Here is a 144,179-nt window from a genome sequence, read left to right on the forward strand (position 1 = left end):
TGATAATTTACAGATTTAGTTAACCAACATTAATCATTAAAGAGAATCTTATTCCACTATCTACACTCCTTAATTCACGTGCATGATACCAAACGTAAAGAACTCAAGGGAACGGAGGGAGTACAAATTAATGCATAAGAACCTGATAGTTTTAGTATATAGATTGTCAACTTCCCATACCCAGTTCCTTGATGCGAAGGCCAAGAAAACAAGAGCTATATATGACCAATTGTCGATGGAGCCAGTGTTTTGAGCCACAACCACAAAAAACACCTGAAACACAAAGGAATCTAAGTTAGCAAAGGAGACAAGGAGTCTTGCCTGCGCTACAAAAGACAGGATTACCATAGGAAGAAGGATTCTACCCTCGTCTGGCATTAAATCCATAGAGAAATATCTTAGGACAACAACAAAGAACTTTAATTCCCAGCGATATTTTATTTTGACAAGTCTTAATATGCATGGAAAGCATAACTCTAACCACCACAGGGGGCAACAATTATATTTTTGGGCATCACATAAATATGCAAAAAAGCTCAAAGGTGTATGGAAGCACACCACATTGCAACTCAGGTTTCTGTAACTTAAAGTTTCAATATATTTATCAAGGGGGTAGGGAGGAAATGGAGCTAGTCAAACTAAACCATTTTCTTTAAAAGTTTAGCAAGAGTTATTTGGTGTTTGATGCATACTTTTCAAGGACATGTGCAACAGTTGCATGAATGCTTGATCAATAAGGAAATGTTTTGTTGTTTGTAAGTGTGTGACGGGATGTGAAAATCGCATTGGAAACATACATGAAAAGGGGATGCTTTGAAATTTAAGACATTTTTTAATTGGAATTTCTGGTGAAATGCAAATGTATAGCAGAAATATTTTAATTCAATAGATCTCGTTCCCTTTGAGTGCACAAGCAGTTAATTATAGTTACAACAACAATATATCTGAACCTCGATTAATGTGTTTAAAATGGATGGTGTGCACAGTCATGCCTGTTCACCAATGGGGTTTTAAAAAAAAGGGGATATAGAGATGCACGTTTGTTTGCTGGTCCTCTTTTGTTGTCGTGATGGGAAAGGCACATGTGTAGAATAATATAAGAAAAAATTGTTCATTTCACAGCTATTAAGAAGGAATACTATTACCTATCGAAAAGGCTGCACTTAAATAGAGGTTAGTTGCAATTCCAAAGCCTATTCTTAAATGTAGAGCCAGTTAAGAATCTTACCAAGGGATCCAAAAGGCGTTATGGTGAACCACAACAATCTCATGAAATTATCTGAAATGCTTGAGTAAGGACTATGCAAAACGGTGTTCAGTGTTAAGTAGACTTCAAAAAGCAGATAAGAGCTATAGAAGGCACCAGAACGCATGCCCTCTTTGTACGCATGATTAGTTTCCTTGATAAGCAGGATATCGAGTCAGAAGAAGCTATCAAAAGACCTGAAAATTTTAAAGACAATCCTGAGACTTGTCAGGCCTTATTCAAGTTTTTGTTCAAACTTATGGAAGTTCCAATTTGAGTTTGCCTTTAGATTAGTAAATGTACGTGGAGCGTGCAAACGTACCAGAGAAAGAAGAGACCTGTGGTATGCACACCAAAGCTATGCTATCATTGTGTACTTCTATTGTCTCTGGTAAAAAAAAGACATGTAAAACGAAGGGTTAGTTATTTCAAATGGCATTACAACACAATTAACACAGTGGTCGTCAAATAATATTATGCCTGATTGAAGCATAAGCATAAATAATTAGATACATAAAAATATTAACAACTATAATTTAACTAACTCTGCCAGTGGTGGATCCAAGAATTTCCAAATGGTGTTTCACCACCAATTACCGTTCACTAAACCAAAATATTTTTTAATAACAAAAACTCCAAACTAAATTTCAATCGAAAAGAAAATAAATATATAACCAATAATTATACAAAATACAACCAAATAGTACTAGAAAAACCAAATATATAAATAATACTACAAAATATAATCAAATACTAGTAAAAATGATTACAATTGTTTGCGACGAGTTTTCAATTTTTGATATTGATTTACAATATCATTCATGCTAACATTCAAAAACAAATCATTCTATAAATAAATAATCGAACAATCATTCAACATTTGATCTCCCATACTATTACGTAATTTGTCTTTCACTTACGTCATTCCATAAAATACCCTTTCCACACTTGCCATGAAGTGGCACCAATTTTAAAAGCAAGAAGACCCTATCGTGAGTTTCAAACAATCCCGATTCCACAAGTTTCATTGAAATCTCACTAAGAGTCTTCAAATTCCAAAACCTTTCATCTTATCTCATAGCAACAATAAAATTTCGAAGTGTATCGTCAAAGAATATCAATTTCGAACTTGACAATTCATTTAGATAGAATTTTGCAGGTTTAATCAATTTTGCTTAATCAAAAGAAGCAAACCGATTAGTTGGATTCAAACAAGACATACACACAAGTAAATCTTTACTTATCTCGAGGAATCGATTATCAAGTTCTTGCAATTGAAGATCAATGACACTCAAGAAAACTTCCACTCGAAAATGATGTAGATTTGACACTTGTGGGCTCTTACCTCTAAACAACCTTCTCTTCGGGACAACATATTTCCCCTCCATGCTAGGAACCTCAATGCCATACTTAGTCATAAAAGAAATCACCTTCTCCATATAAGAATCTTATCCTTCATCTCTCATCTCTTGCAAATTAATCTTGATTACATTAACCATTCTCATTGCATTTACAATGTCTTGGTCACATTTTTGTAATGCCACATTCAAGTTATATGTTATCCCAAAGATACCAACCATCAAATGCGCCCAAACACAAATCAAAAGACATCAAAAATTTGTAATAGTTTGTGCTTTGTTAGAATCAAGTGCATAGAGACTTCTGCAATGTCATCAAGCGACCCAAGAATTGAAGGATATAAATCAAGCACATTCAATATTATTTTGAAATGAGATCCCTAACGAGTGTCACAAGGTCTATCTAACCCACGTTCTTGATTCAAACCCGACCCTGTTTCAAGTTCACCTAAGGACAATGCTTCCACAATTCTTTGAGCTTGTTTTTCACGAAGAAATTCTTTCCTCTTCGGTGAACCTCCCACAAAGTTCAAGAGAGGTGCAAGTACATCAACAAATAACCAAGCACAACCACAATTTTTTTTAGCAAGTGCAACTTGAGTCAACTGAAGTTGGTGAGTAAACAGTGGACAAAGTATTCTTGTTTACATTCATTATGTATTAGAGTCTTAAGACCATTAATTAAACCTTGCATATTACTTACTCCATCATAACCCTGACCTCGTACTTGAGAGAATGACAAAGAATACTCCATCAACAATGACACTATAACAGTTTTAAGAGTAAAAGAAGTAGTATCGGAAACATGCACAATAGCAAGTAAACGCTCCCAAACTTCTCCCTTTTTGTTAACATACCTCAAAGAAAAAACCATTTGTTCTTTATCAGAAACATTAGCAGACTTATCGACCAGGATAGTAAAGAAACCACCATCAAGATCTTGTATTATTGCTTTAGTTGTCTCTTTTGCACATGCATTTATCTATCTTTTTGGACAATTGGAGAAGTAAGTTGACAATTAGCGGGAGCAATTTTAAAAAAAACTTTGGAAAAAGAGTCAACAATGAAATAAAGTTACCTCTTCTCAAGAAACTTTCTTTTTCATCGTCACCACGAAAAGACAATCCCTAGAGTAGAAGCCATTCTATAGTTTCAATCGAGGCTTCAAGTCACTTACTATAAGCACTCATAATTTCCTTTGTTTGTTTTGGCAAGGCAGAGGTTATACTTGACTTTTGTTTCTTGAATAAATTTATGGCTACCACTGCTTTATTGTGATCACTCGTGTATTTTGACATGATTTTTTATCGTTTCTAATCTATTCCAAGATTTGAAACCCCCACTAACAAAAGCATCACCTCCAATTGCAGTTTCATCCTTGAATAAATAGCAAATGAAACAATAGGCGGCATCCTTTTCCACACTATACTCAAGCCAACTCCATGTTTCAAATCACTTGGCAACAAATCGACGATTTTTGTGTAATAAGTGTTTGAGGAAATAAAAATTCTTTGGGTTGATAAGGTTTTCTCTCAATGTAAGTTCTCCTAACTAAATCTCTATCATTTTTATGGAAATCACTCATCTTTCTCCTCAATCCCGAGTCTTATGGAAGATTGGCGCAATCAATTCACTTAATCTTTGACCAAAGGCTGCAGCGCTAGGAGGATTATGAGGGAAATTTGAGGGGTATTATGAGGGGAATTGTAAGGAGAATTTTGAGGGGAATTTTGGTTTGAATTGTGTGATGGAGAGGAATGTTGTTCGCTTGCTAGTTGAGGAGACAAAATTTGTTCATTTTATGTTGAATGTGGAGGAGAATTTGGGGTTGGATTTTTCTTAATGAAGAAACTAGTAATATTTTGCATTTTGTTTGGAGTACGTTTTCTCTTCATTATCAAATCTAAAAATCAAGTAAAAATTGAACTAAATGAAGATGTATCTCACCAAATGTAACATGTGCCAATTTGCCATAGACCATAAAATATAATCAACAAAATCAGCATTCACAGTGATCAAACCCAATTCAAAGATTATGTCATTTCAATTTTCAAACACCAATAACACTCAAATCAGAGTACAACAACAAAATCAACATCCATAACAATTCTAAATTATATAATCTGATATATGAACACCCATAACAAGTGAAATTGCAATTTATTTTCCAATCCTCATGAAATTGATACACCTTAATCTATAAAATAAAACAAGAAATCAAGCAAATTGAGCAGATTAATATATACTTAGTCACGACTCTTGGAGGCTGTCCGTCCACCATCGTCCACCAATTTTCGACTGATTCTTCGGCTGCTGATCGACAAGTCACAACACGTCAACTGGCAACACCGATTACGCAATACAAAGTAACCATGCAATAGTAGGAGGTCCGAGACTCCAAGTCACGATTTTACGATCGTCTTTAGGTTCGCGCGCCGCCACCGGTGACGCCGTATGAGGGAGAACTGAAGGTCACTGCATCTGAGATTCTATGAGAGGGAAAGGGAGAACTGAGAAGAAGTGAGATGTGAGAAAAAAAAAAGAGTTGAGAAATGTGAAAACTGAAAATGGACCTGTGAAAAAACGTGTGTAAATTGGTTGAAATTTTTTTTTTCTTTTTTTTTATTGCTGGTGCACATGCACCATGGTGTTAAATACTAAATCCGTCACTGAACTATGCATATATTACATGGCTAAGTCTGCATAAAAAATAGTATACATCAGGGATTGCAGGGTTGTTTCTAGTTGAGTTTTTTTATAACGAAGCCATCGGCAACAGTGTATAGATCCGACTGTAATAAAGTAAAATCATTATTAGCATCTCATGTATTAAGATGGAAAAACTGGAAATGTGTAGTTGCACGTGAATAACCTAGACAAGAAGCAAATCTGAACTCTGAAGTTGCCTTCACTGGAAGAAATCGTGATCGTGGTACATTAATATAGAATTATCAAAGAATTGTCAAGGAAAACAAGCATGAACATTAAGATCACCCCCCTAATACTAATGCACAGAAAAAAAAAACTATTAATGCATGACAAATACCTTAATTGCAGCACCAACATCAATTTTCAGTTGAAAAACCTTAACTCCTTCGACAAACTGAAAGCAAGATCAACTTAGCAATAGATTACACAACAGAATTAACAATATATTACTAGCATCACCAAGAAGAGGTCAATACCTTGGGGTTTGGAATAATTTCCATCTTAAGTGCATCAGGTTCTACAAGCCATTTGATTGCATTCAAGTTCACCCACCTGAAAATCATATTACACATATGACGAATCTCTGCTATTCATAATGGTTTTAAAACTTTGCCAAAAGATATAACTCACAGGTTGTTGGTGTTGAAAATCTTGAACTTCTCAATGGACTTAAATTCATTGACTTGATACAATCAAGATAAATCTTATACAAGCAATCCTTTAGCGTACGATGAAGAGCTTCACAATAAGACTTCTGACATTAAAAAGGATAGATAATGAAGAACAGATGTAAACTGCTCTTTTGAGTGTTAACGCAAACAAACAAGGAATTCGAATGAACAGTAGTCACATTCTCATCTGCAACCGTTGCAATTTCTAGAAGCTGCATCACAAGAAAGACAAATTATCTTTCATCAGCACCAATTTAAATTACCCCATCACTACAGCAAAAAAGCAACAAATTTTACAGGCCTTAGACAAGTATACTGAACAAACCAACACTGGCTAAAAACATTTGCGTTCAGATAGACATTCAAAAGGTGTGCAAAGTGCAATCTAGGCGATCTAATCACAAACTAATGGAACTAATAGCCCTGACCCCTAAGCAGACTATGAGATATAATGGATGAAAAAATGAAAAGAGATTAATGGTGCATAAATAGGCCTGTACCACGTACCTTTCTCACGTTGACTCTAACCTAGTGTAAAGCCCAACCCTGCTAGAAACTCAAATGTAACACAGAGAAATAGGGTAAAACAGGGATATGGATGTATTAAAATGTGCAGTGGACCAATGGTTAATACAAACTAATCTCACATTCGAGAGGTGAGTCTCTCCTTAAGCAACTTTTCTTACAAATGATTACCTACCCTTTTCTTATTCTACTGCTCTATTTATACTACCATTCCTCTAATCATTTGCTGCCACCTGCTCTCTGTCCTTTTCTGCTAGCTGCCAGGAATAAGGAATATACCCTTCCCAATGATTGCCTCATCATCGGTGCTGACTATCATTCTTCTAGAAGGTGTGGTGAATACCCTCCTTTTTTGTCCCTTCTTGCATACGTAATTAATTTCTCACCAGGTACGTATCTAGCATTACTCCTCCCCAAGAGAGCCACCTTGTCCTCAAGGTGGAAAGCGGGAACCGGGAACCTGGCAGTTATGGCAGAGAAATCCTCCCAAGCTGCTTCATAAGCTAGTAGGTGCTTCCATTTAATAAGGACTTCTGTTGGGTGGCCTGTGTGCTGGAGAGGTGCTCTGGTGCTTAAGAGTTCTTCTGGTTCAATTTCCAGGATCAGCTCAGGAGAGATTTGGGGTGGTATGGTGGGGTTGGTTGGTTGGGGTCCCACTGAGTGCTTCAGTTGTGAGACGTGGAATACTGGGTGGATTCTTGCTTTTGCTGGGAGTTTTAACTTGTATGCTACTGGACCAATTTTCTCCAGAACTTCGAAAGTCCCATAATATCTTGCTGCCAACATTTCATTCCTCCTCTTGGCTAGAGATTTCTGCCTGTAGGGTTGCAGTTTGAGGTATGCAAGGTCACCCACTTCAAAACTTACCTCCCGCCTTTTACCATCCTCATAGCCCTTCATTAGTTGTTGTGCCCTGATTAAGTGTGCCTTCAGATCATCCACTACAGCATCTCGCTCCACTAACTGCTCCTCCAGTGTAGATATAGGAGTGCCCCCTCTTGTGTATGGGGTGAGGTGTGGAGGGTCCCTCCCATAGAGAGCTTTGAATGGTGTACACTTAGTGGATGAGTGTAGGCTTGTATTATTCCAATATTCTGCCCAGTGTAACCATCTGGCCCATGATTTAGGCTCCTTATTAATAAAGCATCGCAAATAGGATTCTAAGCTTTTGTTCACCACCTCAGTTTGGCCATCGGACTGAGGGTGGTAGTAGTACGCAGACCCCTGTAGCTTGAATATTTCCTTCCAAATATTGTTGAGGAAAATCTTGTCCCTGTCAGAGACAATGGTAGTGGGCGTACCATGTAGCCTTATGATTTCTCTTGCAAACAGGTATGCTATTATAGGGGCAGTGTAGGGATGCTTGATGCTCATAAAATGAGCATACTTTGTGAGTCTGTCAACTACAACCAGCACTACATTTTTACCTTGTGATGTCGGTAATCCCTCCATAAAATCTATGCTAATCTCTTCCCATACCTGGGTGGGTATAGGTAAGGGTTGGAGAAGACCCCATGGGCTCAATGTGGACTGTTTATTCTATTGGCAGATGTGGCATGCTTGAACATACAACTGAATTTCCTTCCTCATACCTGGCCAAAACCACTGGGCTGCGATTCTTTTATATGTTTTTAAATCACCTGAGTGACCCCCCAAAGGACTGTCATGGTATTCTTGTAATAAGAGGCGGACCAGTGGTGAGTGTTTTGGGATGACCAACCTTCCCTTGTACATGAGGTGACCTTACTTCAGGTAGTAGCCCTTAAGGTGGGGTTGTCCCTGGTTGATGCTTGCTGTGAGCTGCTGAATAGAAGGGTCCTGCCGAATTTTTGGTACCCATTCAGCCCACGAATCTAAGAATATGCCACTTGACTATGACTTTCTTTATCTAGTAGCGAGAAGATTGAGTCAAAGTTAGTTGATGAATAGTGTCAATTACTCAATCTGCTTATTTCGAACGGATGAAGTATTTTATAATATGATACATGTAAAATTTCTTAGTCGAAAATTTGGATTCATACCGATTTTTTCTCTTTCTCTTTCTCTTAAGAGTATACGATTGATCAAATCAATTTAGAAAAATTAAAACGACAATAGAAGAAAAGTAATATTTTTAATAAAATATGAGAATATCTTCAAAAATTCTATCGTATTGTAGAGTTGAGATTTTCAGCAAGATACAATTTTATCTTATTAGTTATTTCTTTCCATTTGAAGCACATCTTCGGTTCATATCTATCCATTTAATATATATAACAACATTTACTGTCTTAGAGGATCGATTAATGTATATAGGGTAATTTTATTGGCCTCGCTGTTTGGATTTATTTTAAAATGCCTAGCTAATTAGTCCGACGAACTTCTACGATGATCACAATTGGGAAAGGGTTAATTGGCGAGGACGAGAAAAAAAAGACCTGCATATTCCGTTGCATTGTCTAAGCAAAAACATATTATTATATTTAAATAGTACATGATCGCATAGGAAATGTGAAAACTAGTGCAGGGATTGAGAACCCATGTTTTATTTAGTTATACTAGCTAGCTAGTAACACTGCACCGAGATTAATTGGGAACCATCACAATTAGGTTCAACCCCAAACTACATTGACTTCAATAGAGCCATACTGTCCAGAATGGGTTTTTTATCGCTTTGGCCGGCAGATTTGACTAGAAACACAGCTTTACCGTTTGCAATTTCATCGTCAGGAGAAATAGTATCATAATCCATCAAGTGAGCTGTAATCTCGAGTTCGCTTTGATTTCTTCAAGTAAAGAATAAGTTTTCTTAATCTTTGTGTAGATCTTGGTGTTACAGTGTGCATAAAACCGCCTAGCCTATTTTCGGACATGATCCATGTTGATCACCTCTAATAAAAGGTCATAATGGGTCCGGTCAGTGCGGGTTGTGGGTCAGTAACTGGTCAGTAGTGGACGGTCAATAAACGGGCAAGAAAAATAGTGACGAAAAATGACAAAAGTGAGTATAATTGAATACGAATCCTTACATGTATTTTTTTTGTAATATATGTTTTCTTTAACAAATTTATTGGGTTATTTGGCCCTATAATAACTCTGTATTAAATCTCTATCAAATGAAAAGCCTATAAAACGATCCTAACCTTTTAGGATTTAGGGCCGGCAGATTTAGGTTCCACAATACTTGATATTAATTAAGATGAACAAGATGAGCTAATTATATAGGGAGAGTGATCAGAAATAGGCACTTACCTTGAGTTGATATCACGTTCTTCTGTGAACTCCAAACAACTAACTGTCTCACTTGCAAACAATAATGTCATGCTTGCCCACCTTTATATAGAGAAGAGACGCAATATTCTTTTTTATGTGGGCCGCAAGGAACAATTGTATTATTCGATGCTCTTTATAATGTATGGTAACTTCATATACGATCTTCTTGTTTTTCATCCAAATAATTACATGTGGTATATATATGTATAATTAACTGGGTGTGGGGAGCCACAAATCCTATTCTTTTAGGCCTATATATCATTGTTGATTCTATTGCATCCATCAACAAAGATTTTTACTCTATGTTCATTTGATTATGATTTATAGGATCATGTTAAAAATGTTTTATTGATCCTTTTTCGGGCTAATAATTTAAAATTTAAAAATTAAAAAACCTAGCATTATATGATTTATACAAATTTTCTTTGTCAATAGGTTTGATTTTCATACCAATTCTTTTTTTCAATAGGTTTAATTCCTCATATCTAATTTCTCAAATCTTGTGAAATGATAGAGAAAAATAAAAAAAATTTCTTATTCGTTTAAAGCATTTACAAAAAATTTTAAATTAAATGTCATCATATAATATTATCCATAATTGCTTTCTCTCTCAAAAGGTTTATTTATTTTTATTAACCTTTATCACATATTTGCGGTAAGCTGGTCCCAAAGTTGTTATGTGGGTTGAGGGCTTCTACCAATTCTATCAATGGGGCCAAAGTTATTCCTAAAGGTCTAAAAACTAATGTGATAGTTATTCTTTCAACCGAATGTGATTCCAGCTAGGGCCATGATTGTTTTTCAGTTCATCATGTTAAAGTTAAAAATTGGCAAGGCCCATACAAATAAGTGATGGACAAAATATACCCATAAAAAATAAAGAGTGGACGAATTATTCAAAAATGAAAAAAGAATCCTGTTAGAATACTAGTCAGATAAACCTTCTCGGTTTAAGAGTTTAGGAATTCATATCATTATTTTTATGATGGCCAACTGACCCCAAATCCTATTATTATTGGCTTGTGTTGGTGGAGGAGGGATACACATATTAATTTCCTTAGGTATCATCATGATCACAATATGTATATCAAAAAGTATTATAGCTATACATTCTACCAAATTTTATTACTTATGTTGTTTCAAAAGAATTTAGGGGTTATATGATATTGTTATATAATATAGTCATATATAATGTTAAGTGAGCAAATATTTTTCGAAAAAAAAAAATTGTTTTAGAATATCATTCATACAATTTTTCGCCTAAAAGGTTTAGTGATTCCGTCAATGTGTCACAATAAAAAGATGACCCGAAATTATTCTTGTTCTTATCTTATGTGTGGTGGGTTATAAGAATTCAATTCGATGGACCCCATCATGCATATTGTAGTCTATCAAGATTTGTTACTCTCTTTCATTCATTATAATATTATGCCTTGGGGAGTATGTAAACTTTTAATGGTTTTATGGTGATGGTAACAATGGAGACATATAAAATAAATGATGCCAGATTCTTTTTATAGAAATAAACTTTATCCATTTGTAAATAAGCGTTACATTCACTTTTTCACGTACGCATGCACTTACTTTTTTATCATTAATATCTTGATTGGTGCACAAGGTAGAATTTGAAATAGTTACTATTTTTAAATTATACATTAAAACGAATCTAAGAATATGCCACTTGACTATGACTTTCTTTATCTAGTAGCGAGAAGATTGAGTCAAAGTTAGTTGATGAATAGTGTCAATTACTCAATTCTCTTATTTCGAACGGATAAGTATATTAATATATGATACATGTAAAATTTCTTAGTCGAAAAGTTTGAGGATTCATACCGATTTTTTCTCTTTCTCTTTCTCTTAAGAGTATACGATTGATCAAATCAATTTAGAAAAATTAAAACGACAAATAGAAGAAAAGTAATATTTTTAATAAAATATGAGAATATCTTCAAAAATTCTATCGTATTGTAGAGTTGAATTTTCAGCAAGATACAATTTTATCTTATTAGTTATTCTTTCCATTTGAAGCACATATGTCGGTTCATATCTATCCACTTAATATATATAACAACATTTACTGTCTTAGAGGATCGATTAATGTAAATAGGGTAATTTTATTGGCCTCGTTGTTTGGTTTTTTTATAAAATGCCTAGCTAATTAGTCCGACGAACTTCTACGATGATCACAATTGGGAAAGGGTAGTTGTGAGGACGAGACAAAAAAAAGACCTGCATATTCCGTTGCATTGTCGAAGCAAAAACATATTATTATATTTAAATAGTACATAGATCGCATAGGAAATGTGAAAACTAGTGCAGAGATTGAGAACCCATGTTTTATTTAGTTATACTTGCTAGCTAGTAACACTGCACCGAGATTAATTGGGAACCATCACATATATGTTCAACCCCAAACTACATTGACTTCAATAACTCTGTATTAAATCTCTATCAAATGAAAAGCCTATAAAACGATCCTAACCTTTTAGGGTTTAGGGCCGGCAGATTTAGGTTCCACAATACTTGATATTAATTAAGATGAACAAGATGAGCTAATTATATAGGGAGAGTGATCAGAAATAGGCACTTACCTTGAGTTGATATCACGTTCTTCTGTGAACTCCAAGCAACTAACTGTCTCACTTGCAAACAATAATGTCATGCTTGCCCACCTTTATATAGAGAAGAGACGCAATATTCTTTTTTATGTGGGCCGCAAGGAACAATTGTATTATTCGATGCTCTTTATAATGTATGGTAACTTCATATACGATCTTCTTGTTTTCATCCAAATAATTACCATGTGGGTATATATATGTATAATTAACTGGGTGTGGGGAGCCACAAATCCTATTCTTTTAGGCCTATATATCATTGTTGATTCTATTGCATCCATCAACAAAGATTTTTACTCTATGTTCATTTGATTATGATTTATAGGATCATGTTAAAAATGTTCTATTGATCCTTTTTCGGGCTAATAATTTAAAATTTAAAAATTAAAAAACCTAGCATTATATGATTTATACAAATTTTCTTTGTCAATAGGTTTGATTTTTCATACCAATTCTTTTTTTCAATAGGTTTAATTCCTCATATCTAATTTCTCAAATCTTGTGAAATGATAGAGAAAAATAAAAAAAATTTCTTATTCGTTTAAAGCATTTACAAAATTTTTTAAATAAAATGTCATCATATAATATTATCCATAATTGCTTTCTCTCTCAAAAGGATTATTTATTTTTATTAACCTTTATCACATATTTGCGGTAAGCTGGTCCCAAAGTTGTTATGTGGGTTGAGGGCTTCTACCAATTCTATCAATGGGGCCAAAGTTATTCCTAAAGGTCTAAAAACTAATATGATAGTTATTCTTTCAACCGAATGTGATTCCCAGCTAGGGCCATGATTGTTTTTCAGTTCATCATGTTAAAGTTAAAAATTGGCAAGGCCCATACAAATAAGTGATGGACAAAATATACCCATAAAAAATAAAGAGTGGACGAATTATTCAAAAATGAAAAAAGAATCCTGTTAGAATACTAGTCAGATAAACCTTCTCGGTTTAAGAGTTTAGGAATTCATATCATTATTTTTATGATGGCCAACTGACCCCAAATCCTATTATTATTGGCTTGTGTTGGTGGAGAAGGGATACATATATTAATTTCCTTAGGTATCATCATGATCACAATATGTATATCAAAAAGTATTATAGCTATACATTCTACCAAATTTTATTACTTATGTTGTTTCAAAAGAATTTAGGGGTTATATGATATTGTTATATAATATAGTCATATATAATGTTAAGTGAGCAAATATTTTTCGAAAAAAAAAAATTGTTTTAGAATATCATTCATACAATTTTTCCGCCTAAAAGGTTTAGTGATTCACGTCAATGTGTCACAATAAAAAGATGACCCGAAATTATTCTTGTTCTTATCTTATGTGAGTGGTGGGTTATAAGAATTCAATTCGATGGACCCCATCATGCATATTGTAGGTCTATCAAGATTTGTTACTCTCTTTCATTCATTATAATATTATGCCTTGGGGAGTATGTAAACTTTTAATGGTTTTATGGTGATGGTAACAATGGGAGACATATAAAATAAATGATGCCAGATTCTTTTTATAGAAATAAACTTTATCCATTTGTAAATAAGCGTTACATTCACTTTTTCACATTACTTTATTTATCATTAATATCTTTGATTGGTGCACAAGGTAGAATTTGAAATAGTTACTATTTTTAAATTATACATTAAAACGAATCTAAGAATATGCCACTTGACTATGACTTTCTTTATCTAGTAGCGAGAAGATTGAGTCAAAGTTAGTTGATGAATAGTGTCAATTACTCAATCTGCTTATTTCGAAAGGATGAAGTATTTTATAATATGATACATGTAAAATTTCTTAGTCGAAAAGTTTGAAGATTCATACCGATTTTTTCTCTTTCTCTTTCTCTTAAGAGTATACGATTGATCAAATCAATTTAGAAAAATTAAAACGACAAATAGAAGAAAAGTAATATTTTTAATAAAATATGAGAATATCTTCAAAAATTCTATCGTATTGTAGAGTTGAGATTTTCAGCAAGATACAATTTTATCTTATTAGTTATTCTTTCCATTTGAAGCACATCTGTCGGTTCATATCTATCCACTTAATATATATAACAACATTTACTGTCTTAGAGGATCGATTAATGTAAATAGGGTAATTTTATTGGCCTCGTTGTTTGGATTTATTTTAAAATGCCTAGCTAATTAGTCCGACGAACTTCTACGATGATCACAATTGGGAAAGTGTTAGTTGGCGAGGACGAGACAAAAAAAGACCTGCATATTCCGTTGCATTGTCGAAGCAAAAACATATTATTATATTTAAATAGTACATGATCGCATAGGAAATGTGAAAACTAGTGCAGGGATTGAGAACCCATGTTTTATTTAGTTATACTAGCTAGCTAGTAACACTGCACCGAGATTAATTGGGAACCATCACAATTAGGTTCAACCCCAAACTACATTGACTTCAATAGAGCCATACTGTCCAGCAATGGGTTTTTTATCGCTTTGGCCGGTAGATTTGACTAGAAACACAGCTTTACCGTTTGCAATTTCATCGTCAGGAGAAATAGTATCATAATCCATCAAGTGAGCTGTAATCTCGAGTTCGCTTGCTTCTGCAGGCACAACCACCTCATCCCTTTCTAAGGGAATGAATTCCTCAGGCCTAACCTCAATACGTTGACTTTGGCTCTTATCGAATAATACAAACTCAGAACCGATGCCGAAGCGACCTGCTATTCTTCCATACACATCTGCTGGATCTTCTCCATCTCCGTTGATGAGCTTAACACTAATGGTAGCTTGAACATTGTTACTGAACTTCACTATCATCTCCTTACATTGTTTAATGCTGGCCATCTTTAATTATAGGGTATTATATTATATTCTCCTGTATACGGACCAAAGATAAGAAAGGAAAACATCAATTTTAGATATTAATTAAGATGAACAAGATGAGCTAATTATATAGGGAGAGTGATCAGAAATAGGCACTTACCTTGAGTTGATATCACGTTATTTTGTGAACTCCAAGCAACTAACTGTCTCACTTGCAAACAATAATGTCATGCTTGCCCACCTTTATATAGAGAAGAGACGCAATATTCTTTTTTATGTGGGCCGCAAGGAACAATTGTATTATTCGATGCTCTTTATAATGTATGGTAACTTCATATACGATCTTCCTGTTTTCATCCAAATAATTATCATGTGGGTATATATATGTATAATTAACTGGGTGTGGGGAGCCACAAATCCTATTCTTTTATGCCTATATATCATTGTTGATTCTATTGCATCCATCAACAAAGATTGTTACTCTATGTTCATTTGATTATGATTTATAGGATCATGTTAAAAATGTTCTAATGATCCTTTTTCGGGCTAATAATTTAAAATTTAAAAATTAAAAAACCTAGCATTATATGATTTATACAAATTTTCTTTGTCAATTGGTTTGATTTTTCATACCAATTCTTTTTTTCAATAGGTTTAATTCCTCATATCTAATTTCTCAAATCTTGTGAAATGATAGAGAAAAATACAAAAATTTTCTTATTCGTTTAAAGCATTTACCAAATTTTTTAAATGAAATGTCATCATATAATATTATCCATAATTGCCTTTTCTCTCAAAAGGTTTATTTATTTTTATTAACCTTTATCACATATTCGCGGTAAGCTGGTCCCAAAGTTGTTATGTGGGTTGAGGGCTTCTACAAATTCTATCAATGGGGCCAAAGTTATTCCTAAAGGTCTAAAAACTAATGTGATAGTTATTCTTTGAACCGAATGTGATTCCTAGCTAGGGCCATGTTTGTTTTTCCGTTCATCATGTTAAAGTTAAAAATTGGCAAGGCCCATACAAATAAGTGATGGACAAAATATACCCATAAAAAATAAAGAGTGGACGAATTATTCAAAAATGAAAAAAGAATCCTGTTAGAATACTAGTCAGATAAACCTTCTCGGTTTAAGAGTTTAGGAATTCATATCATTATTTTTATGATGGCCAACTGACCCCAAATCCTATTATTATTGGCTTGTGTTGGTGGAGGAGGGATACATATATTAATTTCCTTAGGTATCATCATGATCACAATATGTATATCAAAAAGTATTATAACTATACATTCTACAAAATTTGTTTACTTATGTTGTTTCAAAAGAATTTAGGGGTTAGATGATATTGTTATATAATATAGTCATATATAATGTTAAGTGAGCAAATATTTTCCCAAAAAAAAATTTGTTTTAGAATGTCATTCATACAATTTTTCCGCCTAAAAGGTTTAGTGATTCATGTCAATGTGTCACAATAAAAAGATGACCCGAAATTATTCTTGTTCTTATCTTATGTGAGTGGTGGGTTATAAGAATTCAATTCGATGGACCCATCATGCATATTGTAGGTCTATCAAGATTTGTTACTCTCTTTCATTCATTATAATATTATGCCTTGGGGAGTATGTAAACTTTTAATGGTTTTATGGTGATGGTAACAATGGGAGACATATAAAATAAATGATGCCAGATTCTTTTTATAGCTAACAATACTATACCGACAATATCTTCTAGCTTCCATGCCTTCCTATTTCAAAGTTATCAACTTTTGCAGGCTATTCACTGTAGTAGTGATATTTTTTCTTCAAATACATTGATCAATATTACAGTAACGGATTGATTTCTCATGGAGATGGAGCTACAATTTTGAAAGTATGTGTAAATTTCAATTATTTTCCCTCCCATTTTTTCCTATAAATAGCACCTTAATTCTAACCATTTCACCACACCATCTCTCATCTCCTATCTTCTAATACTTTCAATCCTCCTATTCTCAATTTTTCTTGCTCTCCCGTTTCTCTTGTCTCTTGCAATAGTGGAAGTTAATTTTTAATTTTTCTAGTTCTACAAATTAAAATTCCAAAAAAAGAGTACAAAAAATCCTACAAAAACCAAAAAAATGGACCAATTTGAGATTAACACCCAAAATGTTAATGAGTATGGACAACACTCGGATGAAGTTCAAGTTTCCCCACCGTTACGAACATCCCACCAATCATCTAGTTCCACCATGCCACCACCTCCACCACGCCGACCATCTCAAAACGAAGTTCGGCCGTCTAGCGGAGAAGGTACGTCATTAACATGTACTTAATTAGTATTAAGTTTATATCTATATACTTAATGAAAATGTATAATACATTAGTATTACTTTCGAAATATGGAATCCACACGTAATTTTGACATTTGCATAAATTAGCACACTTTGGACATTAGTAACTTTGATTCTAAATACAAAAGCCACATGTAGTTCATTTTCAATAGAATCAATGTCATTTTAGTTAGTATTACTTTCGACATTAATATCAATTAGCATACTTTAGAGTTTTCGACATTAGTAATGGAGTAATGCTTATCCATAAGAATTAATATTAATAGAATGAACATGAATAATAATCCTAACTTTGACAATTGACATTAGTATAACAATTAAGAAAGCATGAAAAAGAGCAAGGAAAAAATCAAATTCACAGATTAAGTATTACTTTTGATTCTATACTATTAACTTTTCTTTATTAGGATATTTATTAACTTTTTTTTATTAAGCATGACAAATAGCAAAAAAAGTTAGGATTTTTATTTTATTTAATAGTATACAGTGATATTTTTATTAAGCATGACAATTGCTGTTTTTTTTAAATATACTATTAACATACTATTTATACACTCTTAATTTCAGAAATTTAAGATTGACAACATGATAATCTAGAGGAACATCTATACTATTAACATAAATTTTTAGTTATTAATCCTAATTATAATCACAAATCCATAGTGTAAGATACTAAAATAGTTATACAAACAAAAAATACTAAGATAGTCAAAGAAGACAACCTGAGAGAGTTATTGATTATATTGCTGAAATAAAAAAGGAAGTGTATACCAGATAATTTCCAGTTTCATCTCTAATACCAGCTGCTCCATATGCAAAATTAACTCCCTTAGTAATATCATAATCACTTGCTCTTGAAAACGGTGGAATGTAATCTGGAAATCCTAGAAGTTCAGCTGTAATATTCCATAAAATTTCCACATCAGTTACCTTAATCTGTACCTCAATCAATTTAAGCTATATTTATAACATGGAACCCAAAACATGAACAAAAGTTCGACCATTATTTATAATGGCCTGTAGGCTGTAGGTCCTTGAGTTATGTATCGAACAGAATGTAACATAATCAGTTATTGCCTACTTATAGTCTGGTTTGCATCAAGCTATTATATAGCAATTTACAGTCTCGGATTGACTTAAATCAGAAGTGATTGTCAAAAAAGGACTCCAACTCCTATACTTGGGTTTCAATTCATAGATTACCTGAATTCAGATGTGAATTTTACATGTCAGAAAATGAACTATTATCAAATATCAATGTTCAATGTTTACTAAGAAGGAACTGAAAGTGGAAGATTAAGAACATAGGAGATAGTACAACTTCACAGAATTACAACTACGTTTTCACAAGCAGATTTCTGCATCTCATTTCGGTATAAATCAATACCATAAAAAAATGAAATTGGATTTAACAAAAGTGAGCATATATACTAGAGGAAGCAAATACTACTAACACAAGTATTAAGATGGAACTATATACTAGAGGAAGCAAATATATATTAACACAAATCTGATTACTTCACTAACTGTGATTAATTATAGGCATAATAACAAAATTCAGATTAATCACCATGATTAAGGCAAAAAAACGCAGATTTAGGGCCCCAACAACCAACTAATGACTTACATAGTCAAACCCATAGGAGAAACCGAGAAAGCATAACAAAGAACAAACCTCTAATTTTATCACCCAAAAATAAACACTACAAAATTTTGAAATCCAGCCTATTATGCATCAATTTGAGTCAAAAGTTCGAAACAGTTACCTTGATATATGTCAAATTGTTTTAAAATCTTCATATCCCAAGATGCAAAGCCTAAAATAAGATACAACAGAATGTATCATATATCAAAGAATCAAACTTCAAATAGCTTCTGAAATCTGGAAATTTTGGCTATTACTCACCATTTTCGAATTTGGCTATTACTCACCATTATCGAATTTGGCTATTAGATCTGAAAATTTTGGCGTTTCAACATTCGAATTTGTAGATTTGAAAATCAATTAAAAATCGACGAACGAAAATTAAGAGAATTTGAGAATAGAGAAAAAACAGAATAGAATTTGAGAATTTGTAGAGAATTTGAGAACAGGTAAGGTTTTTCTAGGGTGACGGCTGAATGAGAAACTGAAAATAGATTTTTAGGGTTTTAATTTGGTTTGTTTGGACTTTATGGGTTTTGAGGAGTTCATGACTTCATGTTGTGGCCCAATTTTTTGATATAATGTGATTAAGGAGTTTTAATATACCATAATTTTATCTTAATCTTTGTCCAACTTAGTCTATGTTTGGCATTTTCTTAATCTAATATAAGCTTCGACTAAGGATTAATAAAGGATTGTTACAATATATTTAAATATTTTACATACTACTATACTAGCAACTACATATTAAGGATTATTTCGATTATTGGGTTTTTATGTGCAATTATTATCCCCTAGGTGTTAGGGTTGTATAATTATTTGGGATATCTTCATATTATAGTTACTATTTATTAATTACCTCTTTAAATATACTATTATACATTTGTTTTGAATTGAAATATATAGTAGTAAAATTAATACTGCATTTTTATTTTTGAAATAGATGGAGAAGGAAGTCTACAAACTGAAACTAAAGGTAGAGGTGAAACTTCATGGGTATGGCCATATTATGAACGAATACTAGTTGCCGGGCAACCTGATGGGCAAAATTTAAACAAGTCATATCATGCTTGTTGCCTAGTGTGTAAGAATATGGGTAAACAACCAGTTCCTAAGTTCAAATGGAAACAAGGTGGTGGAACCGGTACTTTGGGACATCATTTGAAAGAAAAGCATGGTATGACAGCCGATAATGTTCATGTTGGTGGTGCAAGTGACAGTGTCCAAGGACAATTGCATGGGTATTTCGGTAAGGAACCCGGTGGAGGTAAGCCTTTCTTTTATAATAGAGATGCTATGATTGATGGTTTTAGCAAATATGTTATCCTTGATGAATTGCCTTTTAATCATGGTGAGTCGTCAAACTTTGAGGAGTGGAATAGAACATTTATGCAACCCCAGTATAGACATATTCCACGAAACACCCTTAAACGTCATACCCAACAACTTTACTATAAGTACAGAGGGCATTTGATTGAAATGTTTCGTACAATTGAGTGTCGGGTTAGCTTGACTTGTGATACGTGGACTTCTTTTGTCATGAGCCATTTATTTGTGTCACCGCTCATTGGGTTGATGATGATTGGTATTTGCAAAAACGGATAATTTGTTTTGAAGCTATGGATGAGTCCCATAGTGGTTTCAATTTGAAAACTCGTATTATGACTTCTTTGAAAACTTTTAATTTGAACCGCAAAGTTTTTTCTTTGTCTCTTGATAATGCTTGTAATAGCCCTGTTTTTAAGAACATTTATTTAATGCTAATCATATTCATTAAGTTAATTATAATTAGAAAATTCTTATTTTATTTGAGTTATGGAGTATGAATTTTATTTGTCGTTCTTGCAATATATTGTTATATTAATTTTATGAAGTTATTAGTAGTAGTAATTTATATATTGGATTTTATGTGCAATTAGTTGAGTTGTATTTTTCCCAAAATAAAAACCCAAAATATCACGCTTTCTTTTGGTCGGTCAAATTAGATCCTAAACCGTTTATTTTTTTTTCTCCTGTCGGTTAATGTGAACCCAAATGCAAAGAAACCCAAAACCCCCAAAACCTTTTCTTTCTCTCTCTTCCCGTGTGAAAACCCGAAACCCCAATTAAACCCAAACCCCTTTCTTCCTCTCGGTGCTTCGCTCTTCTCTCAAGCTCTCACTCCTCAATCCCCGTGAACTCCTTGGTGGTTCTGCATTCTCATCGGAGTCGAAGCTTGCCGGAGTTCCTTTTCTGTTCGCCGGAGTTGTTTTCATGTGCTCCATCTCTCGGCTATGTGTGGGGGTGCTCGTTTTCTCTCTCTCTCGTCGCTCTCTTGTGGTTCTCGGCCGATGTTGCCGCGGTCGCTGTTGTTGTTGTTTTTAGCGGTGCTGCCGCTCAGTCTTCAAGTCGATTCGTGGTGGTTGTGCCGCCGCTACTGGGTTGTTGCTGCTGTGCCATGTATTTTCTCTCTCCTTTCATTGTTGTTGCTACCGTCGGTGTGTTATCTCCCTCCCCTGTCAATTTGTTGGTGCTGCCACCTACAGTGGTGGCGGTGTGTCGGTGGTTGGCGAAGTACCAAAGGTACTGAACCTCTTGTATTTCTGTTTTTATTATTGTTGTAATTATTTTTGTAGTTTGGTTGATGTCGTTGCTTTACTTTTAGGTTGTTGTTGCTATTGTTTGTTCGTTCTTGATATTGTTGTTGTCGTCGATGCGTTGTTGTATTGTTGTTTTTCTGATCTTTCTCTTCTGGACTTCTGTTGGTGTCGCTGCTACTTTTTCTTTCCTTCGCACGATGATGTTGCTGCCACCTTTGGTGGTGGCCATATGTTGGTGACTCTGCCGCCATAGTGTTGCTGCTGCTGTTGTTATGGTCGTTGGTGTGAATGATGTGGTTGTAGGTGTGGTTGTGCTAGTTGTTGGTGTGCGTTGTTGGTTGTTGTATCGTGTGATGGTGGTTCATTGTTAATGGGTTATTGAAGTGTTGTATTTGTTATTCTCAAAAGGAGGGTTGTTAGTTTGCTGTTATTGTTGTAATTGGAGTTGTTATATTTGAAGATAAGTGTAGAGGCCATTAAATTAGTTAGTTTTTATTTGTGGGATTTATTAGTTTGATTAGCATAATGGTGGTATTAAGAGAAGTTAATTAGATTAGTTAAGATTGGTTATTGATTACTGTTATTGTTATGAGGTAAATTGTTGGAGAAGAATTATGGAATTGAATCTTATTTGGAGATGAAGATTAATAAAGGAGGTTATGTTGGTGGAATCTGAATCACAGTTCAGGTAACTTTTATGTTCAGTAAAATTATTTACTCATGCCCATGTGTGTGTGATCTCTGTGTTCTGTTTTCGTAAATAACTTCGTACTATGGCCATAGATATGAATGTGATTATGAAATGTCATTGATTGAATATGAATACGCAACTGTTTTGCTGGCTTAGTTTATGAACTGAAAATAGAAAGTGGGCAAGGTATGGGTGGAGGATGGTTACTTTCTGACCTGATACGGTCGGCTACGCTCCATAACGAACCTTGGGGGTAGTATTGCTGGGCTCCATAACGAACCTTGGAGGCAGCGTTTGTTCTTTGTCTAAAGCCCGTACCTGCTACTGATTGTTTATGAGAATGAGCTATGCCAGCGTTGTAATGAAAAGGAAATGATTTAAGAAATAAAATGTATTTAACGGGCTGAAGTAAAGGTTACGAGTTTTCCACTCATTTTGGAATTGTGTTTGTTTTGTATTTCTTCTCTGAATTTGCAGGTTTGATATTCAGAGCTCGGAATTCGAAGTGGAGCAAGATCAAGGTGTCATAGTGGCTTAAGGATTAAGCTTGTATTTTAGATAGTTGGTTTGAGAATAGTTATTGATATTTCGTTGTATAATATTTGGGAATTTTAGTTCAATTATTGGTGTATTTAAGGATATTTTTCCGCTGCGAAGTAATTTTATTTAAGAGTTAATTCTAGTTTATGAATGTTAAGTGTGTTTCGCTAGCAGCTCGGAAGAGCGGGCTGTTACAATGCTACTGCTAACACAAAGTGTATCGACTACTTGAAAGTTGATACTGAGCTTCCCTTGCTTATAGTCGGTGCACTATTACATGTTCGTTGTTGTGCTCATATTCTGAATTTGTCTGTCCAAGAAGGTATGACTCAACTAAAACCTTTGTTAACACCCATTAGAACTGTTACCAAGTGGATTAGAGTTGCACGACATGTTCAAAGACGTTATATGGCCTTATGTAAGGAAAGAGGCCTAAAGAAGAGACGATGGTGTATTGACACACCAACTCGTTGGAGTTCAACCTATAAGTTACTAAATCAAGCTATAGATTATCGTGACGTGTTGACCATTATTTATAATGAGTCACAACAGGATCCTGAAGCCTTAATTACTAGTGAACATTGGACCAATGCCATTCTGATCCGTGATGTGTTGAAAGCTTTTGCTGACGCTACAAATGTGTTTTCTTATGTTTACCAGCCTAACTTGCATCTTGTTATTTTGGAGTGCGTTAAGATTGTTAATGCAATCAATAGTAGCATAGATGTATTGTCAATTCGTAGTATTCTTGATTCCATGAAGGTGAAATGGTACAAGTATTTTAGTGAGTTCCCTATCATTTATGGTTTAGCTGCTATTCTTGACCCGGGAGTCAAAGTTGAAGGTTTGAAGGATGTGCTTGAGTTCTATTATGATTGCTTAGGTATTCATTATGATATTGAGTCATATATTATACGTTGTAAACATGCTTTAGAAGCTCTCTATGATAATTATGTGATGCTTTACAATCCCGAAGGAACATATGTTGCAGAACCAAACAAGGCCAAAGGTAGGTATGGAGCATTAATTTCAAAAATTCTTAAAAAGCCACGAATGGCTGGTTCGTCATCCTCGTTACCATCTACTTACAAAGAGTTTAATGAATATTATGCTTTACAATATGACATTGATAATGACTTTGATATTCTTAAGTGGTGGAAACAGCATTCTAGTCCCGGTGATTTTCCTATATTGGCAAGGATTGCAAGGGACATTCTTGCGGTCCCTGCTTCAACAATTGCTTCCGAATCAGCTTTTAGTGCAGGTAGACGAGTTCTCGATGAAAAAAGATCACGACTATCCCCGGAAAGCATTGAGATATGTGTGTGTAAAAAGGATTGGGATCAAGCGGAGAAGAGAACACAAGGTATGAAGATAGAGGACGATGATGAGGATGACCCTTGGATGCAAATGACATCGGAATCTGGATCAGATGGTGGAACAAGTACCTCTCAGCCCATTGATATTGACGGTGAAGGCGGCGACATTCCTTGATTTGTGAAACCAGGTGCGTATGAGAACTACGTGTGGCTTTGATTCCTTCGGGATACGTAGGCAGCTTATTTATCATCTCTTTAATTTAATTGTGAAATTAAGTTAAAGTTTTCGAAAGTAAGTTCAAGCCCACCCCCCCCCAAAACAAATCAACCATTCCGTGATCCGTGAAACCATGTACGCATGAGAACTACGTGTGGCTTTGATTCCTTCGGGATACGTAGGCGGCTTATTTTTAATCTCTTTAATTTAATTCTGATATTAAATTAAAGTTTTTAAAAGTAAGTTCAAGCCCCCCCCCCCCCCAAACAAACAAATCAATATACATTTAATAATAAGAACTACGTTGGCTTTGATTCCTTATCAATTTAAGGATACGTAGGCATCTTAGTTTTATATAAATTAAGAGCAAGCCATGAAATTTAAAATAAAAATCAATGTTATGACATATGAACTTTTTTATTTCTATTTAAATATTATGAAAGTGTAAATATATCGTCAATTATGAACTTTGAATATTTACAATTGTTTTTATTTTTTAATCTAATTTAGCATGAAAGTATACATTGTAAGAGTAAGATGTAATAATAAATAAATAAAACTAGTTATGATAAAATAAATGCTAACGATCATGAATATCATGTGCCGTTGTATATTTATATGACTTACCATGTATTAAATATTTAGTATTATGGTTCCCCTCAAAAAAAAAATATTTAGTATTATGGTTGTTTATTTATAGTTTTCGAATTTGAAATTGGTCCAATTCTAGGTATATAATAAAATTGGCCAAAATTAAAGTTTCCAATTTAGGAGTAAAAAGTTATCGTTCCAAATTTCACTTTATCTTCTATTTGAACAAGTCAACTCTCACTCCTCCTAGAATAAATAGAGATATATATAGAAATCCATTGTAACAAATATGATATCATTGATTCACTCAAATATTTATAATAGAGCAGCTAGATAGCAATCAAAAGCCTATACAAATCTAGAACAATTTGATGGGTTAATGTGTACTTGTGTAGATACATACTAATGTGTACTTGTGTAGATACATACTCATGTATACTTGTATAGTTGTATAGAGTTATATATTTCGTTTCATAGTTGAAGTCATATATAGCTGCATACATTATAGTGTTATACATATAGTGACTAGTGTGGTCCATGAAACATCATTACATCAATTAAACAAAATAACAAATCTTCTTCTTTTCTCTCTCTCTCTCCTCTGCAATAGTCTACAACTCTACATTAGCTTCACTGTATAGTAGTAGTAAGCTTGAAGAAGCTAAGAAAATGGCGCAAGGAAGTAAGCTTGAAGAAGCTAAAAAAATGGCGCAAGGACTCCAACAACATCAATCAACTTCACCATCTCAATTTTCATGGCTATATCTCCGACGCCTCGTCAATCAATCAACTTGAATTTTCATGGCTATACCAACACAGGTAATTCCATGGAAAATTATCAAAAATACATAAATTGTAGCTCATGATTCGTGATGGAGAATCATAGGCGATTCTTCATCTCTTTTTTTCTTTTTTTTCTTGTTAATTGAGAGAAATGTATGTTTAATTGTTTATATGTTGATTGATGGAGTTATACATGTCTAGATCTGAAATTGGGATTTCGAATTCTACAACTGTAATTTCATTATTTTCTTGAATTTCTTCTGTAAAAGTTATACCATTTCTCAATTCTTAGTTTCTCACTATGTTGATTTCCATTTTCTAGCACCATCAAGCACTGTAAAAGTTATTTTAATTTATTTATTTTGCTCTTACTCAATAGTCAATAGTCAATACTCACTGCAATTTCATTATTTTCTTCCTTGTTGGATCACTTGGATGGTGTGGGTGGTCGGTTACTCGATGTCGGTGGTGCTTGTGTGGGTTTCTCTCTCCTAACCCATTTTGCGATTTTGGCCCCCTGTTTCTCACTATGTTGATTTCCAGCACCATGAACAGAACCAGCCAACAAGCCCGGTCAACCCGTCCAGCCCACTTGAAACCGCTCCATCCCGTCATTAACCGTGAAACCCGTCAGCCCAGCCCAGACCGCCCCATTAACCGTCAAAAACCGGTCCAGACCGAGGTGGGCCGACCTTCTAGGACCACCAACACAGCCCGCCCAGCCCGTCTAATTCGCGGTCCGGTCATGGGCCCCGTTCCGTCAGCCCAGCCCACCTAAGCCCGCGGCCCAGCCCATCCAGACCGCACCACTCCCCACCTCTAGGTATCATCATGATCACAATATGTATATCAAAAAGTATTATAACTATACATTCTACCAAATTTGTTTAGTTATGTTGTTTCAAAAGAATTTAGGGGTTAGATGATATTGTTATATAATATAGTCATATATAATGTTAAGTGAGCAAATATTTTCCCAAAAAAAATTTGTTTTAGAATGTCATTCATACAATTTTTCCGCCTAAAAGGTTTAGTGATTCATGTCAATGTGTCACAATAAAAAGATGACCCGAAATTATTCTTGTTCTTATCTTATGTGAGTGGTGGGTTATAAGAATTCAATTCGATGGACCCCATCATGCATATTGTAGGTCTATCAAGATTTGTTACTCTCTTTCATTCATTATAATATTATGCCTTGGGAGTATGTAAACTTTTAATGGTTTTATGGTGATGGTAACAATGGGAGACATATAAAATAAATGATGCCAGATTCTTTTTATAGAAATAAACTTTATCCATTTGTAAATAAGCGTTACATTCACTTTTTCACGTAACGCAATGCACTTACTTTATTTATCATTAATATATTTGATTGATGCACAAGGTAGAATTTGAAATAGTTACTATTTTTAAATTATACATTAAAACGAATCTAAGAATATGCCACTTGACTATGACTTTCTTTATCTAGTAGCGAGAAGATTGAGTCAAAGTTAGTTGATGAATAGTGTCAATTACTTAATCTGCTTATTTCGAACGGATGAAGTATTTTATAATATAATACATGTAAAATTTCTTAGTCGAAAAGTTTGAAGATTCATACCGATTTTTTCTCTTTCTCTTTCTCTTAAGAGTATACGATTGATCAAATCAATTTAGAAAAATTAAAATGACAAATAGAAGAAAAGTAATATTTTTAATAAAATATGAGAATATCTTCACAAATTCTATCGTATTGTAGAGTTGAGATTTTCAGCAAGATACAATTTTATCTTATTAGTTATTCTTTCCATTTGAAGCACATCTGTCGGTTCATATCTATCCACTTAATATATATAACACATTTACTGTCTTAGAGGATCGATTAATGTATATAGGGTAATTTTATTGGCCTCGTTGTTTGGATTTATTTAAAATGCCTAGCTAATTAGTCCGACGAACTTCTACGATGATCACAATTGGGAAAGGGTTAGTTGGAGAGGACGAGACAAAAAAAGACCTGCATATTCCGTTGCATTGTCGAAGCAAAAACATATTATTATATTTAAATAGTACATGATCGCATAGGAAATGTGAAAACTAGTGCAGGGATTGAGAACCCATGTTTTATTTAGTTATACTAGCTAGCTAGTAACACTGCACCGAGATTAATTGGGAACCATCACAATTAGGTTCAACCCCAAACATATTGACTTCAATAGAGCCATACTGTCCAGCAATGGGTTTTTTATCGCTTTGGCCGGCAGATTTGACTAGAAACACAGCTTTACCGTTTGCAATTTCATCGTCAGGAGAAATAGTATCATAATCCATCAAGTGAGCTGTAATCTCGAGTTCGCTTGCTTCTGCAGGCACAACCACCTCATCCCTTTCTAAGGGAATGAATTCCTCAGGCCTAACCTCAATACGTTGACTTTGGCTCTTATCGAATAATACAAACTCAGAACCGATGCCGAAGCGACCTGCTATTCTTCCATACACATCTGCTGGATCTTCTCCATCTCCGTTGATGAGCTTAACACTAATGGTAGCTTGAACATTGTTACTGAACTTCACTATCATCTCTTTACATTGCTTAATGCTGGCCATCTTTAATTATAGGGTATTATATTATATTCTCCTGTATAAGGACCAAAGATAAGAAAGGAAAAACATCAATTTTAGATATTAATTAAGATGAACAAGATGAGCTAATTATATAGGGAGAGTGATCAGAAATAGGCACTTACCTTGAGCTGATATCACGTTCTTCTGTGAACTCCAAGCAACTAACTGTCTCACTTGAAAACAATAATGTCATGCTTGCCCACCTTTATATAGAGAAGAGACGCAATATTCTTTTTTATGTGGGCCGCAAGGAACAATTGTATTATTCGATGCTCTTTATAATGTATGGTAACTTCATATACGATCTTCTTATTTTCATCCAAATAATTATCATGTGGGTATATATATGTATAATTAACTGGGTGTGGGGAGCCACAAATCCTATTCTTTTAGGCCTATATATCATTGTTGATTCTATTGCATCCATCAACAAAGATTTTTACTCTATGTTCATTTGATTATGATTTATAGGATCATGTTAAAAATGTTCTATTGATCCTTTTTCGGGCTAATAATTTAAAATTTAAAAATTAAAAAACCTAGCATTATATGATTTATACAAATTTTCTTTGTCAATAGGTTTGATTTTTCATACCAATTCTTTTTTTCAATAGGTTTAATTCTTCATATCTAATTTCTCAAATCTTGTGAAATGATAGAGAAAAATACAAAAATTTTCTTATTCGTTTAAAGCATTTACCAAATTTTTTAAATGAAATGTCATCATATAATATTATCCATAATTGCTTTTCTCTCAAAAGGTTTTTTATTTTTATTAACCTTTATCACATATTCGCGGTAAGCTGGTCCCAAAGTTGTTATGTGGGTTGAGGGCTTCTACAAATTCTATCAATCGGGCCAAAGTTATTCCTAAAGGTCTAAAAACTAATGTGATAGTTATTCTTTCAACCGAATGTCATTCCTAGCTAGGGCCATGATTGTTTTTCAGTTCATCATGTTAAAGTTAAAAATTGGCAAGGCCCATACAAATAAGTGATGGACAAAATATACCCATAAAAAATAAAGAGTGGACGAATTATTCAAAAATGAAAAAAGAATCGTGTTAGAATACTAGTCAGATAAACCTTCTCGGTTTAAGAGTTTAGGAATTCATATCATTATTTTTATGATGGCCAACTGACCCCAAATCCTATTATTATTGGCTTGTGTTAGTGGAGGAGGGATACATATATTAATTTCCTTAGGTATCATCATGATCACAATATGTATATCAAAGTATTATAACTATACATTCTACCAAATCTTATTACTTATGTTGTTTCAAAAGAATTTAGGGGTTAGATGATATTGTTATATAATATAGTCATATATAATGTTAAGTGAGCAAATATTTTCCCAAAAAAAAATTTGTTTTAGAATGTCATTCATACAATTTTTCCGCCTAAAAGGTTTAGTGATTCATGTCAATGTGTCACAATAAAAAGATGACCCGAAATTATTTTTGTTCTTATCTTATGTGAGTGGTGGGTTATAAGAATTCAATTCGATGGACCCCATCATGCATATTGTAGGTCTATCAAGTTTTGTTACTCTCTTTCATTCATTATAATATTATGCCTTGGGGAGTATGTAAACTTTTAATGGTTTTATGGTGATGGTAACAATGGAAGACATATAAAATAAATGATGCCAGATTCTTTTTATAGAAATAAACTTTCTCCATTTGTAAATAAGCGTTACATTCACTTTTTCACGTAACGCAATGCACTTACTTTATTTATCATTAATATATTTGATTGGTGCACAAGGTAGAATTTGAAATAGTTACTATTTTTAAATTATACATTAAAACAATCTAAGAATATGCCACTTGACTATGACTTTCTTTATCTAGTAGCGAGAAGATTGAGTCAAAGTTAGTTGATGAATAGTGTCAATTACTCAATCTGCTTATTTCGAACGGATGAAGTATTTTATAATATGATACATGTAAAATTTCTTAGTCGAAAAGTTTGAAGATTCATACCGATTTTTTCTCTTTCTCTTTCTCTTTCTCTTAAGAGTATACGATTGATCAAATCAATTTAGAAAAATTAAAACGACAAATAGAAGAAAAGTAATATTTTTAATAAAATATGAGAATATCTTCAAAAATTCTATCGTATTGTAGAGTTGAGATTTTCAGCAAGATACAATTTTATCTTATTAGTTATTCTTTCCATTTGAAGCACATCTGTCGGTTCATATCTATCCACTTAATATATATAACAACATTTACTGTCTTAGAGGATCGATTAATGTATATAGGGTAATTTTATTGGCCTCGTTGTTTGGATTTATTTTTAAATGCCTAGCTAATTAGTCTGACGAACTTCTACGATGATCACAATTGGGAAAGGGTTAGTTGGCGAGGACGAGACAAAAAAAGACCTGCATATTCCGTTGCATTGTCGAAGCAAAAACATATTATTATATTTAAATAGTACATGATCGCATAGGAAATGTGAAAACTAGTGCAGGGATTGAGAACCCATGTTTTATTTAGTTATACTAGCTAGCTAGTAACACTGCACCGAGATTAATTGGGAACCATCACAATTAGGTTCAACCCCAAACTACATTGACTTCAATAGAGCCATACTGTCCAGCAATGGGTTTTTTATCGCTTTGGCCGGCAGATTTGACTAGAAACACAGCTTTACCGTTTGCAATTTCATCGTCAGGAGAAATAGTATCATAATCCATCAAGTGAGCTGTAATCTCGAGTTCGCTTGCTTCTGCAGGCACAACCACCTCATCCCTTTCTAAGGGAATGAATTCCTCAGGCCTAACCTCAATACGTTGACTTTGGCTCTTATCGAATAATACAAACTCAGAACCGATGCCGAAGCGACCTGCTATTCTTCCATACACATCTGCTGGATCTTCTCCATCTCCGTTGATGAGCTTAACACTAATGGTAGCTTGAACATTGTTACTGAACTTCACTATCATCTCCTTACATTGCTTAATGCTGGCCATCTTTAATTATAGGGTATTATATTATATTCTCCTGTATACGGACCAAAGATAAGAAAGGAAAAACATCAATTTTAGATATTAATTAAGATGAACAAGATGAGCTAATTATATAAGGAGAGTGATCAGAAATAGGCACTTACCTTGAGTTGATATCACGTTCTTCTGTGAACTCAAAGCAACTAACTGTCTCACTTGCAAACAATAATGTCATGCTTGCCCACCTTTATATAGAGAAGAGACGCAATATTCTTTTTTATGTGGGCCGCAAGGAACAATTGTATTATTCGATGCTCTTTATAATGTATGGTAACTTCATATACGATCTTCTTGTTTTCATCCAAATAATTATCATGTGGGTATATATATGTATAATTAACTGGGTGTGGGGACCCACAAATCCTATTATTTTAGGCCTATATATCATTGTTGATTCTATTGCATCCATCAACAAAGATTTTTACTCTATGTTCATTTGATTATGATTTATAGGATCATGTTAAAAATGTTCTATTGATCCTTTTTCGGGCTAATAATTTAAAATTTAAAAATTAAAAAACCTAGCATTATATGATTTATACAAATTTTCTTTGTCAATAGGTTTGATTTTTCATACCAATTCTTTTTTTCAATAGGTTTAATTCCTCATATCTAACATCATATAATATTTTCCATAATTGCTTTCTCTCTCAAAAGGTTTATTTATTTTTATTAACCTTTATCACATATTCGCGGTAAGCTAGTCCCAAAGTTGTTATGTGGGTTGAGAGCTTCTACAAATTCTATCAATGGGGCCAAAGTTAATCCTAAAGGTCTAAAAACAAATGTTATAGTTAGTCTTTCAACCGAATGTGATTCCTAGCTAGGGCCATGATTGTTTTTCAGTTCATCATGTTAAAGTTAACAATTCGCAAGGCCCATACAAATAAGTGATGGAAAAAATATACCCATATAAAATAAAGAGTGGACGAATTATTCAAAAATGAAAAAAGAATCGTGTTAGAATACTAGTCAGATAAACCTTCTCGGTTTAAGAGTTTAGGAATTCGTATTATTATTTTTATGATGGCCAACTGACCCCAAATCCTATTATTATTGGCTTGTGTTGGTGTAGGAGGGATACATATATTAATTTCCTTAGGTATCATCATGATCACAATATGTATATCAAAAAGTATTATAACTATACATTCTACCAAATTTGATTACGTATGTTGTTTCAAAAGAATTTAGGGGTTAGATGATATTGTTATATAATATAGTCATATATAATGTTAAGTGAGCAAATATTTTCCCAAAAAAAATTTGTTTTAGAATATCATTCATACAATTTTTCCACCTAAAAAGTTTAGTGATTCATGTCAATGTGTCACAATAAAAAGATGACCCGAAATTATTCTTGTTCTTATCTTATGTGAGTGGTGGGTTATAAGAATTTAATTCGATGGACCCCATCATGCATATAGTAGGTCTATCAAGATTTGTTACTCTCATTCATTCATTATAATATTATGCCTTGGGGAGTATGTAAACTTTTAATAGTTTTACGGTGATGGTAACAATGGGAGACATAAAAATAAATGATGCCAGATTCTTTTTATAGAAATAAACTTTCTCCATTTGTAAATAAGCGTTACATTCACTTTTTCACGTAACGCGATGCACATATTTTATTGATCATTAATATCTTTGATTGGTGCACAAGATAGAATTTGAAATAGTTACTATTTTTAAATTATACATTAAAACGAATCTAAGAATATGCCACTTGACTATGATTTTCTTTATCTATTAGCGAGAAGATTGAGTCAAAGTTAGTTGATGAATAGTGTCAATTACTCAATCTGCTTATTTCGAACAGATGAAGTATTTTATAATACGGTTTTTCACCATATACCTCCGACAAATTTTTTTTTGCACCGTATACCCTTTCAACTTTCCAAATTCACCATATACCTTCACTTTTCAAAAAATACATCAACTTACCATTTTGACTAACGGTGTTAGACTTCCGTTAGTCATTAGGCCCTAATCCCCTTTAATCCAAGTTAACTAACCTAAATCCTAACTCCCTAATTACCCTCTAACCCTAATTAACCCTAAACCTGCCCTAGCCACCCACCACCCACCCCCCACCCCCACCCCAGCCGCAATCCCCACCCCTTTCCCCGACAACCCCACCCGCTCCCCTTTCCTCTGTAAACCCACCCCCTCCCTTTTCCTAACAACCCCACCCCATCCCCTTTCCCCGATAACCCCAACAACGTAGTTGTCATGCATGGCGGAGGAGAGAGAGAAAAGGAAGGTGAGGAGAGGGGGTCACATGTTTGCGGTGGGGAGAGAGAGCGAAAATCCGATGGGGAGAGAAAGCGAGTATCCGGTGGGGGAGAGATAGCGAGAATCCGGTGAGGAGACAGCGCGAGAATCCGGTGGGGGATAGAGAGCGAAAATCCGGTGGGGGAGAGAGAGCGAAAATCCGGTGGGGGAGAGAGAGCGAAAATCTGGTGGGGGAGAGAGAGCGAGAATCCGGTGGGGGAGAGAGAGCGAAAATCCGGTGGGGATGGGGGTGGAGTGCAAAAATCTGGCTGGATGGGGATCGGGGTGGGGGAGGACGCTGGGCGTGGACTGGCGAGGTTGCAGCTGGGAGAGGGGTGGTGGGTGTGGGCTGGGGGTGGGCTTGGAGTGGGCTGTGGGCTGATGGGTTTTTAGGATTTTTATGGTTATTTAGGGTTTAGGGTTTATGGTAGTTAATTAGCTTTAGTAGAGATTAGGGCCTAATGGCTAATTGAAGTCTAACACCGTTAGTCAAAAGGGTAAGTTGACGTATTTTTTGAAAAGTGAAGGGTATATGGTGAATTTGGAAAGTTGAAAGGGTATACGGTGCAAAAAAAAATTTGTCAGGGGTATATGGTGAAAAACCGTTTATAATATGATACATATAAAATTTCTAAAAAGCTTGAGGATTCATACCGATTTTTTCTCTTTCTTTTTCTCTTATGAGTATACAATTGATCAAATCAATTTAGAAAAATTAAAACGACTAATAGAAGAACATTAATATTTTAAATAAATATGAGAATATCTTCAAAAATTCTATCGTATTGTAGAGTTGAGATTTTCAGCAAGATACAATTTTATCTTATTAGTTATTCTTTCCATTTGAAACACATCTGTCGGTTCATATCTATCCACTTAATATATATAACAACATTTACTATCTTAGATGATCGATTAATGTATATAGGGTAATTTTATTGGCCTCGTTGTATGGATTTATTTGAAAATGCCTAGCTAATGAGTCCGACGAACTTCTACGATGATCACAATTGGGAAAGGGTTAGTTGGCGAGGACGAGACAAAAAAAGACCCGCATATTCCGTTGCATTGTCTAAGCAAAAACATATTATTATATTTAAATAGTACATGATCGCATAGGAAATGTGAAAACTAGTGCAGGGATTGAGAACCCATGTTTTATTTAGTTATACTAGCTAGCTAGTAACACTGCACCAAGATTAATTGGGAACCATCAAAATTAGGTTCAACCCCAAACTACATTGACTTCAATAGAGCCATACTGTCCAGCAATGGGTTTTTTATCGCTTTCACCGGCAGATTTGCCTAGAAACACAACTTTACCATTTGCAATTTCATCGTCAAGAGAAATAGTATCATAATCCATCAAGTGAGCTGTAATCTCGAGTTCACTTGCTTCTGCAGGCACAACCACCTCATCACTTTCTAAGGGAATGAATTCCTCAGGCCTAACCTCAATACGTTGACTTTGGCTCTTATTGAATAATACAAACTCAAAACTAATGCCGAAGCGATCTGTTATTCTTCCATAGACATCTGCTGGATCTTCTCCATCTCCGCTGATGAGTTTAACACTAGTGGTAGCTTGAACATTGTTACTGAACTTCACTATCATCTTCTTACATTGCTTAATGCTGGCCATCTTTAATTATAGGGTATTATATTATATTCTCCTGTAGACGGACCAAAGATAAAAAAGAACATTAATTTTAGATATTAATTAAGATTTTTACTCTATGTTCATTTGATTATGATTTATAGGATCATGTTAAAATTGTTCTATTAATACTTTTTTCGGGCTACTAATTTAAAATTTAAAACCTAGCATTATATGATTTATACCAATTTTCTTTTGTCAATAGGTTTGATTTTTTATAACAAATCTCTTTTTCGATAGGTTTAATTCCTCATATCTAATTTCTCAAATCTTGTAAAATGATAGAGAAAAATACAAAAATTTTCTTATTTGTTTAAAGCATTTACCCAATTTTTCAAATAAAATGTTATCATATAATATCATCCATAATTTCTTTCTCTCTCAAAAGGTTTATTTATTTTTATTAACCTTTATCACATATTCGCGGTAAGCTGGTCCCAAAGTTGTTATGTTGGTTGAGCGCTTCTACAAATTCTATCAATGGGGCCAAAGTTATTCCTAAAGGTCTAAAAACTAATGTGATAGTCATTCTTTCAACCGAATGTGATTCCTAGCTAGGGCCATAATTGTTTTTTGGTTCATCATGCCAAGGCCCATACAAATAAGTGATGGACAAAATATACCCACAAAAAATAAAGAGTGCACGAATTATTTAAAAATGAAAAAAGAATCATGTTAGAATACTAGTCAGAAAAACCTTCTCGGTTTAAGAGTTCAGGAATTCATATCATTATTTTTATGATGGCCAACTAACCCCAAATCCTATTATAATTGGATATTGTTGGTGGAGGAGGGATAGATATATTAATTTCCTTAAGTACCATCATGATCTCAATAGGTATATCAAAAAGTATTATAACTATACATTCTACCAAATTTGATTACTTATGTTGTTTCAAAAGAATTTAGGGGTTAGATGATATTGTTTCAAAAAATATTTTCCCAAAAAACAATTCCTTTTAGAATATCATTCATATAATTTTTCCGCCTAAAAGGTTTAGTGATCCATGTCAATGTGTCACAATAAAAAGATGACCTGAAATTATTCTTGTTCTTATCTCATGTGAGTGGTGGGTTATAAGAATTCAATTCTATGGACCCCATCATGCTTATAGTAGGTATCAAGATTTGTTACTCTCATTCATTCATTATAATATTATGCCTTGGGGAGTCTGTAAACTTCTAATAGTTTTATGGTAATGGTAATAATGGGAGTCATAAAAAATAAATGATGCCAGATTCTTTTTATGGAAATAAACTTTCTCCATTTGTAAATAAGCGTTACATTCACTTTTTCACGTAACGCGATGCACTTATTTTATTTATCATTAATATCTTTGATTGGTGCGCAAGTTAGAATTTGAAATAGTTACTATTTTTAAATTATACATTAAAACGAATCTAAGAATATCCCACTTGACCATGACTTTCTTTATCTAGTAGCGAGAAGATTGAGTCAAAGTTAGTTGATGAATAGTGTCAATTACTCAATCTGCTTATTTCGAACAGATGAAGTATTTTATAATATGATACATGTAAAATTTCTTAGTCGAAAAGTTTGAGGATTCATACCGATTTTTTTTCTTTCTCTTTCTCTTAAGAGTATACGATTGATCAAATCAATTTAGAAAAATTAAAACGACTAATAGAAGAAAAGTAATATTTTTAATAAAATATGAGAATATCTTCAAAACTTCTATCCTATTTTAGAGTTGAGATTTTCAGCAAGATACAATTTTATCTTATTAGTTATTCTTTCCATTTGAAACACATATGTCGGTACATATCGATCCAGTTAATATATATCACGGCATGTACTGTCTTAGAGGATCGATTAATGTATATAGGGTATTTTTAATGGCCTCGTTGTATGGATTTATTTTAAAATGTCTAGCTAATTAGTCCGACGAACTTCTACGATGATCACAATTGGGAAAGGGTTAGTTGGCGAGGACGAGACAAAAAAAGACCTGCATATTTCGTGGTCTATTATTATATTTAAATAGTACATGATTGTATAGGAAATGTGAAAACTAATGCAGGGATTGAGAACCCATGTTTTATTTAGTTATACTAGCTAGCTAGTAACACTGCACCGAGATTAATTGAGAACCATCACAATTAGGTTCAACCCCAAACTAGATTGACTTCAATTGAGCCATACTTGCCAGCAATGGATTTTTGATCACTTTCACCGGCAGATTTGACTAGAAGCACCACTTTACCATTTGCAATTTCATCGTCAGGAGAAACAGTATCATAATCCATCAAGTACACTGTAATCTCGAGTTCAATTCGCTCGCTTCTGCAGGCACAACCACCTCATCCCTTTCTAAGGGAATGAATTCCCCAGACCTAACCTCAATACGTTAACTTTGGGTCTTATTGAATAATACAAACTCAGAACCGATGCCGAAGCGACCTGCTATTCTTCCATAGACATCTACTGGATCTTCTCCATCTTCTTTGATGAGCTTAACACTAATGGTATCTTGAACATTGTTACTAAACTTCACTATCATCTCCTTACATTGCTTAATGCTAGCCATCTTTAATTATAGGGTATTATATTATATTCTCCTGTATACGGACCAAAGATAAAAAAAGAAAAAAATTAATTTTAGATATTAATTAAGATGAACAAGATGAGCTAATTATATGGGGAGAATGATTAGAAATAGGCACTTACCTTGAGTTGATATCAAGTTCTTCTGTGAACTCCAAGCAACTAACTGTCTCACTTGCAAACAATAATGTCATGCTTGCTCACCTTTATATAGAGAAGAGACGCGATATTCTTTTTTATGTGGGCCGCAAGGAACAATTGTATTATTTGATGCTCTTTATAATGTATGGTAACTTCATATGCGATCATCTTGTTTTCATCCAAATAATTATCATGTGCGTATATGTATGTATAAATAAGTGGGTGTAGGGAGCCACAAATCCTATTCTTTTAGGCCTATATATCATTGTTGATTCTTTTGCATCCATCAACAAAGATTTTTACTCTATGTTCATTTGATTATGATTTATAGGATCATGTTAAAAATGTTACATTGATCCTTTTTTCAGGATAATAATTCAAAATTTAAAAATTTAAAAACCTAGCATTATATGATTTATACAAATTTTATTTGTCAATAGGTTTGATTTTTCACACCAATTCTCTTTTTCAATAGGTTTAATTCCTCATATCTATTTTCTCAAATCTTGTGAAATGATAGGGAAAAATACATAAAATTTCTTATTCGTTTCAAGCACTTACCCAATTTTTTAAATAAAATGTCATCATATAATATCATCCATAATTGCTTTCTCTCTCAAAAAGTTTATTTATTTTTATTAACCTTTATCACATATTTGCGGTAAGCTGATCCCAAAGTAGTTATGTTGGTTGATGGCTTCTACAAATTCTATCAATGGGGCCAAAGTTATTCCTAAAGGTCTAAAAACTAATTTGATAGTTATTCTTTAAAATATGTGATTCCTAGCTAGGGCCATGATTGTTTTTTGGATCATCATGTCAAAGCAAAAAATTGGCAAGACCCATATAAATAATTGATAGAAAAAATATTAAAATTATTTGCATTAAAGAATTACTTTTAAATATAAAGAAATTCGTTTAAACGGTTTAACAATTCATTTCAATTTTTTCATAACAGTAAGTACACCACAATTTATGCTTGTTATGTGTTCACATGAGTAAAGGGGATCTACGAATTATTTTATTCTCTAGGTCCTATTTTTATTGCTATAGGTCAATAAGCATTATTTTCCTAAAATTTATTACTTGAGCCGTCTCAAATAATCAAGGGATTCTATAGAATTACTAAAATATGACCCCATGAAAAATGAAGAGTGGTCGGATTGTTCAAAAATTAAAAATTCATGTTAGAATACTAGTCACACAACCTTCTCGATTTAACGATTTAGGAATTCATATCATTTTTTTATGATGGTCAACTAAGCCAAAATTATATTATTATTGGCTTATTTTGATGGAGAAAGGGATACATGTATTAATTTCTTTAGGCACCGTCATGATTATAGTAGGTATGTCAAAAGTATAATAACTATACATTCAACCAAACAATAATGACATGCTTGTCCACCTTTATATAGAAAAAAGACGCAATATTCTTTTTTATCTGGGCCACACAGAACCATTTTATTATTCACTACTCATTATATAATGCATGGTAAGCTCATATGATCTTCTTGTTAACACATGAATAATTATCACGTGGGTATGTATATGTATAAATATGTGGGTGTGGGTTGCCACAAATTCTCTTCTTCAAGGCCTATATGTCATCGTTGATTCATATGCATCCATCTAGAGACATTTTTACTCTATGTTCATTCAATTGTAATTTCTATGATCATCTTAAAAAGGTTCTATTGATTCATCCTTATTCAGTCTAATAATTTAAAATTTTAAAATTCAAACACCTACCATTATATGATTTATATCAATTTTATTTGTCAATTGGTTCCATTTTTCAGACCAAATCTGTTAGTCAATAGGTTTAATTCCTCATACCAATTTTCTCAAACCTTGTGAGATGACAGAGAAACGTCCATAATTTATCCTTTTTGTTTAAAGCATCAATCGAATTTTCGCAATAAAGATTTTGCCTAGACTATCGTCCATATATGTTTTCACTATCAAAAGGTTCAATTATTTTTATTAACTATTATCACATATTCACGGTAAGCTGACCCAAAAGTTAAATTCTAATTTGGGTTGAGGGACTCTACAAATTCTATCAATGGGGCCTACATTATTCCAAAAGGTCTATCAACTAATATGATAATTGTTCTTTCAACCGAATGTCATTCATAGCTATGGCCATGGTTTTTTTTTGGTTCATTATGTTAGCGCTAAAAATTGACAAGATTCATATAAATAAGTGATTACAAAAACAATAAAATAATATAACATTAAAGAATTACTTTATGATCAATTTTTTTCTTTTAAAAGTTTTAACCATTTGTTTCAATTTTTTCGTCATGGATAGTAGAATCCCATTTCTACTTGTTAATTGTTATGTGTTCATATGGGTAAAGGGGATCTACGAATTCTTTTATTTTGTGGGTCTCATCATTATTGCTATACGTAACTAGTTACTCAATTAGTTTAAGCGAAATAAAAGATGCAAGTGACTTCTAGTGAGAGAAAGAGAAAGAAAAAGAGAAAAAAGAAGAAAACTAAGAGCACCTATATTGGAGTTCCCCATCTGTGAAAAACTTAAAATAGGAATCTTCCCACCAATAGAAGTATGTTACTCATGATAAAAAAAAATGGGGAACACCAATAAATAGATAACCATCCAATAATGGTGGCCTATGGTGCATTGCCACGTGGAAGACAAATTATGGGTGGGGTATGAAAAGTAGGAGAGATAAAAGGATGTGGGGTATGGAAAAGTAGGAGAGAAAAGGTAAATGGGAAGGTTAATGAATGAAGGTGTGGAATTGTGAAATGGGAAAGGTATGTGATAAAGTTAGTGGAAAGTGATGTGGACGAATGAGATGAAGAGAGAAATTATGGGGATGTAATGAATGTTGATGCTCTAAAGCCCCCAAAATGAAAACCTACCCGAATCTCTAAAGCAAACTAAAAGATTTCCCCAAAAGCATCCTTATCTACCTTGCCCATTCATCTTCCACAACAATGGCGAACACAATTTACTCCACCGCGAGCCGCAACTGTCAAAGGACCAACTCAACCAAAAGCTTAAGCTGATAGTTGAGGCCCCAGGAATAGATTTATACTCTATCACGCCCCCTCACTCAAGAGCCCTTTAGGCTTGAAGTGTGGATGCAGCACAGGTCTCCCTCATACCTGGCGCTAAATATTCCACTTAGCAATGAGGGGGTGATGAGATTTGAACCCGTGACCTTTATGTCACACTGGCTCTTGATACCATGTCAAAGGACCAACTCAACCAAAAGCTTAAGCTGATGGTTGAGGCCCCAGGAATAGATTTATACTCTATCAACAACATTCTGTCCTGGACCACTGCGATTGCTGCCAGACCATGGCTCTCAAGATTCGATCCACTACTTCCACGCTTGTGCTCCCGCGCTTCCAGCCCATCGGAAGGACGACCCGTCCCGCCTGACCCGATCGACAGTTCGTCCCTGTCCACACTTCCACGCTTGCTTCCAGGTAAGCTTTCATCTCCTTCTTTTGATTTCTTGTTACTTATGGTTGGCTTTTAATACCATTTTACTGGTTCGTTTTAGATTAATTCCAAGTATTAATCTGCAGTTGGCTCTGAATTTGCTGTTTATTTGGTTTGAGATACCTTCAATTGTCTGCTTTTCATGGTTGATGGATATTATATGCTTAATTTTTGTTGGTACGGGATCCCGTCTTTGGAACTTGTCTAGTTGTTGTACTCAAATTGTGAATACTGGGTGCAATCTATTCCTAGCCAATTGCCTTTTCTCCAATTCTACGCTATGTTCTTCAAAGTCTAATAATGTCTTGATTCACACTCAGAACATCATTATTGTGCTGCGGATTTGTTTTCAACAAAGGGTCCCTTGCTATTTCAATTGCAACTTGGCCTTAGTTTTTCTTAACTCTTCTCATCAAAGTTCTAGTATGCTTTATAAGAGTATTTCAACAAGGCTTCTTTTGAATTCTTGCTCAGTTCACCTTTATCTTAGTTGGATTCATGTTAAGCTTTTCTATATGGTCTTGTTGGTTTATTTGCTTCCCTTGGATGTGCAATGGTTATGGTTTTGGAATGGTTCTTATTTCTTAATTAGTATTGCAATTACCTATGGGTCATGTCTTTTGCCTTTTTGGGTTTGGAATTACAATCATTTTTGGTACAATTGCTTTGGAGTGTGGTTCCTCCTTTGTACAGATTCAGCTGTTCAACCATTGTCATGGAGGGTTGTTTTGCTTCGTTTTCAACCCACTTTTGCTTGGTGTTCTATTAATCAATTTCATGTTTCAGCCCCAATAATTGCCCGCCACAGGACTGTGCATTTCTTCTCAATGTCCCCCACCGTAAACCTAAATTTTTAAAGTTCCTTACTTTACATCTAGAAATCAAGCTGCATTTACTTTACATTATGTATTTAAGTGTTTTGTATAAGTTTTCTTTCTCGCAACAATGTCGTAATTGTAAGCTAAAAAAAATCACGAAATGGATTGCTATAATCTACTGGAACCGAGTGCTAGCCACTCGCTACGGAATCAAGTGCTTGACACTTGCTATGACCACGTTTGTGGATGTGCCTCTCGATCCTCACTATATGAATTGTAACTTTGTTATTTTATTTATGATTGGGTTCTTTTCGACCCCTATGAACCGGATGTTAATCATCCGCTATGTTCCTTGGGTGCTTTTTGCATCAAACATGATAAAAAAAGTACCCATATGAGAATAATAAGTTGGTATTCACGGGGGCAAGAAACTGGAAGCTCTTGCCAAACTTGTTTACCTTCGCAATAAATATAAGCCTGACATTATGTTCATCCTTGAAACCATGACTTCGCACCAAAATAGTATCAACATTCTAAAAGCGCTTCATTTTGATAACAAATTAGTCATCGATCCCATTAATCATTGTGGGGGTCTTTGGATTGTTTGGAATAATAATTGTAATATTAATGTTTCAACCCACTCCACTACGGATAGATGTGCTCATATCAATATCAAATTCAAGCCAACTAATCAAGAATTCATAGTTACAAGCCTTTATGGCCCTGCAAAAGAACATGATAAGCCATTTTTTTGGAATTACTTAGATGAATTTATAGCCTCTTCTTCTCTACCTTGGATTGCCCTTGGTGATTTCAATGAAATGCTAAATCATGATGATAAAATTGGAGGTCGTTTTCTCTCCCGGCCCATCGCAATTAAAGCGCCTTCCAGAACTCCTCACTTCGACTAACAGTTTCGATGTGCCGTTAGCCCAACCCTCCTCATGGAAAAAGGTGACTCACAATCAACCCATCTATGAATGTTTGGATAGAGCAAGTGCAAGCGTTTCTTTCATGAATATCTTTCCTTAATGTCAATCCTTCGATGGGGCCTTTACAATATCCGATCATGCTGCACTCATTTTTTATTCTAGATATGATAATATCATGCCAGCTCTAGCTTTTCGCTTTCCACATGCTTGGGCCATTGGCCCAAAATCACATCAAATCGTAAGAAAAAATTGGCAGCTCTCCTTATGGGGTTCCCGATTTTTTAGAATTCAACAAAAATTATATCGAATTAAAACTCGTTTTAAGAACTGGGCTAAGATTAAATTTGGTCACACTCAAAATAAGTTAACAGAAAATTGTGAGAAATTAAAATTGTTGGAACAAAGGCTATGGGACCAACCTTTCAACCCATTTTTAGCTCACCATATTAACCGCGTTATCCTTCAAAGAGAGAAGTTACTTTTCTTTGGCCAAGCCAATTGGGGCAAGTTTAGCCGTAAATAGTGGTTGTCGCAAGGTGACAAAACTCTAGATACTTTCACAACAAGATAAAAAAACGTACGATCAATTCATCTATTTTCCGACTAAAAAATAATATGGATCAATGGGTGGATTCTCAGGAGGGGATTAGAGATCTCCTTTTGTCCTCCTTTGAAGACAGATTTTCTTCCGCTACTTCCGCCAATAGGCCAAGGGACCTTACTTTCATCACACCCATCATAACTGACTCTGATTCCTCTTCTCTATTGGCACCCTTTTCGAATGATGATTGTTGTATTCCATGTTTTGATGATGCCAAATACTTAGGTTAATTTTACTATATAGTATTTATTTATTTAAGCGAAAATTATAAAAACCAAAAATAATATAATGTCCTAATTTGAATCTATATCTTGTTGAGAAAGATTAATTATTTAATCTAAGTCAAGATATTTATCTTATAGTCTTTGAATATTTATCACATGGTATGTTTAATATTCTAGTAACTTAGAAATCTTTGGATAAAAGATTCTTTAAGTTATTAGATGTTTTATGGTTGTTATTATGCAAGAAATCTGATGGAGAATAGCGTGGAGGAGATCGTGGGGGAGATCCCTTGAATATCTCCAACAACCTCCCATGACGTGGCAAAGATTGTGGAGCTGATTCCTTGAAGCTCTCCAACCAATTCGCCACTAACGACGAGTGCACTAGGAGGTTATTTCCGTTGCAAAAGACATGGAGGAAGTGCAGCGAAAATTGGCCCATGATCCCCATCATTCCACTTGGAGGAGAATGTGGAGCACAACATGTCCAGATGAAAGAAGATGAAGGAAGGATTGCAGCAACTATTTAAGGAAGAAAATTGTTCAGAGAAAAACTTAAGAACTTTCATGCAAGATCAAGTTAATTATTACTTCGAAAGTTTTTCTTGCTTCTTCATTTAAAGGTACACATTCGTAATATTCATAGAGTGTGGGTTGAGAGAACTCAAATCTTGTATTCGAGAGTGAGAAAAGAGAAAGAGAAGACTCACTACTACAAAAGCCATACGTTCGAGACGCTTTGCCCTCGACGCGTGGATATAGGCGTTGGGGGGTTTGCAAATTCCCGCCTATCCTCGATGCTTAAAGGCGTCCTCAAGATGCTTCGTTGCTTTTAGGCGTCGTTCAGGACACGTGCAGTGCATGTGTTATGTTAAATAGCGCATCACCTTAGGAATGCTATACAAGAAGCAAAACCGCCTACTCTAACTTCCCACTTCAGTACTCCACGCACACACGAACCCTAATTCTTCACAATTCAATCTCAGTCTCAAATCTAGCATAATTCACTGTTCAGTTCGTGTGCCCAGCAGGTATGTCTCCGATTCTTACCGTATTTTTCTATTTTTTTGTTTTTCATTTCTTCGATTTCTTCATTAAATTGTTCATCTTCAACCTCCTATCAGTCTTAAAGCAATTGCGAAGATTTTCGCGAAATCGGAATATTTGACAACGAATTTTTAGAAATTTCAATACAAGTCGTCAGTAGATTTGTCTCGAATGATTGCCTTTTTCTGCAATTATGTAACATTCTCATCCGATTTTCTAATTTCCATAAAAATTCTGCAATTTCACATCGAATTTCTTGAAATTTCCATGGAAGCTGCACACGACAACGAAATTCTTTTGCTAGATCTTATTAAGTAGTTAGCGTTTTAAGGCTTCAATTGGTGCTAAGGTCTGTGAAATTCTTTATGGGTTCTCTTTGTTTCTATTATAACTTCTCTAGACCCGTGTTATAAATTTTGTTTGGAATATCCTAGTCTTATTTGGTCATTAATTGCTCAATTAAGCCTTCGATTATTATAAATTTGCATTATTAGTTTAAAGTTGCGTAATTAACCCTTCAATTAGTATGGCAAGAGGAGTTGATAAATATCAAATAATAGTATAACTTCAACTTATCATGAAAGATTGGTTATTACACTCCTGAGATGATTGAACCCCTCTCGCTGGAAGCTAACGAAGTGCCTAGTACAGGTGTTTGATGTTTTAATCTAAATGCATTACCAAGCTGAATTGCTCTTCACAAAGAGAAGAAAGCAGAAAGGCTATAAAGAGTTTGGCTGACATGTGTGAGGTCATGAGGACAATTAATTTTAGCTTTCAGATGTTTTGAATTAAAGGAGATGAGCTCAGCTATGAAGCATGGGTACGCGTCTTTGGACCGAATCCCGTACCGGGGACGGGGACAGGTCGGGGACGGGACGGGTACGCCCCAAAAACGTCCCCAAAACGAACCCGGGCTGGTGGGGACGGCGGGCTCATATGGGTATGCCTTGGGTGTAGAGTGAAGACGTCTTGGGGACGGGTTTAGAGGCTACGAGATGTCCCCAAGCATTTTCTCTTTCTTCATCTTCTTCACCTTCATTCTTCTCCCTTCATTTTTTTTCTTCTCTTTCTCTGCCATTAGAAACCTTCAGCTGTTGTACTTTTCCCCCTTCTTGACCTCTGTTTTCTCTATTCTGATTTCTAGTTTCCCTCTCTATTCTTTTGGTTTTAAATTTCTGTCATGACTCTCAATATGTCGACATATTTTACACCTTTTTCTTTCTTTTCTGATAGAGTTTTTTCAGAATGCATGTGATTGTTGTCCTTATATTATAAATATAATATTCAAATACTCTATGAGAGAGAATAGGAGAAGAGGAGAGACACCTCATTCACAGCTAAAGCTAATATACAACTGTCGTCAACCCATTAAATCTTCCTCCCTTCCTTTTAAAATTTTAATTATTACTCATAAAACATTTGAGCTCACCTCTAACTAAAGAAAAATCGTATAATATGTTTCTTATTTTCTGAATTTTGCTTCAACATTAATTAAATTGTTCATTCACCTAAAAGTTGTATTTAATTTATGGTAGTGACTTATATATGAATATTAATTTATAAATTTCATTTTTATTTGCCCTCAAAAAAAAATTATTTTTATTTTATTTTTTGCTGAATCCAAGCCGTACCCGTTTTCGAAAATTTTGATTTTGCCGTTTTCCGTCTCCGTACCCGCATTCGTCCCCGTATCCGTATCCGTGCTACTTATGAGCTGTAGTATAACTTGAAATAAGACTTATTAATCTAGTATTATAATGAAGGTATACTCATAAGAGCTACGAGTGCAAAAATGGTTGTCCCTCTTCTTAAATAAAGCAACTCACCAAGCTTGGAGAGTAGTTGGTATTTGGTACCAATGATTGTCGTTTTCGTTTGTGCTAATATAGAAACATATTTGATTTTAATTTAGACAACTTATTATGGGGAATAAAACCTGCATTTTGTAGCTGAAAGATATACTTTTTTTATTGTCATGCTTTTTTGATTATTTACTTGTAGATAGCATATATTGGCCAGTATTCGTTGTAGCAACTTTGGCCGCAATTGTTGCTAGTCAGGCAACCATATCTGCGACATTTTCAATTATAAAGCAGGCTCTTGCTTTAGGCTGCTTTCCAATAGTGAAGGTAGTACACACTTCAAAGAAATTTCTTGGGCAAGTATACATTCCAGATATCAACTGGATTCTTATGATCCTTTGCATAGTTGTAAATGCTGGATTTAGGAACCAAAATCAGATTGGAAATGCTTATGGTGAGTTTCATTCTTTTATTTATACAAAAGCCTTGTATCTGTTATGAAATAGTTACATGCTTGTGGCTTCTCGCTTGTATTATGCTATTTGCTTCCTTGTTCCTTTTTCCCCCTTTTGGTGTGGTATATTGTGTGTGCACAAATACTAAGAGGTGAAGCTCCACTGCCCCCCTCTATCAGGCACTTCTTTTGATCTATCTATCTGTAATGGTGGAAACATTGTGTTCGTTACCAGGTTAGCTCTTAGTCTTTAAAATAGATTTAGGCTCTCAGGTGCTTATGACCACAGGTCAGGACCAGCTAATTTTGATCCTGATATTGATAAGACAGTGTTTATTAGAACCATTGAGCACAGATGAAGAATATCACAGCATAATCTATTGTAGTAGTCTGAAGATTTTGATCGTTAGGGTCAGCCATTTACATCATTAGGGAGCTGTAATAGATTGATTATGGTCTTGGGAATAAATGTCAGCCCTCATTCTCTCTACTATATAGCTAGTATTTAATACTTTGCTACTCCAACAAGATAACCAGATCTTCCATGTCCGGAGCAGCTTCACTCCTGCTTGAAACTAGCTAACTAGATAGCCTCAAAATGCATATCATTCATTGCATTTCTCGCTGCATCAATGACTGTCTGGGTGCCTCTTTATCTGCTAGGAGGAATAAATCTTGATGGAAGGAACTCTCTGATGTATATATTCCATTAATTTACTGAACTTTCATGTGACTCTATTGCTATTATAATTTCAAACCTTAGGTTCTTAATTCATGGTTCTTCTTTTTGTTAAGGTTTTGATATTTTTCCTGGCTGGAGAAACCCAAAGTGGGAGAGGGAGGATCACATGCTTGTTGTATTTTTATTAAAAAATTAAAGAGATAAGCAGGCCGGAGTATGCATATCGAACTGCGGGTTCTCCCCCAGATATTCCTCCAGAGTATGTCAATACTCTTTTGAATTTTACTGTTTCCAATCAAATCTATATTGCTTTTGTTGTTGATTGACTTGTAATGATGATCCTTTTGTTATTGAAATTCAACCAGTGTTTTAACTCTAATCATCTTAATCCACCTCGTAATATTTGATAGAAGAAAATTGCCAAAAGGTTGTGCTAAAACCTCTACACCCTTTGACACAACATTGATAAGTTGCTTGAGTTTTACATGATCATTCTTCTGATCTGAACCTTTCGAGGCGGTTGAAGCATTTACATCTTCATCAACTGTTGTTAGATACAATGTTGTTCCTCTGGTTCGTTTTGACTTGCTGATAATATCATACATGTTTTTCTTGCAATTGTATTGAAAAGAACATATTAAGTTAATAAGAGAATAGAATGAGAGACAATTCAAATGGTTAGTTTAACGAGGTAATAAGCAAAACTTAGGTGTAGATATTGCTTAAACAAGAATTAAATTAAAGTATTTAAAGACTTTGTGCAAGGTAAACCATCAATTTGGAGACCATGCCCTTTACTGTGTTCTATAGTATCTCTTGTGTTTCTGATCCTCTTTTATCAGCTTCCTAACTTATATTCTCCAAGTGTGCCAAGTCTGTAATATGCAACACTTGGTCAGGCCATGCTGCTTTGTGCATACATATGGAGGTTGAACTTTGAAGTCTTCTTTGAACATTTTGTAAGCAGGTTCTATTCTTGTTATGAGCTCAAGCAGTAGGATTACATACTGATTATCATGAATAGGAGTAATTCTGATACATAGAATGTTGATTGCTATTTGTTGAATTACTACTATGATATCTTTCTTAACATAATGAAATTTCGTTCGTTTTAAAAAGTTTCATGCGTGCTGGTGCATAATTGTAGCCATTTTTCTTAGCTTGCTGATCTAAACTTTTATATATATTATCATTAATTACTGATTATTTTTTTGTCTTTTTTATCTCCTTTTGAAGGTACTCGAAAATAATGAAGGTGCAACATATCAAGGACGGATGGCTTCAAAGTAGCTACCATCGTATCGTCATCTATTTTGCTAGCGCGCTAGCTCTTATTAGTTAGCTTATTTTCGAGGTTACTTCACTTTGGATATTTTTATTAATTAGACTTAACTACAACATACAATTTGCTATTATGTTTATAGAAAAATACATATATGGTTAGGATTTTGGTGAATATGCAATATTTGTAGGGATTTTAATTATCTTAGTATATATACATTTATAATATATTGATCAAAGTATTTTTTTTTTACCTTAATATATATATATATATATATATATATATATATATATATATATATATATATATATATATATATATATATATATATTAAATCGGAAAAATAGCAAAAGGGACTACAAAAACGAAAATACATTTTATAGTCATGAAATTTTGCCAAATAAATATTAAAATTTGAATCCAACTTCTCTTTTAATGACGCCAAAAAGCGTCTAGATTTAGAGGCAACAAGGTGCTGCAAGTCATCGCGAACGGAGACGCTTTTACGCGACGAGACAATTGGGGACTATGTTAGTCGTCGAGAATGGCGACGCTTTTACGTGTCGTGAATTACCTACTCAATTGACACGATGCTTTTAGACAGCGTCGCAAGCAAATTTAGCGACGCTTTTTGGTGTCGCCAAATGGTTTAAAAAGCGTCGCGATAACACTCCTTTTGTAGTAGTGACTTCCAGTGAAGTCAAGTGAGGAAGTCACGTGTTCAGGGGGAACAAGGTGACAGGGAACTGGTTCCTAGAGGAACTGAGTGAGGATTGATTTATAATAAGTTGTAATAACTTTTATTAAAAAAAAGAGCAAGGTTTCTTTCAAAAGAATTGAGGAAGAGAACCTTGTTAAAAGGATCTTCGAGTGTTCTTCCTATATTATTTCTCTTCTTTATCTTTCAAGTCTTATTATCCGCAAAAGGTTGAAAAAATCTCCCTAACTACAATTCACGCACCCCTCCCCCCTCTTGTAGTTGTTCTAGTGTTTATACTTGACTAACAATGATATTAAAGATGCTTTCTTTGACATGAACCCTCACAGAGCACCCGGGTCAGATATTTTTGGGGCTAAATTTTTTCCAGGCATATTGGCCAATTGTAGGCAAAGAGATTTGTATGGCTATTCAAGGGTTTTTCCATCATGGACAACTCCCTTCCTCTTTGAATCATACTTTAATTGCTCTTATTCCGAATCACTCTTCTCCGGAAACGCCTAATCATCATTTCAGACCCATTAGTTTGATTAATTATGTCTAGAAAGGAATCTCCGAATTACTTGTTCAAAGACTATGCCCAATTCTTAAATCCCATATTAGTCCCTTACAAAATACTTTCACTCCAGAAAGATCCATTCACGATAATATACTTATCGTTCAAGAAATTATGAACACATTCCAGAAATCTACGAGTAAAGTCGGTTGGAGTGACCTTAAACTGGATATGGAAAAAGCGTATAATCGCATTGAGTGGGCTTTTTTATGGCAAATACTCAATAAATTCGGCTTTCCACCTAAATGGATTGAATGGATTAAACAATGTGTCACCATAGTTTTTTACTCCATAAAAATAAATGGTTCGTTTACTGACTAGTTCAAGCCTTCACGAGGGCTAGACAGGGAGACCCTCTCTCTCCTTATCTCTTTATTCTCTGTATGGATGTTTTGATCCGACAACTCGCTAATGTAAGCAGGCTCCCGAAGTCCTGCCTAAGGTTCAAAATAAGCCCAAGAGGCTCTTCTATTCCTTGCCTCATGTTTGCAGATGACATTCTTGTTTTCTGTAAAGCCACAACGACGGCTTGTACAAAACTCAAAAGTATCCTAGATGAGTTTTGTGCTATGTCAGGACAAATGATCAATTTCCATAAATCAGCTTTACTCAAGAATACCGAATGCTAGAAAAGCATCGCATACTGGATTTTTCAATATGCCACCAAAAGCTTGTCTTGGCCGCTACTTCGGCATTTTCTTCAGCTCCTATTACCAAAAATAGGACCATAGTCATCTTTTAGCTAAAACTTTGCAAAGAATTCAATTTTGGGAGTCAGGGTTCCTTTCTAAAGCAGGCCGTCACACTCTGATTCAGACTAATCTCTCCTAGCCTACTCGTGTTCTTCATCGCTTATTCCATCGGATATTTGTAAATCCATTGACACACTGCACCGTCAATTCTTCTGGCGCCAAAATAAAGATAAGAATAGTACCCCTCTTATCGCATGGAAGACTATCTGCTCTCTGAAATCTCAAGGGGGTCTTAGCCTCCGACGATCCCTCCCTTTGAATAAAGCTTTTTTAGCTAAAATTAGTTGGAATCTCATTACCCAACGCAACAGCTTCTGGGTCACACTTATTAAAGAAAAGTACCTACATTCAAAAACTTTCTTTGAATACACTCCTAAACCTCAAGACTTAGTTATTTGGAGAAAGATCTTGGCACAAAGAGCCTTTTTGTGCAAAGGGCTTAGATGGAAAATTTGTAATAGGAAACACATTCTTTTCTGGCAAGATAATTGGCTAGGTCGAGACAGTCTATCCTTTATGCTCAATCAAAATCAGACTAACATTGATGTGGGTCTCAAATTAGAGCGCTTCATCACTCCTAATCATACTTGGGACTTAGCAAAGCTGAATGCAGTTTTGACAAGGCATTTAACTCTGAAAATTCAAGGCATTCCTCTCCCCATACATGATTTGCCCGACACTCCCATTTGTGGACCTACCTCTAGTGGGGTGTTCTATGTTAAATCAGCCACTTGGCTTGCTCATGAACTCCCTCTAAAACCACCTTCGCCTTTTCGATGGATCTGGAAGCTGGATATCCCTCCAAAGCTCCAGGTTTTTACCTGAAAAATTTGTCATAGTAGTTTACCTGTCAGAGACACAATGTTCTCTCGTCATATCATCCCCATTTCAAACTGCCTTCGTTGTGATATGGGGATTGAAAATATTGACCACTTATTTTTTCAGTACCAGCACTCAAAGGATCTATGGGGCCTACAACAAGTTACTAATTGGTGCACACCTATTCTTAGATTCACATCCACGCTCCGGTTTCTCCAAGACGAAAAAAACTCCCTACTTGCCCAAAATTATTTTCCTTTTTTAGAGTATTTGGAAGGAGAGAAATGCTATCATTTTTAATATCGATACATGGATTCCGTCCCTTGTAGTTCATAGAGCCCATTTTGCTTTTCATGAATGGCAGACTCGTACTCAAATAGATGTTTGTCACCTAACGGCTCTCCTTTTACAGGAGCACCACCCCTTCCTCTTTCCCCCCTCACCCAATTTATTGACGTAGCTTGGGTTCCTCCTCCCCTAGCTACGTTCAAACTTAACTTCGATGGCTCCGTCCGTAGGTCAGCTGCAGAAGCAGCCTTCATCATCCGCAATCATCAAGGTCATCTTATTCAAGCACAAACGTTCAATCTGGGTCATGCCTCAGTCACCATTGAGGCTTCGACTCTTCACTATGGCCTAAAGGCGGTTTTGCAAATCGTTATTCAAGACATCATTCTATAAATAATGTTTGGTCAAGTCCTTGGAAAATTGCTACCATCATTGAAGATTATAAGCTCTTGATCTTAAAGTTCCACTCTTATCATGTATGACATGTCTTCAGAGAAGCCAATAGAGCAACTGACTGGATTTCATCTTATGAGATTTCATATTGTAATCATTCTTCCCTTTCTCCTATTCTTATATCCGACACATTAGGTGTTACCCTCGAGAGGAGGGTAGCCTAATGTTTTTTATCTTACCTTTATATATATATATATATATATATATAATATATATATATATATATATATATATAAGCATTACTAACTCTTTGACAATTTACTATATGTTTATGGGAATCTGATGTAGAGGGACGTCTACAGAATGTTTGTGGTCCAATCACAGTTCTAAAGTTAGATAATTCATATATAAATTACGGTTTTTTCACCTGATAACCCCGAGTTTTCGAAAAATTCACCTGGTACCCTCCATGTTTTCAAAAGTCACGACGTACCCCTCAGTTTCGAGCTAATACACTCAGATACCCTTAATGACTAATGGCGTCAACCGCCATTAGTCATTAACCGTAATTTCCTGCTTTAAACCCTAATTAATCCCCTAATCTTAAGCCTCGTCCTAACCCCTACTCCTAACCCTAACCCCTACTCCTAAACCCTAACACTAACCCTAACCTTAACCCTAACCCTAACCCACCACCCCACCACCCACTCCCCTACCCTCCCACCACCCCTGGCCCACTCCCACCACCTCTGCCACATCCCCCACCCCCCACCCTCCGCAGCCCCTCCCCCACCTCGCGCCCCCTCCTCCCCCACTCAGTTAAGTTCAGCAGTCCCCCCACCCCTCCCTCCCCATCGCGCCCCCGACCTCCCCACCCTCGCGCCCCCACAGCACCACCCCCTTCCATTTCGCGCCCCACACCCGCCCCCGCGCGCCGCCCGCAACCCCTTCTTCTTCTCGCTGCTTTTTCGTTGTGGGGGTACTGTGTGTTTCGCAGAAATTGGAGGAGGGTGGTGCAACGGGGGTGGGGGAGGGGTGCGAAAATGGAAGCGAGGTGGTGTTGTGGTGGTGCGGGGGTGGGAGTGTGCTGTGCGGGTGCAGGGGTAGGGGTGAGATTTTGGGGGCTGCGGTGGTTGCGGGCCGGGAGTGGGGGAGGGAGGGTGGGGGTGGGGGTTGTGGTGGGGGTTGTTGCTGCATGGGGTGGGTGGGTGGAGGGGAGGGGTGGTGGTTGGGTGGTAGTGGGGTTAGGGTTAGGGTTTTAAATTAGGGGTTAGGATTAGGTTAATTAGCCTAATTAGGGGTTAGTTAGGTTAGTTTGGTTAATTAGGCCTAATTAGGATTTAATGAGGTTTGAGGCTAACGGTGTTAACCGTCGTTAGTCATTAAGGATATCTGAGTGTATTAGTTTGAAACTGAGGGGTACCTGGTGAATTTTGAAAACATGAAGGGTATCAGGTGAAATTTTTGAAAATTCAGGGGTATTAGGTGAAAAAACCGTATAAATTAATATCAATTTTTCACAATAATAAGCTAACCCCCAAAGTCTTCTTCTTATCCTATTATTCAAGTGAGGGGGATCAAGTTTATAATTTCCTTTTTCAAGGGTCATCATTGATACAATAGGTACAACCTATCAAAAATTGTTATGATTATTTATTAATCCGAATTTTATTAATACAACCGCCTCAAATAATTAAGGGATTTTATGGAATCGGTAAATTGTGAACCATAAGAAAAATGAAGAATAGTCGCATTATTCAAAAAAAAAAATTCCTATTAGAATACAAACCTTCTTGGTTTAATGGTTTAGGAATTCATATTATTTCTTAAGATGGCCAACTGACCCTCAATTTCATTATTATTGGCTTTTGTTGAAGGAGAAGGAACACACGAATTAGCTTCTTTACATCCCGTCATAATCACAATAGGTATATCAAAAAGTATTATAATAATGCATTCAACCAAATTTGTTTACTAATGTTGTTTAACAATAAATTAGTGAGCAAAGATTTTCAAAAAAAAACCAATTTAGAATATCATATCATTCATACAATTTTCACGGCTAAAAGGTTTAGTGATTCATGTCAATGTTTCACAATATATAATTGACCCGGAATTCTTCTTTTTATTATCTTATGTGAGTGGTGGGTTATAAGAATCCAATTATATGGGTCCCATCATGATATAGTAGGTGTATCAACATTTATTACTCTCATTCATTCATTATAATATTATTCCTTGTGGAGTATGAAAACTTCTAATAGTCTTATGATGATGGTAATGATGGGACTCATATAGAATAAATGATGCCACATTCTTTTTATAGAAATAAACTTTCTCCAATTATAAATAAGCGTTACATTTACTTTTTCACGTAACCCAATGCACTTATTTTATCATTAATATCATTGATTGTTACGCAAGTAACAATTTGAAATAGTTAATATTTTTAAATTATACATTAAGAAAAATCTAACAATATCCCACTTGCAATTTTTTAAATTATACATTAAGACTAGAAACATAGCTTTACCATTTATAATTTCATTGTTAGGAGAAACAATATCTAAAAGTACAAAAATTCAAAGGTGGGAACGCGATTTGAAAAGAAACGATATCTAGTCATGAAGAAACAAGTCATACCTTAACAAGGCTGCCTTTGTAGTTTCATCGCTTTCACCTAACCCAAATTACAAAACTGCCAAAAGACGCATTCAACATCCAACCAACAATTTGCATATTGCACTAACAAATCCGCTTCCTCTCTTCAGTGTTGGGCCCTAATTCAACCATTAGAAAAGGAAGATATAGAAACAGAAATAAAAAAAGATAAAAGGATACAATACATATGCCCCTAATATAAACTGTTATAGTTCTTTGAAGTTTGGCTTTCTTAATATATAAGTTTGGCCTTTCTAGTGCTGTGTCAAAGATTACAAATTGAATGTTGCTAAAATCAATTGAAATGAACTGAATTATGGAGTAAACTGAACTAAAATTTCTACTAAAGAACTAAAGTTGTTTATATTATATCATTGGTTGAGAAGAAAATTGTAATTAATGTCACTCATTGTAGGAGATTTGCTACCTTTGGTTTGCCTCAAATCTTAATGGTCTACTGTTATTTGTAATTGTAATCTATACATCACCATTTTCAACCACTTGATTCTCATTGTTACACAGGATTGTTTCCAAAAGCGAAAAAATCTAAAAAATTGCTTATAGCTTGGTTTACATTCTTAAATCTTTACAAGGTTTTAGTAACAAAAATCATTCTTACCTTGTGCCCTCAAGCCACACCAAGCACCTCTTTATTCCATCTTATCTCTAATATTTAACGGTTTAACAATAGAAAATGAAGAATAGTCGAATGGGTTTGTAAAAGAAACACTCAAATATTAGAGATAAGATGGAATAAAGAGGTGGAATAAAAAAACATATATATTATATAAAGAAAGTACGAGAAACAGATAATGAAAATAATCAAAAAACAATGTACCATAGCATGAGAGCGAGTAATTACAAAATTCCCGCGACCCAATACATTATGCTGCATTTGTGTCCATCGAATTTCATGGTCCGATCCAGATCTAGAAGGAATAATGACACAAAAAAGTCAAATTAATTAAGAACCATTAACGTACTATTTCCAATACGAAAACATCACATTAACCATATAATACAAAAAAAAAATCCCCAAGTAGAACACAGATATACATCACGAAATGAAAGAAGATAATTTCCTGAGAAATCATAAAAGGCGCGAGATAAGGAGAAAGAAAATATAAGAAGGCTAAAGAAAGAGGTGGGTTGAAGTCTAGGTCAGAGATGTGTATCTTACCATATAGTAAAGGAAGATGAATCTTTTCATATAGCAAAAGAAAGAAATAATTATACTTACCTTATAGTAAAGGAAGGGTGAGAGTGAGATGGATGATATCGGCAAAGCAAACATGACAACACAAGCATACGTTTTAGAATTACAATGTCAAAACTAAACAAATATGAACAAATGTTACAAATGGAACATAAGAGACATCACATTATCTATACAGGTAAATTATTGGAAAAGAACAAAATTTGGTCCATATTATCAACCACATTGCAAAACACAAATTTTACATTAATTGAGACCTATTATCACCTCAAAACAAGCAAGCCTCAATTAATTCCTCAAATCCAACCAAATTTCAATCTTATCTCGACAAGAGAAAACAACATGTGATGTACAAGTTGTCGGGAGTATGGCTATTAGACATTCTGAATCAAATATCAATATCTGCTAAATAAAAAGTATCCCACCATTTCACATACTGATATCACTCTAAAAAAAACTCAACAACAGCCATCAAAGCTTAGATCTTCATATATTTCTCTTGAAATCACAGGAGAAATGCCCAAATATTGCATATTTTTTCTTATTTTTCAAATATCTACTCTGTTTTTATCACATTTCCAATAACTAAGCAATAAGAAACATCTGAACATAGGCAAAAAGATTGTCGAAATGAAAATAGTGTGGAAAAATCACAAAATTAATCAGGAAACTAATCAACGATCATAAATTCTACATTTCAATTGAAATGTCAGAGTTTTCCAGATCTAGATTCAATTGAAACCCTAATGTTTATTTATTTATCATTTTTCATCAACAAAAAAGAAATTAAGAGTTCCTAATAGATAATTAAAATGAAGCTGAAAAACCTTTGTAGGTTTCCATTTTGTAGCAACCACATTAATTTTGAAGCTATTTCTTCTTAGACCTGAAAATAAACTAGAAATGGATATTAAAAAATTCAGCCTAATTTTGCAATCAAACATCAAAATTTTAGAGATTTACTAATTTTCAAATTGAAATCTTGATATTTAAAAAATACCCAATCATCTTTGGCTAAATAATTATTATTGGGTAAAGCAGAGAAGGGTTTTTCCAAAGTGATAAATGAATTTGTGGTAGCCATGGATAAGCTGAGAGAGAGAGAGGCTACAAAGGTAACTATATATGTGCTTGATAAGACAAACAATTTTGCCTTCTTTTATAAACAAATTCGTCTTCTTTTAAATAATTGTTACCCGCGTCGCCGTAGTCGTCATCTTCATCGTGGTCGTGGTGGTCGCACGTAGGGGATGCAGTAGGGTTTCTACAAACCAAAAAGAAGCGAGAGAAAAAATGGTGAGAAAGGAATGGAGGTGAGAGTAGGATAGCAGAAGACGATGGTCCACTGTTACTGAGGGATGAAGATGGAGAAAATGAAGGGGATCCAAAGCCACAAAACTTAACACGAGGCCTACGCATTAAACAGTAGTGGCAAAATACATAATTATACACGAGCATTGCGAAAAAGAAGCAACAACAACAAGAACAAATTAAAGATGAGCTGGTTCAGAAAATCACAGTGTAAAAAGAGCAAACCTGCCTGGGAGTTCATAAAACCCTAGCAACAATGAACAATCATACTAAAAACTCCGCTTCCTAACCTACATCAAATTTTTATAAATTTTCAGAGACATGGATGAATACATCTCATTGTGTTCATCTGCTTAAATCCGACCAAGGCATACACTCTTCAAAGTTATTAGCCATTCAAGATATGCTGCTGTCAAGTTTTTGTTTTTGGCTTTGAGTATGAAATTTTGCTTCAATTACTAAGAGCTCCACTGGATTCATCAGCCTCGCGACAAAGCTTTTCACTCGTGCTTGAGTTTTAGTATCTATGTTGGAGGTCCTCATATTTGTTTTACCTTTTCTGTTTCTAGTGTGTACGCGCCATAGCTTTTGCTGTAAGGTCATTGGGATATATTCATGCAAGAAGTTATCGGTGTTATTAGGGCCGTCTCATAAAATTAGGGGCCCTGTGCAATTGCTCACCCTGCATATGGCCTTAGCCGCCTATGTCGGTGTATATATTCTAGTCAGACACAGAAAAAAGCTCAAGAGGTCGAATTAGACCATCACCTTTTCTATTTCTAGTGTGTATAAATTAGGAGTATATTGGTGAATTTGTAGTCTTTTTTTATTTGGTGTGGTGAAAAGCAAACTTTAAATCAGCAAAACCAAATCGAGAAACAAAGGTGAAAATGAGGAACCGAGCCAATCTCAAATTCAACTTGCATTTCGGCTTCAAACTTGCTTAAATCAGCCAAAGCAGGGTCCCTAGTGGTAAAGGCCACAACTGCAACAGCTGCGTGGAAACCCATGCTCTTAACCTCTTTGAATCTACCTTATTATCACACAACTTAAATTAACTTTTCGATGAATTCTATTTGATAATAACTAATAAGCTGTGAAAGCAGAAAAAAGCATAAATTTCTAAATCCACCAAGTACATTCTTTGGGTTCCTCGGTTCCAAATTCCAATTGACAAATACAAATAGCTTTTATAAAAGATAAAGTTTGTTTTCAAAAAGGAAAAGTTTTATCCATTAATCTTAGGAATAAAAGATAATCATATCTTGGAGAAGGATTTTCGTTCATAAAATAGGTTATAAAAGGGATAGAAACTCAATTTTGTAACTTACGTAATCATATTCAATATCGGAGATTTTGAGAGCTGGAAACTGATTCCCAAAAGCACATAGTGTGGCACAGAGTTCCGGTCAGTCTAGGTTTCTAAACAACGATTGTAACGATCCTCTATTGGCTTGAATAAGAAGCACGCTTTTGATGATTCATTCTTTCTATAATTTCCATCATTAGAGAGAGTAGCAACACTTAGAGTTAAGTGTTGGGGAAGGTTAGTAGTGGGGAAATCATATTGTATCAAGAGTTTGAAATTTTAGGATTCAAATAATAAAAGAGTTTGTTTGTGTGGACGTAAATCTCAGAGATGAGATTAAACCACATTATTTCTGGTATTTGTCATTTGAATTCATTGATTTTCGCAAAAACACAAATCGAAGAATTTACAAGTCAGTACCATTGTGCCTATAGCAGAGTTTTTGCAAAAAGCAATTAGATTTCGTCACTCAATTCAATCCCCCTTCTTAAGTGTCACCTTATACTCCAACAAATGAGCTAAAAGATATTTGAGATTTGGGGTTCAAATCAGGTAATAATTCTTTTTTGTGAGAGTCACAGACTCACAGCTCACAAGTCCCACAACTTTTCAATACAGCCACGTGCCTCACCTTCATCTTCCTTCACAAGTTCCCACAATGCCATTAATACTCCACCATATATTTCCATACTCCATACAAGATTTCCAAAATCCATATCTTTATGTTGATATTCAATTTTCGATCAACTACACTCTTCCTTTTTCTTTTTTTTTTTTTTTTTTTGCAAAACATAAATTATTGCATTTCTCAATTTCATCAATATATTTAGTTTAGGAAAAATTCACAAGAGAGAGCTCAACTATTACCCATTTTCTTTTATACGTCCCAACTATGAATTATTGCCTACAGGTCCCAAATTTATTATCTTGTGGTTTTGATAGGTCCTGAGTTACTTATAACCGGTTTAGAAGGTAAGATTTTTAAATGTTTACCATCTCTTTCAACAAGTAACAAAGACCTATAAAATGGGGCCTACATTTAAAAATCTTACCTTTTAAACCATTTAAAGTAATTCAGGACTTATAAAAATGACAAGATGGTAAACTTGGGACCTGCGGGGAATAATTCATAGTTGGGACCTATAAAAGAAAATGAATAATAGTTGGGCCCCCTCTTGTGAATTTTTCCTTTAGTTTATGGGTTTGCTTTGTAGTTTGTACTGAATATGGTTCAAAAATACCGATCTAGATATAATGTAATTTTAGGTTCTCTTCATAAATTCAATGAAGTTATTTTTTAAAAAAATTGAGATTTAAGTGCTCCTTCTCAAAAATATGCATAGGGCCTCCAATATCATAACCCGTCCCTGACGACAAGGAACAAAAACCGGAAAAAAAAAATCGTCTATTAGGCGATGGCCCATGTATGTCTCGCTAATTTTGTCCCTCTGATTTAATTGAAGATTTATTCTAATCAACTTCATAATGAAACATACTTTCTAATTTACAAAACGTGATTAACAATATTACAATAACTACTCTTCGTGTCATCGAAATCACATTCGTATCTCTTTTTAGCGTACTATGCCAATTCAGATTCCACTATAAATTAAAGTTGCATGTTATATGCTCCCAAGAATCAAATTCCTGGTTTCACTAACTTTGATAAAAAAAAAGTAGATAGCCTTACCATTATCAACAGCGTCGAATAAGTTGGCTCTGGTCTATATAAAGGTGCATAAGCATGCCATTATTTGCATGTGAGACAATTGGAGTACATACAAGCTAAGTATGTCTTTGATATTTAGAGAGTGATTGATTACAATAAATTTCTTTTGTAGAATTAGTTTTCCCATGTTTTTGGTTTGAATTACATAAGGTTGGAATACATTTTTACTAATAATGGAAGATAGTTTCTTTAAGAATGGAAATATTTTCATTCTTAAATTAAGAAATGCCACATTTTTCTTTCTTACATCTTTGTTTTTAATCTCCTATCGTCCGCTCTACCCACTTTCATTTTCCATTTTCTCTCTAACTTTTCTTATAAGGAATCAAACAAAGAAAAATTTACATACAATTGTATTGTTCATTAAAAAATATTTTCCGCTCAACCAAACACTAGAATCCAAAAGTAAGTTTCCTCTCCTTGTTCATTTGAACTGTTATTAATGCAATTCCATTTTCATTAATGTTCTTCTCACTTCTATGACAATGAAAATCTATTTATTTATTTATTTTTATGAATGGTAGATAATGTGTAAGTTAGTAATACATTTTCCTATGGAACATGAGAATTTTTTATCCTCAAATACTCATGAGTTCATGACCAGTTTGTATTTAATCTGTGATAGGAGAAATGATATGGCCTACATCGGCTACATGCAAGAATGTGCAGTGATCAAGGTGAAATTTCGTGACAATGTTCAAGCTAAACTGAATGTTGAGGTGATGCAGACGGACAAGATCCTGCTGAGAATTATGGAAACAGTTATAGGCCAGGCAAAAACGTGACAAATTTTATATGCTCTATATTATCTATGGGTCAAAAAAACTTGTTACAAAAGTATTCGTCGTTAAAACACATGTGAAAGATAGACAATACTTCTTTCATACTTCCTTCGTTTTATGTGAGTTCGAACTTTTTGATTTTTCAAAATTACTAATTCACATATTGAACATTAATTTCTTAATTATATTAGTAAAAATAAAGTTTTAACAAACAATGTTTTCAAATTATATATTGAGATAAATCTATTAATATCTAACATGATAATATATAGTAGTATTTATATGATATGAGTAAATATAGTTCTCAACAAAGGTTGGAAAGATTGATTTCAAATGACGAATAATCGAATATTGCAACCGATAAAAAATAAAATTATAAAGACATGTTTTGATCTAAATCCTAAAGCGGAAATTTATTAAATTTTTAAAAACGTAAGTTTAAAATAACATTGAATGAAAATGGAGGAGTTGATGAATTGATTTAGAATAATTGTCATGAATGTGAAGGATTTAGCTAACCGGGTGTACATTCTATGTAAAAGTAGACAATTTTTGGATTAATTGTTTGTCTAACTTCTTTTTTTTCTCTCTTCTCTCTTCTCTCTTCTCTCTTCTCTTCTCTGCCTTAATACCCTAATTTTCAACCTAAAGGCTACCACTTTCTTTTGAACGGTAGTATGCCCCTTGTTCACTTTTTGTTACAAATTTTTTATGTTTATGTTTCTAATAAACTTCAGTTTCTTTCTAACGGAGAGTTACTGAGTTATATCTATCCATATATTGGGTTTTATCTCTCTCCATGTGAAAGTTTGAAAACTTTATTTTTGGATTTTTGTATAATTCAAGAGGTTGATTTGTTGAATGAAATTTGTGCGGAGTTGCAACATATATCAAAACTTCATTTACAATCACTTGAATTGAATCAATTTCTACTTCAAAACTACAAAAGATAGATAGATAGACCCCCATGCAGAAGGTTGCATTATACATTGATGTGAAATACGAGGATTTTCAGAAGTGTTAGGTCTACTCAACGATCGTGGTTTGGTCATATTAGAATTGTGTTTATTTTATTTTGATATGTATTTGTTTAGTTTTGAGTTCTATTGTAGATATCGTATGACTTTGAATCAATGAATTAATGTTAATTCTAAAAATAAAATAAAATGTAAAAGCATACAAGGGGAATGAGAATTTATGTATCTTTGTACAACCCAATGAAGACATTACTCTATTATTAGTAACATTAAGATTTATGCGCAATATCTAACAATATGCTACTTCAGGAAGAATTAATGTTGGCTTAGTTAGAAGTTTTCATTCGACCCTTTTGATAAGGGTTCAATTCTCACAACTTACAAAACGAGGTTCCCAAATTTTCCCCAACCACTTGCAAAGAATTCTCATCTCACTTAGGGTTAGGGCTATGTATGTAAATCCGGAAACAGCTTTATGAATATTTTACCTTGTAATTTTTCTATTCCTATTTATTGTGCCGTGTTACCACTAAATTGTTCTCCTTTTGTGGCTTCTTCTATTTTTATAGTTATTTAATACTTCTAATACGTTAGAATCAAGGTGAGATGTTAAAGTATGCTTTATTTATTAGCACAAAACTTTGACTAACTATGTTCAGTTCACCTTATTTTTGCTTATTTCAGATCTAATCAGATCAGAAAAAATAAGTTCAGATCAGAAAAAATAAGTTCAGATCAGATCAGATCAGACCAGATCAGATCAGATCAGATCAGTTCAGATCATATCATGCTTATATTTAAAAACTCATTATTATTAAATATCTTTCACTACATATTAATAAAAATTATAATAATTGAATATTAATAAAGTACTCATTGAGACGAATCAAACAAGACCCCACATGACTATATTTTTTTTATATATTGAGAAAAATCTAAAAGATTATCTCTAATTGTGAATAGTGTCAAGATTCTAAGTGAGAAAGATAAAAAAATACAAAGGGAGTATTATTATTTACTAGTACATTTGTTCAAAAGAATTATTATTGTTGTTGTTGTTGTACTTATTAATTATTAATATTGGTAATTATTATTAATCTTGTTGTTACCATTATAAATGTCATTGTTATTATTATATTAAGTTATTTTGTTGTTATTAAATAATAGAAAATTAAAAGCCACGTGTTAAGAACATAAGATTGATGCAAAAATAAGAAATATATAAAATATGATATCTCAAATTCATGACAACGAAACTACTAAGTTCGGATTACATTTCAAAATAAGCTAAGTGTGAGATACAAATTATAAATTTAGATTCGGTATACCTCTTCCTACCGAATTCCAAATCTCTCTAGCTATTTGAAGTTGCACGATATTTATTTATTTTTTGCTCAAGTCATAGTTGTTTGTATATCTTATTCTATTTTATATGGAAAAAAAAGAGTTGAGTTTGCCGACTTCTCAAGTGTGAAACTTTTTTTTAAGGGAAAGTGTGAAATAACATTGTATAAGTGATCTTATAAAATAATGACTTGAGTTATATAATTATTTTTAGTAATAATAAAATTATGATTATAATTATTATTGTTGTGCTTATAATAATGATAATAATAATAATTATTATTATTAATAAAAGTTGTGTAAAAGTTGTAATAGAAATAAAATGATAATAATAGTAATACTATAAAGAAGATCTTATAATGTATTGCATAATAATGATTTACAAAGTAATAATATAATAGTAATAATATATTTTATATAAGATAAGATCTTGTAAATCACATCAGTTCAGATCAGATCAGATCAGATCAGATCAGATCAGATCAGAAAAAATAAGTTCAGATCAGATCAGATCAGAAAAAATAAGTTCAGATCAGATCAGATAAGTTCAGATCAGAAAATTTCAGGTGAATCAAACATAGCCTAAGACTATGTTTAGTTCACATGAAATTTTCTGATCTGAACTTATTTGATCTGATCTAAATTTATTTTTTCTGATCTGATCTGGTCTGGTCTAATCTAATCTGATCTGATCTGATTTACAACATCTTATCTTTTATAAAATATATTATTAGTATTATATTATTACTTTGTAATTCATTATTATGCAATACATTATAAGATCTTATTTATAGTATTACTATTATTATCATTTTATTTCTATTACAACTTTTACACAACTTTTATTAATAATAATTATTATTATCATTATTATAAGACAACAACAATAATTATAATCATAATAATAATATTATTACTAAAAATAATATATAACCCAAGCCATTAGTTTATAAGAGCACTTATGTTTCACACTTTCCCTTAAAAAAATGTTTGACACTTGAGAAGTCGGCAGACTCAACTCTTTTTTTTCATATAAAATAAAATAAGATATACCAACAACTATGACTTTCGCAAGAAAGAAAAAAATAGCGTGCAACTTCAAATAGCTAGAGAGATTTGAAATTGGTAGGAAGAGGTATACCGAATCTAAATTTATAATTTGTATTCCACTTAGCTTATTTTGAAATGTAATCCGAACTTAAGTTTCGTTGTCATGAATTTGAGCTATCATATTTTATATATTTCTTATTTTTGCGTCAATCTTATGTTCTTAACACGTGGCTTTTAATTTTCTATTATTTAATAACAACAAAATAACTTAAATAATGATAACAATGACATTTATAATAATAACAACAAGATTAATAATAATTATCAATATTAATAATTAATAAGTACAACAACAACAATAATAATCCTTTTGAACAAAGTACTGGTAAATAATAATACTCCCGTTGTATTTTTTTTATCTTCTCACTTAGAATCTTGACACTTCACAATTAGAGAGAATCTTTTAGATTTTCTATAAGAAAAAATATAGTCATGTGGGGTCTTGTTTGATTCGTCTGAATGAGTACTTTATTAATATTCAATTATTATAATTTTTACTAATATGTAATGAAAGATATTTAATAGTAATAACGAGTTTTTAAATATAAGCATAATATGATCTGAACTTATTTTTTCTTTTTTTTGAGGGGAAAATATAGAAAAACATGAACTTATTTTTTCTGATTTGATCTGATTAGATCTGAAATAAGCAAAAATAAGGTTAACTGAACATAGCCTAAAAATATCTCTAAATACAAAACACTCACGATTTTTAAAATTTTATTTTGAACTATAAATTAGAATTTGGGCTTGGACATTACCCTAGGTGGCATTTTTTTCGAACACTGATATGTTTTTTTTTTTTCCATTCGCATTAGAATAAAATAAAGAAAACTCAACATTTAAAAGGTACAAAAATAATAATGTAGACATTTAAAGCATGGTTAAAAGTTGGTTGAGATGGTAACTATGCTCTATGTAATAGTAAGATGTCATGGGTTTAAATTTTGTTACAAGCCAACTTAATTTTGTTAGTTGACATGACATATGTACATAGGGGTACATGCTAAATACAGCATTAAAAAATGATATATACAACATCTAATATTTCATAGAATTTAACCAGGATTAATACTATAACTAGTATTTGGGCCCGAGTGTTGCTCCGGGTTAATACTGTTTTACAAATTTGATATGCATTTTTTTTCATTCCCATTAAAATATATTAAGGAAAACTCAACATTTAAAAGGTACAAATATAATAATGTGCAGACTTAAAACATGATTAAAAGTTGGTTGAGATGGTAATTGTATCATATATAATTGCAAGAGGTCATGGGTTCAAATCTTGCTGTAAGCTAATTTTACTTTTGTTATTGACATGATTTATCACTTGTGTACACATTGAACAATTCTACTGGAGCAACAGATGTGCCACGTAGCGTGTATACATTGCGTGGAGGTGCCATGTGGCATGTATACATTGTCACGCACGCCTTTTAATATATATCTATAGATGGGTAGTATATAAGATTACCAACAGATCATAGCATATTACAATGTTAGCCGATCATTTTTTTAACAAATTACAATAAAAATAATAACAGCAGTTCGATGAGTACTCGGTTGTGTAATTTCAAATTTATTGTCTATTCAAAGTATAGTAGGATATCTTTTTTTTTCTTTTTCGAATTAGGGGATCATTTATCACATATGACCGCTTATAGGGGGTGATTTCTCATATTTGTTGCAAGCTAATTTTACTTTTGTTATTGACATGATTTATCACTTGTGTACACATTGAACAATTCTAGTGGAGCAACAGATGTGCCATGTGGCGTGTATACATTGCGTGGAGGTGCTATGTGGCGTGTATACATTGTCACGCACGCCTTTTAGTATATATCTATAGATGGGTAGTATATAAGATTACCAACAGATCATAGCATATTACAATGTTAGCCGATCATTTTTTTAACGAATTATAATAAAAATAATAACAACAGTTCTATGAGTACTCGGTTGTGTAATTTCAAATTTATTGTCTATTCAAAGTATAGTAGGATATCTTTTTTTTTCTTTTTCGAATTAGGGGATCATTTATCACATATGACCCCCTATAGGGGGTGATTTGTCATATTTGACCCCCTGTAGGGGGGTCATTTATCATAGATGACCTTCCTATAGGGGGTCATTTGTCATGGATGACCCTCCTATCAAGTTTAGTATTACCATGGCCAGTCTATGAAGGATAAGTTAGTCTTTTATTCTTTTTTGCTATATTTAACTTTTTTTAAAAAAAGTATATAGCACTCATATGGTGCCACGTGACATACAAACGTGGTTGGACACACCTTTTAATATTGTTGTATAAATATCTTTTATAATCTGACAACTAATTATCAAAATATTGCCATGAAATTTATCTTTAAAAGTACATAGATTATAATATTTTATTATTTCAATATAAATTAATGAGAGTTATTGATGATCTATATTCACCCATAAATATCTTGTACACCTTAGAAAAAGAAATGGATAGTATTAGTTAAAACTTAAAAGCAAGTGATATCTTTAATATATAACTTGAGACTAATCACACAATATTTAGCATAATAAAATTTGTATTTTACATATTAGTAAAGAATATGGTCAAAATTAATATACAAATAGTACAAAGGTCAAAATACTACCACATAAAAAGAACATATGAAATTTATTTTAAAAAATACTTAGATTATATTATTTTATTATTTCAATATAAATTGATGAGAGTAATTCACGATTTAAGTTCACCCTTAAATATCTTGTACACCTTATAAAAAGAAATGGATAGTATTAGTTAAAAATTAAAAGCAAGTGATATCTTTAATATATATAAATTGAGACTAATCACACAATATTCAACATAATAAAATTTGTGTTTTACAATATTAGTAAAGAATATGGTGAAAATTAATATAAAAGTAGTACAAAGGTCAAAATATTGCATCATAAAAAGAACATATGAGGTATAGCTCTGGATTTTTTTGTTTAACCCCACTAGGGACTCCTTGGTAAGAAGGACGACCCTATTGGACCAGCACCTCGCTCAGGTCAATCAACCCAACTATACAGGTCAACACTTGGAAAGTAGGAGGAGATATAAGGAAATCCCTACTCTCTAGCACAAGTATGTAGTGAAGTTCGAACTTGTGACTTGTTCCCACCATCTCCACTAAGCTTTGGTAGGTATAGCTCTGATCATGACATGTCTTAGCTTCATTTTTTAGATATACGAACAAGTGAACAACACTTGAACAAAATTGTCCCTTATGAACTTCAAAGCCTTGAAGTATAGAGTGATTTGTAATTGCTAAAGCAGCATTAATAGCGGATCGTCATGCTCACACATACCAACAGGGACGTGAACACCTGAAGCTCATAAATTATCATAGCATAAAGCATAATCAATTGATATTATTTCTATAATTTTCATCATCTCATCTTTCATAATATGATCCCTGAGGATGCGTTTCCCCTCAAGACAAGATTATCCTTGACATGATATTTTGATACTAACTAAAACGAACTCCATTCTTAATTACATGCAATATTTGACTTTCACATATGTCAAGACAAACATTGACTCTTAAAATCTTTAATCAATGATTACGGTAATTATAAAATTGATATCATAAAAGTATACATTAAAACTCATCCGACAACATATTACATGGTACTTGTTATTGTGGTCAAAATGAGTAGGAGTATAAATAGTTAAATTTCTAATGTTGCATGTATTAAAGAGGAGGAGGTCGTACTAACCTACAAGAAGAATAAGAGAAGTAGGCATCACATTGCCCATATCAAAAACATAATTCTCATCTCTTTTCGCAACACGAAACAAGCGTCACCGTTTACAGCTTTTGAAGAGACTAATAAGGGTGAGGGGAAACATTAATCTACAAAAAAGCTTCTCCTGAGACTTGTAGATGAAAATCAGCTGTGACTACAAGAATAATAAATAAAACTAATTAATTGAGTACAGTTAACTCACCAATCCTCCAGAGGATAGAGTAAGTCTTTCATTCCTCACCAGCATTTGAATTGGAATGTCTTAAACTCTCACAGCCCGGGCAATTATGCAAACTTTCATGAATATAAATGTCACAATCTAGACAGAAGTACTTCTTGCATTTTGGGCAGGTTACACAGTAACAAGATCCAGTCCCTGCATGAACCAAAAAACATCCCACTTATGAAGACGCTTCAGACTGAGGAAGAGGGTAACATGCTGCAAAATGCAACTATATATATCATCATAGCATGCTAAAAGATTTTTGCATCATCACATTTATTTAATTTCACTTGCAATGCATACTGCAGGTGAAAAGGTAAACTTCATCGCTAACACCAAAGATCCATACTCATCAAGTTCTATTATGCTACAACACAGAGCAAAGTCCAGACTCCAGAGGCCCCAATGTTGGCAGACGTCTAATTGGAGATGGTGATTTGATGAAGTGAGTTATACCTAATTTCTCAAATATCAGTGCTTAGTTGGCAAGAGGTGATGGCAAATTTAACAAGCAGCTTTAATTTACATGCATCAGTGGATGGAAAAGGCTGACAGCCAGAACAGGATTTCAGCTGCTTAGAGCTCTTGCTATCAATGAGCTGAAGTTTCCAAATCAAAAGTATTATACTTGTCTTTTTAGAGTTCAGTGATAAGCATCCAGCCAAGATGAAGAACTGATATCCCGGAGAAAGAGATCAAACTATTAAGACGTTAACTCAATGATCTTCTACTACATGGAACTTTAAACTTAATAACAACCAAGAAATGCATCATCACAGAAGCAATTATTCCAAACATTGATTGAACTTAATGGCAGTGATGTTATGAAAAGCCCGACGAATTATCAGGAAAATAATACATATACGGCCACTGGCTAAACATTATATTGTCAGATTAAAAGGACACATTCTTCTCCCTTCCCAAGTAATTTCATAAGTCCCTGCCACCCAAACTCTGTTGATCACATGAGATTTTTATTTTCATTCCTTAGCCAAAGTCCGTGCCATATGTCTGGTAACCAAATCCAAAATGTTTTGAATTGGAAATCAGTCTCACCAAACACCACTCATCAAGGTGAAAAGAAAGAACGAGTTATGTGTGAGAGAAGGGAGGGGGGCAGCTTGCCAAAATATTCTCTACTTTGATATTGATTAGGATGAGCTGAGAGATTAGTAAATGGATGATTATCCAGAGTTGTATTGCATCCAGTATATGATAAGCTTTTTTTTATTGAAGGAGAGAGTATACAATAAGCTAAACATATACAATGAGCATGTTAGAACATAATATGTCTCAGTAAGAAACATATACAACGAGCTAGACAAATAGACAATGGTTATTAAAGAAAACGTGATGAAACCACAATTGCTACACTAGATACTTCACATCAGCAATAACAATTACTCTATACTAACCCATATTCTTCTGAACTTGCATGAATAAGCCTAGAAAATAAATTAGCCCACCAATCCAGTTTCAAAACTGAAATTGACTACAATGTTTTGTTATTCTATAATTAGCGTTACACTAAAAACACTTGATTAAAAGAATACCCAATACTACTCGATGCAACAAGCTCTCTGTGAGAAACTGTGCAAGAAATCATACAATAGAAAAAGGCCATTGTCTCATTGCAAGAACATATTTATTGTTGTCCAATGGCTCAGTTTAACTTAAGACCTGTATGGCAAAGGCTTTTGAAATACCTATTAGAAATTTGGGAATGTTAAAATTCTACTGGAGGTTATAGATAATGATCAAAAAAAGTTTTTGATAAAGTGGTGCTTAAGGTAGCCTTTAGAGATGGAGGTAATGATTTGAATAGAGAAAGGCTTTTAGAGGTAGAGCCGTAGAGGTAGCTTCTAGAGGTCAAAAGTAATCCAACAGCTAAATCTACCGCATACGTAGCACTCATTCTTCTTTTTTTCCTTTTCTGTGTTGTACATGAATACATGATACTAATTCTCTACAGAACTATTTTGAGAGCTAATGTCTAGCCACTAACAACTAGTACAACGGCTAATAGTTACTACAGAAACATAGCTCCTAGCCTACCAGGCTACCACAACAGCTACTTTTGTGAACAAGTACATAGCCAAGACCACCTTGGACATGTGATGGCTAGTCTATGTCACAAATCACAAGAACTTAGAAGCATCACCTTGTACACGTTCTTTTTTTTTGACAGAATATATATTCCAATTATTAGTAATTAATTCATTATGCTTTAAAGACCAAACTCAAAATTTCATCTATTTTGGCTATCAGTCGGATAATTGCTCATATTGACTCCCTAATATTCTGAAACAAAACTGCAATCAGACAGATTATATATTTGTATCACACTAAAAAATGGTCAGGATGTCAGGTTTGAGAAAATAGAAAAATATCTCAATTAGACAGTATGATGATTAAATGCAATAAACTCATTGAAATCTTAACTTCTTCAGTAAGATACTCACCAGAATTTGTCAGATTGTGCATGCATCCAAAACATGTTTCAAGTGATCTCTGTCCAATGATATTTCCATTTGAAGACGACACTTCATTGAATGGTGTTATTGGGAAGAGGTGATGATATGACCTTGCTAAATGGGGAGAGGAAACAAGTGTCAGCCCACATATGCGACATTCTGTGGGCAGCTCACAAACACGTGCTTTGCATCTCGGACAAGTGTATCCAGCACCAACCTTAGCCTCTTTATGACATACACAAATTGAGACCACACCTTCTGCTGCTCTTTGTGGAAAACCCATCTTGATCAGGTTAGCAACTGCATACTCAGCTATGGCAGGAGGAGGTGGCGCATGTTCCAGCAACAATTCTTTCAGATGAAACTGCAAGGGAAGACGTCTCACTGAGAGAATAGTTATATAATCGCATAATACACAGTCATTCTGTAATACACTTAGGTCAGCATTCAGCACTAAATGTCATCATAACTTCAGTTCACACAGCTACAAGTAATGCCATAGAATAGACTCTTGCAATATAACTCACCTCATCCAGAGCAATAGAATATGATCCACCTGTTTCCTGGCATATATGTTTGCAAATAAACATCTCTGCTGAAAGACCCACTATTGAACACCTAATCTTTGACTTCTTACATTTGTTGATGGTCTCCATTATGTCGCCTGGATCGCAAGTACTAAGAGCAGAATATAGTATCAACACTTCACGGTGACCATATGATGGAACTTGATTCAAGCATTCATGAACAAGTTCTAGGGCATTCTGCAAAGACGCATCTCCTGAACACTCCAGTTTATTCATCAAAGCCTTAATATGAGACTCGGGGCTTCCACCCATATCCGTTAAACAATGAGCAACGCCGTCTTTAATCGACACAAGACCAATTTGACTTAGTGGATTCTGATCAAAAAACTCCCTTACAAAAGCCTCTACATGTTTGGCAACAACAGCCATTCTGCTTGGCTTGAAATCCATCTCTCCTGCTGCCTAAGAAGAAAGAGTCAAAGTTTTAGGCATAGGATAAGGAAGCGCAAAGCTGCTACAAATATCAAAATGTAATATCAACATTGACTGAATGAGTAACTACTCAAAATGGGCATCCTCAAATTTCAAGCCTTCATGTCCCTCAACAGTGATCCAAGCATTATTAGTTTTCCCCAGTCATGTACTTAGCCAAATAAAGGCTGGTACAAATCCGGACCTTATATTTCTATCAGTGACTAAAAGCCTAAAGCACAATTGTCCTAAATGCTTCAAGATTTGAACCTACAGCTTCATACGAAGTCAGACAACAAATTTGTCCGAAAACATTACATGATCCACAAAAGATATCATCAGAGAACATCATAGGCGGCTAAGGCCATGTGCAGGGTGAGCAATTGCACAGGGCCCCCAAAATATAAGGGGCCCAATTCTATTAGTTGTCCTATTAAAGGGGAAAAAAAACCTAACTCTTATTACAAACTATTAATTTTCAATTTTATAGAGTGTAATGTTGGAGGCAAATTTTAAATTTTCTTTGTTTGGTGTTTCTTCTCTTAATAATCTCCAAAAAAGACCAATGACCCTCCCATCTCTTCCTATTCACCAAAAAAATTTAATTTTTATAATTTAATTTAGCACAGGGCCCCTAATTTTATGAGACGGCCCTGGAGAACATCATTATGCATAAACTGTGAGTTTAAATCCCTCCCTCTCCACCCTTATATATAGAAGATAAAAAATGTAGTACTTGAAACATTTAGCCTATTTAAAAACATATACTCCTATTCAACAGTGATGATTGAAAATAAAACACATTGTAAGATTTCATTACCCTTGAGAAATCCATGACGACATATATATAGCGAATAAGGCCTTTCTGAATTCGAGCAGTCGTTGAAGTTGATGAAATGGAACGAATGCGCCTACGATACTGAGCATGGTAAAGATTCTTATTGTCAATGGGGCGAAGAAGCCCGGACTCATCTTCTTGCAAAGATTCCCATGATCTCTCATCAGTATAAGCTCTCTCCCACGCAGACATATCATTATCCTCATCTTCATCATCCTCATCTTCGTCTCGTTCGAGCCGTCTTCCTCTCGAATTCCTAACCTCCCTATGTTCAATGCTGTTTATCATCTCTTAATCTAATCATGAAAAATACTCAAAAATCAGGTTTATTTTTTTACATATATCAATCACATTGGCCGATATTCGGCCTTGCAACAAATTTATCAATACTATCTCAATTCATCTTCCTACAATTCCAACTTTCTCCGTTACTTCAACAGCTTCGGTTCAACTGAACACCAAGTTCTGTTTTTTTTTTAACTTACAATAATTAAATATAAAAAAAAAAAGACAAACTAAAAGATTCTGAATGCTTAAATTTGTGGGAGATTGAAGCTTTTGATCTCAAAGATTACATTAAAATTACAGTAAACAAACCTTGAAAGTTATGGAAGATCCAAGCTTCTGATTTCGTCAAAAAAGTTCAATTTGCTCGAAGTGTTTTTGTCTAACTCTGGTAATTTGTTCCTTAAATTGGAAGGAAAAAATTAGGGATTTGATGGTGGAAATTCGAAAATTGAATGTGAAGTTTGATGAATTGAGAGAGAAGATGTTGTCTAAATCGTGATTTAGGGCTAGACACTGGGGCATAAACCCAGAGCCGAGGCTAATAATTAGGTTTGGGAGTATTAAACTCATACCCGGTGGAGGAAGTATTTTCCATACCTAGGGCCTGTTCTCTTCGGCAAAAAACAGCTGAACTGAACTGAACTGAATTGAACTGAACTGAACTGAATTGAACTGAACTGAATTGAATTGAACTGAACTGAACTGATCTGAACTGAACTGATCTGAACTGAACTGAACTGAACTGAATTGAACTGAACTGAACTGAAATGAATAGTGATATGTGAGAGTAAAAGTATTGTCAAAAACTGAACTGAACTGAACTGGTCTGAACTGAACTGAACTGAACTGATCTGAACTGAATTGAACTGAACTGAACTGAACTGAACTGAATTGAACTGAACTGAACTGAACTGAAAATAAGCTGGGGAGAACAGGCCCCTAGTGGAGTACAACTTGTCTAGTAATTTCATTAGCAACTTGATATAAAATGAAAAGTAAGAGCTTAACCATCAATATATTCTGACGATATTGTTTAAAATTTCAAATAAAATATGATAAAATCTTGTAATAATTATAGTTAACTAAAAAGACTCAACTCATATACTTTTCCTCCGTTTTTTTATTGCTACATTGTTGTATGCACACCAATTTATGCAATGTCACTTTCAAGCTTTTTGAAGTGTACTTTTTGATCCATTTAATGTAAAATAATAGAAAATATAAAAAAGTAATATCTATACTAATATATTAAAAGGCGTTCATAAGAATGTCTATGTGCCACGTGGCACTCTCCTCTAAGCCTCTAATGCAAATGCTCTATTTTCATGTCAACCCCTCAACTAAAAAAATTTATGTTGTGTGGTTAGAAGGTATCGAACACGTGACCTTTGAAAGGAAAAGTGAAAGCTTAACCATTGATCCAACACAACATCATTGTTTAATATTTCAAATAAAATATAATAAGATCTTGTAATTATACCTCATTAAAAGACTACACAAGTAGTTGTATACCTAACACATTAATAGAAATGATAGTAGACTATTGTAGATATAAACTCTTACTCCAATTTCTTGTATTCTTCAAATTATGACGTCAATTTTTTCCTCACAAGACAAAAATTTACGAAAAGAAACAATCCGGGGCATCGCCCGGGACACTCACTAGTTTTTGGGTGGAAAAGGAGAAAAACAAATATAAAAGTATTTCTTTATGGTGGACCAAGTACCTCCCAAATAAGGAAAATATAGCAATTAAAAAGAAACAACCATTTATGAAAAAATGTAGCAATTAAAAAAACGAAGGAAATACAACTGTAACATTCTTATTATGTAACATGCAAAAGAATATTGATGTCATATTCTCTTACCACAATTCTCTTAAGGTATTGGTTTCAAACTCAAATTTCAAATTTTTTTACTTATCACGTCGTTACGTGAATTTTTCAATTTCTTAATGGACAAAAAATACGAAAGTAGCAAAATAAATTATGAAATAAAAAATAATAACATATTTGTTTATGTTAAGTGACCCGAAGCATCACCCGGGGGAAAAAAAAAACTAGTTAATTAGGTAGAAAGTTGTCTTTACATTTTGTTTTCTCAAAAAAACTCATGTTCGGTTTAAATGTCCTACTTTCCCCCTTTTTTCATTCAAATGAAACAGTTAGTTATCCTTTTTTTTTCTTTTATTCCTTTTTCTATTTTTTGGTGTCCCCCATGTGTTGCCTTATATAATAGAGATTTACTCGATATGATTAGATGCATTCATGATATGATATAATAGCTAACTGATATGAAAAGATAGTGGATTGAAGGGATTTGAAATGAGGGATAAAACTTGTGTGCAAGCCCCTTAATTTGACTTTTTTTTTGCCTTGAGCTTTTTCTTTGTTGCTTTGCATTTGCTTTGTGCATTTTCTTTTGCTTTTGCCTTTTTTTTTTTTTGCTTTGTTTAGCATTTTGAATTTTTTACACTTTTCTTTTTCCTGGCTTGATTTTTTATGTAGTGAGCCTTGCAGACAAGTTTATATGTTTTAAGGTATTGGAAGGTTTGGAGGCTATTTGTGGATCATTGATTTTGAAAAGTTATTGGCTATGAGGATCATGGAGATGGTGGCTTAATGGATTTTTATTTTTCTTGGTTGTACGATGATGGTTTATGGATGATGGCTTTTGAATGATAGAGAGAAGATGGAAGAAACTCTTAATCCAAAGTATGTCTATTTTTTATTTTTTATTTTTGGTATTTTTTTTTATATTAGTAGGGTTATTTGAGACAATCTGATTCAAGTTTCATCATCGAACTTGAAGCATATATGATGGTGGAAGGACAATGAAAATAAAAAGGAAAATAAAATGAAATAAAATGAAAATGGAAAGGCTATAATAGATGAATTCCTATAGTGACATTGACTCGATGCAAAAGGACATAAATGGCTTAGAGTAAGGACTCTATGACTCATCCTAGGAAACCAGAAATAAAGACTAAGCCTTTGAATTGGGATACACTGCCCAAGGGGTTGTTGGTGATACATATTCTCATCGTAGGAAGTGTTAGTAGTCTATTGTCATCGACCATGTTTTGCAGTGTATTTGTAGGATCCAACACTAGATGCGATGTTAGATGTTCCTTATTCCATTGGAATTTGCAGTGGAAATATAGGTTGCACCTTTTGAATTTTCTTTAAGGTGTAGGATTTGGAGTAGACTCTATAGAAGTGATCGCGCCTATATTGTTAAGGATGTCACAAGTAATCTCATGACTCTAAATGAAGTTGGGGTGGCAATAGTGCGCTTGATAAGCCACAGAGTAGGCTCCCATTTGCTCCTCCATTCGGCATTCCTGAGTTGCAATATCTCGACCGATCCCGAACAGAATCGAGTGGACCACACGTGTAAGTTTTAAGAAATTATTTTCGAAATAGAAAATGGATCTGAGAAGTGAGAAATGAAAATGGAAATGGGGATGGAAATAATGGGAAATGATTATTGAAATGGAGGATTAGAAATGGATATGATTTTTGACTAGTATAGGCTTGAACATGATATTGACATGGGCTAACTATATGCATGCAGACATGGATGAGACTGAACTGGACTATGCAAGCAGCAGACTGGAATCAATGATAGGGATTAAGTGAATACTAGACTTTGACCTTACAGGTATAATAGGCAGATGAGACTCAAAGAAAATTGAATATGGGGACTTTAGGGAATACTAGACTTTGAACTTAGGGGAGACTAAGCAAGCAAGGCTCATAGAAGATTGCCTATGTGGACTTTATGGAATTCTAGACTTTGACCTTAGGGGAGAGTAAGCAGGATAGGTGATAAGGAAGGCTAGACTTTGAGCTTACATTTAGAGTTAGTAAGCTAAACCTTAAGGTAACTAGACTTTGGACTTATGGGTGAGTAAGTAGGCTAGGCAATTAGGAAGGCTAGATTTTAAAATTATATTTAGAATAAGCATGCTAGAGCTAAAAGTGACTAGACTATGAACTTACAGGAGAGTAAGTAGGCTAGACAATAAGAAACACCAGACTTTGAACTTACATAAGTAGGCTAGACCTGAGGGTGGCTACACTTTGAACTAACATTTAGAGCAAGAACGCTAGACCAAAAGATTAATAAAATCTCTTTAAAAACGCAAATATTCTTATTCTTTTTGGATTTTCTCATCAATGAGGCAAAATATCAAATTTTCAGAAAATATTCTCCTAAACTGCATCCTAATTCGTAGAAATGCATCGAAAAATGTGAAAAACAAAACTGATTGAATTTTTGCGCCAAACACAAGAACCTGCGCTAGGCATAGCTCCAAGCGCTTGGCGCCGAGAATTGTTGTGCGCTAGGCGCACAACTCGAATCCGCTGGAAAACATCCGGATTCTTGCCTCTTACACATGGGATTTGATTCTTATTCTCACTCCTTTTTCATGATTCTTATTCCTTAACTAATGGATTAGAGGGTAAAGAATACATTCTTATTATTTATTCAATGAACAATGACTTGACCATTAAGAAACGGATTCCCATCAGTTTGGAGAGACGATTAAAATACCGGCGACCAATCGCGACTCATTTTTTAGATTCTCGAAAAACTAACTTGAAATAATTAACGAACATTCGTCAGATTATTAAAGACGAACATAATTCATCAACAAATCATTTATTAAAATCAGTGGTGGTAGTCGTTGACTACGATTTTCAAAAGATTATATTTCTAAACCGTGGTTGTGTGACAAACACGTAAAAAATGGAAAATCACATGACATAATGAAACTCACGTTTCGAGACGTAACGTGCCTCTGGCGGGGGGGGGGGGTTCTTTACGACGGTTCTCATAATTTTATTTCTTTTTTTTTTAAAAAAACTTTATTGGGACATATTATATATAATAGGGGTTCAAAATTTGGTGTCTACACAAACACTATCGTCAGGAAGCTTTTGGAAGGATAAACCCCCTGCGGGTGGCCTCACGCATAGAATATGCGCTAATGAGGTAAGGATGATTGGCATTATAGTGGCTTAAACAATAGCCATACATATGCAAAATAGTATGTAATTCAAAACATAAAAAGAGAATAAATAATATTTTTCAAGTTTCATCCGCTCATTTAGTAAATTAATTTTTAAAAAACCCTCCACAGTAAATTCGCCAAATTGTAGGCGTAGGAGAGCATTATTCGAAGAAACGAGGTATCTATAGGCAAAGAAAATCGAAAACGAAAAGATAAAATAAAACTATGCGACTAGTGCACAGCTTCGCGCTTACGCATCACCTGTGTGCACCACATGCACAGTTGTGCACTAGACGTATAACTTTGCGTCACGCGCACTTGCTTTCAGGCCGGGTTTTTTTTATTGTTTTAAGAATTTTTTTTATCCTTTGAAATCCAAAATCAACTATCTTTAGGAAGAAAAAAAAATTTGATTTCGAAATATTAATTATTAAGAATAATTAATATTAAAAATACAATTAAAAATCATGAATAATATATTGGGCTTCAAAATTGGACTTGGATTGTTTTAATCAATAAATAGAATTTATATTTCGAAATATTTTTGGGCTTAGCTCGTTCGATTGCTCTTGCTTTGGATCGTACCAATTAGGAAGACAATATGTTTCATCATAGGGTACTCAATAGGGAGATACGATTTTATGTCTACAATCATATTTTTAATTTTTTTTCCATATAGGATGTATTTGGTTGGGAGGAAAGCGCTTTTCGATAAAACTATTTTCCTCACTTTCCTTTGTTTGGTTTGGAGGGATCAAGAAAGGAGGAATATGGGTTGAACTTTATTTTTCAAGGATGGAAAATTACTTTCCCTAGGAAGCAAAGGAAAACCATACTTTATCTCACTCTACTAAACAATAACAGAACACAAACAAGAAAAACCGATTTAAAGGAAAGTTACTTTATTTGCAACCAAACAAAGGAAAATCAATCTAGAATTGAGTTTTCATTTGAAAAATGAAAACCACTTCCGTTGAAAATGTTTTCCGTCCAACCAAACACACCCTTAGAAATAAGTTATGCCAACAATTATTTGATTTCTTGAAAATACAAATAAGTCATTTTACTATTTGTTGCTTAAATATTGAGTTGTTCGACTTTGACTAAAAGGACAGAAAGTATCACAAGAGTTAGTCTTACTGATAACTTCTTATGAACTTGTAAGTGAACCAAACTCTCAATGCCCTTAAATAAATCTGATAAAGAAAATAAAAAACGATACATTAGATCTTGAAACAGGAAACACAAATTACAAAAAATAAACCTTAGATCTTGAGAAATGAATGAAAATGAAACTCTAAAATTAAATAAGTGCACGACGACGGTGTTGTGATGCAAAATAAGCCACGCGACGAAGATGACGTTGGTGGAGCGATGGAAGTGCGGGATGGACTTGGTGCGTATCTATGAGACGATGACGAGGGATAGACGAGGATGGTGACGACGGACTTGGTGCGGACGACAACGACATACATGGTTTGATCTAATAAGCGATTCCCGGTGATCAATTGAGAGAGGATTAGAGGTGAATTAGCGATGTTCATTGATGAATTGAGAGATGAATTGGCAATGATGGGTTTAGGGTGAAAGAAGAGAGCCAGAGAGATGAGATGCGAAGAATTAAGAGATGAGGGATGGGATGCTAAGAATTAAAATTTGAAAGTGAGAGGAGAGAGAGGCGTTAATTAGAGGAGATAGAGAGGCGTCAGTGGCTTATAACCCTAATTCTAACAGTTCTAATACTAACTAAGGACATATTGCTGCGGTTTTTTTTTTTTTTATAGAAACCACAATAGGTTAAAATAAAAAATAATATTTTAATCTATTGTTGCTAAGTAATTATTCTACTACTGATCTAAAGCAATTAAAATGAGATCCATAATTCGATGTCGTTGTTAGGACTCGAGAGTTTTGACAACAAATGATATTTTGGTTGTTGGGCAAGACACCTAAATAAAAAAAAACGATCACTAAAATAACTAAAGTGATAAGTAAGGGCCGAAATCCACATAGACAAAAGTAACAATAATTGGATATAATCAAATGATAAGCTAGGTCGAAAGCGAGTTTTGATAGTAAAAAATACATAAAAACTAGCTAGCTACTAAGCAAAGCAAGGAAAAATAAAGACTAACAATTATACTAAAATACTAGAGAGAAGCATAATACAACTTTAAACAAACAAGCAAAGACCGGCTTGGAAATCAAAGACGGGATAAGGATCAAATTGAGGAGATAAGTGACTAATCACAAACAAGTAAACAATTTAGCTCCGGACTTCACATCCAATTAGAATCCATCATTCAATCGAAGGGGCCGGCACAAAGCAAGTAGTGGCTAGGATCCCTCACTCAACCATTAATAAACATTAGTACATTACAACAATCTAATTAATATCAATCCAAGCATTGTCCCTCAAACAACCCAAACAAGTGCAATCAACAACAAAGATGTACCAAGGATGTCTTGGCCTAGTGGTTAAGATTGAGATGATGTGAACGATAGATCATAGGTTCGAATCCCTCCTCCTCTTCTTTGTACTTTGTACTGCTTTCATGGCTCATATGGATCCAAAAAAAAAAACTAAGATGTCGATTCCTAACTTCACTGAGGGCATGAATGATAATGATGCATTAATGTCGCCAAAAGTAGCACCAACACTAATTAACGCACCTGAGATGATCACTAATTACCTTGAGCCCGTTTTTGGAGAGACGGTCTCACGTTAGTGTTAACGTGAGACTACTGATGTCATGCTGACATCATGCGTGTGCATCAAACCAACAGTAAAATTAGTTAAGCGCTTGCACCTATTAGTTATGCTGTTTATGGATGAATTAGTTAAGCGATGAAGTACATTAGTTAAGCGTTGAAGTACATTAGTTAAGCGCTAAAATATATTAGTTATATCATAAAAATTAGATTATAATGCATTTTATTGGCCATATTTCAGTATCATGCATAGATAATTATCTCTTTCGTGAAAAACTATCGCATTTTTGCATAATTATGCCAACCTCAAATAACAAATGTAAAAACAATGTTTACTAATGGATACAACAAATAAAACTAATGACCTTAAAATCATAACTATTGACCGCATACTATCAACCCTCAAAGTATAATTGTTAACCAAATATTAAAGCTATATATAATCATAAAACTATGCATCATTGTTACTCATGAAATTAGTAAATAATTATTGCTATGCTATAACTATAATCTTTCAGTTATTTTCTAGACTAAAACTATTAGCCATAAAACCGGAACTAAAAAGCAAAAAGTCATAACTAATGTAAAAAACAATAATAACTAAATACTCAAATATCATAACTACTTATCATAAAACAATAACTAATAGCCAGAATTACAACTATCAACCATAAAACCACAAGTAAAGGTCGAAGCTGAGAATTGGAGGAAAAACAGACTCGTCTTACGTTAGTGTTAACGTGAGACGGTCTTTTATAAGACTTTACGAATTACAATCCACCATTAAATTCCCTTAATAAGGCCTCAATATGATTATTTGGATTTTCGCCCAAACTCTAACTCACTAACTACTCCATAAGCATAAAATGGAAAACTTTTACTGAAATTAACAACTTTACTGCGAAATTAGCGTATATAGACTAACTGCCCTGATCATATTGAGACTAATTTTACTGCCCTGATCATATTGAGATTTGAGATCAATTTTCTTGAAATATTTAGAAAGTAGGATAAATTTCTATGATTATCGCCATTGGCAACTGTTGCAAAGACAAGAATAACAAAGGCATGCACATCCAATCAATTAAGTAGGCACAAACATGTAATTAGATTATTATATATACTCCATATCTAGTACATGAGCGCATACGGATTTAGGGAACATGAATAATAACTAGTCCAGCGATTGGAAATTAATGCTGAATGCATGTTTTATTTATTAGTTATAGTAACACAGTAACACCGTGACACACTAGGTTGTAGCCCAAAGTACGTTAACTTCAATAGAACCATACTTTCCGACAATGATTTTCGTATCAGTTTCACCCGCAGCTTTGACTAGAAAGATAACTTTGCCATTTGCAATTTCGTCATCGTAAGAAAAAAAATCATAATCCATCAAGTATGCTTTAATCTCGAGGGTAATGGTTTTTTCAGGCAGAAGCAACTCTGACATAGTTAAAGGAATGTTTGCTCCGGGCTTTATATCGATATAATGTCTAGCAGGCCTGTAAAATAATATGTATTCGGAATGGATGCCGTAGCGACCAGATATTAGTCCATAAACATCTGCAGGATTTTCATCATCTCCGTTAATGAGCTTAACACTTATCTTAGCTCGACCACTTTCAATGATAAACTGATACACAACAAGCATAAACACATAAATATGTCTTAACTAATAACCATGTATCTTAATAAAGTGGTAAGGTAAGTCCATAAACTGATGAAAATTCTCCAAAAAATCAGATAAAAAATATACAATTAACCAGAGATAAAAATGTTTATAAACTTATATAGGGAGTATGTCATAAAAATGAAATGGTGTGGGTATCAACTTAACTAATAATAAAAAATTTATGTTACAACGACATAAATAATAAAAAATTTGACACTAAAATCTTAGAAAATAAGTTGATTGTGCGCATCATTGTAAAATGGCACTCAATTTTTTAAAATGATCACATGCAACATGTTTGTGGAAAAATGAATGACAAGTAAAGTAATAATACTAACGACAAACAAGTTTTCATAATGATACTACTTGATAGTTGATAGAGAATATAGAGTTTGGATTGGCGTCTCATAAAGAGATGTTAAAATGGCGTCTCATAGTGAGATGTCAAAATGACGTTTCATAGTGAGATGTCAAAAATGACATCTAACAAATCAAATTGGTACCAAAATAGAGTCACTTGCCACCAAATAGAGCCATTTAAAAAAAGAAAGTATAAGAACCATTTATAGGAATATATAATATAATAGAAGTCTATGATACAAACTACAAAAAGTATTATAAAGAAGGATAGTGAATTAATAATACATAAAGAAGGATAGTGAATTAATAATACAAGGTGAGTTATAAGAAAGGAGGGTAATATGGTAGGAAGATTTGAATGTATGCTATCAGTATATGGCTTTCAAGACAAGCTCTTGTATTTTGTTGAAATCAAATGAATGCTCAAACACCTTATTTATAGGTATGCAATGGCGGTGCAATAAGTCGACAAAAATGTGCTCAATTAATTTAGATTATCTAGAATTCTCCATTACCAACATATTCATTTTTGCCGACATAATGTTTAGATATCCTCAAATTGTTTCTCTTGATTTCTAGAGAAATCATGATGAGCTAGTATTGCATGTAACATTTAGCACTTACATTGGTTATTGGAGATGTGTTATAAAAGTTGAGCCATAAACCCAACAAGTTACTTTTTGGATCAAATTTTATGCAATCGTCGTATGAACTCGAAAGGATATTATGCAGATATGTCACCCTAACCCAATTGTAATTCGAGTTTAGAAACATGTGACATACTGCAACCCGTTTATGACGTCGTTGATGTAGAATCGGGGTTGTGAAGGAAGAATCCATAATAGAAGGCCTTTCAAATACATAGAGATTTTTATGTCTGATGAGCTTCAAAAGTTCATGAGCATCATTGGAGACTTTAAGTACTCCACCTTGAGACGAAATTTTACGCTCTTACGAATCTAGAGTGCTCAATGAAATGATACTCTGCTTCAGATTAGATGAGGAACATGTTGAAAATTAGACAGAGTCCTCATCTTACCATTATTTGTCTTGATCCGAATTGAGCCAATACCATGAAAATTGTAACGAGAACTGTTGCCCGTAAAGACGGATATGTTTTTCACCGATTTGTAATCAATAAAGTGATCCTTTTGAGAACACACATGGTAGGTGCAATCGAAATCAATCACCTAATTATGAGTTCTACTTATTTCAGGAAAAATAGCCAAAAGAACATCATTAGATTCCATTTCACCGAAACCGCCTTGTGCAGTTTCCGTTGTTTTTTTCTCATTTTCTTCTATTGCGAGCTTTTTCTTTAATATTAAGCAATTAGAATCATCGTGCACATGCATTTTACAATATTTGCATAAATTTGTAGATTTATGCCCATTAGATATGGCCTGATTTTTGGTACTTATTATTTTTCTGTGTGATCTCCCTCCTACATTTAATCCTTCGGCTTTATCATTGGAATGGATTTCAAGGTCAATTTTTTCTTTTGAAAGTAAATGAGATTAACATTTTCAAAAGATAAAGTATCATTGTTACCATATAAGATGATTTTCTTGAAGTACTTGTACGAAGGAGGTAGGGAGATAATTAATAACACAACTTTATCTTCATCTTCAATCTTGACATCCAAATTTTCAAGTTCAATAATAATAGAATTAAGTTCACTAAGATGAGATTGAATAGAAATACCTTCGGCCATCTAAATAGTGTGAAGCCTTTCCTTGAGACGGAGTTTATTAGCGAGACTTTTAGTCATGCAGGGGGACTCGAGCTTCAACCATAGCCTGCAGCGGTCTCCTCGTGAATAACCTCGCGTAGTACCTCCTTAGTTAGACATAGTTGGATCGCAAATAATGCTTTTTCATCCAACTCTTGCCATTGCTCGTTGGTCATAGTAGATGGCTTATTCTACTTGCCATCAAGTGCACGTTTTAAACCGTTTTGAGTTAGAACGCCCTTCATCTGGACTTTAACTTCCAAATGCTCAAACTGATCTTACCATCGAATTTCTCAATCTCGAACTTCGTTACCGAAGGTATGTTTAATATAATAACTCTCTAACCAACCTTGGCTCGGAAACCACTTGTTAGGCTTGTGAGTTTGTAGCGGAAGCAAATCAAAGATGTAGAGATTGAGAAAGATAATCAAGTTGAAAATATGCGGCAAGAAAAGTAGAAAGAGATGGACAAATAATTTAACGTGGGAAAATCCTCAAATGGAGGCAAAAAAACTCACGAACAACGAGTATCCAAAATCCACTATATGAATATAGAAGAGAACAAAAACTATTTATAGAAATGTATAATATAATAGAACTCTCACTATGATACAAGCTCACAAAGTAGTATTACAAAGAGAGATAGTGGATTAATAATACAAGGTGGGTTATAAGAAAGGAAGGTTAGTATGATAGGAAAGCTTGAATATATAATAATGCTTAGATATTCTCAAATTGTTTCTCTTGATTTCTAGAGAAATCATGATGAGTGTTGCATGTAACATTTAGCACCGACATTGGCTATTGGAGATGGGTCATAAAAGTTGGGCCATAAACCCAACAAGTAGTAATTAAGAGCAAGGGTCTGATAGAAAACAGAACAAAAAGCGAAGAGCAGATGCAATTTAAGTCATGGAATGGTAAATGAATGTAGTCAAATAGAGGAGTGGGTCTGAGTGACAAGTTTGCAACGTTTGGTTCAAGCCTTAATTAATTGGAACAGAAAGGGAATAATAATCAATATCACCAAGAAATTGATCTTGTTACTTGAGGCCAGAAAAGGAAAGGAACTAAAGCATCCCATTACCACCTCCTACCAAGTCATAGTAACAGATTTTAGAATTGTTGAACAGAACAAAAAGAAAAGCAGTATATAGTTAATCGATTTTGTTTCTTAAAATCCAAAAATATTGCAACAAATATGTTTGAAGTTCAAAAAGAAAAAACAAATATGCAACAAATATATAGTGAATTGATAAATGAGTGTTGTTGCTATTATTTCATTTGGAGCTAATTTTGATATAGTATACTTTGCAACAATAAATCTTACATGAGTTCCAGGTTGTCGTTGAGTAGAGTTAGGCTTGAGTCTTGAAGAATTATCTTTTGTCAACTGCGTCATTTTGAGGAATTTATCTTTGGTCCATCTCCTAATGGGTACAGTTCCCACAGGGCAACCTCTCTCTTGTAATTTCATACTGTCTAAGAGTACCTCATCACCTTGGTGAATTGTTTTATCTTTCACCAATTCTGAAGAAAAAATAGGTCTCATCTAAACACATCACAAAAGATATTAGAACAAGGGAATTATATAAAAAGGCCATATGCTTCATTTGTTTGATAAATGGCCAGTTAGGTTGACCATATATACACAAATATGCAACTTTTATTTATGTGCATTTTTTAAACTGAGTATGCATCTTATTTATCAAGACCAACAAAGCATATACTTACAATTCAAAAAAACTTTAATATGTACATCCAATTCAAAAAATATGTTGATAAATCCTTCCTACTGCGTAGCCTTCTCACTATAACATCATTCTCATTGAACTTTTATTACTTTGCAAACTTTTTGTAATCAATGTGCATATTGAGTTTTTGAATAGTAAATATAATGATGGTTTGCCGCTAAGCTTAACGTCAGACTTGTTAACAATAATAACTAATTGAACAAAAATTTATAACTATTAATCCGAAAATCATAACTAATGACTACACAATCATAACTTAACCTTTATTGAAGTATCCACTGCTGAGTCATCAGCTTCTCCACCTCAGCATTAGTTTCTATTAGATACTTTAGCTTTGTAATAACAGCCTAACACAAGAATGAAATGAAAACACTCTTATTCTCTCTCATATCCTTGTTCTTCTAAGTTCTTTCATTGAATGATTCTGTAAATCATTTCATGGTATCAGAGCAGGAATCTTTCCTGCCAAAATTCTTGAAGTTTCCGCACAATTTTTTTCTAGATTTTCGTTTGATATCTCAAAATTTGTTGTTATCAGCTCAAATTCAAGAAGTTTGAGTAAGTGTTTCTTGTTGAAATTGTTGCTTAAAATTGAAAGATAGTTTGATATTTTGTTCAATTCAATTTTTTGATTTGATCTTGTTATAAAATCAAGAATCAAAATCTCATTGATTCATTTGGAGATCGTTGATTAATTTCTTGATATTCTTGTTGATCAAATTGATCAAATTCTGTTGAAACGTTCAGATTCAGTACAATTCAATCCTTTCCTTCAAATCAATTCTTCTTTCCTTCACTCAAAATGACAGAAAATTCACAAAACAATTATGTTCCTCGTTTGAATCCTCTTCAAGATCCTACCTCAGTTTACTATATAAATCCTGCTGAAAATCCTACAATTTCATTAATATCTGAAAAATTCAATGGTGACAATTATACTGACTGGAAAAGAGGGATGATTCTAGCCTTGTCTATGAAAAATAAGCTTGTATTTGTTGATGGAAGCTTAAAAAGGCCAGAATATTCTGATGATCTTTATAGTGCTTGGGAGAGATGCAATAACATATGATAATCTCTTACATTCCGAGGTCCCTAGAAAATACACTTGCCAAAAGTGTTCTATATTTCTCAACAGCAAGAGACATTTGGCAAGATCTTGAAGATAGGTATTCTGTGATTTCTGGACCACAATTGTACTCCGTACAACAACCACTCACTCAGATTGAGCAAGGTTCTAGTTCAATAGCTGAATTTTTCGCCAAAATCAAGGTGATCTGGGATCAAATAAGTACAACAAGTCCTACTCCATATTGTACTTGCACTAGCTGTACTTGACTGTCCAAGAAGTTCCAGAAAGCACAACAAGAAGAGAGGTTAATACAATTCTTGATGAAGTTGGATGTTAAATATGCAGCAGTAAGAACAAATACATTGATGATGACACCTTTGCGATCAATTTTCATTGCTTACAACCTTCTGGTACAAGATGAGAAGCAGAGGGAGATCACTAGTTCAACTAGTTACACTTCCACCATGGCCTTTATAGCTACTGATCCTTCTTCTTACAGAGGGAAATCACCCCCATATTATGCACCTAATAATAGAAGAGGTTTTACTTCTTCTTTTTATTGTGACAATTGCAAGATTCCAGGTCATACTAAGGATAGATGTTGGAAGCTCCATGGCTATCCATCAAAATTCACTAACAACAGATCCTTCAAAAGAAAAAAGGATAACATCAATTCTTTATGGTGATGATGATGATGAAATTGATGATGATGAAGATGCTGATACTTTACATCTTACAAAAGAACAATATCAACACTTCATGAACCTTGTCAAGCATAACAAGGAGGAGTATAAATCTGCAGACAGAACCATCCCAGTTCAGTCTAATCAGTCTTCTTCAATTGCAAATGTGGCAGGTACATGTCTCATAACTTGCTTGAATTCCAAGTGGATAATAGATAGCCGAACTATTAATCATATCTGCTCCAACCTTGAATTGTTTGCCACTTACCAGCCATTTGACAAAGAACCTAGTACTATCGCAGTTGCAAATGGAAAAAGAGTGGAGGTAAAGCATATAGGCACTGTGAAGTTGGAAAATGGTATCACATTAGATCAGATAAAGTGTTACATGTTCCTGACCTGCACTTTAATCTAATCTCCACACACAGATTATGTACTGACATGGATTGTGATGTTATCTTATCCCATGATAAATGCTTGCTACAAGCACATTCCCAGACAAGTTCATTGGTTCTTGGTAAATTGGATGTTGGTCTATACGCTGTTGATTCCAAGGACTCTACTGGTTCTTCTCATGATACTTCTGTCAACTTGGCTGCTCACGAGGAAGCCAAACTTTGGCACTTAAGACTTGGTCATCTTCCATTCAATAAACTCCACTATGCCAACTCTATGTTTTCTGTCAATAACTGTTGTCCTAACAACATTTGTTTAGTTTGTCCAAAGGCCAAACAAGCTAGAAAACCTTTTCCTATTAGCAATAGCATGAGCTCACATTGTTTTGACCTCTTACATGTGGATGTTTGGGGCCCTTACAGAGTCAAAACATATGATGAATGTACATATTTTTTGACTGTAGTGATGATTTGTCAAGGCATAGAAGGACTTTTCTCATGAAAAATAAAACTGATGCTATTGTTATCTTAGAGTATTTGATTACAATGATTCATACTCAATTTTCCTACCCTGTTAAGTGCATAAGAACTGATAATGCAAAAGAGTTATGTGAAGGCAGGATTTTGTCACTTTTTCACAAGCATGATATTTACACCAAAGGAGTTGCACAGATACTCCTCAACAAAATGGTGTAGTTGAAAGAAAACATAGGCACCTCCTTGAGACAGCAAAGGCCTTGTTCTTTCAATCTCAAGTTCCAGCTCAGTACAGGGGTGAGTGTTTACTCACTGCTACTCATTTGATAAACAGGATGCCTTTGAGTTGCCTCCACTACAGCACACCATATGAAAAGCTGTATAACAAACCTGCCAGTGTGGATCATTTGAAGGTGTTTGGGTGCCCTGCTTATGCTTCTACTATCAAGGCAAATAGAAGCAAGTTTGATGCAAGAGTTGTTCCCTGTGTTTTTCTAGGCTATCCTATTGGTCAAAAGGCCTACAAGTTGCTTAATCTTGAAACTCATAAGGTGTTTATCTCTAGGGATGTTACTTTTCATGAGAAACATCTTCCATATCATCTTTCAGCCTCTTCTCAACCACATTGCACACCCTTATTTCTCCCTGCTAGCACCATTCTAGATACATCTATCTCTATTGCTATCCCTGATGTATTTCATTCTTTCATTGATCCAGTTACACCAGCCTCCAGTCCTACTACATCCACATGTTCACCATCCATCTTTTCTTCTCACACCCATCCTCACCATCTCCCCTTTCTTCTTCTCCTCCTTCTGCCATCCACAATACTTCTTCTTCTCTTAATCTAGTTTATAACCTTCTTCCTACAAGACACTCATCTAGAGTAGCTGTCAAACCTGCTTGGCTACAAGATTTTATATGTACTGTCTAGAATTCTCCAGCTCATTGGTGTAATATAGTGAGATATGACTCTCTGCCCGGTAGCTCTAAAGTTTTTATTGCTGAGCTCTCTAAACTCACAGAACCTACTAGTTACCTTGCAGCTTCTTAACATCATGAATGGATAGATGCAATGCAAAAGGAGTTAGCAACATTGGCAGCTAATAACACCTGGGTAGTGACTGATCTTCCTAAAGGCAAAAAGGCTATAGGCTGTAAATGGGTTTTCAAGGTCAAACTGAAGAAAGATGGCACTCTAGAGAGGTATACAGCAAGGCTAGTAGCAAAGGGGTTCACTCAGAAATTTGGTCTTGACTATGAAGAGACCTTTTCACATGTGGTCAAAATGGCTACCATAAGGTGTTTGTTAGCACTTGCAGCTACTTTTCAATGGGCTCTTCACCAACTTGACATCAACAATGCTTTTTTTTTTTTTGCATGGGACTTTAGATGAAGAGGTATACATGGCCATGCCTGAGGGTGTTCCTAATCCAAATCACAAGGTTTGCAAGTTAGTTAAGTCCCTTTATGGCCTTAAACAGGCTAGCAAATAATGGTTTGCTAGACTAAATGCTGAACTTGAACATCAGGGTTTTGTTCAGAGTAAAAATGATTACTCCTTATTCATCAACAAATCTGGAGATGACATGTGTATTGCTGCTGTCTATGTTGACGACATTATACTCACATGCCCTAGCCTTCCTCTCATCCTTGCTCTTAAAGAACATCTGCATCAAGTTTTCAGCATCAAGGATCTAGGCCCTCTAAGTTACTTTCTTGGCTTAGAGGTCATCAGATTACCTACTGGCATCATTTTGAGTTAGAGAAAATTCACCAAGGAGTTGTTATCTGAGTGTGAACTTGATACCTCTAAACCTGCCAAAACACCTCTTCCCCTCGATCTAAAACTTTTAGCTAGATAAGGTGATTATCATGTAGATCCTAGCCATTTCAGATGCTTGGTTGGCAAATTAAACTTCTTGACACATACCAGACCATATATTTCATTTGCTGTCCAAACCCTTAGCCAATTTTTATAAGCCCCTAAATCACACCATTTACAAGCTCTGCATCATCTTTTGAGATACATAGTAAGCACAGTTGGTCAAGGGATCTTGCTCCAAGCTTCTACCCAGCTTACATTGCAAGGGAACTCTAATTCAGATTGGGCTGCACGTCCCAACTCTAAAAGGTCTGTTACAGGCTATATAATGTTGCTAAGCAAGAGTCATATATCCTGGAAATCCAAGAAGCGGTCTACAGTCTCCAAGTCCTCTTCAGAAGCTGAGTACAGAGCTTTAGCTGCTACTGCCTCAGAAATAACATGGCTAGTTAGGCTCCTTTATGAGCTTGGTGTGGATAATTTAACAGCTGTTAAATTATGTTGTGATAATCAATCAACCATACACTTGGGTAAAAACCCAGTTTAGCATGAAAGAACCAAGCATATTGAGCTTGATGTTCATTTTACTAGAGACAAAGTCTTGGAAGGCTTACTTGAGCTCAGCTACATTCCTACAGGTGACCAACTTGCTGATCTCTTCACTAAGACTCTTCCATCTCCCCAGCTGTCTAAGCTCATGTCCAATCTAGGTGTGTTTACTGCTGTACCTGCCCCTAGCTTGAGGGGGGTATTAAAGTATCTACTGCTGAGTCATCAGCTTCTCCAGCTCAGCATTAGTTTCTGTTAGATACTTTAGCTTTGTAATAACAGTCTAACTAACTTCCTAAATTTTAGGGGAATTAGTTACTGCTGTAATAGAGAGAGATATTGCTGTAATAAGAGTATAAATACCTCAGTAGATCAGGTTGTTATTCATTCAACAAATTACACAAGAATGAAATGAAAACACTCTTATTCTCTCTCATATCCTTGTTCTTCTAAGTTCTTTCATTGAATGATTTTGTAAATCATTTCAACCCTAAACATAATAACTAATTGTGCAACAAGTATAACTAATTGCCCAAAAATTATAACTAATGGTTGTCTGATGCTAAGACGGTCTTTTATAAGAATTTGTGTAAATACATACTCTTGAAAAATAAGATGCAACTTTAGTTCATAATAAATGCACATGAGAAAAAAGTCGCACATCTAGTTCATAGAACATGCAAAAATATATATCTGCTCATCCTTCTCGTTAAAAATGTTCCCATATCATATTTGTGGCTTTGTTTATAACATGTTACATGCTTATATATCTAACTAACTAAATCAAAAGTAGAAGGTAAAACCTGAGTATGGGAAGAATGATTCTTCAATAATGGATGATCAGATTCAGGTCGTTTATTAAAATCCACACAATCGTATAGATCTCCGTGTTTTGTCTGCAAATGATGCAACTATTAATTAATACTGTACAATGTATTTAGTATGAAAAAGTTAAAATAATGGTGTTTGCACCAAGAAGATGTTTATCAGGTATAGCTTGGTGTTGGTGGTATCTGATGACACAAAAGAAGTAGTTAACCTTGAATGTCTTCACACTTGGCTTATTCATGAGCTTAAATTGCTCGTCCCATTGAAGTTCTTGTTTGAAATATTCTCTGCCTCTTATTGTATAATGTACTCCTAGAGATGAGCACAAAACCATGATAAAAGCTAGTGTCTTCGTACCCATTGTTCTGCAGATAATAACCGTATTCATATAATTATATCCACAAATATATTGTACTATTGAAAATGAAATACACTAACTATGGTCTGCTAGTTTATATCAGTAATACAATTTAAGTATTTAGCTCTATTTGGTCAAAGGAAAATTTGAACATATTTTTCTCATCCCGTATTATAAAAAATTATTACATGAAAAAGTAAAAGATTTATCACATAGTATCAATTAGTGAAAAATGTGCATTGATTAATATACAAGTCAAACTAGGAACATAATAGGAAACAAAAAGCACATACAGGGAAAAATATAATTTTCAAGATTTGGTAACATAGGTATGTTAATTTTTTATTTATGTTAATAACTTTTCTTTTAATGTTCTTGACAAGAAACTAACCATTGAAATTGTGTTTCTCCAAATGCTAAAAGCTCCAAGGTTTCACACTGTTTCACAACAATCAATTTGCAAACTATTAAACCAAAAATTTGAAGTCAAATTAAAATGGTTTTCTTTCTCTGCAGAAGGTTTTCGTACTGGAATTTTCAAAGATCCAATTTTCGAAATATCAACCTAAAACAAGATTTCCATTTAACAGAGGCACTTTTAACTTGTATATTTTTTTGGTAGTGAATGAATTAAGTAACTGGACAAGAAGAAAAAAAAAAAAAAGTACGAGGGAGAATATATGCAACATAACATTTTGTAGCAAGGGTTGGACTCTCACTCACCTATGCAGACTGCGACTTTGCAAACAGTGCCTGACTGAGAAATGCAATAATGTTGATCCATTGATATAAGTATAGATAGCATTGATTTCTCCTCAAAAAAGAAAAAGAAAAAGAAAAAGAATAAGTATAGATATCACTGAAGCCAATCATATTAAATTTTTTCAATAATATTAAAGATCACATTAATGCATATGTATAACAGAATCAAGGACGGTTAATCGGTTACATCAGGAAAAAGTATAAACAATTGTAGTACTATGCATCTTGATCGCATTAAAAATAATATTCCATCCGTTCCAAAATATAGTTCACATTTTATTTCGCACAGTCTCCAAGACGAACCTTTGACCTACGATATCTTCTATTTCTTATTAGTAAAAAATATAAAAAGTTGATATTACGAATTTATACATTGAGACGAATCTAACAAGACCCCTCATGAATATGTTTTTTTGTATACATTAGTAAGAATATTTAATCAAAGTTTTTAAAATTTGACTTCCAAAATAGAAATGGGAATTATATTTTGGGACGGAGGGAGTAATGCTTTTTTTTACATGTTACATTTTCCTAAAATAAAATGATGCAAAATACATGTTACACTTTTTTTCTTTCCCAAATTGGTAAGTTTTTTGCCTTGTAGAATGACCAACTTACGCTTACTACAATTAATTAACAAAACAAAACCCACTAAATCTATCCTATTGAAATAAAACCTAATCTAATCAGATGTTAACTATTCCCACCAAATTATAAACCCCCCCCAACTACCTTTCATCTTCCACATCAGTAAATGAAACCCCCCAACTACATTTCACTCATTCAACCCCCGACCATTAATATTCTTCAATTCCCATAACCCTAAGACTACGAGATCATCTCCTTCCCTTGAAACGTTCATCTTCTCTCTCCTCACCTTCATTTTCTCTCTCTCACCTCCACTTTCTCTCTCATAATTTCATTTGTTCTCCTGAAATCGCCTCTACAAACTTCGATTTGTCCATTCATCACTTGAATTTGTCACTTTCTTCCTACGAAATCATCTTCAAGATCTCAAAAAACCTTAGATATGGTTTTATTTGTCCCTAAAAAACCCTTATTTTGCGAAGAAAATGTATGTCCCAAATGTTCAATCTCTTGTTGATGCGCTCTTTCAGACCAACGATGATGATGAGTCTGATAGCATTAGAGAGTTGATGCTTGCATTTGAAGCGAATTCCCCTTGGCCCATAAGGCTTTACGACAGCGGAGACGCAAAAAATTTTCTTCGCCCTTATGCCTTGAAGGCTTTGGGTGTTGTTGTTGATGAATTTTACAAAATTACTGGGTTTCGAAGGGAATTCCTTCCCTGCTCTTCCATTCCACAACCTAAGAGTCCCCCCAAACATAAGAACTTGGGGCACCAACCAATTGCAAAGAGGTTGAGGCCTGGATCCAGTAAGGTTGAGGTTGTAATTGATGTGGAGGAAGGTGGGGAAATAGGTGATGAAAAACAGTAACGGTTTTTTGAGGTCTACCCATGAGATAGTTTGCGCACTTAGGGCTCCTGATTTTTGTTGTTTCTCGAAGAAAGGTAAGGTTATTGAGGTGAAAGGGAATGAGATAGGAGTCAGGGGCCCTAAGAAAGAGGTGGAGGTGGCTGAGGATGAGTTCCAGGGGAAGGGGAAAGAGGTTAAGGGGAATTGTAGTTATTTGGGGATGCATTGCTACTGTCTTTAATATGTATGATGATGAGGGCAACACATATGCAATGTATGTTGAGAGTGATGGGGGTTTTAAAGTCTTCGATGTGGTTGAAGACATATTGAGTTCATCGGAGGCTGATAAGGATAAGCTTGATGTCCCTATGAGCCCCTATACTAGCTCAGAACTAGACCCAGATTCACATTTATTCCTAATAAGGCATAAAGGCAAAAACTTGAGTCTCTAAGGTTCTATTATCTTAACTTAGTTTAATTTCCTTTTACATTTAATGTGCATGTTTGTGCCTTTACAAATGGGTCCCCTTGAATGTTGTTGTTGCCTAATTGGTTTTTGTTGCCTCGTTGGTTTGGTTGCTTTATTGGTTTTGGTTGCCTATTATGTTTTATTTCCTGTGGTTGCCTTATTGGTTTTGGTTGCCTATTTCGGTTGTACTTGATGCGGGTTTTGGTTGGCTATTGGCTTTGGTTGCCTATTCTGATTTTATTTGGATTGGAGGTTGGATTCGGATTGAAGGTTGTATAAAATTGGTTTGATGTTGATTGAAGGTTGGATTTGGATTGGAGGTTGTATAGATGGCTAATGATGTCACTATGGCTTAATGTAACCAAAATGTATGCCTGGTTTGCTGAGTTATTTGAGCCTCTCTCTGCTTGGTTAATTCAGTCCTTTGTATGAGTAACTTGAGTCCCTTTTTTTTATGTTCACATATAATCCAGATGATGAAGGGACTTATGCTTTTGGCTTGAGGAGCAATAGATGATTTGCTCCTTATTGGTGTAAAACCAATAAGTTGAGGATTTAAATCATCCATTGCTTCCTCAATGAGCTATTCAATTATCCCTGATGGATTTGAATAAACATAACTCCCGTCAACTTGTTGACATGCAAAAATTGAACATAAAGATAAATTATATTCATCAATAATTGTTGCATTACTGCTTATACAAACAAGCACTTAACCATGTACATTACACATCAAAAACAAAACATAAAACCTACCCCTAAAAATTTCTGGTTTAATTAGAAGAGTTATTGTATCTTCTCCATAAGCTTATATAAATGTGTTGTAACTTCTATACTCTGTGTATATGTCTTCTTATATACTTCTTATATACCAAAAAGTTGCTCATGTTTCTTCTCCTTCATACACATCACAAATTTATGCAAAAAACTACCTTCATCTTCTCCCCATTCTAGGGTTGTGGTGCATCTAAGTAGTCAAAAGCTTCACATGGCCTACATTTATGAGCCTTTCAGTTAGATAAGTAACTGCCTCATCTATTACTGATTGCTCAACTTCCACATTGTCAGGAAGTAATCCTTGTCGTCTCTAGCTTCCGTGGTGTGGGTTCTTGTAATTGTTCTCCCCCCTTTGCATTTAAGTATCTCTATCATGGCATATTGTAATTGCAACCAAGTGTACTTTAATACTTACGTGTCAAAGAAATCATAACAGTCCTGCACTTTTAAAATCAATTTTCTAGATTCTTAGAAAAAGACTGATATTGTAATGCTTGAATTGCTCTAAAAAATCTAAAGTCTAGCACATTTAAGTTAGGAGACTGAGGTGGTTGATTGATTATTGAATATTGAAGCCATTCTGAGTTTCTCCTCCCTAAATGTTGGGTCATCTGCTTGATTGCGAGGTCTTGCATTGTCTTGTTGTATGTAAATATCCTTTGACACACCCTCTGGCCAATTTCTCGTGACGGCAGGGATGATAGTGTTGATTATCATGTTCCTCATAACTGCTAGGTTTACACTTTCAATTGCCTTTGTCAACCAAGTTCCTGCCCTTCTGTTCTTAGTTGAATATTTGGCTCTCACATACTACAAAAAATGGATATATACCAAATTTTCCATCATGTATCATTTTCCCTTCACTGTCCTTAATAGGTCTACATGTTGCACACATGAACATAGCTTTAATCTTATACCTCTTAGATTGACAACAATTATAAGGATCATCTTCAGCAGGGAGCAAGTACAATCTCCTCATGTTTGGACTTAAATAAAACCAATTTTCATCTATATGAACAACATAATGCATGTCAACAAATTTTGGTGGTTGAGTCCTTGTTGGTAATATGTGCTGCAACACCCACTTCATTCGTTGAAGCTTGTGATAATCTATCATTTTTGGGTGAGTCCTGCTTGTGTGACTTCTCAGCTTCTTTTGTTTTAGTAGTCTTACACAGTGGGTGAGGGGACTTTAAGATAACCAGCAAATGCCCTAATAATTGTCCCTAGATGAAGTGGGACTGATTGAAGTCATTTTTCATCATAAACTCTAAGTTTCCTATCAATATAGATTATAAGCTAATTCAAGATAATAATACACTATTTTAGCTAATAGTCTTCATGTGAAATCCATTTCGAAACTTAAAAGCATGTATTTGGATTGAAACAAGTTGTTATCGGACGAGATCAATGAATATATAATTGTAAGTCGATAATCTAGGTGAATGTAACACTAGATTTAAGTTCACTTAAACAAATATAATCATACTATTACTTAATTGAGTAACAGAGTGATAGTTGTATAAGTAACGATATAATGAGTCTAATTAAGATCTAGAAACTATTCATAACTCTAATTAAATAATAATAATTATTAATAATAATAATGGTTATATCATGCTAATTAATAAATGATAGTTATACTTAAATACTAATCATAATAATTTCTATAAATATAACCAAAATTTTAAATCGTAATAAAATAATTGACTAGTTATTAAAGTTAGTAAGTTACTAAACCAAAACCAGAATTAGTAATAAGATTATAAAAATATAAGATTACCAATTATGTTAGGTCATCAATCCAGGTGCTAGATCATTCTCTTTTCTATTGGCTAAAAAATAATTTCATGGATCATGAATTAGAACCCTTATTTTGAGAAGGATCAAAATCTAACCATCAATCTCTCAAACACATATCCCATTTCCATCGTCTCTCTTCCATTTCTCCTCTCTATAACCCTAATCCACATTCCTTCTCCTCAGCCTATCAATCTATCATCCCCTCAACAACCCACTCCTATCTCACCACACTCCCAACCACATCATCTTTTTATCATTAACTCCCGCATTCGGACCTCCCTCCGCCACACCAACTTTCGACGCTGCTACACCATCTTCGACGCCTGGTTTCGGAACTCCATTGTCGCTACTCATTCTCCTTTCGCTCAGAATACTCAACAGTAATAACAACATATTTCACCATTTCAACAGCAAAATGTCGGATTCGAATTCAATACGACGTTGTTTTCTACTCCTCTTCAATAACAACAACCACAACAAACGACATTGTTTTCTATTTCCGGTGTTTAACAACTCACTATGCAAATGGCTCCTGTCACTCCTTTACCTTTCTCCCTCGCTAACCGTGACATTCAAGTATAGTTTTATGTGAAATACCAAGGTGAACTTTGAAATCAAACTCAATTCCACCAATTTTTCGCTCGTTTTGGATCTAGGGTTTCAGGTTTTTCATTTTCTTGTTAATTTTTTGAGATTGTTCACTAATTTGTGGATCTAACTTGGGTTCGGTTTCGATATTATGAGTTAGATAGTTCCTTAAATTTCGCTTTAGGGTTTATTTCGAGATTATTATTTTTCATTAACTTCGAGATTGTAATTGTTTTCTAATTTTTCCTAATCTTTTGTTTCTTTTTCAGTTTAATGTGTGTAATTTGTTTTGGAATATTGGGTTTAATTTGTGTAATTGCTTTTATAATTATTGGTTATTAATCAGTGTTATGTTTAGTTTCATATTTATTTGGATTTAGATCATCGTATGTGAGTTGGAATTGAGTTGGAATGATTAAGTTGGAATGGCGTTGGCAATGTCAATCTATTTAGATGTCTTATTTTCCATATGATTGAAAGGATCCTAACTCCTTTTTTTTTTTTTTTTTCCTTCTCAAGGGGATTTCATTACATACTTACATATATGAAGGATCATTTATCATTTATGGCTACCTCTAAGTTCTAGATACAACGAAAAGTTTCACTTGCACATTACGAATTTATATATATATAAATTATTTTGTTCAGATAAAATAATAATTGAATTTTAATAATTTTGTGCGATTTAGTCGTCCAAATAGATCGGTTTGAAAAATTGGATCAAATAAGGCAGATCTTATTTTATCTAGTTCACTTAAAATATAGTTGAATTCGGGTCAATCATAGAAAAATTGGGTTAAACCGGGTATTTACTAGTTCTAGTCGAGTTTTGGGTTATTGTTTGATTAGGTTGCGCATGTCTGGGTTTGAATGCAGGTCTGTGTGGTCAGGTTATAATATAATCATACCGAGTGCCGGCCATTTTTGGGTAATCCCATGTCAGGTTTCGGTCAGGTATGAGGATTGATCTTCACAAGTCGAACCAGGTTCAAGTTAGATCAATATCAGGTTGACCCAGTGGTCAGATCTATTTCTGACACCACTAATTATGTGTAAAGGTAGAAGAAAGCAGTCATGCAAAAATAAGGTTAATCATAGTCAAATTCTCTTTCTAAAAAGAGACCATCTCTCTCTAGAACCCAAAAAACCTTTTAGGATAGTGCAAACCCCTTTCGAACCCCAGTCCAGTAACTAAACCATCATATCCATCTCTTTCTTCTACTATGGCTGACCCTTATCTCCCTTTCTACACGCACCCTCATCTTAATCCAAATGAAGCTCCAGAACACAATAATCTCAGAAGGGTAGGTATACAAATTGAGTCAGACGATCATGATATTACACAGGAGGATTATATCCTGTATAACTCAGTTCTAGGGAAAGTTAAGGATCTAAGAGAATTCACTGAGGATCAAATATCCAACTGGGTTGCAACAAGTTGGATCACTCACGATGAAATCCAAGTTAAAAAAGTTGGGAAGATTTTCTTCTTCCTGTGTTCTGATGCAAGGGATAGAGCAAGCCTTATAGACATGGGGACAACTAACTATCAAGGAGCTCTCTTCCTGTTTACTAAGTGTGTCCCCCATTCTTCATTTGACTCCCACTCCTTCCAAAGATCACCCATATGGATCAAGGTAGAAGGACTTCCACTCCTATATAACAAAGCAAGCATTGCAAAGAGAGCTCTAGAAAAACTGGGAAGAGTCTTATTCTTTGACAATGAGTCTACAAGAGCAGGTTTTAAGGATTACCTAAGAGCAAAGGTGGTTATTCCTATAAATAATCCGCTAGTTCCAGGTATGTTTTTTAACAAGCAAGAAGGACCTAGAGTTTGGATTGACTTCAGTTACGAAGGGGTCTTTGTATATTGTAGCAAATGTGGAAGAATTGGGCATAGGAGACCTAGATGTAGAATCCCTATGGCAATTGCTCAAAAAGACTTCGAAATGGTCTTGGAGGATATTGGTCAAGGAGTGTTCCCTACCATAGTCTCCCACAATGCTATTCCACTTTTCTCAAATAAGCTCATAGGATTAAAGAGAGTGGAAGAAACAGATCACCTCAAGTCAATCTCGTGGAATATTTGTCATCCAGAGATAAGGAAGGAGATAGTATGTCTGAGCATACTATCGACGAGGACGATCCCGAAAATGATAGTTCAGACTCGAGTGGATCATCAGGTACAAATGGACCTACAAACCCAGGAAATGGAAATGCAGAAGGGTCCAATCATGAAGAGGGGAACAACCATCATCAAAATCCTCCAGAAAACAACAATAATCAACGTCCGGAATCTTCTAAGAGGAAAAGGGATGGCGAGCATGATCAAGATCATCGACAGAAAAAGACGAGAACAAGCACCTCCAACATCCCTCAAAAAAACAGGAAAAGGAAAGTCAAAACTCATGATGACGTTGCCTCGTTCAACGCGCGATACACTATTCAAATTCAGACAAAGAAGACCAAAGACCAAGGGAAGAATTTGCTCCCATTTACTCCTCATCCACTGAAGAGAAAATATTACACAACTGGCAGTGTGATAAATGAGGACACTGGAGCTTTAAGGCGGGAGAAGAAAAGGCGACGGGAGTTTAATGCCCAAGAAAGCCCCAACTACCAGCATGGAGAGGAGAGCCAAAACCTCACAGGTAAGTTCTTCCTTCTAGCTGTATGCGTAATCATTACGGGAAATTACAACACTAACCCCTTCTCTCATGCAAAGGGTAGTAATGTAATTTACTATAGTAAACTTTCAAAAAAATGCCCAGATTTTTATTTTCAGACTGCTCTTAGAGTTTTTCTCCTGGCATGCTGGGCTAGATTGAGAAACTGGACTGCAAATTCTCTTACTCCAGTACACTTAAACTCCTCACTTCTTTCCTATTTATACCTCATCTACCTCAAATGCTTTGTACTTCAGAATCTTATCTCGAAAAATCCAAGTAAGCAACCAAAAATGGCAAACAAAACAAAAATCCACCCTGCTCCCTCCTCAGCCCCTTCAGCCAACAACACTCAGAATCTCCAGTTGGATTTCTTCCCTCCCTACGAGGAAGTTAACCTTGCTGATCTTTTCAATAATGTCTACATTTCGGAATCTGATCGCCTCATGGTTCCCAATGACCCTTTTAATGATTTCTTCATACCTTTTGGTTCGATACCCTACATCGAACCAAGTAACACCCCATTATCTCCTGCTTTCAAAGAAGAACCTCTGTTCGAGGAAGCTGTGCTCTACAAAAATCCCCCAAACTCTCCTTCTCTGGAATTTTCTCTACCAAGCTTCAACTCGTTTGATCCCCTGCTGTTAGAGTCTCGCCAGTTCTCTCCTCCCCAAAATACCATGCAAGATTCTCAAGGAAAATTAGAGGAGACGTGTGCTGTTGACAAACCCCAGGTTCTTTCCTCCTTTTCTCTCTCAGGCCCACCTTTTCACCCTCGTGTGGAAATGGGCCTCACAGGCTCAACCTCGTCACAAAAGAGAAAGAATAGGACCACATCCCTCTCTTTTTCAGAATGGGATGAGCTGGCCAAAATAGTCAAAATGGACCCTCTTGTCCCCTCTGACCAAAGTCTTTCAAACCAAAAACCGAGACAATCCAAGCCCATAAGATCAACTTTAAAAACCTTGATCACACTACTTTGTCCACAAACTCTTCCTCAGATTCTCACTCACTTATAGACACGCCTCCAAACACACCAACTTCACAAGGCTCCTTTAATTCAGCCATCTCAGATTTTCCTGTTGAAGACTGGATTTTGCTATAGAAACCATGGATCTTAATGTACTTCTGGAAGTAGAAGAAAAGAAAGAATCTCCTAAAGAAAAGCCCCCATCACCCACTCAGTTCATAAAAAGAAGGAAAAGAAGAGAATGGAAGCCTCAGGGTTTGCTAGCCCAATATATGATATCCTTCGAAGCTGAAGCCAAAAAATCAAGCGCGCAAAATATTTTTGACCTCAATTCCCTGCCAAGTGAAGACTCTGTTATAGCCGACTCCTCGAGAGCAAAGCGCCCCAAATTTCAGAAAAAAACGAAGGGGAAAAGCATCCTGAAATTCGGCCTTAGTGACGAGGATAACTCGGATGGGAAATCTCATGATGCTGAATGCTCTCACCTCTCCAAGATTAAGGATTCGAAGTCAAACAGGAAAACTATGCTGAAGAAGAAGACTCCGGGTGCGGCTGACCAACAACCTTTCTTCAAGATATGAGTCTTCTTAGTTGGAATTGCAGGGGGCTTAAAAACCTTAGTTCCCAGAATCTAGGTTTTATTTCCAGCATAGCTAGTACTAATAGTATTGACTGTATTTTCCTTTCTGAAACCAAGTGTCAAGTTTCTTGTTTAGAGCCTTTTTTCAGTAAGTTGGGTTTTCAAGGATGTAAGGGGTTTGATGCGGATGGCACTAAGGGGGGCCTGTTTCTTTGTTGGTCTAGGAGTATTGTTGTTTCTATGATTAGCACCTCAAAAAACCATGTATGCTGTAGTATTAAGGATGTAACTGGTTTTATCTATTATGTTGCTTTCGTTTACGGTTCGCCTGTCTTTGCTGATCGTTCTGAAATTTGGGATAATCTCACTATCATCATGGACAATAACAAAGGAAAATGGTTATTGATGGGAGATTTTAATCAAGTGGAAAATAATAATCAAAAACTAGGGGGCTCACTGGTTCTAAAAGGGGCGACTCAATTCCTAGATTGGAAGCTTACAAATCACCTGTTGGACATTCCCTACCATGGGGTTAATTATACATGGACTAATAATAGATCCAACTCTGCGGCAATTTATGAAAGATTAGATAAAGCCTTTTGCAATTCGGATTGGAAAGACAACTATCCGGATGCTGATGTTTGGAATCTGCCTATTCAGTTGTCGGATCATAGTCCCCTCGTTTTACATCTGCATAAGCAAAGTGAAGGGAAAAGAAAGAGACCGTATAGACTTGATGCTTGGAGTTTACACCACCCAGAGGTCTGTGAAATTATCAAAAGAGAATGGGAAGAGTCTCCTGAAGGTTCTCCTGCGCTCTCCAAAGAAAAATTCAGAATACGCTTAGAAACATTCGAGGTTGGTGCCTCAGGTTTAAGCAGGATCACAAAATAAATTGGGTAGGAATAAACAACAAACTAACAGAGCACCAAAAAGGTATTTTATCACAATCTCAAGCTGAGAAGGATCAGGAGAGTAAGAACATGGTTTTAGACTCAATTGAAGTAAAATATGATTACTGGAGGCAAAGGGCCAAGTCCATATGGGATGAATTTGGAGATAAAAATTCGGCTTTCTTCTATAAAAGCGTCAAGGGTAGAGCTGCGAGAAATGAGATTAAGGCTATTAAGGATGGGAAGGGGAATTGGATTTCAAACCAAACACAAATCAAAAGCTTGTTCTTGGAAAGCTTTAAAGAAACCTATCAATGTGGAAAGAGTGGTGGCGCGGAGCTACACCTTGATGATCCCTTCTTTTCACCAGTGGCTACTTTATCTCAACATCATATTGATATCCTTAGCAAGCCCTTCTCAAATGAGGAGATAAAAGTTGCGTGTTTCAGCCCAAAGCCTCTCAAATCCCCAGGTCCCAATGGTACCCCACCGATCTTTTTCCAGTAAAATTGGGCCATTGTGGGCTCGGATGTAATCAAAAGTGTTAATTCCTTCTTCTCCTCAGGTTTGTTGATCAAGGAACAAAACCAAACTTTCATCACGCTCATTCCAAAAAAGGACAAGCCCCAGGATACAAAATACTTTAGACCCATAAGTCTATGTAACTCGTCTTATAAAATTATTGCGAAAACTCTTACTAACAGACTCAAGTTAGTTATGGGAGACATTGTGGATGAGTTTCAAAACGCTTTTGTTCCTGGAAGGCAAATGGCGGATAACTGTTTCATCTCCCACGAAATTATCAGTTGGGTTAGGAAAAAAGAAGGGAAATAACTTTGCGGGAATTCTCAAAGTTGATCTGAGCAAGGCGTATGATAGAATCAAATGGGATTTTGTTGAAATAATGCTGCGAAGGATGAAATTCCCAGAGGTATGGGTGGTATGGATCATGCAATGCATTACTACAGTGTCATATTCAATTCTGGTAAATGGGGAACCCTCGAAAGTTTTCCATCCCTCCGTTAGCCTCAGACAAGGCGACCCACTCTCCTCTTATATTTTTATCCTTTGCATGGAGGTCCTCCCGAAAAACCTTTCAAAGATGCAAGTCTCAAAGGAACTTACTGGCCTCAAGATTGCTAGAACTGCGCCAAAGATATCGCACTTGTTCTTCGTGGATGATGCTTTGTTCTTCTTCAAAGCCAACCCCAAAAACTGCTGGGCAATAAAAAATATCCTTGCCACCTTTTGTGATAAATCTGGAGAAATGATAAATTTTGAGAAATCCCATGTTATCTTTAGCCCCAATACTCCTCCAAAATTTAGAAAGATCATGAGAAGGCCACTGGGAGTGAAGGATAAGGATAAGATAGGTTCCTACCTAGGTTGCCCGATGGAAGTGGATGGTAGAGCAACATCCACTTTAAATGATATTACCACAAAAACCGCCAACAAAATATTAACGTGGAAATTCAGTGCACTCTCTCAAGCTGGCAAGCTTATCCTCATCAATACCATCCTAACTGCTCTGGCTTCCAATATCATCTCCATTTATCTGCTTCCAAAAAAGACCACTAAGAACATTACCTCCTTGCTGCTAAGATTCTGGTGGTCTACTTCTATGGAGAAAAAACCAATATATTGGAGAAAGAGAGAGCTTCTTGAAAAGCATAAACTCCAAGGGGGTTTAAGTTTTAAGAATGTAGCACATGTGAATAAGTCCTTGCTGTTTAATCAAGCCTAGAGAATTCATAAAAACAAGAACTCACTCATTCACAAGCTATACGTTGCTAAGTATAAAAAGGATCCAATCCAGATGGCCATAGACAACGAAGCACCAAAAAATGGTTCTTATGCTTTTCACAGCCTCTTCGGAGCTTGTAAAGCTTTCAAGAAAGGTCTTTATAAGAAGCTAGGAAATGGAAGGTCAATCAGAATTGACAATGACAGATGGCACGCTAGCATGTCTCCTAAACCCAAGGTTCCAGAAAACTACGAGTCGAGAGAACAATGTATTTGGGTTGCTGATCTAATTGATCTGAAACAAAAGGTGGAAACCTTCTGTTATCTGGGATTTATATTCTAAAGAAGATGCTAGAGAAATCTTGGCTACTCATATCCCTCAGCAGGAGGTGGAGGATGAAATTGGTTGGACACAAACCAAAACAGCTAATTTCACGGCAAAATCTGGTTACTGGTTTCTGAATGAAGGTCCGAAGGAGAAAGTTCCAAGTCATACCTTATGGAACAGAATCTGGAAATCAGACATCTTCCCAAAATGGAAGCATTTCCTTTGGAAAATTTTCAACAAGGCTTTGCCAACTTCTGACAGTCTTGAGAGGAGAAAAATCAATGGCATTAATATGATTTGTAGGCTTTGCAACAAGCAGAACGAGTCGCTAGACCATTTGTTTAGATATTGCCAGATCTCTCAACGAATTTGGAGTTGCTCTTTAGGAATCGACGCAACAAACGGAAATCATCTGCCAATCTAAGAATGGATTAAAAACTTCCTGAATCTTTTCAGAAAGAAAAAATTGGAGGAGGGACAAGGAATGGAAATTGACTTCATATCAACTCTATGGGGCCTCTGGATCCATCGGAATGAAGTTATTTTCAAAGGAGAGTCTACTAACCCTACGAGAATAATGGCTATTATCAGAGACCATTCCACAAGACCTGGAAGGAAGAAAAAAAGAACAAAAAGCTCCACAATTTCGAGAGATTTGAATATCGTTGATGCGGGAGCAGGCAAGCTGGATTGGACAATAGGGGACGTAAGCACGAATAACATACAAACTATAGTTTTTGATGGTGCTTGGAAGAAGGATGTGGGGTCAAATGAATGGCAAGCAGCTATTGCGTGGAAGAATACCAACAACGACCCTAAGGAAGAATCAGTAGAAATTTTTTTTGCTAACTCACCAGAACAAGCGGAAGCTTATGCACTCCTGAAAGCGATTACAGATATGGCGTGGCGAACCGCAGGCATAATAATAAAATCAGACAGCAGAGAGGTTATCCTAGCATTGAGAAGCGAGCAGAGCACAAACAAAAACATAGATGGTATAGTAAGAGACATTAGGAGAATAGCTCATGGTTTCATGTTTGTCTCTTGTATTAAGGTTAGTAGGGAAGAGGTGAAATTAGCACATAATCTTGCTACTCAAGCAAGAAAAAGCTAATCCCAGTTTGCTTATTGTTTTACCTTTTGTCAAAAAAAAAAAAAAAAAATTTATTTTCTCTTAAAATATGCAAGCACGCCTTTATTTTATCCAGATGTGAAATGTCAGTTAAGTACTTTGAAAATTTTAAAGGGTAATACATGGCTTAAAGCCGTCAATTAGATGCCTGTAATGTTGCTATATCTCTGTTGGCAAAGCATGTAGCTGGGGGAGAAATAGTTGAATTGAATCTCATAATTTCATCTCCCTTGCTCTCTAGTTTATATTTTCTCATTTTTTAATACAACTAGTTTTTGGACCCGTGCAAAATGCACGGGAAGTTTTTATTAAGTAAATATACTTATATTTTAATGGTAATGATTGCCTATTTTTTAAAAGTAGTTGCATTCAAATGTGATATATTAATATGATGTACAAATTCACAAACAATTAATAAAATAGTAAATTGTAAACTAAACAATTAAACAATTAACTATATTAACTATGTTACATAATAAAATCATCACATTGGGTAAATAATTTAAAAATACGTGTTACCCATCTAAAGTTTGCAACGAATTACTCCTTACGATTACGAATGTTAGCTCAACTATATGTGCACGAATACCCAAATATTTACACTCCCATAAAACTTATCTGAGGATTAAAAGATATTTTTATAATTATGTATTAGAAATTTTTAAGAACTTCAGCCGTAATTTAATTAATAAATATATTTTTTCATTCTAAAATAACAAAACACTTGCTGTTTTAGGATGTTTCATAATAAATGACACGTTACTTTAATTGAAAATTACTCCCTCTGGTTTTATTAGTTTGCCCACTTTCCTTTTTGAGTTGTCCCTTATTCTTATACAGTTTTTTTTCTGTTTTTTGGAATGGTCTCACTACTTGTTTATTATTATCTTTACTTTCGCACTCAACTTTTGTTGGCCCACAACACAATACGATATGCCAATAAATTAATAATTTATCTTTCCTTCTATGACCCACATATCTATTTCTTTTAAAACTCTATGCCGAAATAGTGGGTAAACTAATAAAACCTGGAGGGAGCACTTCTCTCTATCTCAATCTTTATCTCTATCTTCATCACATGAGTTCCTCTTTTTATTTCTCTCATCTCTATCCTCTCCTATAATCCTCGCCCCCGGGCCCCATGTTTCATTTATTTTATAATAAATGACATATTCATTAATAATTTTAATCTCTATGGTGCAGTTAACTTAACAAATAATTTTGCTAATCTTTTTTAACTTTTAGTAAAGTTTTTTCTTATAGATAATTTGTCTTACTCCTAGACGTATTTTCTCGTTAAACTGGTCCCACTTGTTATTTCCTAAATCATATACCATATCCAAACACACAAATAGGTAATATTGACCATATTCTCTTCAAACGCTATGTTTACGGCTATCACCATCCTCATTCTACTGAATTTCCTTATCCATTAAAAAAAGCATCCAACAAAATTCTTGATCCCAATCCTTTTTCCTTAAATCTAAATAGGAAGACATCAATTTTGGACAGTTCAGGCAAAGCAAAACAACGTTCTCTATCTTTTATTAGATTTTGTTAAACTTTGAAGTGCAATCCCCCAACTTTGCATGTCGTTTTAATTTTCTTTAATTTATTTTGATATTCGAGCTGATGAATTCTATGGAACTGAAGGTGATTTTAGAGAAGAGGGACATAAAGAATTGAGTTCAAGTTGAGACGATTTCTTGCCGTTATCAATTATTAATTTATGTTTTCAAGGATTTACTTTTTATTCATGTTGCCCTATATTGTGTCGTCGCCCAAGTTATCACTTATCTCTTCAATCATAAATTTCATTATACTGTTTTACTATATTGTTTTAGAATTTGTTCATTGCTTCTTCTATATTGTTTAATCAAATATGCTAATACATATTCATAAATTGATTTACCTGTAATATTCAAATTTTAATTAGCTTTGTTATTTGAAATTATTTAGGATTTACGCATCCATAATTATACATCGTTTAGTTCTTAATTAGTTGTGTTCATTGCAACTTTGCAAACTTTTCCCTTTATCTGGAACTTATGCCTTTTTTTATGAAGAAAAAAAGCAATGAAAAAGGCAGTTATTTTTTCTTTTTGAAAAAAGTGAGGTTTTACGAAAATTTAACTTTTCAAGTTGATATTTTAATGGATAAAATAAAATATGTAAATTCGTGGCTATTCTCATTTTTTTCTTCCTGTAATGGGTGCAAATCATCTTTAAAATTATTAGAATGGGACTTTTGCATGTATTTGTATATATAGCTAACTGGTAAACTATCTGAATTGTAAGTTATATTATGAAAAATTTTTGTTTCATAAATTTAACATGTGATAATACAATCTTGAATATCATGTTGTAAATACTTATAAATATTAAATAAAATATTTAAGACATAAAAAAGAGCGACAAAATTGTTTATCCTATGTACTAATATAATTTAATATATAAAATTAAAGTGAAAATACATTTTCCACCTTAGTTATGGACCAACCATCATAATAATGTAGTTTTTGGACCCCGTGGATAATGCAAGAAATATTTTTTGTTTAATAAGACTGTTTATATTTCATCGTTACCTAATACATACATATATTTCATGATTGCATCAAAAATTGATTAAATATAAGATAATGAAATGTATATTTTATGATACTTTTCTTTAAATCATGTTATGTAGATTTATAAATGGTAAATAAAATATTAAAGACTTTAAAATATTGACATAAATCATTCGTATATTTTAAAATGTAATCTAGTAAAATGGAAAAGGAAATACGCTACTTACTTTCGATAAAAGATAAAAAAAAATGGCACTCATCTAATAAAATAAGCAATATATTTCTATATATATTTACTTTTAACTGCTCTTTTAATAATAGTATCACTTGAATTTTTCGCACGCGATGCTTGCTTGGTATTTTTTCGAGACAGAAAGTCGTTTTTTTTTTGTATAGGAATCAAAATTAGATTTGTTAGTATGAATGCATTAATACTTGTTGACAATTGTAATCATTTATGGTGGCTTAGTTGTTATATAATTGTTTTCAACATTTTTGTTAACTTTTTTAATGTTATATTTGAGTTTGATTTTTTTTTTCTTTTTTAGGCAAAGTAGTTAATTTATTCATGAGGGTAGTAAAATAATGTCCTTGGGGAACATCATAGCTCCCCCCTTCCTTTATATAATAGAGATATAATTGTGTTCAATATTTTTTTAACTTTTTTATGGTATATTTGAGTTTGATTTCTCTTTTTTGGCAAATTAGTTAATTTATTCATGAGGGCAGTAAAATAATTTCCTGGAGGGACACCATAGCTCCCCCCTTCCCTTATATAATAGAGATAGCTTATTTCGATACCAAACAAAAGCTTTCACATTGAATGTAATAATTTATTTTATAACGAATCAAAATACCTTCAAGATTTATATTTGAAAAGGTAAAATGCAAATATAGAGTAACATAAAATTCAATTAGATATTGTCATAAGTTGTAGTCATAAATCTAAAATATTTATCTAAGTAAATTTTTTTTTTATGTTTTACAAATATATTGCAATACTTTAAGAAAAAAAAAAATGAATTTTTCGCAAAGATGAAGATTTTGGCGGCTATTATACAAAATAAATGTTTTTGCTACTATATTATGATTGTGTTGAAGAATCAGACGTGTTGAAGAAGAACGCAAGATTTGGAAAGAATCACCAAACTATGTTGAAGAATCAATCATAATAATATGATTGTAGCAAATATGAGAATTTGAAAGGAATTGATTTGTTCCCATACACGCCTCATTGCCTCAATCAAAGAGGATTTGCAAAATATTACTTCAATAAATGACATGTGGCAAGTGAATGAGAGGGGTCGAAAAATCAAAGGAGCAATGAGAGGCGAGAAAGAATATGGGGCTGCCACGTAGGCTGAATTTTTCTTGCTTTAATATTATATATGATTGATAATCAGAGATATTATGATACTCAAATGTTCTATTCTGATTATAAAGGGTTGGATTCAGTGGCAACAAATATGTTCCGAAATCAATTTGACTAATTCCTACCTTTTTTGGATTAGAATTTATGTGTGCTTCATTTGCGTTTCTAATAAAAAAATTACTACTTTATGTACAAAGTTTGATGTTTTTCATTACATTGTTTTTTAACGTAATAAAGGTTTCCTTTTACAACATCTTTTTAGTTTGTTTTTTTTTTTTTTTTTTTTGACAATGGGAGAATAACAAGGAATTTAAAACTAGTAGTAGTGAATTGCGAACAAGTTCTAGCACATTGTTGAGCTATATCATGCGCTTCTTGAACTTGTTGGAGATCCACTTTTAAGAGAAAACACCATGAAAAAGATATTGTTTCTTGTTTGATCTTGTTGATAGTCCAGTAGAGCGATGTAGGAACCGCCAAAGAGGATTGTAACACAGTAATAAGATTTAAACAATCAGTGAGAAAGGTAATGTGTTGTAAATTTTGCCTATCAGCCCACTCTAGAGCTTGAAGGAAAGTATGTCTTTCTGCAAGGAGAGCTGAACTAGTTAAACCATAGATGCCACCTCTTTTTGCAATAAACTGCAAGGAAGAAGAGGGTAGATGAATGTTCCAAGCACCACCCATCACATTTGTTTCTTTCTTCCATGCTGCATCAAAAATGATTACGTATTGCGGGTTGCTAGACCGATCGAGTTGTCCCTAAATGTACCCCAAAAAAACCTGGCGGAGCGTGCAGATCTTGCTCCGGTGGATGAAAGAATCTGAAATTATTAAAGCACGGTAAGGTTGCAAGTTGAGAGTCTACTTGATTAATATCCTGAAGTTGTCTTAAAACGCGGGCCACATCAGGGGTATTCCGGAAGAGACGCTCATTTCGATGCAACCATAAGCTCCATAGGGTTCAAATAAATTAAACCTCTTTAGGTTTGAACCCTGGGTACCATCCTTGCTATTAAAAAGCAGGATATGTCTAGCAACATCTTTTTAGTTATTGCATACTTTAGAATTTTATAAAATCCATATTACTTATTGAATAAGGATCCTTTTTGTACTTCGTTCATGGACCACCAATAACTCAAAAACGATTCTAAATAACTCTAAATTTTCATTTATTTCCAAACTTAGTCCCCTTTCTCTCTGAACTTCTCACTCTCTCCTCAACCACAAACATGCAAAAATAAAATTCTCAAACTCTAACAAAGAAAGTCATATAATTAGGGATGACAATGGGGCGGGTCCACCTAAACCCAGACCCGTTTATTTTTCACAGACCCAGACCCGCCCCAGACCCGTTGGGTCTAGATTTTTCAGACCCAGACCCAGATCTGCTGGGTCTAGCGGGTCCATGGGTCCTTACTGGGTCCTAAATGGGTCCTTCTTAATTTTAAGTTTTCATCACATTTTTGAATATATGTAATTAAAAATTTTCGCCCTAATATATATATATATATATATATATGTTCTTGTATCCATGGTTAAAACATTACCTAAATAAAGTTTTAAGAATTAACTTTTATAAAATATTAAAATGTTACAACTTATAAAGTTACATGTCTTAGTAGAGTTACAACACTAACGAGTTCACAAAATCAAAACTCATAAAATATTAAAATGTACTAACTTATAAAGTTTCATGTCTTAGTAGAGTTACAATACTAACGAGTTGACAAAATAAAAACTCATAAAATTTTAGAATTTAGGTAAAAAAAAAAATTTCTAATATGTAAATGGATCCGCGGGGCGGGTCTGGGTCTAGCATATGTGGACCCAGACCCGACCCATGCTCTTTGGGACCCAGACCCGACCCGGTCCCATTGGGTCTAAAATTTCTGGACCCAGACCCTTATAAATGGTTCGGGTCCTAGCGGGTCTGGGTCGGGTCCAAGACCCATTGAAATCCCTACATATAATCTGATTTATAGTTAAATAAAATTCAATATGTATGGGTGGAAAAAATGTCAATTAGAGAGATGAAGAAGTTGGAGGATAGCTTGAACCCATATAAGGTTAACAGGGTCTCATCCTAAAACTAATCAGTGATAAGTGGAGTAGTCCACTTATATATTACGTTAGTCATTCCCTCCTCATTATTTCTATGATGTGGGACAACTAGGGGTGTTAACAAGTCGAACCAAGACCGAGCCTAGGGTTGCTCGGCTCAGCTCGTTACAAATTTACTCGAACTTGAGTTGAGTGTCAAGCTTTTTCGAGTTTAAATTTTCTAATTCAATTTACCTTAAAATTGAAATTGAGTTTAAAAAATATATTACGTATATTCTATAAATAAGTTTAATCTACATAATTTGAGTTTTTCACTAGTATTGTGCAAAATTTAAATACCTCATCCGTTTTTCTTTTACTTGCAACACTTTTTTTATCAACTCCAACGCAAAATTTGAGTAGGAGAGAGGCAGAGAGGAAAAAAGAGAAGGCCCCATGTGATTGGAGAGAGATATAGAGAAAGAAAAAGTAAAAGTAAAAAGTATTACAAGTAAGTAATTATTTCCTTTTAGAAAAGTGTTGTAAGTAAAAAAAATGGAAGAAGTATAAATTTTCATATAATTCCTATTTATATGAAAAATAATATAGCTATAATATATTTCAATCCTGCTCACAAACTTTTCGAATTGAACTTTTTTATACTCGGCTCTAGAAAAGTTCGAGTCTAGAAAATTTCGAGCGAAACTCGAATAGTTTGTGAGCTAGCTAGGTTGATTAAAGTGCCTAGGGACAACTAATCCTAGCTGACATGTGAATTATACATTCGTGTTGTCCCATACGAACTCCTGAACTCGTAATAAAAGAAAAAGGATCTATCATCATGGTGATTAGTGATAGGATGATATCATCTATAGAATTAAGGATTTTGGGAGAAAAAACGGAGAAAAAGGGTGAGAGGCGTTTTATTTCTTGGGTGGTAGGGCCTTAAGCCCTTAACTTTACATGGTATAATGATCTTGTAATTCATGAGCAATGCATCTAGAGTGCAACACAAGGTGTCATGCGTCAAGGCATTGAATCTTATTTATGGAGTATGGACTAGGGTTGATGGTACGGTGCAACCGTGCAAACAAGACCGTCTTAGAGTTTTCGATGGTATATGGGCGAACTACAAAATGAGGCCCTAATTAATAATTGATAAAAAAAATCTCAATTTCTAGAGTATGTAATGAGTAAATAATTTATTGTAAATGACACTTTTTATTACCTTAAAAGACAATATAATAATAAAAAAACCAAATTTCATACAAAATTTAGTGAAATTACCCAAACGTTCTTGTGTGACCGGTAGAATCTCCTTGAATAGTTGAGTTCTTGGAGTATCAAACCAGTGAAAAAGTAACTCAGGAACCAAATTTTCAAAGTAAAGGATGCATAACATAATAAATAGGAAAAATTAATGAGTATGAGATGTGAAAAACAATAGAAGGAGGAGTATGTATAGATAATATTTGAAACTTTTGATCTTGTTGGTCAAGAACTTTTGAGAAGATTGTTCATAAGACAAATCATCGTGAAGTTGTTTGTAGATTCTCGCCATAAAATTCAACTGGATTATAACTGGAAAATAAGTTTTTAAATTAAATTAGAAAAGAAGTGAGAGAATTGAATAAGCATGGAAACCGCCAAAAATTGGAAAAGAAGTGGATTGAAAAAGGTTGTAGATTAAACACTATTTTCGATCATCGGCAATGTAGTATTATTTTTTTTTATTAATTTTTCCTTTCTCTCTCTAACCTTTATTAACTTGGACTTTCTATTTTGGGATCCTGAGCACACGCCCCTCTCGCCTGTACCCAAATATGGCCCTAGGTGCAAATCATTCTTCCTTCTTTTGATTTGGATGGTCATGATCTTCTTCTTTTGATATGCATGGTGATGATCCATATGGTCAATGCATTTACGACATATTTTAGCGTAAATAACTAGTTATTAGGCCCGTATTCCCCGGGTAAGAAAAAATTTCATTCATTCATTAATAAAATACTTTATGATAATAACAATAAACACAACTTAGCCTAGTGGTTAAGACTTTAGTATATGTACTGGAGGTCTCGAGATCAAACTCTATACTACACAATTTCTAAATTTTTTTATTGTACATAGATTACATGAACTAAAACTCCCTAGGGGTAGTACTGTAGTGGTCAGCACTGCTCTTCAAATGGTATCATGCATACATAATTAATTTTAATGAACATGCAAATTTATTTATTTTTAAGGATGCAAGGGATATGTTTAAACATTAACTGTGAAACATGGATCATTAAGAGAAGTTAGATGAGATGGTGATTCTTTGAAAACCCTTACATAAGATCAGGGGTTCGAGTCCAAGCTTCAACATTTATTTTTAAAATAATGACCACTTGACTTTGTTGGTTAACAGACACGTGGCGAAATTCTGGTGGCAGGAGGAGGGTGCCACGTGGCACATCGACGTTGTTACGCACGCCTTTTATTATAATAGAGATAGATAATAATGCAACTGAAGCCTGAAGGAATGTTTTTGTCCATTGTATATAAAAGGAAAAATTTCATAAAACTACATTTTATAATCAAATTTTTTCAAAAAAAACTACCTTTTAATTTTTTTTTGAAAAACTGTTTTATATAATAAATTTCTTTCAATATACTACCACTAGCCTCATATACACGTAATGAGTCCGATGACATTAGTAACCATTAGAGACGATAATATTATTTTATTGTAGTTTAATTTGATCATTCACAACTTTTTTTCAATTTCATAAACGAACATATATCAAAATGTACGTATTATACGTTGATATTATTAGATAATATATAATAATATCTTTATATATGTGTAATTTATTGTGTAACATCACATTGAGAAATTGGATGGTATAAGCTTATGTCTTTAATAATATATTTAAATTACAAACATATTTTTAGATAATAATCATTCCATATTTCTACATAAAAATAAAATAATAAAATATATCATCAACTGACACAAACGACTAATACGAACCTTCAAATAAATAAAATGATAAAATTATCCTAATCAACACATACGACAATTATAAAAGCCGAAAAATAAAAAAGATGAGACTATCCTCTTATTTTTCTTGGTATGTTTATGGACGGTCAATGTATGCTCTTTGAAATTGTAATTGAAATTGGAAGTTAAGTATAAAGAAACTTTGTAAGTTCTTACTATATAAACATAATTGTAGATCAAGAAGGAATAGAATATTTTAAAATAAGCATTTTTGGATAAGTGAAGGTTAGAAAAGTAATTTTACAGGAGGACATCATAGCTCGGTAGCTCCCCCTTTGCTTATATAATAGAGGTATATACAATAATGATATAATTGTGTTCAGCATTTTTGTTAACTTTTTTATGCTATATTTGAGTTTTTTTTTTTTGGACAAAGTAGTTAATTTATTCATGAGGGTAGTAAAATAATTTCCTCGGAGGACACCATAACTCCCCCTTTCCCTCATATAATAGAGATTTTACCGTAAATGGGGCCTAATCACTAATAATTAATTCACTGTAAATTGTTTTTTCCCTCTTGTTTCTCTCTTCTTTTCTCGCTATCCCACCGGCAGCAACACCTACGACAGTTGTCATTTATTGATTAATTTTTAATATATACGTAAAGGGTAGTATAGAAGGAATTCGTTATATAAGGTAATTTTTTTTGAATAAATTTTTAAAAGGAGTAGTTTTTGAAAAAAGATGGTTATTAAAGGTAGTTTGTTGAAAAAAGGTTAGTTATAAAAGGTAGTTCATTGCAAATTTTCCTATATGCATGGAGTTTTTATTCGTGCATAATGCGGAATGTTTTTCTTGTTTTATATCTATATTTCCTCCGTTTCATGATACTCGTTGCACTTTCCATTGTGGGAAGTTTCACATTACTTGCTACATTTTCTTTTTGGGCAATACACTCTCTCTATCTCTCTCCTCTCACATGGGTCGCTTTTCTTTTTACTCTCTACCTCTTTCTTCTCTAAAAATTGCCTAAAAATCTGTGAATTGAAAAGTGTAGCGAGTAATATAAAATGGAGGAAGTATATATATTTTTCTGATCAGTTAAACAATATATTTTGGAATCATGACACTGGCCCCTCTTTTGTAATGTTCTCCTTTCTTGTATGTTGTTGCAACGGAAGCGATTAACAAAGCAATAAACTCAAGAAAACGAATAAAGAACACACAAGATTTAACGAGGTTCACTATCAACTTGATAGCTACGTCTCAAGGCAGGGGAAAAGATTGTTTCACTATGAACGAGATGATTACAAGTACAATAGGCAAGATTCAATGATATTGAATCTCAAAGACTCTCTCTAATCTCCTCTATTGTGTTTACTCTAATCTCTCTCTCTAATTTGTGGTGGTTTTCTAAGCGTACAATTAGGGCACTATTTATACCCTTCATTAAACGAGAAACAGAAAACCGGGAATAAGCCGAATTCCCGATAGGTGCGGGCGCACCACCTTTTGGTGCGGGCGCACCGGCTTCTGGTGCGGGCGCACCAGACAAATGTGCGGGCGCACCATTTGCTTCTGCCTAACAACTGAAAATCGCGTCGAGACGAGTGTGCGGGCGCACCCCTCCTTGGTGCGGGCGCACCTGACCTGGTGCGGGCGCACCTTTACTTGGTGCGGGCGCACCACTCGCGCTGATCGCAAGTCACTCGTTTCACAAATCTCCACCTTGACTTGCATCTGCCACACAACTCCACCTCAAAACAATCAACCAAAACATGTATCTTCAACAGTACTCGAGATACTCTTTCCCTCCTGCAATTGCATCTTTAACCCGATGCCGGGCTTGCCCACTTTATCCCGGGGTCGGGATTGCCTCCACCTTGAGGCACAACCTCTCACAAGATCAAATGGACTATCAACGTTCAACAAGTCCAAGAATGTTTGAACTTGCGAACTGGAACTGGTTGGTGAACATATCAGCTGGATTGTCTGCAGTCCCAACTTTCTTCACCACTATCCTCTTCTCACTCCTCAGAAAATGGTACCTTACATCAATGTGTTTAGTCCTATCATGGTGCACCTGATCCTTAGCAAGACAAATGCACTCAAGCTATCACAATACACGTAGCACGATCATGGTGAAGACCCAGATCACTAAACCACGTAACCAATATACCCTCCTTTGCTGCAGCAGTCAAAGCCATGTACTCAGCCTCGTAGTAGACAAAGTCACTGAAGACTGCAAAGTAGCCTTCCAACTAACCACAGAACCTCCTAGAGTGTATACATACCCAGTCATCGATCTTCTAGTGTCTATTCACCTGCATAGTCCGAATCAGAATATCCGGTCACCAAACACTCAGTATCATTCCCATAAATGAGACCCACATCTGCCGTTCCTCTCAAGTAGCGGAAAATCCGCTTCACTGCCTGCCAGTGTTCCTTCCCTGGTTGAGTCATAAACCTGCTCACAACACTAACAGCATGTGCTAAGTCTGGCCTAGTGCAAACCATAGCATACATCAGACTACCAACAGCACTAGCATACGGAACCTTAGACATATACTCTTTTTCCTCATCAGATTGAGGAGAAAGCACAACAGAAAGACGAGCATTTGCAGCAGCAGGAGTATCAATAGATTTCGCAGTACTCATACCAAACCTGTCAAGTACCTTCAAGATATAACTTTTCTGAGAAAGGAAAAGTTTCTTCCGTCCATGATCCCTATAGATCTCCATGCCAAGAATCTTCTTTGCTGCTCCCAAATCTTTCATGTCAAACTCGGAACTCAGAAGCTTCTTCAACTTCACACGTCTGACTTCTTCTTTGCTGCAATAAGCATGTCATACAACATTACAATAAGTAAATATATGAACCGTCCTCCACCTTGCTATGATAAACACAGCAATCATATGGACTCCTGTAAAACCATGCTCAACCATGAAGCTGTCAAACCTCTTGTACCACTGTCTAGGTGACTGCTTAAGTCCATACAAGGACTTCTTCAGACTGCAAGCAAACTTCTCTTTTCCTGGAACAACGAACCCCTCTGGTTGACTCATCAGAATATCCTCCTCCAACTCCCCATGTAGGAAAGCTGTTTTCACATCTAACTGCTCAAGTTCCAGATCAAAATGTGCTACCATTGCTAATAACACTCTAATAGAAGTATGACGAACCACTGGCGAGAAAATCTCATTGTAGTCGACCCCTTCCCTCTGACTGAACCCTTTTGCAACTAGCCTGGCTTTATATCTGACACTTTCACCCTCTGAAGTTCCCTCTTTCCTCTTGAAAACCCACTTGCAACCAACCACCTTACGACCCTGTGGTATCCTCACTAGTTCCCATGTCTGGTTCTTGTGAAGAGACTCCATCTCCTCACTCATAGCAACTAACCACTTAGCTGATTCGTTACTAGAAACTGCTTCCTTGTAGGACATTGGCTCAGGTGACTCAATATCTTCAGCTACATGTAATGCATAACCAATCATCTCCTCTACACAGCAGTTTCGGCCAGGAACATTCCTGCCCTCTATCTGTTCAATCAGTCTCTGCGCTTCTTCCTAGGTCGTTTCTGACCTTCAACAACAGTTTCCTCATGATCAGACTCAACATCAGCTGTTTCATCAACAACAGCTACATCCCTCTGACTAGTCTCCACAATGGGAGAACTCACTGGAGCCTCATTATCCTTCCCCTGAGTTCGAACCTGTGGAGTAGGATCTGGAGCAACTACTTGCTCAGATCCTTCATCTGTGCTCTCATCAGTATCACCTGCAGGTTTGTTAGCAGATACAAACATAGTGTTTTCATCAAAAGTAACATCTCTACTAAGTATAACACGCCCTTCTGATGGGGACCAAATCCTGTAACCCTTCACACCATCTCCATACCCAAAAAACAACCCTTCTTAGCCCTTGGTTCAAGTTTACCCTCATTCACATGATAATAGACCATACAACCAAAAACACGCAAACCAGAATACTCAGCACTTCTCCCAGACCATACCTCATAAGGTACCTTGCAGTCAATACCTGTATGAGGACCACGGTTTATCAGATAACATGCCGTTTTCACGGCTTCACTCCAGTACTTCCTAGTCAACCCTGCATTAGAAAGCATGCATCGAACTCTCTCTAGCAAAGTCTGGTTCATGCGCTCTGCAACACCATTCTGCTGTGGTGTTTTCCTGACAGTGCGATGTCTCACTATCCCTGCGTCCCTGCAAAGCTCATTGAACTCATCATTAACAAATTCTAAACCATTATCCGTACGTAGCCTCTTAACCTTCTTTCCTGTCTGATTTTCCACTAAGACTTTCCATTGCACAAAAGTCTTAAAAGCCTCTCCCTTATGCTTTAAACAATAAAGCCAACAGTACCTGGAGAAATCATCAATAAAAGTCACAAAATAACTGAATCCTCCTATACCTTCTACCCGAGCAGGCCCCCAGCAATCTGAGTGAATATAATCCAGCGTCGCCTTAGTTATGTGCAGCCCCTTCCCAAACTTAGTCCTGTGTTGCTTACCCAACACACAGTGCTCACAAAACTCAAGGTTCTTCACCTTGTGGCCACAAAGAAGGTTCATCTTGGATAATATCTGCATCCCTCGCTCACCCATATGCCCAAGTCGTCTATGCCACAACTTAGTCATCTCCTCAGAACTTGTAGATGCAACATTAGCAGAACCAGTCAGAGTAGTACCTTGTAACACATACAGAGTACCCAACTTAGTGCTCTTAAGCACCACTTCGAACCTTTCCACACACATAGTTCCCCATCCGAGCCAGAAAAAGTAAACCCTCCTTCATCTAAGACACCCAGAGAAATCAGATTTTTCTTTAACTGTGGAACATGTCTAACATTCATCAATGTACGAATCTCACCCCCCAAAGTCTTTATCTTGATGGAACCCCTTCCTACAACCTTACAAGCAGCATCATTACCCATAGTAACATTACCACCATCACAAGACTCATAAGAAGTAAACCAATCACGATTTGGACACATATGGTAAGAACACCCCGAATCTAAAATCCAACGATCAGACGGACTAGGCATATCAACAGCAGCTAATGCTAGGTCCTCTTCGGAGTCATATTTCGTATCCTGTTGTGCAATGTTAGCATTGGAAGCTTTAGGATTCTTGGGACATTTATTCTTCCAATGGCCAGGTTCTTTGCAATAGTGACAGACATTCCTAGGATTGGTCTCTTTACCCTTAGAATTTTTCTTCTTCTTAGGACCCTTCCCCTTAGCCGAGTTCACCACCAACCCAGCCCCTGAATCTCCACCACTCTCAGTCGTTGCCGCCTTCTGGCGCAACTCCCTAGTAAAAAGTGCTGACTTCACCTCCTCTAGGGTCACAGTCTCTCTCCCAACAACAAATGACTCAACAAAGTTCTCATATGAATGTGGAAGTGAAACAAGCAAAATCAAAGCAGCATCTTCATCCTCAATCTTAACATCTATATTACGCAAATCAAGTAAAATAGTATTAAGTTGATCTAAATGATCTCTTAGAGACGTACCTCCTTGCATACGCAAGGCAAACAGCCGTTGCTTCAAAAGCAACTTGTTGGTGAGTGACTTCGTCATGTAGAGACTCTCCAACTTCGCCCACAGACCTGCCGCAGTGATCTCATCTGCAACTCTGTGATCACATCGTCTGCCAAGCACAGCAAAATCGTGGAGTGAGCCTTCTCCTCCATCGCCTCCAATTCGGCCTCACTAGGGCCTCCAGCCGCTCCACTCTTGTCACTCTTGACAAGAGGTTTCCAGATGCCTTGTTGCTTCAACAAAGCCGCATCTTTATCTGCCATAGCCCAAAACTGTTCCTCCCCGTAAACTTATCAATCTTTGAGTTCATCGTATTCATCTTCCCAAAACCCTAACGCTGATTTTAATCTCAAGCTCTAGATACCAAGTTTGTTGCAACGGAAGCGATTAACAAAGCAATAAACTCAAGAAAGCGAATAAAGAACACACAAGATTTAACGAGGTTCACTATCAATTTGATAGCTACGTCCTCAAGGCAGGGGAAAAGATTGTTTCACTATGAACGAGATGATTACAAGTACAATAGGCAAGATTCAATTATTGAATCTCAAAGACTCTCTCTAATCTCCTCTATTGTGTTTCTCTCTAATCTCTCTCTCTAATTTGTGGGTAACAAGCGTACAATTAGGGCACTATTTATACCCTTCATTAAACGAGAAACAGAAAACCGGGAAAAAGCCGAATTCCCGATAGGTGCGGGCGCACCACTTTTGGTGCGGGCGCACCGCTCTGGTGCGGGCGCACCAGACAAATGTGCGGGCGCACCATTGCTTCTGCCTCCAACTGAAAATCCGTCGTGACGAGTGTGCGGGCGCACCCCTCCTTGGTGCGGGCGCACCTGACCTGGTGCGGGCGCACCTTTACTTGGTGCGGGCGCACCACTCGCGCTGATCGCAAGTCACTCGTTTCACATATGTGATATGTGTGATTGCTATAATAATAAAAAGAAAATCGTGGGTTTCATTTTTTCACTTGCTTAATAGAAGGGTGTTAAACCTCGTTGTTCGAGTAATTTTTGATTATACATGCAAGATGGTTGGGAAGGTATTGTGTAAGGAAACCTATATGGACTTTTATATTGTACTAGTATTTTTTGTACGCGATGCGTGCTTCGATTTTTTTCAAGACATAAATTTGGTTTTCTTCGATATAAGTAAGATTTAAAATTTGAACATTAGACATATGGAGTATAATTGTTTTTAGTTGCAAAATTTGATTGGTTTAATCTTTATCACTTAAGTCTCTCACCAGTCTTTTTTTCTTTTACTTTTCAAAGTTAAATTCTACGAACAAAATAGAAATTTTATTGAATTTATTTATGATTTCTAATATTATAATTTTTAGTTGATTTTTGAATTAAGTACGCTACTTTATAGATTGTGAAGAAAGTGGACACTTTGATTTTAAGTCAAATTTTTGTGAATATTTTTGTGATCATGTATTGACATTGTAGTGTACTGGTTGTAGTTTGTAAGTGAATTTTTAAATTTTTTAAAGTTTCCTCATTTACGTGATTTGTATAATGTAAATTATGCAATTATGTAATTTTAGTTGACTTGTGAATGATTGTTGTAACTTTATTTCCAGTATTTTTATTTGAAGCCATCTTTCGTCTGTAAGTGAATTTATAATTTAGAAAGGAAAGAGAGTAAAAAAGTCTCTTCATTCGAGACATCATAGCTCCCTTTCCCTTATATAATAGAAATTAAAAAAAAAAATCTGGATATGGTTGGATCAGAACTAGTTTGAAACACCAATAATTTATTGCACAGAAACTCCTAAATACGCTTTGGTATCAAAAGAGATTTTGGCTATGTGGAGCTACATATATCTAGAAGGAATATATGTTTGACTTCAAACTTACTTAAGCCCGCACGAAGTTAATGTTGATAGCTAGCGTGAAAGAATAAGATTATGCATTGGTCCCCTTCAAAAATAAATAAAAATAAATAAATAATATCTGGTGAGATCTTCGTAAAATTTATTCCTTGAGTTATGCAAAATTTTTTATCAAGCTATTTCTACACTATGCATCATATCCCTATCACAAATTCTTAAAAAAGACGATTTCACGTTAGTTTTAACGTGACCTGACCAACCCAAGAGATATATATTTTTTTAAAAAAGATCACGTCTCACAAATTCTCACAATAATATTTTGGCGAATTATATTAGTTAATATTTTTGGCGAATTGGTTAAGTATTCTAGCACAATAGCTTAGAGTTGGTAATCTTTATGTAGACTTACATTGTTTTTTAGTTAACATATTCAATACATTAGTTAGTGTTGTTCTATAATTAGTTAAGATTAATTGAGCATTATTAATTTCTAATATAAACAAAGAAACAACCTTTTTACAAATCTAAAATGTCAAATACAAAAGACAACTTGAAAAAACAACCTAGCATTTGGAGTAATTATTGTACTAATTTCAGTTTGGTTCTTGAAATTTATTTTTTTAGTCTTCTCAAAATGACTTTTCTTTCTTGCACTTCTTCTCTTTATTTTTGAACCCTCCTGGTATAAAATAACTAATGTAATTGTACTTGATGAGCATTGTTCTTCTACGATTGGTTTTATAGTTAAGACTTTGTTTATAAGTGTAGAAGTATTTTCCTAGACTTCTTGGAGTGTCTTTCTTGCATCTTCATTATTTTGACTTTTGAGAATGAGATTGTAGGACTAATTTTCTTGCGGTTTCATATTGCCATGGGGTTACATTGGTTTATCTATTCATTTCTCTTTTCCAAACTTCGCTCTTTACATATCTAATCCACCTTAATTTTGCTCATGTACTTATGTAGTATTTTTGTGATTGAATGCATCTACATGATTCTCAAGCATGAAAACACAATAATCCTAACAGCATAACTATTACGAATAAATTAATAACTAATAACATTTAGGTATTAGTTATGTTTTTCAAATAAAAAGTTAAACTTTCAAATGCAAAAGTTATGTTTTCGGTACCATAAGTGATCTGACGTGTTTCTTCCAAGTTTTTGCAAATGCAAATTATCATCTGATAATGGACAATATATATTATCCTTTGTGATGAATATGTGTCAAACTCTTCTTTCACTTCAAATAAACATGATAAACATCCTATCAGGTGAAAAAACAAAGTAAGTGTGTGCGGACCTTGTCATTGCAAACTCGTGCTATTTTTTTTTTACTTGCATTCATATTAAACATCGAATGCAGGTTGTATGCAGAGAATGGAGAAGGAAAACAATACAGGTTTTAGGGCATCTCGATGGATCAGAGAAGAATGAGAGAATGTTTATGTGTGATACTGAAGTTAGGGTCATTAAAATGCATTATAATGTGGAATCTATGATATAACTAGAATAATTTAGCGCTTAACTAATATATTTCAGCGCTTAATTATACTACATCCGGTCTTTATTAGTTTACCCGTATTCCTTTTTCGGATGTCCCTTATTAATTAGTTTACCCATTTCTTTTGTTTCTATTTTTGGAATGGAACCACTAACTTTCCATCACACATACATTCAACTTTCACATAAAATAATAGTTTATCTTTCCTTCTATGTCCCACAATATTGTTTCTCCTAAAACTTTATGCAAAAGAAACCCGTAATAATAAAGACTGGAGGGAGTATACTTCAGCACTTAACTAATACACTTCAGCGCTTAACGAATATACTTCAGCGCTTAAATAATACACTTCAGCGCTTAACTAATTCATCTAGAAGCAATTCAAGGCTATAGCGTAATTCAGCTGCTAGTTTGATGCACGCGCATGATGTCAGTATGGTATTAGCCGGTCTCACATTAACACGCACTAACCCGAGATTGTCTTTTCAAAAACGTACTCCCTTCCTATAAGGCTATAAATTTGATTATGCTAATACGTAAAAATAATAATTAGTTTTAAGCCATCAAAGGATTTTATTAGTTGGACAATTTATACTCAGTTTTGCCAATTTTGTTCCTATCTTGACGGGGGCAGTGTCATGATAAGGGAAATATTCATATTTTGTTCTCCTACATAGCACGATATTAAACAGAAAAAACATTTATTCTAGCATTCTTATATATATGAGCTTAACACTGATCGTACCTTCTCAGCTTGGACATTGTCGTTGGATATCACCTTTATAGATAGACATACTTAAATGTTGTCGATCTTATATATTATTCTCCTACATAGCACGATTTTAAAAAGAAAAAACGTTGATCATAGATAGTAATTAAGATGAATTCAAGCTACTTAATGCAGGAGATCAATCTCATCAGGCACTTTACCTTAAGTACAGGGCCGTCTTAAACAATTTAGTAGCCCTGTGTTATTTTTAAATTTAGGCCCCAAATTTTTTTGAATATATAACTACGACATATGTGAAAATACATACGAGGCATATAATGTCATATTTGTTATTTCAAACGACAAAATTCATAGTTGAGAATAAACTAATACTACCTAAGAACGAGAAATCTTTGTCATTATTTAAAACTTGAATGTAAAAATTGAAAAATATTAAGAGTTAATTTGGTAAAAAAAAAAAAGGATAAATTTCTAGAGTTGGTAATTTTCCATGAAAATGATATTTGATTTTTTTTTTTTTTTGAGAAACGCATACTTGCTTTTATTAGTTTGATTGTATATAAAAAAAAGAGGAAAAAAAAGAGGCTCTAAAGCTACCCAGTAGGATTTGAACCCTTGACTAAATACAAAGACAAGGAATAATTATAAGGAAGTACCAATGTGCTACAACATAAACCTTTGCTATTCTATCACAACAACATATTATAAACTGATTTGGGGGCCCTATTGACTTGGGGGCCCTGTGCAATGGGTCTGTTTGCACAACCCATTCACCGGCCTTTCTTAAGTATCACCCTATTATATAAGGCAATATGCGTGTGACACTAGCAAATGAAAAAAGGAAAAAAATGAAAAGAAAAAAAGGAAACTAACTAGTTCATTTTCAAAAAGGTAAAAAAGAGCTGCTCAAGTCATCAGTTTCTACAATCCTTATCCGATTTTTTTATTAAGAAAAACATACCTTATTGTTTGGAAAAGAATAACTGTAACAACAACATTCTAGGAAACTATGTTGTTCTTCTCCCTATATTCTGATATCATTCTAGCGAGTATCCACGTTCTTGTTCAATACTAGATGTAATCATGATGTAATTCATTTAATTTTGATATCGATTCGTATTCATAGCGTGCATATAAGGCTAGTTCTTAAGAACTTCAACTAACCATTTTACTTGCTAAGAATGTTGTGCTTGCTCGCCTTTATATAGAGAAGAGATGCATTATCAAGTTTGGCGCGCAATGAGACAACATACATTATTCGATGCCGTTGAAAATGCAAGCATAAAGCTATCTCACATACAATATTCTTCGAGCACACGTGATAATAACCTAGTGGTGTTGGTTTCACCTTCAATCCTACAGGTTTAAATATCGACTATCTAGTCTCACCCCTTATAAAAGGTATCTTAAATTCTCATCATTTGCAAGAGACTTCAACTTACTTTTAAAACAAAAATATAGACATTGTTCTTCTTATCCTCTATATCATGTGGGTTTATAGAGCCTCATGATAATTATCATGGGGCTCTACAAATTCTATTCCTTAGGCTTATCATCAACAAAATTTCTAGTTTTCTACTCTATGCTTCTTAAGTGTGATATTTTTTTTTTGATCCATATGAGCCACGAAGGCGGTCTTAAGTGTGATATTTAGGTTAGTCTTAAAATCATTTTGTTGGTCCTTTGCTCATGCTAATAATGGAAATTTTTACAAAAATAAAGTATTTCATTACGTAATACGATTTTATACTACCCCTTTCTAGTCAATAAGTTCATTTCTTTTCATAATTTCTCTCAAACCTTGTGAGCTAATAAAGAAACTAAAGCAATTTTTTTCCATCATTTCATGTCATGACCTAAATTTTTCAATAAAAATACATGGGAAGTTCCAATTAGTACCACTATACTTTGGGATTTTTTATTTGATAACCAAATATTTTTTGAATTCTATATGATACTACTCTAATTTGGACTTATTTTATAACGTACTATTATATTAAACAAAACATTAGTGCTTGTTAGTTTTCCTCAGGTACTTAACCCCAATAACTAAAAGCCTAAAGCACAATTGTCCTAAATGCTTGAAGATTTAAACCTACGGCTTCATAACACATTTGTCCGAAAACATTACATGATTCACAAAATATATCATCAAAGAACAACGTTATGCATAAATAAATTGTAAGTTTGAATCTCCCCTCTCTCTCCACCCTTGTATATAGAAAAAAAAACTCTAGTACTTGAAACAATCAGCCTATTCAAAAATATATACTCCTATTCCGCAGTGATGGTACGGTTAAAAATATTACATTGTAAGCTTACATTACCCTTGAAAAATCCATGACGACATATATATAGCGAATAAGGCCTTTCTGTATTCGAGCAGTCATTGAAATCGATGTGTTGGGTTGTTTGGCCCAAATTCCATTAGGCCCATATTATCAAGAGATATTTCTCTAATCTCTACCTAAACTTTTTTTTTTGACAGAAAAAACGATCTCATTCATAGGAATAGCTAAACGACACTTACAATCAATTCCTGACAAAACCAAAATTCTAACAAAAATATATAACATATTAGAATTAGATACATCACAGATTTGATTAAAAATAGCCTCAATAAAAAAAACTTCATCCGAAGCAATACAATCTGTGAGTACGCTCTGATTCGGCTTAACTTTCACTGATGCATAGTCGTTTGGGTGAAAATACTTTTGTGGTCTTCTAGATTCTTCCATAGAATATATATTGTTAGATCTTCCTTCTTCATCAGACGAACAAAAAAAGAAATTGAACACCCTAAAATAAATATATCTTAAGGATGGGATATACTTCTTGGAAACAATTAAAAGAGTTTTAGGGCTTACCACCAGTACCAACACCATGTGGAATAGTGGAAGCCCCTAGAAAGATTTACTATTAACGCCAAAAAGAAAAGAAATGAAAGTAAAAAGAGAAATAAGATTAAATAATGAAGGAAAAACCTTAAAAAAGAAGAAAAACCTAATGATGAAGCTAGGAAAAAATCCTTCTAAGAAGAACCCCTAAAAAGAAAAAAAAAACTCTACCAAGAAGAAATCCTGAAGAGAACCTACCTAAACTTAGAGATCATTTCATGATTCTTTCGAATAATTTGGAACATAACGGCAAATTCATCAAGCTTAATGTCAGCAAATATGGAGCATGCGGTAATTTCTACACACTTCATCCACCGTCATTGATACACTATAAATAAGAGTGTTGGACATACTTGGCATAATCAACCAGCATCCACAAATTCAAGAACCCATACATATTAAGTCTTTCAAAAATCATTTCTCTTTTCTTATAATCCACCTTGTATTATTAATTCAATATTATTTTTTATATTTAGGGCCATCTCGTACAATTAGGGTCATGTACTAAAATAATTTATAAGGATTGAATTTTTTTAGTGAATAAAGTCGTTAATGTGGACTTTTTTGAAGAACAAAAAGAGATGGAGTGGAACACCATATAAAATTAACCTCTTTAAATTTGCATCCAAAATTACACTCGATAAATTGAAAAAGAACAACTTTTAATTAGATTTATTTATTATTTTTTTCTCTTTGGGCGGACAACTAATTAAACTCGGCCCTTATATATTGGTTATATATTTGTGACCCTGTACAGTTGCTCACCTTGTATATGACCTTAACCACTCCTATTTATATTACTCCTTTGTGAGTTTCCTACTATAATGAGAGTTCTATTGTATTACTCATCCTAATAATATTTAGGAATTTTGGACTCTCCTATTTTGTATAGTTAATTTTCGAGTACTCGTCGTCCATGATTTTTTGCCTCATTTGGAGGATTTTTCTCACGTTAAATATTGAGTGTTCATCATTTACTACTTTTCTTGCCACATATCTCTAACTCTATTTATTCTACTCAATCTTTACCTCTTTAATTTGCTTACACTACGCACTTACAACCCTAACACAATGAAATACTTCCTCCGTTTTTTTAATTGCAACACTTTTTTTTCATCAATTCCAATGCAAAATTTGGATAGGAGAGAGGTAGAGAGGAGAGGAAAAAAAGAGAGGGTCCCATGTGATTGGAGAGAGATAGAGAAATAGAGAAAGGAAAAGCAAGAATAAAAAGTGTTGCAAGCAATTAATTATTTCCATTTTGGGAAAGTGTTGCCAGTAATTCAGTAAAAAATAAAACCGAGGAAGTAGAACGAATGCGCCTACGATACTGAGCATGGTAAAGATTCTTATTGTCAACGGCGCGAAGAAGTTCGGACTCATCTTCTTGCAAAGATTCCTATGATCTCTCATCAGTATAAGCTCTCCCACGCAGACATATCATTATCCTCATCTTCATCATCCTCATCTTCGTCTTGCTCGAGCTATTTTCCTCTGGATTTCTTAACTTCCCTATGTTCAATGCTGTTTATCTTCTCTTAATCTAAGCATGAAAAAGACTCAAATCAGGTTTATTTTTTTTACAAATATCAATCACTTTGTTAGGAAATCCTGCTGTTATTAGAATTTCCTAGTTTGTTGTAGTTTCATATTTCTGTGTATATTCTGATATATTTTCGGTTGAGGAGTTTTAGGAAAGTTAGGGTTGTTCCCTTGTATTATACTAGAATTTTTTGCACGCAATGCGTGCTTGAATTTTTTTTCAAAACAGACTCTCGATTTTTTTGGACATAAGAGTCAAAATTTGAACATTAGACATACGGAGTATAATTGTTTTAGTTGCAAAATTTAATTGGTTTACTTTCTGTCACTTAAGTCTCTCACCATTCTTTTTTTTTTTTTTTTTTACTTTTTAAAGTTAAATTCTATGAACAAAATAGATATTTTATTGAATTTATTTATGATTTCTAATATTATAATTTTTTTAGTTGATTTTTGAATCAAGTACAATACTTCATATATTGTAAAGAAAGTGGACACTTTGATTTCAAGTCAATTTTTTCAGAGGTTGTAGTTTGTGAGTGATTGTTATAATTATATTTTTGGTATTTTTGTTTGAAGCCCCCTTTGATTTGTAAGTGAATTTGTAATTTAGAATGGGAAGGGGGTATCATAGTCTCTTCATTCGGGGACACCATAGCTCCCCCTTCCTTATATAATAGATATGTTGTACTTTAATTCTTGAATGATATTTTACATAAACCTTTTTACTTTGATAACTAATCGCTATCATATAATAGAAAAAGATATGTCCATATATATGTAAAAGTTTTATTATATATAGGAAACACTATAAAAAAAAAGTAAAATAATTTTTTCCTTGTCTAACTTCTAAATTCTGATTTCACTACAAATACACCTCTATTTTTTATCATGCCCCACCATTAATTGTGAATGGTTCTTGAGAATAGTGATTTGTAAGTAAATTTTTGTAAATGTCTTTGTATGTATTGACGTTCTAGGTTATTAGTTTTAGTTTGTATGTTAATTTTAAGTTTTAAAAGAGTTTCCTGATTATTTGAGTGATTTGCGTGATTTTTATAACGTGATTTTCTCAATTGTATGAGTGATTTGTAAAGATTCTTAATTTAAGTGATTTGTGAATTGTGAGTGAGTGTTGTAAATTAATTTTTGGTAGTTTTATTTGAGTCTCAATTTTGATGTTGACATGCCTTTTGTAATTTAGAAAGGGAAGGAGGGCAAAATAGACATTTCAACAGAGGACACCATTGCTCCCCCCTCCCCTTATATAATAGAGATATTATGTAATTATGTTAATGAAAGGGATGCCGTTTTCTCCAAAAATCTATCAAATCTAACACACTTTGGCCCATATTCGACCTTGCAACAAATCTATCAATACTATCTCAATTCCTCTTCCTACAATTCCAACTTTCTCCCTTACTCGACGGCTTCGGTTCAACCGAACACCAATTCGTTGGAGTACTCCCCGCTATCCCTCTCTCTTAATCTTTATTACTTGTAATTTTGACACTATTTATAATCAGCGAAAATCTTTTAAATTATTTCTCAATATATGAGAAACAAGTAATCATGTGTACTTTATCTAATTTTTTACCTGGCAATCAAGGAGCTTTCGTATAAGGGAGATTTATTGCACTTAAAATTATGATCTATCATTATATAGTTAGACAACATGGTAGGAAGAATGCTAGCCCTGCTGGTTGTAGAATAAAAATGGATATATGAAACGCATGTGATTCCATTGATTGGGGTTTTCGTGAAGACATGTTGCGTGGTCTTAAATTTTCGAAGCGATTAATTCACTTAATCACGAAATGTGTGAGCTCTCCTAAGTTCAATCTGTTGATTAATTGGTAAGTGATATGGTTCTATTGAAGGCAAGAACGGGCTTAGGTAGGGTGATCCTTTATCACCTTTACTTTTTGTGATTTGCATAGAGTATCTCACTAAAGCATTGAAGGTGGTGAGGGAAAAACTCAATAAAGTTCCATCTTAGGTGTGCTGAAATCAAATTGAACCATCTCTGTTTTGCAGATGATGTTATTCTTTATTGTATTGGTGATTTTATTTCGGTCTATATAATGCTCCAAGGATTCAATCATTTGTTTGAAGCTTCAAGGCTTGAAATAAATGAAAGTAAGTCTGAAGTTTATACTTCAGTTATGAAGAGAGAGGAAATCTAGAGGATCATTGATGATTCAGGTTTCAAGCTTAGAAAATTACCCTTTAAATATTTAGGGATCTCAATATGTTATAAAAGGATTGCAATTAGTGAATGTATGAATCTTGTGGAAAAGATGACAACAAGAGTTAAGAGTTGGTGTAGTAGAAATCACTCTTATCATGGAAGACTGATGCTACCTAATTTAGTTTTTGTTAAGATACTCTAGGCAACTTTGAGATATTCTTGTGATATGCTTCTATATCTTCTTAGAAAATATATAATTATCCTTGGTTATCTCTCTTTCAAGGACTCTTATAACCTATATTATCTCTGATGATTAATGAGAATCTCAAGCTTCATTGTGCCTATTACTACTTTGTCATGGTATCAAGAGCAGGTTAATAAACCTTTCCCTAAAAACTTATTTTTTTCCTAAGCCATGGCTGGCGAGGATGCTGTCAAAGCCCGCCACCACCTAAACGCGAATCTCATTCCCCTTTTTTCTTGGGCCGCAAGATAGGCCTGACGATTTCATTACGCCAACACGCTTCACTCATGACAATTACGCTGATTGGGCGGTCGACATCCATCTTGCCTTAGTCACTCGCCGTAAGTTTGGTTTCGTTGATGGAACCATCACACAACCCGAGCTTCCCTATACGGAAACTGATTGGCTTACTATCAGTGCCATGCTCGTGTCCTGGATTGCTAATACGACAACTCCCGAGGTAAAAAGTATGACCAAATTTCGTGAGGCTAGTAGGCTTTGGGATCATTTAAAGCAACATTATTCTGTTGTTAATGACCCTCGTATTCAACAACTTAAATCCTCCATTGCGCGTTGTGAACAAACTAAAACTATGTCTATTGCTACCTACTATGGGAAATTAAATGCTTTATGGGAAGAACTATTCTTTCTTGAACCACCTATTACCAGCCCATGTTCTCCTTCTTGTACTGTGTCTGATTTATATTTACAACGTCGTGAAATTGCAAAGTTACATGAATTCTTGATGGGGCTTTGTTCTGAATTTCATGCTCAATTGCATACCAATATTTTATCCACGGATCCCTTGCCATCTTTGAATCGGGCCTATCATCTTGGTCTTCAAGATGAACGGGTTCGCCTTTCGCAGGATGTTTCGTTGAAATACCTGGTGTTCCTGATGTGGTTGGTTTTTTTTATTCGTGCTCCGTCGTCTGGTGGCCGAGGAAGACCTATGTGTGGTAAGTGCAGCAAGCCAGGTCATGAGTCCGCCACCTGCTGGGTTCATCTCACCTGCACTCACTGCAAAAAGACGGGTCATGAAGAGGCACAGTGTTATGAGATCCATGGGTATCCCGACAAATCAAAAATCGGGTCAGGTTATGGGTGAGTAATTACCCGTGCCAATGCTGCCACTAGCACTCGCAATGGCAGTGGGTCGGGTTCTTCTTCCGACGTCGCCGACAGTGGTACCCCTAACTCCTCGTTCTTCACGCCTGATCAGTTGAAAGCTTTGGCAGGTTTATTTGGTGATACTAACGTTCCTGCAAATCGGTTAAATGGTGAGTTTGACGATAAATTATGGATTATTGACACATGGGCATCTCATCATGTTACTGGTGTTCAGTCTTGGTTATTTGATACAAAACCGTTTGATTGCCCGGTTGGTCTTCCCAATGGTGCAACAGTTTTGTCTACGTTGGTCAAATCGGTTTGTTTAACTTGTAAAGTTGTCCTTAAGAACGTTCTTTTTGTTCCTAATTTGAGCTGCAATTTACTTTCTGTTTCTCAAGTTTGTGATGATTTGCAGTGTGTTGTCCAATTTAATAATTCTATGTGTGTTGTTCAGGACTGTATGAAGGAGCAGATTGGAACGGGGACTAGGAAGGATGGACTGTACTACTTTGCAGGCAATGATTCTATTCAACATATTTCTGTCTCTTCATATTCTTCTCTTTTTGAGTTACGGCATCAACGTCTTGGTAATCCCTCTGAGAACGTTGTAAAATTACTTCCTCCTCTTTGCAATCATAAGGGTCGTTTGCATCCTAATTGAGAAATATGTTTTCGATCCAAACATACTAGATCTAGATTTCCTTCTAGTGACAATAAAGCTTCTAGAATTTTTGAGAAAGTGTATTGTGAATTATGAGGGCCTTATCGCCATGTTTCTTCTAGTGATGCTCGTTATTTCTTGACTATTGTTGATGATTATTCTAGAGCTGTTTGGACATATCTTTTGATTGATAAGATGGAGGTTTTTTCTATGTTCATGTCTTTTGTGGCTATGGTCCAACGTCAATTCTCTCAATTTATTAAAATTGTTCAAAGTGATAATGACACTGAATTCCGCTGCTTACTTGACTATTTTAATGCTTCTGATATGTTGTTTCAAACTTCTTGTATGGGTACTCCATAACAAAATGGGAAAATAGAACGCAAACACCAACACATTCTAAATGTTGTTCATGCCCTTAGATTTCAAGCCCATTTACCTATTTATTTTTTGGGGGCATTGTGTTCTTGCTGCAGCTCACTTAATCAATCGCACTCCCTCATTGCTCCTTAAAGGCAAAGCCCCTTTTGAATGTTTGTTTTGTCGAATTCCTTCTTATGATGCTATTCGTATTATTGGGTGTCTTGCTTATGCTCATAATAAAAAAAAACAAAGGGTGATAAGTTTACTAGTCGCACTCCCAAATGTGTTTTCGTTGGGTATCCATTTGGCCAAAAGGGGTGGAAACTCTATGACCTTAAGACTAAAGAGTTTTTTGTTTCTCGTGATGTAAAATTTGATGAGCATCATTTTCCTTTTCTTCATCCCAAAGACTCTTCCATTTATGATGCTCCTATGTTCACCGCCTCTCAAGTTATTCATAATGACTTTGATGACTATATTTCTCCTTCTTCACTTCCACAAAATTTACCCCATTCCCTACAAAATCCCCCCCCCCTCAAATCCCACCCAGAGCCACACCCCTTAATCCTTCGCCTATTCCGGCCTAAAGTGACCCTCTTTCTCCCATGCCTCTATGTGCTTCTGGGATGTCCACTTCTTCCAGCCCACTATCGTCTCCAGCTCCCTCCTCTCTTCCTTCTCCTTTTGACCCCTTATCTGGCCCATTCTCACTCGGCTCCTCATCTGGCCCATCCTCAGGCCACTGATCTTCTAGCTCTTCATCCGACCCTTCTTCAACTGGCTCCTCATCCGGCCCATCTTTAGGCCCTTCATCTTCTGACTCGCCTGCGCCCATTTCCTCATCGTCTCGGCCCATCTCCACTTCCAGCCCAGATTCCTCGTCTCCCTTGGGCTCTCCCCCTACCGAGCCTTCGTTTGAGGCCGTAGGCCGTGGTCAGCGCACCAAGGTGCCCTTTATTCATCTCCAGGATTATGTTACTAATACTATTATTGCTCCAAGTGTTTCTTCCTCCTCTCCTATTTCCAGTTCCTCTTCTTCTTCAAGTACTCCTTATCCATTAGCACATTATATTAATTGTGACAATTTTTTTGCACATTATCGGAAGTTTCTTGCATCTCTTATTTCTTAGCAGGAACCCCATTCATTTAAGGAGGCTATGAAGGATGCAGGTTGGAGGGATTCTATGCAAGCTGAAATTCAGGCTCTTGAGGCTAATGTCACGTGGACCTTGGAGCCTCTTCCTCCGGGTAAACATGCTTTGGGAAGTCAATGGGTGTATCGTATCTAGTATCATTCTGATGGGCGAATTGAGCGTCTAAAATCACGCTTAGTTGTTTTTGGTAATCATCAGCAGGCCACAATTGACTATAATGAGACTTTTGCTCCCGTTGCCAAAATGACCATTGTTCGTGCTTTTCTTGCCCTTGCTGCATCCAAGCATTGGGAACTTCATCAGATGGATGTTCACAATGCTTTCTTACATGGTGATCTTGATGAAGTGGTGTATATGAAACTTCCTCATGGATTTGCTCGGTCTGATTCTAATTTGGTGTGTCGGTTGCGCAAGTCTTTGTATGGCCTCAAATAGGCTCGTTGATGTTGGTGTATTAAGCTTGTCACTGCCTTGAAAGGGTATGGTTTCTCTTAATCCTACTCGGATTATTCTTTGTTCACTTTCACTCATGGCACTGTTCAGCTCAATGTCTTGGTGTATGTGGATGATCTTATTATTTCTGGTAACAACTTTGCTACTATTTCCTTGTTCAAGGCATATTTGAGTGATTGTTTCAAGATGAAGGATTTGGGTCCTTTTAAGTATTTTATGGGCATTGAGGTTGCACGTAGTACTTCTGGTTTGTTCCTGTGTCAAAGGAAGTACACTCTTTATATTATTTCAGAGGTTGAATTGTTGGAGGCTAAGCCTTGTTGGGAGCCTTATCTATCTCGCTGTTACTCGATCGGACCTTGCTTATTCACTCCATATCCTTTCTCAATTTCTTCAGGCGCCTCGAGTTGCTCATTGGGAGGCTCTGATTTGTGTGGTTTGCTATTTGAAAGATTCTCCGGGACATGGTATTTTGCTTAGAGCGGATGGGGATCTCACTCTTCAAGGCTGTGTAACTCTGATTGGGCAGCTTGTCCTATCACTCGTCGCTCTTTGAGTGGTTGGCTTGTCTTCTTAGGTGATTCCCCTATTCCGTGGAAGACTAAGAAGCAACATATGGTTTCCTTATCTTCGACCGAGGCCGAATATCGTTCATTGACGGCTATCACTTGTGAGCTTAAATGGCTCAAGGATTTACTTTTGAGTCTAGGGATTCACCATCCTAAGGCTATTCCTCTCTTCTGTGATAATCCGCTCTTCATATTGCACAAAATCCGATGTTTCATGAGCGTACGAAGCACATTGAGATTGACTGCCATTTTGTTCGTGATGCCATCAAGTATTGGCTGATTGCTCCCTCCTATGTTCCTACTACCACTCAGTTAGCTTATATTTCACAAAAGCTCTTGGCAAGTCTTAGTTTGATCTTCTCATGTCCAAGTTGGGCACTTGAGCTCCCTATGCTCCAACTTAGGGTGGTTGGGGGGGGGGGTTGTTAAGATACTCTAGGCATATTTGAGATATTCTTGTGATATGCTTCCTTATCTTCTTAGGAAATATATTATTCTCCTTGATTATCTCTCTTTCAAGGACTCTTGTAACCTATATTATCTCTGATGATTAATGAAAAATCTCAAGCTTCATTATGCCTATTATTACTTGGTCAGTTTTACTAAGTATCCATGTGTATTGAGCTCAAATCTTTGTCCTTCCTAGAAAGATTTTGAGAGAAGTGAAAATCATTTATAGAGCATATATGTGGACTGGTGAATACTATAGTGGAAAGTAGGATATATAGCTTGGCTTAGAGTATGTATTATTAAGTAGGCTGGTGGTTTAGGAGTTAGACAAGTTCAAAATTGGAATATAGTTGTTATGGGAAGGTACCGGAGCAATGGCTTCCATAATGATAACGTGTGATGAATTAAATGGATAAATGAGGTCCATGTGAAAGATGTCAACTGGTGGGAGTATTAAGCTCCACTTGAAAGAAGTAGGTATTGGAAGAAGGTCTGTGAGGTGAAGGTTAAAATCAAGAATGTTTTGTCTAAAGCACAACTGGTGCAGATGGATTGCTATTCTATTAAGCATATATATTAGTTATTGGTTGGGGATTATGTTAAGGTTCAATGAAATAAGTTTGTGTGGAATAGGATGTTGGTGCCAAAACACAGAGTTTTTGCTTGGTTGGTGATGAATAAAAGATTACAAACAACTTCTAGGTTGTATAGAATGGAAATTAGTGATCGTCCTAACTGCCTGATTTGTGGTTCAGAGGAGGAGACTCAAAATCACTACCTATTCTAATATTGCTTCAATTCAACTATGTTAAAGCAGATAAAACATCATTGGGTATTGGTTAAGACATGTGATTGCACAGGGGATGATTCAATGGCTTCTCAAATGCAGAAAGCCAAAATTCCATAAGCAAATTGTTGCAGCTGTTGTTGGCTCTATGATCTATCATATTTGGTGGGCTAGGAACCAAGAGTTCTGGAATCAACAAGTCATTACTGTAAATAGGTTTTATACATATGATTCAGAATATTGTTATAGAAAGAGTTCATAGTTTTATGCCTAAGAAGATGTCTAGGAATACTAGACAGTGGTTAAGGCAAATGGCTACTATGTTGGTTTGAGGGACTCCAACCTAGTTGGTTTTCTTCAGGTATTCTGAGTGTGTAAATGATTTTGGTTGTTTTCAATATATTTCTTAGATTCAGCAAATAAAATCATTATTTTTTACTAATATGTGAGAATGTTAGAACAAATAAAGGGAGTAATAATTTAATAAAGAAAAAAAGAGGGATGAAGTGTATTCAAAGTTTAAGTATTAGATTTCGTTTCTTTTGAATAAACTCAGTTCACTTTGATAAATGACGAAGGCGGAAGTTTAAAAGTGTGAAAGAGAAACTGAGAAGTGAGTGTCAAAATTAATATGGTGAATTAGGCCCCATTTTTTTGGATTGCGAGAAAAGAAATGAACTGAATTGAATAGAAATAACAACAACAACAACAACAACAACAACAACAACAATAATAATTATAATAATTATTATAACGATAAAAATTATAATAATGATAATACAAATAATAAAAATAATAAAAAGAATAATAAATGATAAATAATAATAATAATAATAATAATAATAATAATAATAATAATAATAATCCAAAAATAATTATGATAGTAATATTGAAATTAAAAATAATAATTAATAATTAAGTTGAACTAAACTGAACTGGACTGAAAATAAGTCCAAAAGAATAGGGCCTTATTATATTCACAACTAGACTACATGGGTAGAAAAATAGGAGAAAATAGATGAGACATGTTACCAGAATTTGGAAAATAGATAGACACGAGCATTGGTTGGAAGTGTTTTGAAGCAAAGCAATTAGTGAAAGAAGTAGAAAAATTGCTCATGTCTATTCTTTTGGTCATAACTATAGTTATATAAATTTGAATGCAGTAATTTTAATTTGGTTAGATTCTAGATTTCAATAGTTTTCCCTCGAGTGATCACTTGCCAAATTCTGACGAATAGCGAAGGACTTACGACATATTTGAAGATAAGAATTGTGCATATTTGCAACCTGACGATCGCCCGGTTGGGAGGAATCCGCCACGGCAGCCCAGGTGACTTAAGCAAATTTTATCGGCTGGAGAAGATTTGGAAGAAAAGAAAATATGTTATTGCGGGACCAACCGAGATCTTGCTTGACCGGGTGGGTCACTGTTTCACTTCTACGAAAAATGGCCCGACAACCGCTCGATTGGGCGTATTTTGCCCCCACCAACTCAGGCGTGTCATAGTTTGTACGGTCTTAATGCGCGTGTTGCATAGTTTCTTGTTTTAATATAAATACTCCTTTCAGTGGGGAAAAACCTTGATATCATTATTCATTTTATTAGATTTCTACATATCGTACTTTTATTCTCTCAAGAATCCTAGTTTTAGTTTTTAGATTGTCATTCCCAAATACATTGAAGTCTTAATAGAAGTTATTGGTTTCAAGATTCATTCCTCAATTGGTATTTTCCCCTTCTCTTACCTATGCTTTATTATTAGTTTATGATGTTTGCTTATTTAATTATGATTATGCTTTCCCTAATTATGAGTTAATAATTTACTTTCTAGGAATTTGAGGATCTATGTTTGCACATGAATGATTGATTGAAAGATTATTTATTTTGTTGATTTGTTCGATTCTTGCTATTGAGATATCTGTGTTAATCTGCAAGTTTGGCCAACTTTTGTGATTATTATTGCAATACAAAATTATAGACCGAGAGATAGGATTTTGTATAGGCTCTTAATAGTACGCATAACGATCTATGGTCATGCGAAAGTTGCTTAATGGGTTTCAAGGGAGGTAATGTTCAAGAAAAATTACACGTGTCTTAGTCAGCTTGGTTTATTTAGTTTCTATTATCATTCTTGAGATCCTAAATTGCATACATAGTGAACTTTTTCCATATCTATTTCTCTTATTTGATATTTTTTATTTTTATTATTGGCAAATAGTGTGATAAACCAACCCTATTTATATCTGATTTAGTTAGAGTTCAAACATTATAGTATAGCTATCTTCCTGTGAATTCGATCCTGACTATCAGTTAGTGGACCTTAGGTTTATTTTGGATTTAGTGATATGCTTTAGCCTATCAAGCAACAATGTAAAATAAAAAAAGGTAAAAAAAGTGTGTAAATTAAAAAGAAATGGAAGGAATACATATTTTTGAAGGACCGTTTAAGCGTAATTACCATAACTTTAATTTGCATTTACCTAGTGGTAAAGGATTCTAACCTAGGGGATTCATTAGGCCCACTGTGAAAAAGAGACTTTCCTTTACCTTTTTCCGTCCACTATCAAAGTGTCCAATCTTCTAAGTAAAAAGAGTCTGGTAAGGTCTTTCATCTTACCTATATAAAAAATAATTAATTAATTTGTACATGGAATAATTCATATAATAAAAGTATGATATTGCCGTAATGATTTTAACTTTGAGCGAGTTATATAGAAGCTCAAGTTGTTATTACTTATAAAACACTAAAACACTGAATATATATTTTACGCTTTTTTCAAAACTCCTATTTTCTCTTAAATTCTTCCCATAAAATATTATGTAAATATAATGAGTACTTGAATATATTATTCGTAACAATTATATTTAACAAATAAATAACTACAAAAAACACTAAATTTATTTAAGATAAAATAATAATTATTCCTTCCATTCTCAAATAATTGTCTTTTATATAATTTTGGTCCGTTCATAGAGTAATTATTCTCTTAGAATGTTAAACGACAACTTTTACCTCACTAAACCACTCAATAGTCCATGTCATGTAGGTCCATCAACTATCGCTCTTAATATGCATGTCTATATAATAATAATTTAAAAATGGAAGAAGTATTTATTACCTACATTATAGTATTTGTTATAAACTATTTAAACATATTGAAACTTATTGAAATTCATCTTAAACTAATTTGAAATTATTTTCATTTGTCAATTTTGAAATAAGTTAAAATAACTTGAAAATAAGAACTAGCTACCAAAATACTCCCCTCGTTTTTTAGAACTTCTTCCTACTTTCTGTTTAAGATCCTTCCATAAAGCCATGATGGTCAATTTATTTTTGCTTTGTTCATGATTATCTGATAGTAGTGCGTGTTCGTTCTCTTTCCACCCTATCTTACTTGTTAGAGCGACTGAATTTCACACTCCTTTTGTAAAAACATTCTTTCCCCTATTTCAATAAACAACACAACTCAATTCTATCCTCCTCATCTATCTTTACCTTGGTTTCTTTACAATAGTAAATGGGAATGTCCTAATGGATTGAGTATGAACCTGGAAATTGTTTTTGAAATTAATAGATCGAACAAGGATATCAAAAGTCAAGAATTAAAGACATTTAAAAACTAAATACAACACGTAATATTAAATGACCCACCTGTTTCAAGTGATCCTAATTAAATTATTAATGATACAATTTCGACCTAATAATAAAAATTTGAAGTAAACCAAAAATCCAAAATTAATGAACCTATCTAATCTAACTCAAATCAACTAGCGTAGCTTGAAAACAATCTGACCGAACATTGACAAGAATCAATATAGCTCTGAATATTAGTATTCGGCTAATTTATGAATATTTATATTTGCTATTGTAATATATACTTGTACTCATCAAATAATAATAGGTAGTAACAAATATAAGCACAAAAGCCAAATATCTCATAGAGAAAAGATTATCGTACTTCCTTCGTCTTAGCATAGTATGAACACCTTTTTTTTATCCTTATTCACACCACATGCATTTGCAAAACTATGCACCTCCTCACCATCCGTCCATCATTCCCGTTACCTGGGTTCCGCTACCTCTATGCTTTTCATGCTCAATTTTGACGGCTGGGTTACACACAACTATGCGGCTGTTGGAATCATCATTCGTAACAACCAAAGGGATCTCATAACTGCTGAAGCTTATAATTTATTATATGCCCTAGTTTTTATTGCTAAGACAATGACTCTTTAAAAAGGCCTTATTCTAGCTTTACAGCGGGGTGTTCAACATATCCACATCAAAGGTGATAATCTATTAGTAATTAATGCGGTCAAGAATATTTTGAAAGCTCCTTGACAAATTCAACTCATCAGAGAAGATATTAAAGCCCTACTTCTTCACTTTAGTTCTTATCACATGTAACACATATATCGGGAAGCAAACAGGAATGTTGATTGGATAGCTAATGTAGATCATTTATGTAACAGCCCATATTTTAAAGCATGTTTAAATTAAGTAATTGTGTTTATTAGTTTAAAAAAGCTTTATATTAAACAAAGATTACTAAAAATTATTATTTTAAATAAAATTTTGATGGTGTGGATTTTATCAAATTGAAGGTATTTGGTAAATGATTGTAAGCTTAAAATAAAAGAAAGAAAAAAAAAACCCACATCCTTATACTTCTCACTCTTCCTCGTGTCACTAGTGTAAAAAGCCAGATATGGCTCCTCGTGTCTTCCTGAGAAAAAGCCAACTAGTCTGTGGTTATTAGCTGTCGAAATTTCCCAATTCATGAAGCCAATTCTTTACTTTGTTGCTACATAAATTCTGAATACTCACTCAAAGGGAAGCATCCATAAAATTCTTTTCTCAAAATTGGTTAAAGGATGAAAACCCCAATTCTTCATTCTCGTTTCTCATCTCTCTTGTTACTCGAGATTTCTGTTTTTGTGGGCGATTCTCAGTCGTAGTTTCGCCGGCGCTTGGTCGTTTCTCGTTGTTGCCGGTGCATTTCTTCGTTCCTCTTCTCTCATGTCTGGGTCTTGAATTTATTATTGTGATTGCTACTCCTCTGCAATTTTCTCTCTCCTCTGTTATCTGCTGCTGCCGTCGGTGTCCGACCGGAATTCCGGCACCGTCGCTGCTACGGTTTTCGATGCTCTTCGCCAGCGAGCTGTCACCATCGCTGATGTATGTTGTTATGGTGGTTGAGTTCTTCAAATTTTTATCTCTTTAACAAGGTTAATGTTGGAGTATGGCTATGGAGATAATGTGCGGAGTTGCGCTATAGTTGGTGATGAAATGTCTAAATATTGGAAGGTTGTCAATAGAGGATTGAATTGCGATTTGAGGTGACCTTTATGTTCAGCAAAATGAATTAACATGCCCATGTAATATTGTGTTTTCAATATCATACATTGTTTATAGTCATGGCCATGGTTATAGATGCATATTTATAAGTTAATTGTGAATTGATATTTGATGGTTATGAAAGAATAATACTTTTGTTATGTTAT

The 144,179-nt window shown here is 34.5% G+C and overlaps 7 protein-coding genes and 5 long non-coding RNA genes across 27 annotated transcripts; 5 read left to right on the top strand and 7 right to left on the bottom strand.

Annotated features, from left to right (window-relative positions):
- Positions 1–4,711: 4,711 nt before the first annotated feature.
- LOC104907700 (transposon Tf2-1 polyprotein) lies at positions 4,712–13,957 on the bottom strand. Of its 12 annotated transcripts, none has more exons than XM_057394982.1 (5): positions 6,492–11,028; positions 6,164–6,196; positions 5,944–6,051; positions 5,790–5,865; positions 4,712–5,707 (listed from the first exon to the last, which is right to left on the bottom strand). In XM_057394982.1, the coding sequence occupies exon 1, from the start codon at positions 7,959–7,961 to the stop codon at positions 6,825–6,827; it is 1,137 nt and encodes a 378-aa protein (XP_057250965.1). In that variant the 5' UTR covers positions 7,962–11,028; the 3' UTR covers positions 4,712–5,707; positions 5,790–5,865; positions 5,944–6,051; positions 6,164–6,196; positions 6,492–6,824. The 12 variants fall into 12 exon arrangements, 10 of the variants coding, with proteins under 10 accessions (XP_057250965.1, XP_057250961.1, XP_057250956.1 ...); XM_057394978.1 differs by having other exon boundaries at positions 4,712–5,396; positions 5,477–5,515; positions 5,651–5,707; positions 5,944–11,028; XR_008969350.1 differs by lacking the exon at positions 6,492–11,028 and adding an exon at positions 12,356–13,957 and having other exon boundaries at positions 5,944–6,196.
- Positions 13,958–14,628: 671 nt separating this feature from the next.
- On the bottom strand, positions 14,629–15,439 carry LOC125497594 (uncharacterized). The gene is made up of 2 exons (XM_048644934.1): positions 15,342–15,439; positions 14,629–15,233 (listed from the first exon to the last, which is right to left on the bottom strand). Exon 2 carries the CDS (start codon positions 15,200–15,202, stop codon positions 14,786–14,788), a length of 417 nt encoding a protein of 138 aa, XP_048500891.1. The 5' UTR covers positions 15,203–15,233; positions 15,342–15,439; the 3' UTR covers positions 14,629–14,785.
- A 1,384-nt stretch (positions 15,440–16,823) lies between these two features.
- On the top strand, positions 16,824–23,072 carry LOC130591567 (uncharacterized). Its single transcript, XM_057394983.1, has 2 exons — positions 16,824–17,477; positions 20,107–23,072. The coding sequence occupies exons 1-2, from the start codon at positions 17,306–17,308 to the stop codon at positions 20,766–20,768; spliced, it is 834 nt and encodes a 277-aa protein (XP_057250966.1). The 5' UTR covers positions 16,824–17,305; the 3' UTR covers positions 20,769–23,072.
- Positions 23,073–24,863: 1,791 nt separating this feature from the next.
- LOC130591568 (uncharacterized) lies at positions 24,864–28,481 on the top strand. The gene is made up of 2 exons (XR_008969351.1): positions 24,864–25,919; positions 26,427–28,481. It is a non-coding gene; the product is annotated as an uncharacterized LOC130591568 (long non-coding RNA).
- Positions 27,903–28,762, bottom strand: LOC104892790 (hypothetical protein). Its single transcript, XM_057394984.1, has 2 exons — positions 28,616–28,762; positions 27,903–28,506 (listed from the first exon to the last, which is right to left on the bottom strand). Exon 2 carries the CDS (start codon positions 28,473–28,475, stop codon positions 28,014–28,016), a length of 462 nt encoding a protein of 153 aa, XP_057250967.1. The 5' UTR covers positions 28,476–28,506; positions 28,616–28,762; the 3' UTR covers positions 27,903–28,013.
- Positions 28,763–30,901: 2,139 nt separating this feature from the next.
- On the bottom strand, positions 30,902–31,771 carry LOC104884131 (hypothetical protein). Its single transcript, XM_010668726.4, has 2 exons — positions 31,616–31,771; positions 30,902–31,506 (listed from the first exon to the last, which is right to left on the bottom strand). Exon 2 carries the CDS (start codon positions 31,473–31,475, stop codon positions 31,059–31,061), a length of 417 nt encoding a protein of 138 aa, XP_010667028.1. The 5' UTR covers positions 31,476–31,506; positions 31,616–31,771; the 3' UTR covers positions 30,902–31,058.
- A 5,630-nt stretch (positions 31,772–37,401) lies between these two features.
- On the bottom strand, positions 37,402–39,222 carry LOC125497593 (uncharacterized). Its single transcript, XR_007274570.2, has 2 exons — positions 38,135–39,222; positions 37,402–38,025 (listed from the first exon to the last, which is right to left on the bottom strand). It is a non-coding gene; the product is annotated as an uncharacterized LOC125497593 (long non-coding RNA).
- Positions 39,223–44,969: 5,747 nt separating this feature from the next.
- LOC125491548 (uncharacterized) lies at positions 44,970–49,736 on the top strand. 2 transcript variants are annotated; one of them, XR_007274569.2, is made up of 3 exons: positions 44,970–45,245; positions 47,266–48,461; positions 49,439–49,736. It is a non-coding gene; the product is annotated as an uncharacterized LOC125491548 (long non-coding RNA). The 2 variants fall into 2 exon arrangements; XR_008969352.1 differs by having other exon boundaries at positions 44,993–47,520; positions 48,316–48,461.
- LOC104884129 (uncharacterized) lies at positions 48,774–58,844 on the bottom strand. Of its 2 annotated transcripts, none has more exons than XR_788658.4 (4): positions 56,912–58,833; positions 56,510–56,600; positions 55,654–55,790; positions 48,774–48,813 (listed from the first exon to the last, which is right to left on the bottom strand). It is a non-coding gene; the product is annotated as an uncharacterized LOC104884129 (long non-coding RNA). The 2 variants fall into 2 exon arrangements; XR_788656.4 differs by lacking the exon at positions 48,774–48,813 and adding an exon at positions 48,895–49,077 and having other exon boundaries at positions 56,912–58,844.
- Positions 58,845–60,089: 1,245 nt separating this feature from the next.
- On the top strand, positions 60,090–64,455 carry LOC109133757 (uncharacterized). Its single transcript, XR_002038913.3, has 2 exons — positions 60,090–61,641; positions 61,862–64,455. It is a non-coding gene; the product is annotated as an uncharacterized LOC109133757 (long non-coding RNA).
- Positions 64,456–68,231: 3,776 nt separating this feature from the next.
- Positions 68,232–74,603, bottom strand: LOC104884127 (general transcription factor IIH subunit 2). 3 transcript variants are annotated; one of them, XM_019247527.3, is made up of 6 exons: positions 74,357–74,601; positions 73,742–74,055; positions 72,451–72,912; positions 71,912–72,287; positions 69,429–69,602; positions 68,232–68,803 (listed from the first exon to the last, which is right to left on the bottom strand). In XM_019247527.3, exons 2-5 carry the CDS (start codon positions 74,045–74,047, stop codon positions 69,457–69,459), a joined length of 1,290 nt encoding a protein of 429 aa, XP_019103072.1. In that variant the 5' UTR covers positions 74,048–74,055; positions 74,357–74,601; the 3' UTR covers positions 68,232–68,803; positions 69,429–69,456. The 3 variants fall into 3 exon arrangements, with proteins under 3 accessions (XP_019103072.1, XP_010667027.1, XP_019103073.1); XM_010668725.4 differs by lacking the exon at positions 68,232–68,803 and having other exon boundaries at positions 69,209–69,602; XM_019247528.3 differs by lacking the exon at positions 68,232–68,803 and having other exon boundaries at positions 69,539–69,665; positions 74,357–74,603.
- A 28,935-nt stretch (positions 74,604–103,538) lies between these two features.
- On the top strand, positions 103,539–104,435 carry LOC130591336 (uncharacterized). The gene has a single exon (XM_057394611.1). It carries the CDS (start codon positions 103,539–103,541, stop codon positions 104,433–104,435), a length of 897 nt encoding a protein of 298 aa, XP_057250594.1.
- Positions 104,436–144,179: the final 39,744 nt, after the last annotated feature.

The sequence above is a fragment of the Beta vulgaris genome, chromosome 5 (genome assembly GCF_026745355.1).
Source record: "Beta vulgaris subsp. vulgaris cultivar EL10 chromosome 5, EL10.2, whole genome shotgun sequence".
In the NCBI taxonomy this organism is placed as follows: domain Eukaryota; kingdom Viridiplantae; phylum Streptophyta; class Magnoliopsida; order Caryophyllales; family Amaranthaceae; genus Beta; species Beta vulgaris.

Coding starts and splice junctions, on each gene's coding strand:
- LOC104907700 (XM_057394973.1), bottom strand. CDS start 7,961: ATGGAGGGATTACCGACATCACAAGGTAAAAATGTAGTGCTGGTTGTA.
- LOC125497594 (XM_048644934.1), bottom strand. CDS start 15,202: ATGGCCAGCATTAAACAATGTAAGGAGATGATAGTGAAGTTCAGTAAC.
- LOC130591567 (XM_057394983.1), top strand. CDS start 17,306: ATGGACCAATTTGAGATTAACACCCAAAATGTTAATGAGTATGGACAA. Junction 17,478..20,106: donor TCGGCCGTCTAGCGGAGAAG/GTACGTCATTAA, acceptor TTTTTGAAATAG/ATGGAGAAGGAAGTCTACAA.
- LOC104892790 (XM_057394984.1), bottom strand. CDS start 28,475: ATGGCCAGCATTAAGCAATGTAAAGAGATGATAGTGAAGTTCAGTAAC.
- LOC104884131 (XM_010668726.4), bottom strand. CDS start 31,475: ATGGCCAGCATTAAGCAATGTAAGGAGATGATAGTGAAGTTCAGTAAC.
- LOC104884127 (XM_019247527.3), bottom strand. CDS start 74,047: ATGATAAACAGCATTGAACATAGGGAGGTTAGGAATTCGAGAGGAAGA. Junction 72,288..72,450: donor ATTCTATTGCTCTGGATGAG/GTGAGTTATATT, acceptor CTTCCCTTGCAG/TTTCATCTGAAAGAATTGTT. Junction 69,603..71,911: donor GCACAATCTGACAAATTCTG/GTGAGTATCTTA, acceptor TGGTTCATGCAG/GGACTGGATCTTGTTACTGT.
- LOC130591336 (XM_057394611.1), top strand. CDS start 103,539: ATGAGTCTTCTTAGTTGGAATTGCAGGGGGCTTAAAAACCTTAGTTCC.